The following is a 144,179-nucleotide window of genomic DNA, read 5'->3' on the forward strand; positions in this document are numbered from 1 at the left end:
TCCTCTCTCTTTATCTCTTGGTTAGTCTAGCTAAATATTTGTCAATTTTGTTTATCTTCTCAAAAAAACCAACTCTTAGTTTCACTGATCATTTCTGTTGTCTTTTTAGTCTCTATTTCTTTTATTTATGCTCTAATATTTATTATTCCCATCCTTCTGCTGACTTTGGGTTTACTTTGTTCTTTTCCAGGTTCCTGAGGTGTGAAGTTAGGTTGCTTTAGATTTTTTTTTCTTACTGTAGGTACTTAATTGCCACAAAATTCCCTATTATTATAATAACACTGCTTTTGCTGTGCCCCATAAGTTTTGGTATATTGTGTTTCTGTTTTCATTTGTCTCAAGATACTTTTTAATTTCTCTGATTTTTTCTTTGATCCACTGTTTATTCAGGAGTGTGTTGTTTAATTTCCACATATTTGTGGATTCTCCAGTCTTCCTCCTATTACTATTTCTAGTTGCATACCCTCATGGCCATAAAAGACATTTGAGATTATTTAAAGCTTATCAAATTTGTTAAGATGTGTTTTGTGGCCCAACATATGATCTATCCTGGAGAACGTTCAATGTACACTTGAGAAGAATGTGTGTTCCACTGTTGTTGAATGGAACGTCCAGCATATGTCTCTTAGGTTCATTTGGTCGACAGTATTATTCAAGTCCACTGTTTCCTTATTGATTTTCTATCTGCATAATCTATCCCTTTTTGAAAATGGCATGTTAAAGAACTTTACTAGGTTTCTATAGCTGTCTATTTCTCTTTTCAGTTCTGTTAATATTTGCATTATATATTTAGGTGCTGTAATGTTGAGTGCATATATATTTACAATTGCTCCACCCTCTTGATGAAGTAAGCCCTTTTACCATCATACAGTGATGATAGGTGCTGTAATGTTGAGTGGATATATATTTACAATTGCTTCATCCTCTTGATGAAGTAAACCCTTTTATCATCATACAGTAACCTTCTTTGTCTCTTGTGACAGATTTTGACTGAAAGTCTACTTTGTCTGATATAAGCATAGCCAACAACTGTGCTATCTCTTGGTTATCATTTGCAGGGAATATCTTTTTCCATTCCTTCACTTCCAGTTTATGTTTGTCTTTAAGGCTAAAGGGAGTCTCTTATAAACAACATACTGTTGGATCTTGTTTCTTCTATCCATTCAGCCACTCTGTGTCTTTTGATAGGAGAATTTAATCCACCTATATTTACAGTGATTATTGATAAGGACTTACTACTGCCATTTTGTTAACTGTTTATTGACTATTTTGTAGTCCCTTTGTTCCTTTTTTCCCCATCTTGCTGTCTTCCTTCCTTTTCCTCTTTAATGCTATATTTTTCTCTCTCCTTTTTTTTTTCTTTTCTTTACTTTTCTTCCAGTGGCAGCTCCACTAAGAAGTTGTCAGTGAAGTGTTTACTAAGTGTCATTGTATGCCTGGCAATGTGCTAAGCTGCAGAATAACAAAGGGGAACAATACGATATCACTACTCTTAATAAACTTAAAAGATACAGACAGTTAAAATAAAATACAATGAGAGTTAAGATAAAGCTTCTAAGTCAAGAGTTGGCAAACTCTGGCCCCCAAGCCAAATATAGTCTGCTACGTGATTTTATAAATAAAATTTTATGGAAACACAGCCACAGTTGTTGGTTTACATCTTGTCTGAGGTCAGTTTTGCGCAATAACTGGAGAGTTGAATAGCTACAATAGAAACTATATGGATCAAAAGACAAAAACTACTTACTATCCGGTCCTTCACAGACAAAAGTTTACCAACCCCTGCTACAGGTCATCATTTGAGTCGTCTTGCTTCTTTAAAAGAGGAAGAACACCAGCAATTCTTATACATAAGCTGATCTCCAATGTCAAAGCAAAATTAAAATACAACATCTTCCATCCTTTGCTAATAAAGACATTAAAAGGGAAGAACAATCTTACCTTCACACTTTCTTCAATAGATACTAAAAGAAAAATGTTTTGTTTATCTCAAACTACTTTTCCCAAAATACAATTTTTTCTGTGTAAGTCGACAGAAAATCATGTACCTGTTTTTTTCGCAGAATCTTCAAGAGTTAAAAAGGCAGAACTACTTGGGAATTTTGTTTCAGAAATTTGCGGAGGCATGGTGTCATTTTGCCTGGACACGTCTTTCCGTAATGGTCTTAGAAGTTTAGCCTAAAATACAGAACCTTTTTAAAGTATTAGTATTCATAATCATTCAAAACAAAAATTCCAAGACATTTTCTTTTATTTATTTTTGTAGAGACAAGGTCTTGCTATGTTACCCAGGCTAGCCTCAAACTCCTGGGCTCAAGTGATCCTCACACCTCCGCCGTTCAAAGTGCTGGGATTACAGGCACGAGCTACTCTGTCCAACCCAAGACATGTCCAATATCCTTTTAAGAAACTTAAAAATTGGATTTACTCCATTTGAAGATAAATGTGAAGACCACAGATCCCTGAATCAGAAGAACATTAGGTCATATTTCAATTGATAACTTTAAATTAGTGGTTCTCAAACTGTGGCCCAGACCGGAGCATCAGCAATACCCGGGAATGTGGCAGAAATGCAAATTCGCAAACCCCAACTATAACCTGCTCAATCAAAAACACTAGGGATAGGACTAAGGAGTCTGTGTTTTAGCAAGCCATTCTGGTCATTCTGATGACCATGAATGTTTGGGAACCACTGCTCTAAATCAGGGGCCAGCAAACTACAGCCGCTGCCTGTTCTTATAAATAAAGTTTTATTGGAACACAACACATCCATTTCTTTCCATGTTGTCTATAGCTGTCCTCTGGCTACAAAGGCAGAACTGAGTAGTTGCCACTGAGACTGTACGGCTCTCAAAGCCTAAACTATTTTACTATCTGGCCTTTTACAGAAAAAGTTTACCAATCCCTGCTCTAAATTATTCTCATATACAGAGAAAACTGTATTTAGAATACTAATATTTGCACAAGACCAGCAATGTCCTCATTGAAAATCAGCATAGACTTCTTGACAGTTGCACAGTCTACGTTTATGGATTTCTGAAGCTGTGATGTTTCTTTGGTGCTTATTTAAGACAAATGCTGTATTTATTAGAAACTGTTCTTTTGGCCCATTTCTAACTGATAACTCATTGTTTCAGGCTGAACTGGTCAATGAATAGTTAAGAGATTACTCTGGCTCACAGGTTTAGCCTACCTCTGTCCTTACAGGACATGAGAGCCCTTTAGATTCACATAGGGCAACATGCCCCAGGCTGACTCAAGAAAGCAGACAGAGCTATGGCTGGAGCGCCACCTGCATGGTATTTCTGCAGGGGCAGGCAGTGTGCTGTTGACACCCTCAGAATCACAGCAGCTGCCCTTTATAAAATCCCTAGGTATGTGGCACTATACTCTGTAGTCCTTATATATCTCATTTGATGAGAAACAAAAACCAACTGCTGAGAGAGGTAATTCAGCTAGTAAGAGGCAAAATTTGGTTTTGAATGAGTGCAGACACTGAAAACCAAATTCTTAACTACTCTGATGTAACAAAAAGGATAAGTGAAGAAAAATTAAGAAAGCTTTGAGGCTTTATTCAATATTTATATAAGCTTAAAGGCATCCCAACCACTGACAAAGGAAATAAATGATTAAATCATTAAAAGCTTTGGAAGTGACATGTCAACAAACAAAACTAAGGGAAGAACTTAATGAGTTTACTTTAAAATGTAAATTCAAAAGAGCATATATTTGTAGCAAATTGGCCCAGATTTTTAGCATCATTCATAGGAAACATCCTTTGGCAACGTTTGGGAACAATGAAAAAAGATCCGAAATCTTTACCCAAGATTCATATGAAATGTTCAGAAGTCCTTGCAGTTTCTATTGGCAGTGATTCACATACCAGTAAACCAATGGTTTGTTATTCTCATATTCCTGAAAATTACTTGAGAAATAAATGCAGTCTAACCCACAGGGCATGTGGCAGCCAAGATAAAATTTTCTTACTTGGTCTTTCTTGTGGTCATGGTCACTGCCACTATTGAGAGGGAAAAGTGGCAAGACTGAAATGAAAGAAAACAAATACATGCTGGATACGTTGACTTACAAGACATAAATTCATTTTCCCCCTTCCAACATGCAAATACTAAAAAGCAACTCCCACTTATGTTCAAATGTCTAAAGTTCCCTTTCTAATCATTCAACCTTGTTCCTCACCACCCAGAATGAATTCTCTGCCCCAGACCTGCCCCGAACGTCACTCTCATATCCTTCTTTTGTCCTTGTAGTTTTTCCTAACTAATAACGCTTCCCTGTCTCCTCTTCAGATCCTACGCTTTTTCCCAAGCATCAGCTAAGGTCCCACCCGTCTCTTCCTTGCAGATTTTCGTGATGATTCCAGCTCATGTCAGATTCCTTTCATTTGAAAGGAATCCATTTATCCATAGCTCACATTTAATTGCTGGTTAATCCCATATTCTTCTGTTTCATGTTTCATTTCGCCTTTCCAATGTAATTATAGCAGGGAAAGAGACCTCATGATCATATATTTCTTTGGTACCTTTTCCTACCACATACTAAAAAATAAATACCTACTGATTTATTTGAAAAGTGACTCAAAAGACATATGCCAAACTTACTTCTTATACTACTCCTGGTTCTTATCTTTTTTCTACTAGAGTATGATTTTAGGGATTTCTTCTTTTGGTTACTGGTCCAAGATAGTTCACTGGTACTGGTACTTGAATCTTGACTACTCTCAGAGAAGAGATGTTTCCTGTAATTAAACTTTTACAAACACAGATGAGAAATGAGAACTTTTAAAGGGATGTTAGTGCCACTTATGGACAACTAAACATATTACCACAAACCTAGACACAGAAGTAACTCCTTCTAGAAAACTGGGCTCTCACATAATAAAAAGACAAAGAAGTAAGGAGGCGAAGAAAAAGAAGAAAAGGATTATTCCACTACTAAATTCTCAACCAAGTTGCTATTGTAAAGGATGACAAAATCCTCTTGAACCAAATGTTTGCAACTGAAGAGAGATTAGAGAACTGTTCAAAAGCTGAGGCATTTAATATCGTGCCAACATTACAACTTCAAAATACTAAATCAAATGACAAAAGAAAGTATCAAAATATTTTTTGCAAAGACATGCTTCTCTGTACACTTTAGAAGAACTAAAACCAAACAGGGGGGTCATTTCTGTTTAAATCTTAAAGCATTTTGAGATTAAGCCTGGACTATAAAAGGTTAGAGATTTAGGGCAAGTTTAATCTTTCCAGTGGATTATTCAACTATATCTTGATATTTATATGAGTATTTTAAAAATCTTTTTGTTTTTCTATTAGTTTTTATAATGCTGAGACAAATAAACGTTTATGTTCAATTTTAATACGGAGTTTGTTTGGATTTTAACAAAAAAGCACACTCTATTTGAGCTCTATCTCTTGGGCCCTGTCTCTAAACTGCCCTGCCTCTCCAGGGACTGCTAACAATTCATTCTCATCTCAGGCAAGGGAGGATTCTTGTGGATCCAAACACACTAAGTTGTGACAGTATCTAACATTACCTTCTCAGACAGGAAACGCATCACCCAGAGACACACCTCCTGCCTGGAATGATGAAACACAGAATCAACTCCCAACACTCACTAGGGTGACATTGTTTATGACAGCATGACCCATGAGATTTAAGGTGGGTGATGGTTAATTATCTAGTTTTCAAATGAATTCATGTTTTGAAGACGAAATTACTTTTCCTTTAAAATATTTAGCCATTCAACGTTTTATAGAAAAGGTCATTTTTCTTAATTGATAAAAATTGTATTTATTTATGGTGCACATGACATTTTGAAATACATACGCATTGTGCAATGGCTAAATCAAGCTAATTAACAGATGTTAATGTTGTTTTGGTAAGTTCACCTAAAATCTCTCCTATCAATTTTCAAGTATACAATACATTGTTATTAACTACAGTCACAATACACAATAGGTCTTTTAAACTTATTCCTATCTAACTTTTTGTGTCCTTTAACCTCTCCCCAATTCGCCACCCCCACTCTCACCCCACCCCCTGGTAACCACTGTTCTACTCTCTGCTTTTCTCAGTTTGACGTCCTTAGATTTCACACAGAGGTGAGATCATGCAGTATTTGTCTTTCTGTGCCTGCCTCCTTAACATGATGTCCTCCAGGTTCATCCATATTGTTGCGAATGACAAGATTCCCTTCCTTGTTAAGACTAAATAGTACTCCATTGCACATATATACACCACATCTGCTTTACCCATTTGTCTATCCATAGACACTTAGGTAGATTGAGAAGGTAATTTCTAAAAGGACCTTTGTGAGCCAGTCCTATTTGCATCTTACACTTTCTTTAAGTTAAAGAAATGGTTGGAGGAACCTGCACATTTGTTCCAGTGTTCTCCAACCCAGTGTATTGTAAAGTAAAAGTATCAATGCATTTAATGCATCCTGCATTGGATGTATTAAAGCCATGCAGCAAGGCTTTCCCAGTTTCTCTGGTTTTATATCAAAAGGTGTTGAAAGCTATTTACAGAAACAAAAGTATCGAGAGAGCAGTGGTTCTCAAATTTGGCTGCACAGCACATTAGAATCACCAGTAGGGGGCTTTAAAAACAAACCCCCATGCCTGGCCATTGTCCTTGTCAATAAAGTCAGATTCTCTGGCAAAGGGACCCAGATCATAGTAGTTGCTCCAGCTCCCAAGGTGATGCCAATCTGAGGCCTGAGTAGCAGCAAGTGAGAACCATTGTTAGGAGGAAGCCAGAATAAGTCTTAACTCATTTGTTTGAAACTCATGATCTCAATTTTAGAAAAACTGTTCATTGAACATTCATTATAGAGATTTAAAAAAAAAATACACTGACTACAGGCATAGAGCACTGTGCTTCCCAAGGTGAGAGGCCACCAGTGATGGCACACTGGACAGGTGTCATATGACACACATAGACACAAAACCATGTCACTGAACAACACTGACTCAGAGGGAAACATTTCAATTCTTTTAAAAGCCTGCTCTATTGAGGATAAGGCTTGGGTGCTAGGTCTTTAACACTTCTACTTACTAATCTTTTTTTAAAAATAAATCAAGAACAAGATTTGGACTCAAAGCCTAATAAAGGTGGTTTTTTTTTTTCTTCTTCTTTTAAAGAGTTTTAAGAAGTGCAGAGACATGACCAAGTCTGCATTTTTGGTAGATGTCTCCGGCTGTGAGTTTCAGTGTGGGGTCCATGGGCAGTGCCCATTCTCACCCATGCTGCCACCTTGGTCACAGTAAGAGGGCGTAACCATCTCTCATCTAAGATCAGGGGCTCTTTACAAAGCTAAATGAGCACTTACTACAGTAGCAAAGGATTGACTGAAGGAGTCTATCTTTCAATATTCCCTTACCTATATGCCATCAAATGAGACTTAACATGAAATGTTATCTCCTGATGAGTTTATTGACTGGGCACATTTCTCTGTCCACCTAACTAGATGATCCCGGGTATGGCAGATTTACCTTTTCATAGTTTATAGTTAATAAGGCCCATTGTATGCAATGAATTAAAAATGTAAATCAAGTGAAAGTATAGTTCAAGAGGCTAACCTTGTTATTTTCAACTGTATTTATTTTGGGGCTTATCTACTATTTGTTACAAATAATTCTGATTTTCCATTTGAAAGTGAAATGATTCCTTTTCAAATAAGTCTAAGATACATTTAATTAAGAAAAATATAGAAAGTAAAGAGTAGAGCATTGGCATATTTTGAAGAAGGTATGCAAATAACCAAAATTCGGGAAGTATTGCTTTAAATTTATTATATTACCGACACACTTGTTTCTTGCTTTCTGTCAACCCTGGAAGCAGAATCTGCCCTAAAACACAATACATGAAATTAATGGAACTGGTAAAACCAGCACCCTCCTCCGTCCCTCACTTCACATGGCTAACTTGTCTTTCCTTCCTGTGCCCTCTGTCTGATCATGAACCCACTGCATGGGAAGTACCCCACTCTGCATGCAACTTCTTATTGTGCAACCTATTTCCATATATTCTGTGGAAGACAACATCTGTTTATCTAAAAAAAAATAAAAAATAAGAAAAACCTTTGTTGAGCCCGTTGCCTGTCAGGCATACAAAGAAAAAAGCGGCAAAGTGGGATCAGCAAATAACCAGCCCACTGGGCCAGTGCTGAAGAGCTGTGTTTCCAAAGCCTAGATCTAGCTTAGAATCCCCTGAGGTGCTGTAAACAAAAGCTCTTGCTGTGATGCGTGATGCTCAGCATCTTCCATAGACCTGTCGGCCATTTGTACATCTTCTTTGGAGAAATGTGTATTCAAGTCTTTTGCCCAGTTTTAATTGCTCTGATTTTTTTTACTATTGATTTATAGGAGTTACTCATATATTTTAATGTTAATTTCTTACCAGATATATGGTCTGCTAGTATAAAACACACAAAAGATAACAAGTGTTGGTGAGGATGTGAAACAATTGGAACCCTGTACACTGTTGGTGGAATGTAAAATAGTGTAGCTGCTATGGAAAACAGTTTGATGGGTCCTCGAAAAAAATTAAAAATAGAGCTACAGTATCATCCAGCAATCCCACTCCTGAGTATACATCCAAAGGAAATGAAATCAGTATGTGGAAGAGACATCTGCACTCCCATGTTCATTGCAGCGTTATTCACAACAGCTGGGATGTAGAATCAACCTAAGTGTCCACTAACAGATGAATGGATAAATAAATGTGGCATAAGAAAACAATGGATACTATTCAGCCATAAGAAAGAAAGAAATCCAACAATGTGTGACAACACGGATGAACCTGGAGGACATTATGTTAAGTGAGACAAGCCACACACAAATGGACAAATACTTCATGATCCCACTTATACAGGTATCTAAAACAGTCAAACTGACAGAAACAGTAGATTGGCAGTTGCCAGAGGCTGGGGAGAAGGGGAAATGAGGAGTTGTTCTACAAGTGTAAAGTGTCAGTTATACAAACAAGATGAGTAAGTTCTAGAGATCTGCTGTACAACATTTGCCTATAGTTAACAATACTGTATCATGCACTTAAAAAGGGGTTAAGAGGATAGATGTCATATTAAGTGCTCTTACCACAATAAAAATGAACAAAAGAAAAAAGCTAATACACCATTTCCAGGCAGCCACTGATCTGTCTCTATAGTTTCAGGAATTTTCTAGACTTCCATATTCTATCCATACTGTAGGATTTTATGCAAATGGAATCATACAGTATGTACTCTTTCTGTCTGGCTTCTTTTACTGGGAATAGTTATTTCGAGATTCATTCATGTTACGTATTTCAACAGTTTATTCCTTTTCCTTTCTGTGTAGTATTCCATTGTGTGTATATACTGAAATTTGCTTATCCATTCATCTACTGATGGACATTTGGGTTATTTCCAGTTTCGAGCTATCACAAAGAAAGTGGGTATAAACATTCACGTACATCCCTTTGTGTGGACTAATGTTGTCACTTCTCCTGTGTAAATACCTAGAATTGGAATACTGGGTTAGGATGGGTACACGTTTAACATTTTTTTTTTTTTTTTTTGTGAGGCAGAGTCTCACTCTGTTGCCCACGTTAGAGTGCCGTGGCATCAGCCTAGCTCACAGCAACCTCAAACTCCTGGGCTCAAGCGATCCACCTGCCTCAGCCTCCCAAGTAGCTGGGACTACAGGCATGTGCCACCATGCCCGGCTAATTTTTTCTACATATATTTTTAGCTGTCCATATAATTTCTATTTTTAGTAGAGACGGGGTCTCGCTCTTGCTCAGGCTGGTCTCGAACTCCTGAGCTCAAACAATCTGCCCGCCTCAGCCTCCCAGAGTGCTAGGATTACAGGCGTGAGCCATCGCGCCCAGCCCATGTTTAACATTTTAAGAAACTACCAGCAGTATGTAAGAGTTCCAGGTGTTTCACATTTCCACCATTTGTACTGACTTGGTACAGTCTGTCTTCCTAATTGTAGCCTTTCTAATAGATGTGTAGTACAACCATTCTAGTTTTAATTTACATTTCCCTGATAACTAATGATGCTGGGCAACTTTTCATGTGCTTATCTGCCCTCTGTGTATCATCCTTGGTAAAGAAGCTGCTTGAATCTTCTGCCAGTATTTTTATTGGGTTGTATTTTTATTATTGAATTTTGTGAGTCTGTAACATAATTGAGAAATGAACCCTTTATCACAGCAATCCCCAACCTTTTTGGCACCAGGGACCAGTTTCATGGAAGACAATTTTTCCAAGGACAGGGTTGGGGTGTGCGGAAGCAGAGCTCAGGTGATGATGCAATGGGGAGCAGCCGTAAATACAGATGAAGCTTGCTCGTTTGCCACTGCTCACCCTTCACTGCTTCTTTGTTGTTAGTGTCATGTCTAAATTTAAAGCATAACTCAGTGGTCCCCAGCCTTTTTGGCACCAGGGAGTGGTTTCATGGAAGACAATTTTTCCATTGATGGGAGGAGGCAGGAGATGGAGCTCTGCAGCTGGGTTTCTAACAGGAGGCCACAGCTTTATCAAATATATGTTTTATAAATTTTTTCTGCAAGGGTGTGGTTTGTTCTGTTCTTCCCCTAAACACTGGTTTTCAAGCAGCGTAAGGTTTTTTTTTATTTTAATGAAGTCTAAGATTTATCAATTTATTCTTTTACTGTGTTTTCGGTGTTATATTTCAGAAATCTTTGCCTACACCAAGGTCATAAAGATATTTTTTCTTATGTTTTCTTGCAAAAAGGTTTTACATTTAGGTCTATAATCCATTTTTAGTTAATTTCTTATAAGGTGGAAACTAAAGATCAAAGGTCATTTATTTTTTCTTATATATGGATATTTAATTGTTCTAGCACCATTTATTGAAAAACATATCCTTTCTTCACAGAATTGTCTTTGCATTTTTGTCATAGACTAGCTGTCCGTATATATGTAGGTCCTATTTCTGGATTTCCTAGTCTGTTTTGTTTATTGATCTTTATGCAAATACCACACTCTCTTGATTAATGTAGCTTTATAGTACATCTTAAAAGTAGCATTTAAGCCCTTCCACTTTGTGTTTCCTATTGAAATTTATCTGGGCTATTGTAGGTCCTTTAAATTTCCACATAACATTTCAAAAAAGCTTGGCAATTTCTTTAAAGAAAAAAAAAAACTACTGGGATTTGAATCAGGGACTGTACTGAATCCTTAGGTCAATTTGGGAAGTACTGGCATCTTAACATTGAGTCTTCCATCTCATGAGCACATATCTGTCTCCACATATTTAGGTCTTCCTTAATTTCTTTAGTTTTCAGTGTAGGGGGTGTTGGGGAGGTCTTACAAATCATTTGTCCAATTAATCCCTAAGCATGTCATATTTTAATACTATTTTAAATGCTATTGCTTTTTATTTCAATTTATGATTAACATATAGAAAGAAAATTAATTTTTGGTTATTGACCTTGTGTCCTTCAATTTCAAATTCAGTGTTTTGCTGCAGGAAAAAAAATTGAGAAAGAGACCCCTAGAGGTATAATGGCAGAGGCCAGTAGGCCAGGAGAGTTTGCCAACTGTCAAATTATTCTACAGAAGACTTCACGCAATGCTCTCTCCTTGTGTGTGTGTTGGGGGTGGGGCGGGGGGGGGGCGGGTAGCCAGACATAGGAAAGGGGAAAACCTAGATGGTCAACTTGTAGTACTCACGTTAACAATCATCTACATAGTTTATTAGTTTTGAAAACCACTTACCTAGATTTGCCACTTAATTTAGGAGACTGAATTTTAACTGATGGTTCTTGTAAATCGGAAGAATGCTCATGTTTTGAAGTAACTTCTAATGACAAAAATTAAAAACAAAGAATGTTAAGCATTTCAAGTAAACATTTAAACATACCACTCAAATCTTATTTATGGTAGGTAACGTATCTGACCTTGTTGTGTATCATCCAGTTTCAGTTTTTCAGATGGACTCTCAGCTGTATTTGTTTGCTACAGAAAAATAAAAACTTGTATTATGGCACCTTTGAAGCTTCTCTTTGGAAGTCTTGGAACTACTTTACACCTCATAAGAATGGACTACCCATTTAACACTAAGATATCATGCCCCTTAGACATTGACAACTGAATTTATTGGCACCAAATGACTGTGAACTAGCTGGATGAGAAGCCTCAAGCTCCTCGATGTTAAGTAATGTGCCCAAGTTCCTACAGTAAGTGCAAACCAGGTCTGACTGCAAATATTAGGCTCCTTTCCCTACATCTCAGTCTCCAGATCCCAAATGAGTCATGCATTCATTCGCTGGGAAAGTGAGTTGCATGAAAGGAGAGAATAAACAAACACAGCAGGCAAAAACAATCCCCAGGAGGAGATGGTCAAAAAATTGACAGATGGGTGGCCAGCAGAAAATGGTCCACAAACCAGGAGAGGTGCTTCCACCTGTCAGCATCCCAGTGGACACTGATCGGAACTCTGAGCCCAGCTCCTTGTACTCACAGGCGGTGCAGACTGGTCATTCAAGGGGAGAGTTATCAGGCAACAGTCATCTCCAGCACTCATGATCTCCTCCAGGTCAGTAGATTCTTCTAGCAGCTCTATACACATTAAGAACAGAACATTTAAAATAATAATAACCATGCCCACACTGACACACTTACCATCACTATTCACGGAACGCTAACCTCTGGCACCTTGCCGTCCCTTGGAAAGAGCTGGTAATGAGGTCCTGCTTCAAACCTCAAATCAGAAATCTGAAAGCACTTGGGAAAACATCCTTGGGGTGAATTCTAGTGCAGAGCCGCTTTGTGGGCCAGCAAGACCCTCCCTTTCCCCATCTCCTGCCTCCCCATCCAGGTTTCCCTTTGTCCCTTCCAGCTGACCCACAAGAGAGACTTTATCAAGCATGGAAACTGATTCAAGGCTACCAGCTGCTCTTCCTTCTCCAGAGGCACAATCAGACACTTATTCCTCTTACGTGAACACTTAGATGAACACACGTTTCCAGTGCCCTGCTCCAAGTGAGGTTTTAGCACTGCTTAGGAAGGGAATTCACAGTCAGAATTTTGTTATTTCCCAATGTACCTGTCTCTCTTCCATGGCTATTAGGAATCTCAGTCTCTTCTTTCTCAGACTTACTAAAAAGTTCTGAGGAGGTTTTCACCTGGCCAGGGACCATCTGAAATGAAAGCCAAAAGTCACATGACTTTTAAAAGCAGTAATCTTTAAAAAGAAACATTTTTTTAACAAAATCGTAAAGCTTAGAACATAGCACACTGATAAATCAGAAGTTAGTCTTCAGTTTGTCTTCTCTTGAAGGATCATTTTACTGTTTTTGGCTTCTCTCCACACCGCCTTCCTCCAGGACCAGCTCTGGCCAACCACTGCCCAACCTCTGCCTAACAGGGGCCTCACATTCTAGGAACTGCAGCTTCACCACATGCAAACCTCAAGTCTCCCCCCGCCAAAACATTTTATTCATTTTGTGAAACATGGAAAGACATAAGATTTTGATGTTTTCTGAAGGCAAACCTATCATGTCAGGGAAATTCATATGTAAAGTGGTGGAGGAGATTTTTAAGTGATTGATTCTCCTTTAGTTCTCATCCTCACCCATGAAATGGTCTTTTCCTTAAAAGATATTTCATTAAAATAAGGTGAGTTTTGGAAAACTATATTTGCAGAGCACTTTATGACACTTAAACACCTTCATATAAAACACAGACCAAAAGAAAGCTGGCCCAAGACTTCCTCCCTCAGGAAGAAGAGGTCCTCTGAAGTCTTAACTCCCTAAGTGGCCATTACTATAGTATTTTTTGTCTTCTTGTCACAAATTTCATTGCCCTGCCTGCCAGCTGTGATACAGAAAGGTTTCTTATTCTTATGAATAAATAACAAATATTGTAGTCAGAGAGTGGGCAACTGCAGCAATCTAGAGACGGGCAGGCCATTTCTACAAGGTAAGACCCGTAGGTAGAATGTTGGCAAAACTCCCCAAGAAACCCTATTCTCAATGGCTTCCTCTAGGTTCCGGAGGAGCTGAGAGAGAAGGTATCTCCAACAGGCCCACAGTAAGTACCCTCAGAACACCAGGAAGAATAGGGTGAGAAGGTGATGTTATCCCAGAAAACCTTTCAACTGTTCACAATAAATGAAATAAAGCGTGACAAGGCACAAAGAGGCTTTGTGCCCTACATTGTTAAGGCAATAACACATGAAAGGGAAGAACTGGGACTGCAATCCAGAACCCTCCACTCTTTTTACATGCCACTCAAAAGACTAGGTCTTATGTTTGATCAAATATTCCCATTTAAACCCAATGAGGAAATTGAAGAGATGTGAAACATATTAAAACATTTTCAGGTAATCCAAAAGAATAAAACCTGCCATCTGTTTGTCTTCTCCTAAAGCTTGTGTGGAAGGTTGTGATATGTTGAATTGCAAATCAAAATGGATTTCTCTTTTCATCACTGCTTTTTTGCTAATAACAACAGGCTTCTTCAGGTAAATGATAAAAATCTTCATCTTCTCAGTTTCTAATGAAATATATCAATGCACATCAACATACTGAAAAGTTCTATTTTAAAGTTTTATAACTTTAAGTAACTGAACTGAGATATCTGTCAACTGTCTAGATTTTTCTGTGATAAGTTGAAATCATATTAAGTGAAATAACTTTGAAATTCTATTTATTAAATGCACGTGTGTGTTTATACATACTAACAAGATATGATTAAATGGTTGACCTTGCAAAAAATAGGAAGTAGCTTACCTTAGCAAAGAAATGGAGATAATTTTGTCTTCTGCAATTCAGTCGGCTTTTCTAAGAACATTTCATTTACAAAAAGCTATCAACTGCGACAGGTATTTTATTTCCAAACATACTAAGCACAACAGTCATTCGTTTTCTCTCTCTGAAATCCTTATTTCTAAAATTCAAAATAAATTCACTGTTCCCAATATGCAAAATGGAGTAATCCATTGCCATTTCAATAATCTCTGCTTGAAGAGAAGAAATGGAAGCAGCTTACAGAAGTCCGTGTCTCAGACAACAGCCTCCTTGACTGCTCCTACCAGGTCACCAGCCCTTTCCTGACAAATAGTAATTAGGTTTAGAAGAGGAAATAGCTTAAACCAAATTAATAAAGAGCAATAAAGAATCAGCTACAGTCAAGTACAAGGTAAACTGGAAGCAGCAGAAGAGCAAAGGCAGTAAAGTCCATGAAAGGACAGGCAAAGCTAATGGCCACAAATTGATAGAACAGAAAGAGGAAAAAAAAAGAGCAAAGCATACACAGGTGCGATCCATGCCGTCTAGTACAGCAGAGAACTTGAACATGGCTAGTACCCATTGGGATGCCCTGTGAGCATAACACAGGTTTCATGTCGTCAGATTGCGAAGACTCAGTACAAAAACGAAAATGTAAAATACCTCATTAAAAATTTTTATATTGGCCACATGTTAAAATAATACTTTTGATCTACTGGGTTAAATAAAATGTTGTTAAAATTATTTTTTATTTAATATGATTACTAGAAAATTTTAAATTAAGTTGGTGGCTCATATTTTATTTCTATAGGACAGCATGGGTCTAGAGTAAAGCTCAGCGATCTCCCCAAAATGCTGACTTTACTCAATATTTACTCATCACTGCAGGGAGGAGGCCAAGTCTATCAAACCTTGCAACAAAAGTAATTTTGTTAATAAAAATACCTGAAAAAGTAACTAGCTAGTTGGGCTGTAAGGATCAGTGCAAACATGTAAGGGTCAGAAGAAACACCTTGAGGGCTACAGCAAACTTACCGCATACTACATTGCCAACTCTAAAGCCGCGAGGGCTACGATGCAAAAGTCTTGTTTGTAGAATTTACTAGACAGAGAAGCCGTACCACTTACTTCCTCCAGCTACTGCGAGACATTTTTTCAATTATAAGGTCTCCCAGAAGTGTGATATATTAATGAAATATAGAATATGAACTTTAGCAAGTTGGTTTCTGAAAACCACCATAGTAGCAAAGTTTACAGTTAAGAGACTTAAAATAGGAAGAGTAATAGTTAGAAGTACCCTAGTCAGAAAACTCATGAAAGTACTTATAAAATATTTATATTTACTCTAAATAACTATCATAGACATTTTATATACCCTGAATTACATAATAGTAACAAATAATGACTACATATATTAAGAAACTATAAAGGTCATAAAGCAAACCGTACTTGATCTGAACCAAATGATAGATAACGATACTGTAATAGCTGGAGACTTTAACACCCCACTGACAGTACAGGACAGATCCTCCAAACAGAAAATAAACAAAGAAACAATGGACTTAAATAGAATGCTAGAACAAATGGGCCTGACTGACATCTACAAGACATTCTACCCCAAATCCACTGAATATACATTCTTCTCATCAGCTCATGGGACATTCTCTAAGATTGACCATATCCTAGGACATAAAGCATGTCTTAAAAAATTTAAAAACATAGAAATTATAGCATGCATCTTCTCAGATCACAGCAGAATAAAGGTAGAAATTAACCCTGACAGAAATTCTCATTCCTACTCAAAGTCATGGAAGTTAAACAACCTTCTCCTGAATGATTATTTTATAAATGAAGAAATCAAGACAGAAATCAAAAGATTCTTTGAATTAAACGAAAAAGGAGACACAACTTATCAAAATCTGTGGGACACACAGCTAAAGCAGTTCTGAGAGGAAAATTCATTTCCATAAATGCTTATATCAAAAAGACATAAAACTTACAAATAGACAACCTAATGAATAGACTCAAAGAGCTGGAGAAAGAACAGACTGACCTCAAACCCAGCAAAAGGCGAGAAATTATGAAGATCAAATAAGAACTAAATGAAAAGGCCAACAAAAAAAACCATAAGGGAAATTAATAAAACAAAAAGTTGGTTCTTTCAAAAGATAAACAAAATAGACACACCTCTGGCTAGACTAACCAAGAGCAGAAAAGAAAAATCTCTAATAACCTCCATCAGGAATATGAAAGGAGAAATCACAACTGATGCCACAGAGATACATGATATCATCTATGAATTCTACAAAAATCTTTATGTACGCAAACTGGAAAATGTGGAGGAAATGGGCAAGTTTTTAGAAACACATAGCCTTCCCAGGCTCAACCAGGAAGAAATAGAATTCCTGAATAGACCAATAGCAAGCACTGAAATCGGGAAATCCATACCATGCTCGTGGATTGGAAGAATCAACATTGTTAAAATGTCTATACTACCCAGAGTGATCTATAGATTCAATGCAATTCCTATTAAATTACCAATATCACTTTTCACAGATTTAGAAAAAATAATTATACACTTTGTATGGAATCAGAGAAGACCCCGTATAGCAAAACCAATTTTAAGCAATGAAAACAAAATGGGAGGTATTGGTTTGCCAGACTTCAAACTATACTACAAAGCTGTGGTTCTTAAAACTGCCTGGTATTGGCACAAGGGCAGGGACACAGACCAGTGGAACAGAACAGAAAACCCAAATATAAAACCATCCTCATATAGCCATCTAATCTTTGACAAAATAGACAAAAACATGCTCTGGGGACAAGAATCCCTATTCAATAAATGGTGCTGGGAAAACTGGATAGCCACATGTAGAAGACTGAAACAGGACCCACAGATTTCACCTCTCACAAAAATCAAATCACGGTGGATAACAGATTTAAACCTTAAATGGGAAATGATTAGAATTCTAGAAGAAAATGTAGGAAAGACTCTTACAGACATTGGTCTAGGCAAAGAATTTATGAAGAAAACCCCTAAGGCAATCACAGCAACAACAAAAATAAATGAATGGGACCTGATTAAATTAAAAAGCTTCTGCATAGCCAAAGACACAGTCACGAAAATAAACAGACAGCCTACAGAATGGGAAAAAATTTTTGCATACTACACATCAGATAAAAGACTTATAACAAGAATCTATTTAGAACTCAGGAAAATCAGTAAGAAAAAAATCAAACAATCCTATCAAAAAGTGGGCAAATGACATGAATAGAAATTTTTCAAAAGAAGATATAAGAATGGCTAAAAAACGTATGAAAAAATGCTCAACATCCCTAATCATCAGGGAAATGCAAATCAAAACCACAATGAGATACCACTTAACTCCGGTGAGAATGGCCTTTATCAAAAAATCTCAAAACAACACATGTTGGTGTGGATGCGGAGGGACAGGAACACTCATACACTGCTGGTGGGAATGCAAACTAGTGCAACCCTAGTGGAAAGCATTATGGAGATACCTTAAACAGATTCAAGCAGACCTACCATTCGATCCAGCAATCCCATTATTGGGCACATACCCAGAAGAACAAAAGTCATTCTATAACAAAGACACCTGTACCCAAATGTTTACAGCAGCACAATTCACAATCGCAAAGATGTGGAAACAACCCAAGTGCCCATCAATCCACGAATGGATTAGTAAACTGTGGTATATGTATACCATGGAGTACTACTCAGCTATACGAAATAACGGTGATACAACATTTCTTTGGTTCTCTTGGAGAGAGTTGGAACCCATTGTATTAAGTGAAGTATCCAAAGAATGGAAAAACAAGCATCACATGTACTCACCAGAAAACTGGTTTCCCTGATCATCACCTAAATGCACATTGGGGAAGGATACCAATTGGATATCAGACTGAGACCGGGAGTGGGGGGCGGAGATGTATGCCTACATGATGAGTGCGTTGCGCACCGTCTGGGGAATGGGGAATGGTCATGCTTGAAGGTGCTGACTCGGGGAGGTGGGGGGGAGGGGATAGAGGTATGACTACATGGTGAATGCCAGGTGCACTGTCTGGAGAATGGACACGCCTGAGGCTCTGACTCAGGGGGATGGGCAGGACACGGACAATGTATATAACCTGAGCTTTTGTAGCCCCATGAACAGCTGAAATAAAAAAGAAAAAAAAAGAAAAAAAAATCGAAACAGCAATAAAAAACCTTCCCAAAAAGAAAAGCCCTGGTGCAGATGGGTTCACACCCGAATTTTACCACACCTACAAAGAAGAACTGGTGCCCATCCCACATAAACTATCCTCCAATATCGAGAAGGATGGAATTCTCCCGAACACATTTTACCAAGCCAACATAACATTGACACCAAAACCAGGAAACAATGCAAAAAAAAAAAAAAAGAAAACTACAGACCAATATCTTTTATGAATATAGATGCAAAAATTCTCAATAAAATCCTACCAAATCGAATCCAAGTGCTTATCAAAAAAATAATCCATCACGACCAAGTGGGCTTCATCCCAGAGATGCAGGGATGGTTTAACATACGCAAATCTATAAATGTAATTCACCACATAAATGGAAGCAAAAATAAAGACCATATGATCCTCTCAATAGATGCAGAAAAAGCATTTGACAAAATTCAACACCCTTTTATGATAAGAATGCTTAACAAAATAGGCATAGATGGGACCTACCTAAAAATGATACAAGCCATATATGACAAACCCACAGCCAACATCATACTGAATGGGGAAAAACTGAAAGCATTCCCACTCAGAACTGGAACAAGACCAGGCTGCCCACTATCCTCATTGCTTTTCAACATAGTATTGGAAGTCCTTGCGAGAGCTATCAGGCAAGAGAGCAGAATCAAGGAAGTCCAAATAAGGAAAGAAGAGCTCAAACTCTCACTCTTTGCTGATGATACAATGTTATATCTGGAAAACCCCAAGGATTCAACCAACAGACTCCTGGAATTGATCAATGAATTCAGTAAAGTCTCACGTTACAAAATCAATACACACAAATCAGAGGCATTCACATATGCCAATAACAGTTAATCAGAGAACCAAATTAAGGACTCAATACCCTTCAAAATAACAACAAAGAAAACAAAATACCTAGGAATATATTTAACTAAAGAGGTAAAGGACCTCTACAGTGAGAACTATGAAACACTGAGGAAGGAAATTGCAGAGTATGTAAATAGGTGGAAAACCATACCATGCTCGTGGATCGGAAGAATCAACATCTACAGATTCAATGCAATCCCCATTAAATTACCAACATCATTTTTCACAGATATAGAAAAAATAATTTTATGCTTTGTATGGAACCAGAGAAGACCCCGTTTAGCAAAAGCAATTTTAAGCAATAAAAACAATATGGGAGGTATTAATTTGGCAGACTTCAAACTATACTACAAGGCTGTGGTTCTTAAAACTGCTTGGTATTGGCACAAGTGTAGGGACACAGACCAGTGGAACAGAACAGAAAATCAAAATATAAAACCATCCTCATACAGCCATCTAATCTTTGACAAAGAAGACAAACACATACTCTGGGGACAAGAATCCTTATTCAATAAATGCTGCTGGGAAAATTGGAAAGCCACATGTAGAAGACTGAAACCGGACCCACAGCTTTCACCTCTCACAAAAATCAAATCATGGTGCATAATAACAGACTTAACTCTTAGGTGTGAAACGATTAGAATTTTAGAAGAGAATGTAGGAAAGACTCTTACAGACATTGGCCTAGGCAAAGAATTTATGAGGAAGACCCCTAAGGCAATCACAGCAACAAAAATAAATGGGACCTGATCAAATTAAAAACCTTCTGCACAGCCAAAGAAACAGTCACAAGAATAAACAGACAACCTACAGAAAGGGAAAAAATTTTCACATACTACACATCAGATAAAGGACTGATAACAAGAATCTATTTAGAACTCAGGAAAATCAGTAAGAAAAAAATCAAACAACCCTATCAAAAAATGGGCAAACGACATGAATAGAAATTTTTCAAAAGAAGATATAAGAACGGCTAACAAACTTATAAAAAAATGCTCAACATCTCTAATCATCAGGGAAATGCAAATCAAAACCACAATGAGATATCACTTAATTCCAGTGAGAATGGCCTTTATCAAAAAGTCCCAAAACAACACATGTTGGCGTGAACGTGGATGCAGAGACACAGCTCATACACTGCTGGTGGGACTGCAAACTAGTGCAACCCTAGTGGAAAGCAATATGGAGATACCTTAAACAGATTCAAGTAGACCTACCATTCGATCCAGCAATCTCATTATTGGGCACATACCCAAAAGAACAAAAGTCATTCTATAAAAAAGACACCTGCATCCGAATGTTTATAGCAGCACAATTCACAACTGCCAAGATGTAGAAAGAACCCAAATGCCCATCAATTCATGAATGGATTAGTAAAATGTGGTATATGTACACCATGGAGTATTACTCAGCTATCAGAAATAATGGTGATACAGAATCTCTTTTGTTCTCTTGGAGAGAATTGGAACCCATTCTATTAAGTGCAGTATCCCAAGAATGGAAAAATAAGCACCACATGTACTCACCAGCAAATTGGTTTCCCTGATCATCACCTAAGTGCACATTTGGGAATAACACCAATTGGGTATCCGACAGAGGTGGGGGGTGGGGGGAGGGGATGGGTGTATACCTACATGACGAGTGTGATGTGCACTGTCTGGGGAATGGACACGCTTGAAGCTCAGACTCTGGGGAATGGGGGGGCATGGGCAATATATGTTAACCTGAACTTTTGTACCCTCATAATAAGCTGGAAAAAAAATAAATAATAAATTTAAAAAAATAAAAAAGAAGCCTTGAACAATACCAGGATCTTACATTAAAGCCACCGATAATCTGAAAAGATAAAATCTGATAAAAAAAAAAAATCTAAAGCACCTGTGTGTATACACTGCAGTTCTGCTACACACTGCCATTGACTGATTGATTGAGACGGGTTTCAGCATGTTGCCCTGGCTGGATTCGATCCCCCCACCTCAGCCTCTACAGTAGCTAGGACTACAGGCACCTGCCACTGACTTCACTTACACACTGCTTTTTGACTACAGATGTATAAGTGACTGTCTTTTTCAAATTAGTGAAATGCTTTAAAACTGGATTGTTCACCAACAAGAAGGGTATTCTTATGTAGAGTCTAAGGAAGTTTTTGACCCGTAACCAAAAGAGAATCACAAATACTAAGAAAGATTCTGCCAATTAGCTCTACTATGTCAACATGATCAGCCACTTATAAATTTGGGGCAGCAATTGGGTCTCCCTATATTACTAAATCAACATCAAAGGCCCATTCCAAGTCACAATACCATGAAAGAGTGTTAAGAGGAAAGAGGCAGAAGTAGAGCAGTGTCAGTAAGAATACAAACGAGAGTCAGACAGACCTATGTCAAGTCCTGACTCACAATGGGTTTACATTCATCTTTAAGGCTTAAGTTTCCTCATTTATAAAATGCTGATATCTACCTGACAAGTTTGGTGTGAGGATTAAATGAGACAACACATACAAAGCACAGTGCCCATAACATTATTAGCATTCAACACTATTTTTTTTCTGCAGCTACAAATCTCTAAATCTTTCAGTTTCTGTAGTTTCCATAAAACTAGAAACCAAAAGACAATTCTTTAGTCCCAAACAAATGTTAGTTTTCATTTTCAGTAATTTTACATTAAAGTAAATGAGGGGAACTACTGGTCTAAAACATGGCAGTTAGCTTCATCAGCCACTGCTTTAGGATGCTGTGATGTTTACTTACTATACACAATCCTATAAAAGAAAAATTTTTGTTTCCAAAAAGCTGAGTGCAAATAAAATATTTTATTTCATTTTAGCAAGTCATTTCTTCATTTGTTTGGTCCTAATACATCTGTCTCCTCATAATCAAAATTTGCCTCATAAAACTACATACCACCACCAGAGAATCACCAGTAAAACCCTTTTTGGATATAAGGAGACACTAATTTCTGTTTTGTTACATCGCCACATGTTTGTAGCAAATAATTGTGAAAGAAAATGACTATGTCTAATGATTCCTCCCCTGTTACTATTTTACATTTAAAACTGCATCAGCTATTTAACTGAACTTTGGGTTATGGAGAACACCATCATACGATACAAACCTAGCATACAGAGTATGAAAGAAAACCTTATCCTTCTAGTAACTGAAGGCTAAAAGTTGTAATATTATGATTTCACATCAGGTAATCTGCACCTTTAATGAGAAAGAATTTTCTTTACTGTTTTTGAAACACATAAAATTTCAAACAAAAAAATTTTATGGGATCAAATAAGAACTCAATCGTTTCAGCCAATACAAAAAAGTTTAAAAAATGCACATGTAATATACATCAGAAATTGCTTTCCTAAGTTTTGGACTTAAGGAATCAGAAAGCTGGTGACTAACACAGATGACTACCTTCTGTCGACCTTGTCTCCACTTCAAACTGTACCCTCTTTCCTTCTCTTCTAGTTCAAACTTTTCCAGTTTTTCTTCAGCCTTCTTAAATGACTGTCTTGACAGCAACTACAAAAAAAAAAAAAAAAAAAAAAAAACACCATCACCACCTTCAAAACCTTTTGGTCAATGGCCAAGTGAGTTCGCACAGCCTATAAAACTGCTTTGCAGTGGTAAATTATAGTGTACTGTGAAAAATACAAAGTGCCATCATTACACATCACCTTATTTTTCACGTATTCACATTCACTCTCTTCCTCTCATAGTTAAATTCCCAGACGCAAGTAGGCAAGAAGATTTCAGGACTAGCAGTTAAGGGCACAGCCACCTGGAAAACGGGGACTCTAATTCAAGCAGATCATTTAAACAAGGTCAATTTAACACACCACCACAAATCCAAAAAGGTCAAGGCCACCATTCACAATGTTGCCATGTGCAGTAACAATTAAAGAAAATAAAGTCACAGGTGTTGGTTAGCAGACTCTTTGCGGAAAGTGAAGGAGGAAAAGAGTTAAGGGAAAAATAAGTTTCCCAAGAAAATAAAGTTGCTGTTGAAAAATAAAAAGGAGAGAGAAGATTCGGGTTACCGGAGAAAATTGCTTCAAGAAATTAGTACTACCCCTGAGCCCTCAGCAAAACTGTCATTAAATCTCTCTGTCTGGTGCCGAGTGCTGCATTAACCATGCGATCCCCTCCCGCCCTCCCGCCCAAGTTCTGCGTCAAAATGAATTTCAGGTGAGTCCGGGGGCCGAGTGGACAGTTTCCCGCTTGGCGGTAACTGCAACCGCGGCGTGCGAAACTCCGCCGGCCACAGCGCGCCAGCCCACAGAGGCGCTCCTGGGCAGGTGCCACCCACGGCGGCCCCCCGTCCCGGACAGGGACACGTCCCCTCCACGTGACCAGGGCAGGTCCACTAGCCCAGGCGCAAGGCCGCCCCGCTCTGAGCGCCGCCGCCGCCTTCACTCAGCGTCTGGGACTCGGGGCGGGACGGCCGGGGGCAGGGGCAGGGTCGCGACCCTCCCGCGTCCCGGGCCCCACAGCCGCCAGCGCCGCCGCACAGCGACCGCCACCCGCGAGGCTAAAGCTGCCTGCGACTGAGCCCGGCTCGCCGCCAGCCCCGCGGGCACGACCGACCGGGGGTCCGTCGCAGCAGCGCGAGCAGCAGCGCGAGCAGCAGCGCCCGGCCGGGCTCCGGGCCCTCTCGCTCACCTCACGGTGCGCCGCCTCCTGCCAGTGCGCGCCGGGGAGCGTCCAGGGCGGTCCTGCCCGCTGCCGCAGCGCCGCCGCCGTGTGCTCCTCTCCGAGTGCTGCCGCTCCAGCCGCCCGAGGGGCAGCCACGTCTTCATCTCTGCAGCCCGCCAAGGCCGCCACGGCCGCCGCCGACGCCTACTCTTCCCTGTCGGCGCAGCAGCGTCCGCGCCGTGGAGCCTCCACGCTAGTCCTGCCCGCCACCGCGGCGCTTCAATTGCCCGCTCAGTCACCTGACACAGCGGCCTCCACGCCCCCAACCCCGCACCCTCCTCTGTGCGCCTGCGCCCCCCCCCCCCCCACGCCGCCTGCGCGCCCCCGGACGCCGCCTGCGCCCCGCCTGACACCGCCTGCGCGCCCCTGACGCCGCCTGCGCCCCCCGACACCGCCTGCGCCCCGCCTGACACCGCCTGACACCTCCTCCGCCCCCCTGAGCCCCCCCTGACGCCGCCTCCGCCCCCCTCCGACACCGCCTCCGTGCCCCCCCCACACCGCCTCCGCCCCGCCTGACGCCGCCTCCGCCCCCCCTGATGCCGCCTGCGCCCCGTCTGACACCGCCTCCGCCCCCCCCACACCGCCTGCGCCCCGCCTGACGCCGCCTGCGCCCCGCCTGACACCGCCTCCGACCCCCCTGACTCCGCCTGCGCCCCCCCTGACGCCGCCTGCGCCCCGCCTGACGCCGCCTCCGCCCCCCCTGACGCCGCCTGCGCCCCGCCTGACGCCGCCTGCGCCCCTCTGACGCCCCCTGCGCGCCCCTGACGCCGCCTGCGCCCTGCCTGACGCCGCCTCCGCCCCCCCGGACGCCGCCTGCGCCCCGCCCGACGCCGCCTCCGCCCCGCCTGACACCGCCTGACACCTCCTCCGCCCCCCCCTGACGCCGCCTCCGCCCCGCCTGACGCCGTCTCCGCCCCCCCTGACGCCGCCTGCGCCCCGTCTGACGCCGCCTCCGCCCCCCCTGACGCCGCCTGCGCCCAGCCTGACACCGCCTCTGCCCCCCCCCGACGCCGCCTGCGCCCAGCCTGACACCGCCTCTGCCCCCCCCCCGACGCCGCCTGCGCCCGGCCTGACGCCGCCTGCGTCCCCCCCCACGCCGCCTCCGCCCCCCCCGACGCCGCCTGCGCGCCCCTGACGCCCCCTGCGCGCCCCTGACGCCGCCTGCGCCCCGCCTGACGCCGCCTCCGCCCCCACTGACGCCGCCTGCGCCCCGCCTGACGCCGCCTGCGCCCCCCCCGACGCCGCCTGCGCCCCCCCCGACGCCGCCTGCGCCCCGCCCGACGCCGCCTCCGCCCCCCTGACGCCGCCTCCGCCCCGCCTGACGCCGCCTCCGCCCCCCCTGACGCCGCCTCCGCCCCCCCCATGCCGCCTGCGCCCCCCCCCCGACGCCGCCTCCGCCCCCCTGACGCCGCCTCCGCCCCGCCTGACGCCGCCTCCGCCCCCCCTGACGCCGCCTGCGCCCCCCCTGACGCCGCCTGCGCCCCCTGCGCGCCCCTGACGCCGCCTGCGCCCCCTGCGCGCCCCTGACGCCGCCTGCGCCCCTCTGACGCCGCCTGCGCGCCCCCTGGGATTACGGCGACAGCGAAGGAGAGTCCCGGCTGCAGCCGCGTCCCTAGCCGGCGGGCGGCCGCACCGCCGCCCTTAACTGCGAGTCTCCGGTAAGGTGCGTGTCTTGTGAATACTGACTCCCAGTCCGTGCCTCGCTTGTTTTTCCTTTCTCTTAATACTTTCTTTCTCAGGCAAAAGTTTTTGATATTAGGAAAGACATGCCAATATTTTCTTTCGTAGATTTTACTTCGGTGGTGTTATCTGAAAAGTCATTGCCAAACCCAAGGTTACCTAGAAGTGTATTCTCTCCTGTGCTGCTTTATAGAAGTTTTACGTTTTGTGTTTTAATTGAGGTCTGAGAAGTTGAGCCGTGGAAGTGGAGAGTAGCATGATGATTACCCGAGGGGTGTTGGGGCGGGGTGTGGGCCTCAGGTACCCAGTTGCACACAGAAGGACTAGGTTGTGAAATCTGTTGCGCAGCAGGGCGACTGTAGTCAATAAGAACGTATTGTAGATTTCAAAATAGCTAAGATAGTAACTTCAGATGTGTCACCACAAAAACGATAGGTGATTGGGCCGATGGATGTGTTAACAACCTTGGTTGAATTATTTCACACTACATACATGTATCAAAACATGACAGTTTACCCCATAGATGTATATTATTAGGGTTTGTCAAGTAAAAATAACATGAGTTATAAAATTAGGTCTAAGATTCACTTTCAGTTAATTTTTGAGGAGCAAGGACTGTCTCGATTCTTTCTTTTGCTTTTCTTTTTTTGGCATATAGATATGCAGGAGTTCCACCATCATTTTTGAAAAGGCTGTCCTTCCTCTATTAAACTGCCTTTGCCTTTTTCGAAAAGGTCAATTGACTGTGTTTCTGTGCTTTTATTTCTGGTTTCTCTATTCTGTTTGGTTGATCAATTTGCAAGTCCTTCAACTTTGTTCCTCCCCTCTGATATTGTTGGCTACTGTGGGTCTTTTACCTTTTTCATATAAACTTTAGAATGAGTTTGTCACTTTCAAGTTGTCAAAATAACTTGCTGATGTTTTGACTGGAATTGTTTTGAATTTATGGGTCAAGTAAGAGAATTGTCATCTTAACATTTAGTCCTCTTATCTATGAACATGAAAAAATCTCTTCGTTTATTTAGATTTTGATTCCTTTCAACGGTTTTGTAGTTTTCCTCATATAGAGGAAGACTTTGTTGGTTCTTTGGGATTTTTCTACATAGAAAATTGAGTTATCTGTAAGCAAAGAGCATTTTATTTCTTTCTTCCCAACCTATATATCTTTTATTTCTTTTTCTTAAGGCATTTAGCTAGAAGGGGCTTCAGTTCCCCACTTCAAGCCACCACTTTCAAATCCCTCGAAAAATCAACCACAGCAACCACTTAAAAATGAAAAAAATAACTCTGATGAAGTAAAATTTCCTTCCTTTTGATTTATGTCTGTGGATAGAAGGCCAAGGCTGTCAGGTGAGCCCTTGTTATTTAATTAACATAAGCCATACTCACAGTCCATGGGGTGGAGACAATTGCAACAAAAAGCCTGTCTTCAAGGCCGTGCTTTACAAGAGCCATTTAGGATTCAAACTGATTTTAGACAGGCAAAATAGGATGCCATTTCCACTCTCTGGAAATGAAAAATGCAAATCCAAAATGTTAACCTAGTGCACAGTGAAGAACAAAATCATACTATAATTATATTCATCTTAGTCCTGTGATTATGTGCATGAACATGAAGAAAGACAAACATCAAGGAGAAATCAATGGAGAATGGAATTGTGTGTATAGGGGGTAGTTGTTAACATTTCCTTATGCCAATTTATACTTTTAAATGCAAGCATGTATTTCTGTGATAAAAGTAGAAAATCTAGAAAGGCATTTTAAAAAGTATCTTTGCAACAGCTAAAAGTTCTTACAATTAAAAAGGAAGTCATGAAGCTCATGTCACACAGTGTTACCCGCTGGCATTTATACCAGAATTTGCCATTACAAATTAGACATTAGTTGCTTTTAAAACTGCTTGAATTATGCAACCATGCAAACTAAAATATAAAAATATGAAATGTTTCCATCATTTAATATCTATCATTAAACCGAAAAAGCAAGATGTTTTAAAGTCTCTGGGGAAACTTTAAGTGAAAACGGGAAGAGGGTAACACTGGGAAATGCTTATATCTGTTCTCTTTAACGTTTTACAGAGCACACACCCTGTGCCGGTCACATAAGCTGCTGCAGGAGGCTCCTGTGTCGGGGGTCCCCATTCTTCACCCTCCACAGATGCATCCCCTTCTCCACGTGGAGACTCTTCAGTTCCTTCCATTGAAGAGACAGCGCTGCTTCTCTGGACCCTTGACTCTGAGTCAGGCCATGTGACTTGTTCTGGTCAATGGGATGCCTGCTGATGTGACACCTGAGGAGGCTCAGGACAGACTTGTGTTTTTCTGTGCCACTGCTGTGAGCGTGTGCCTGGGCTCTGGCTGAGGGATGAGGTGTGAGGTGAATCATCCCAGATGGGGCCATCCTGGACCATCCAACAGCAGCTTCTCTGGACAGGTAAGAGACCCCAGTGAGAGGAGAGCATTGCTGAGCCAGAGTGTGGACGTGCAGGCCTGTGAGCTCATTGTTTCGGGCCAGGGGAGTTGGATGGGAGGGTTGGGGGGGTGTGGTTGTCCCAAAGCATCATCATGACAGGAGAGGACAAACAGGTACAGCTGCCCATAGTTTCTACCAACCATTTGTCAGTAACATTTCTATGTTATAATAGTTGTAGCAAATTAGATATCAGTAGATTTAACATACTTGTAGAGTTTCTGTATTTCTTTATAAAAAATACCTTTGAGATGTAATTCAGCTGTTTAAATTGTACAGTTGAATGACTTTTTTGTGTATTTATAAAGTTTTATATTCATCAATACAACTCACGTTAGAACATTTTTCTTACTCTAAAAAAAAAAAATCTCACCCCTTGTAGACATAATCCTCCAACCTTCCATCCCCTCCAGCCCTAGGCAACCAGTGATCTACTTTGTCTGTATAGATTTGTCCTTTCCGGACATTTCATCAAAATGGAGTCATGCAATTTATGGTCCTCTATGACTAGCTACTTTCGCTCAGTATGTTTTCAAAGTTCATCCCTGTTACAGCTTGTATCAGTACTTCATTTTTTTCCCAGTCAACAATTTACTAACTAAAATTAATCTAAATTAAGATCTGTAGATGTACTAAAATTATAAGTTTTATATCTATGAAGCTATTCTAAGGTTTTTTTATAGTGGTACAATAGGCCGGGCGCGGTGGCTCACACCTGTAATCCTAGCCCTCTGGGAGGCCGAGGCGGGTGGAACGCTCGAGGTCGGAAGTTTGAGACCAGCCTGAGCAAGACCCCGTCTCTGCTAAAAATAGAAATAAAAAAATTATCTGGACAACTAAAAATATATATAAAAAAAATTAGCACGGCATGGTGGCACATGCCTGTAGTCCCAGCTACTCGGGAGGCTGAGGCAGTAGGATCGCTTAAGCCCAGGAGTTTGAGGTTGCTGTGAGCTAGGCTGACGCCATGGCACTCACTCTAGCCCAGGCAACAAAGTGAGACTTTGTCTCAAAAAAAAAAAAAAAATACTATAGTGGTACGATATTTCTAACATAAAATTTACTATTTTAACCCTTTTTGGGTATAAAGTTAGTCATGTTAAGTACGTGCATATTGTTGTCCAACCCTCACCACTGTTCATTTCTGGTGATTTTACATCATCCCAAATTAACACTCTGTGCCCATTAAAAAATAACTCTTCATCTTTCCTCACCCTGAGGCCCTGGTAACCGGTATTCTACTTTATGTTTATATAAATTTTCCTATTCCACATACCCGCATAAGTCAAATCATACAATATTTTATTATTTGTGTCTGGCTTATTCCACTTAGCCTAATGTTTTCAAGATTCATCCATGTTGTAGCACATATCAGAATTTTCTTCCTTTCTAAGGCTGAATACTTTCTATTTTATGGATATGTCTCATTTTCTTTATCCATTCTTGTGTTGACGATGGACATCTGGATTGTTTCCACCCTAGCTATTGTGAATAATGCTTCTGTTCATGTACAAGTTTTTGTAGAGATACACGTTTTCATTTGTTTTTGTGAAATAATGAGAAATACACGTATATTGGTCTCTGCCCCTGGTTACTGACACAGACCTCCTAAATCTCTTGGAATTTCCTGGATGTTACGAGCGTATTTTGTTCTAATAAGGAGACTCTTGTTGAGATTCTGGATGGGGGCTGGTCACCAGAAAGACCAAGCCATGATTAGAAGCTTGAAACTTTCAGCCCCCTACCCTGACCCACCATGCTCTGGAGAGGGGGGAGGGGCAGGAAATGGAGTTCATAATGCCTACGTGATAAAGTCTCCATGAAAATCCCTGAACCCCTATGGGGTTTGTAGAGCTTCCCAGTTAGTGAACACACCCTTGTGCTGGGAGGTTATACACCCCAGCTCCACAGGGACAGAAGCTCCTGTGCTTATGAACCTTGCTGACCCTTGCCCTACGTATCTCCAGCTGGCTGTCATCTCGTTCATTGATATAATAAACCAGTGAACATAAGTATTTCCATAAGTTCTATGAGGCATCCTAGAAGATTATTGAACCTGAGGAGGGGTCATGGGAACCCTGACTTATACGTAGTCTGTCAGAAGTACAGGTCACAACCCAGGGGTTGCAATTGTTGCCCCAAGTGGTGGGGGTACCGTCTTGTGGAACTGAGCCCTCAATCTGTGGGGTCTCTCCTAACTGCAGTTAGTGTCAGAATTGAGTTAAATTGTGGTATGCCCAGTCAGTGTTCACCAGAGAAGTAGTTGTTGGTGGATTCAAACCCCTCCCATTTTGGTTGTAGAAGTGTTCTGTGTTGAGTAGTGAGTGGGAGAGATAGAAAACTTAGTTTTGTGTTTGTATACATACTTTGGAATGAAATTGCTGGATCATGCTGTTTTTTGTATACATACATCGGAATGAAATTGCTGGATCATACCGTAACTCTATGTTTAACCATTCTCAAATGGTTAAGGAACTGCTAGATTTTGCTCCAAAGTGGCTGCACCATTTTCATTCCCACCAGGTGTATATGAGGGCTCCATTTTCTCCATATCCTCGACATTCGTTGTCAAGTTTTTTTTTTAATTATAGCCATCATTGTTGAGTTCTTAATTTCTGCACAATTGGAGCATGCATTTGTGCCAAAATAAGTTTCAAATGCAAATTGAATAAAAATGATAACATTTCTTCAACAGTAAACACAGGAACATTAATTTATAAGCACCATTTTATATTATAGGACTTTAAGCCCTTTAAGCAAAAAGTGGAAAATAAAATCAAGATAAATATAATTTAGTATCTATCTTAGTCAATTAGGGCAGCTATAGCAAATGACTGTAAACTGGGTAGCTTATAAACAGTAGAAATTTATTTCTCACCATTCTGGAGGCTGGAGAATCCAAGATCAAGGCATTAGCAGCTTCTGTGTCTGGTAAGGACAGGCCCTGCCTCCTGGTTTATAGTTGGTATTCTTCTTGGTACCTCCTCATGGGCTGAAGGGAAAAGGGAGGTCTTTGGAGTCTCTTTAGTAAAGGCAGTAATACAGTTGATAAGGGCTCCACCCACATTCCCTAATCTCAAAGACCCACTTCCTAATACTATCACATTGGGTGTTAGGCCTTCAACATCTGAATTTGGGGAGGTACACAAACATTCAGTTCATATTGATAATATTCAAATGTTAATGTAAGAGTGGTGAATTCACCAGGTTTTCCCAGCATGGGTACAGGAAGATTTCTCATGCAAAGTTTAGGGTATATGGAAGTAAAAAGTTTACTTACTTTTCTGAAAAAGAAAGAAGGAGAGAAAGAAGGAAAATGGCACAGCAAGAAGGAAGGTGGAAAGTGCTGGCGGCTGAGGAAAAGTGGCTTGGTGTTTTCAAAGGGTAAAAATGGCTTTTTGTTTCCTTAGCTGCACACTGATAACAGAAGCAGCTGTGGAGCCAATGTGTTTGCTTTTTCCAATTTTTTTTTTTTTTTTTTTTTTGCCTCTTCTCTGTGAGGCTGGCTTTATCTGAGTCCTTGAAAGCTGTCCTGGCAGGAACTGAGGCAAAGAGCCTGCAGCCCTGTTGTCTGTTTAGCGCTCTTCAGGGCTGGGAAAAGAAACTCTTAGAGATAACGAGTTAGGCTTGAGGACTGTGAGTTGAGTTTCAGGTATTTAATGAAACAAAGCAAAGTATCTGCTGTGCTGTAAAGTTTTCTCTTCAACGGGGCCATTATGTGTTGTGAGTTTATTCCTCTTATTTTCTGTTTGATAGTTTATTTTCCTCCTGCAGGTAGGTTATGAACAAGGCCACCTTTCAGTTAATTTCAAAGAAGAAAAAGAAAAAACATAGCAACTATTTTCCTGCTTCCAGTTTCTTTGAAGAGTGAACTTTTTGCTTAGTGATTACAACATAGAAAATATTGTGTCCATTTGGCATATGTGAATGACTCAGTGTCTCCTAGATAGATTTCACGTTGAGTCTAAAGCCACTTCTACTCTCAAGAAAACTTTAAAAATATGATTTGTATCTGGAATGGAATGCTCAAGATGGTATTATTACTTGTCTCCTAGAGTAATAAAGCAAAGACTTTGCACTAAGCAAATTTTCTTGTTTAAGAAGGGCCACTACCTAAAGAGTTTAAGTATATACTTCTCAAAAAGTTTCTTAGCCTTTCATCATTACTCCTAACAATTTCAAAAGCTAAACTCATAAAATTTTTAACTTTCTTTAAGTTTCTACTGACACTGGTGCAGTATGCAGTCATTTTATTTTAATACTAAATGTTCCATTTAGTAAATGAGATCTCTCAATCCAAGTTGGGAAATCTGATACAAGCCAGGTGATTGGAATATAGGCTGGCTGGTGCCAAGGATGGAAGGGAAAATGCACATCAGAGCCAAGGATGTGCAGGTGAACAGGTGACCTTACACTTCAGGTGGCATCCAGTTCTCTACCTGATGCCCAGGAGGCTAAATGCGCTGAGTGACAACTGCCTCTGAGCCCGGGAGTTGTGGACTTTGTTTCTGGTAACTGTCAGAGCTCAAGGGGGCTTCTGTTGTGCTTGCAGACTTGACCCTGCTGGTCTGTGCTGGGGGGATTCTAAGTCTGTTTGTGGCTGGTCATTATTGTCAACAAAACCTGCTAAGATCTTTGAGAATTTTTATGACCAGCTAGCTCAAGGGCATGGCCACATGTCCATGCTATTGCTTAGAGAACATATCTGTTTTCAAGTGACCATTCTTTCTAGTTTTATTTTCAGAACTACATAGGGCACAGTGGAGGTATGTATTAGTTTATTAAGTATGAAATGTCTGATTTCCTTAAGTACTAAGTGACAATTGATATCTCTGACATTTCACTCTGATACTTCTTGTTTTATGCTTATTGTAAAGGTACATCGTTAGTCTTTCAAACACACATTTTGGCTTACGATTATCTTTCAAATTGTTTTTAGATCAATTTTTACGAAACCATGGCTCTGTCAAAAATTTGTGTTATTTCTGAATGTCAAACCAATTTCTGATGTCAAACCAATGCAGCACAGACAGCTTGAAATATCACCAAAGTGTTTGGGAAGGATGTGGCTGATGAACACTTGGTACGTGGATGGTTTCAGAAGTTCTGTTCTGGTGATTTTAATCTCAAAAATGAGCCACATGGGTGACCTGAGACCAAAGTGGTTAATGATGAGCTCAAAGCTGTAGTGCAGGAAAATCCATGTGAACCTACATGTGAATTTGCAGGGAGTTAGCTACGCTCCCAGCAAAAAATTGGGTCCCTCAGGCAGGGGTCGTCACAAAAGATAAGGAAATAATAGAAAATAGAAAATAATAGAATATGGTAATAAAAAAATACACAGAGACAAACGTACAGTTCTATAAAAAATAGATTTGTGAAAAAAGGGGCAGTCTTGGGAGAACCCACTGTATTCCTGTGACCTGTGAGGCCACCAGTAAAGTTTCATATCAGTATTTATAGGCACAGTTGCCAGGGGTAACAGATTTACATAATAACAGGTAGTTCATTTTAGGTTCAAAGTCTCCCAAAAAGCTTCTAGAGATCCTTTAAGTAACTCTATCTATGTGAGCAAAGGGTTACAAAATCTTCCTACGACAAATTTCTAAGTTCTAAGATAAAGCTATCACTTTAACAGAAAGGATAAACAGAGATACAGTGGCTCTATATTTTTTTATCTAGTTATTGTGGATTGAGACAGGTAGTCAGGAGTCAAGCAGGAACTGTCCCTTGGGCTAATTGCTTTTAGCCACAGGTATCTGTCCGGCAGGCACTCTTTGATAAGCTGTCATCCCATGGCTCCTTGCAAACCTGCTTTGTCCTACAAAGCAGGTGAAAACCACAGGTTTGAGACTGCAGTGTCACCTTGGAAAACAGCTGCCACTGACCTTTGAGATGCGCTCCTGAGGCAAGGCAGCTTTTGATTTGTGAATTAACACGTTCACATATTCCTTCAGGGCAAAGCCCTGCAAAACTCCTGATATCATTTCTGTCTGTAATATAGCAATATTAATCTATGGAGAAACATGAATTAGCAGCAAGGTTTGACATTACTATTCCAACAATATTGGAGCATTGGAAACAAATCAGCAAGCTAAAGAAGCTGGATAGATGGGTACTGCATGAATTAAATGAGCATCAGAAGAGAAATCATCTCGAAACTTGCCTTTCTTTGCTGTCATGACATAAAGATAAACTGTTTCTACACTGTATTGTTATGTGTGATGAAAAATGGATTCTTTATGACAATCCCAAGCATTTAACACAATGGTTGGATAAAGATGAAGTGCCAAAACACAAGCCAAAACTGAATATTCATCAAAAAAAAAGCTAATGGTGTCTGTTGGGTGGTCCAGCACTAGTATTATCTACTACAGCTTCATGAAACCTGGTGGATTGATTATAACAGATGTCCACTGCAGCCAGTTGGATGAAATGATGAGGATGCTTGCAATAAAGCAGCTGACATTGGTCAATAGAGATAGCCCAATCGTCTTGCAAGACAACACTTGACCACATGTCACACAAACAAAGCTGCTCAAACTACAGAGGCTGGACTTGGAAACTCTCTGTCATCTACCATATTCACGAGACCTTGTACCAACGGGCTACCACTTCTTCCAGGCTTTGGACCACTTCTTGCAAGGAAAAATATTCAATACTCAACAAGCTGTGGAAACCACCTTTCGCGATTTCACAGCCACTCTCTTTCTAGGCTCTTCGCTGCTGACATAAATAAGCTACCATTAACACAGCAAACCTGGCTCTGTAGTTTAGGTGGACACTTTGATTAATTGTACTGCTTCTTGTTTGAGATATAATAAATGACACTTTTGATTCTATAACAGACATTTTATATTTAATGACCTAATAAATAAAGATGATTCCAGGAGCATTTTTTCAAAATGCACTACCATACTGAATCATACTTTCTGACAGGCAGTGGAGTACAGTGGCTTGGGATTCTGGTTCCACAGCTTCAGGCCAGCTCTGTGGTAGTGGGTAACTTACTTTCCCTCTCTGTGCCTCAGTTTTCTCATCTTTAAAAACAGCATATGATAGTAACCTACCCCATAGAACTGTTACGAAGATTAAATTATTTAACATTTGTAAATAATATCTGGAACATAGTAAATGCTCATTGAATTTTAGCCATTACTGTTGCTCCTGTTGACATCAGGTATAAAAGAATAAGTGTGACTCTGGTTCATGACCTTGGGTAGAATCACAAGATAAGCACTGTTTTAGGGAGTATTTGTACGGGGTATTTTCATTATCCAAAACAGTCTCACTAATAAGGCACTATTAGAGTAGAGCAGTGTTACAAAGTAAGATCATTAAATAGAAGCCTATGGTACAGAATGGGCAACTCTTACAGTACATTGATATGTTTTGACTTTCTGCAGTATCATATCTGTAGATAATAAGTCCTTGGGATTTTAGCTTTTTGGATCAACTTGCCGTTAACAATTTTAATTTTTAACTTCTGTCAATGTTATGTACTTTTCCATTAGCTGAAAAGGACTCCCCAGGTCATTATGCAGATGTCTCTGTCAGGACAATGTGCCCTTCAAACATGGTGTTTATGATCTGACTGTTTGTCTGAAGTCTTCTAGGTCACACAGTTTCTGGCCGGCAGCAAAGATGATGCAGCATTTATGATCATTAAGTGAGTGCTAGTCTCCATGTTGAGCGTACATCTGTCACTGGGGATGCCATCTCGGTGTGAATGTGTGTGAAAACCTCAAGGTGGGTCCTTGGAGAGACCATTGCTGTGTGATTCTGAAAGGTTAGGTTGAGGTCCGTCCCTTGGATTTGCTCCTGTCCTCTCTTCTTCAACCACCCCTCGGTGTCTCTGCCATGTGGTGCTATTGTCTTTGTGGTCTCCCTGTCTCCACCTCATCTCCCATCCATTTGCTATCCTGCCCACCCCCCAGTGACCTTTCTAAAGGTCTCTTCCCAGATGTGCTTACTCTCCTAGGCAACACTATTCATCCTTTTCCTCACACCACACATACATACACACAAACATGTATACCACACACCCCGTCACACACACTGTGCACAGCACAAACACACACACCCCCCACACTCACATACATCCTACATACACACCATGAACACCTCTCATATACTCACACACACCACACACACTCACTACTTCAAAGGCTCCACTTCACCCACTACTTCTACCCTGACCCTAAACTACAACCACTGGCTTACTTCCACCAGGATTTTCATTGCCCCTTCCTCTGAGGGACTTTGTGTCCACATCTGGTCTCCCTAGGGAGGGTCTAGTCCTTCTGCAGGGTCTCCATCCTCCTTCCCCATGCCTTCTGAGTCACTGGCTCTGCTGTACCATCTTGGTTTTCCTGCCTGTCTTCCTTTGACAGCTCTCATCATCATGCATTGCAGGCACCTTTTGACAAGTCCACGTTCCGGCACCAACAGTACCTTAGTCGTTTTTATGTTCCAGCACCTCGGACTGTGTCTGACACACAGTAGACAGTCATTTATAATTTCTGAGCACCTGCGTGCATGAATGCACACAGATATTAGGATAAACATTCAAAAAGTACTTTCCTTTTTACTGAATCTGTGATCCAGTTCACTTACCTGTTGGCTTGCACCTGAGATAATTAAATTTCTATTGAAAATATTAATAAACCAAGTGAATCTCAATATTATCTCTGCAATTTATGCTTTCATTGAGATGGACAAAGACTATCAACAGTAGGCCCCATATGTAGGGGGTTGAGTTAGAGAATTAGCATAGAAGGAATTGGAATCTTCAATGATTTCTATTTATACCACCATACAGAAGAGAAAGGATGAAAAAGACATACATAAATGAGATTAGAAACTAAAAAAATGAAGTTATATAAAGTTATATACTGTGCTAATTCTATATAAAAATCTCTGTTTTCCATTTGGGGTACAGTGCCTCAGGATTTTTGTCTTGTAACTTATTAATAGGAGTGTTGTACCACGATTACATTGCCAAAACTACCTGAATAGCATCTGTGCTAAATTTTTATGGAGATTACTTTAAGGTTGACTTGGCATAGACTAGACAGCATACATTTAGAGGGCACAATTTGGTAAGTTTTGGTGTATGTAGACCCATGAAACCATTACCACTGTCAAAGTACTAAACACATCTATAATTTCTGAGGACACTCTTCTTTTCCTTTCCTTCCCACTTCCCCAGGCTCCCCCATACCCGGCCAGCTGCTTATCTATAGATTATTTTGCATGTTCTAGAATTTCATATAAAATGGAACCATTCAGTACTTACACTTTTTTGTCTGGCTTCTTTTATTCAACATAATTATTTGGGGGCTCATTTATATTGTTACATCCAGAAAGAGTTGATTCCTTCTATTCCTGAGTAGTATTCCATTATATGGATATACTCATCTGTGGCTATGTTTTCAACGTGTTCCCTCCAAAATTGAAATATTGCCTTTGTGATAGTATTTAGAGGTGGTGCCTTTTCGGGGTGATCAGGCGAGGAGGGCTGCCCTCTCGTGAATGGGATCAGGCCCTTTTTAAAAGAGGCATCATGCAGTGTGCAGTGTTCAGCTTGCTTGCCCTCCCACCTTCTGCCATGTAAAGATGCAGCAAGAAGGCCCACCTGAGATGCTAATACCATGTTCTTGGACTTCCTAGTCCACAACTGTGAGAAATTAATTTCTGTTCTTTATAAGTCACCAGCCTATGGTATTCTGTTATAGCAGAACAAACGGACTAAGTAACCTGTTCATGGGCATTTATTTGAGTTGTTTCAAGTTTGGGGAAGTTACAGATAAAGTTGCTATGAAGACTAGTGCACGAGTCTTTATGTAGTAATATACTTTCATTTCTCTTGAGTAAATACCCAGTAGTAGAATGCCTAAGGGCATATGGCAAACACATGCTGAACTTTTTTTTTAATTTTTAATTTTTTATTTCAGCATATTACAGGGATACAAATGTTTAGGTTATGTATATTGCCCTTACCCCACCCGAGTCAGAGCTTCAAGTGTGTCCATCCCCCAGACGGTGTGCACTGCACCCATAAGGTGTGAATATACCTATCCCCTCCTCCCCCTTCCCCTCTGCCTGACTCCTGATGCATGTTACTGCTATATGTGCACTTAAGTGTTAGTCAGTTAAGTCAATTAATACCAATTTGATGGTGAGTACATATGGTGCTTGTTTTTCCATTCCTGTGATACTTCACTTAGTAGAATGGGTTCCAGCTCTATCCGGGATAATACCAGAGGTGCCAGATCACCATTATTTTTCATGGCTGAGTTAGAACTCCATGGTATACATATACCACATTTTATTAATCCACTCCTGTATTGATGGGCACTTGGGTTGTTTCCACACCTTTGCAATTGTGAATTGTGCTGCTATAAACATTCTAGTGCAGATATCTTTTTTCATAGAATGTCTTTTGTTCTTTTGGGTTGATGCCCAGTAATGGGATTGCTGGATCCAATGGTAGTTCTACTTGTAGCTTTGAGGTATCTCCGTATTACTTTCCACAGAGGTTGTACTAGTTTGCAATCCCACCAGCAGTGTACGAGTGTTCCTATCTCTCTGCATCTAACATTTATTGTTTGGGGACTTTATGATAAAGGCCATTCTCACTGGAGATAAGTAATATCTCATTGTGGTTTTGATTTGCATTTCCCTGATGATTAGAGATGTTGAGCATTTTTTCATGTGTTTCTTGGCCATTAGTCTATCTTCTTTTGAAAAGTTTGTTTTCATGTCCTTTGCCCACTTTTTGATATGGTTGTTTGATTTTTTTCTAGCTGATTTTCCTGAGTTCTGTATACATTCTAGTTATCAGCCCTTTATCAGGTGTGTAGTATGTGAATATTTTTTCTCATTCTGTAGGTTGTCTGTTTGCTCTTGTGATAGTTTCCTTGGCCGTGCAGAAGCTTTTTAATTTGATTAGGTCCCATTTATTTATTTTTGTTGTTGCTATGATTGCCTTTGGGGTCTTCTTCATAAATTCTTTCCCTAGACCAATATCTATAAGAGTTTTTCCAACATTTTCTTTCTGTTGCCAAATTGTTTTCCAAACCGGTTCTACCTATTTTCCATTTCCACCACCAATATAAGAGAGTTTCAGTGGCTCTGCATCCCCAGAAGCTATTGGTATAGTCTGTCTCTAATTTTAGCTGTTCTAATATGTGGCTAGTGCTATATCATTGTGGTTTTAATTTTCATTTCTTTAATGAGTAATGATGTGGAGCATCTTTTTTGTGCTTACTTGCTATCTATATGTCATTGGTGAATTATCTGTTCAAACCTTTTGCTAATTTTTATTAGGGTTATTTTTCTTCTTAATATTAAACTGAAAGTGCTCTTTTTATGTTTTAGTTACAAATCATTTGTTGGTTATATGTTTTGCAAGAGTTTTTTCCCAGGTGTGCACTTGCCATTTCATTTTCTTCACAATAACTTCTAAATAGCAAACATTTTGATGGAGTCAACTAGTTTTCTCATAGCTGCCTGAATAGATTTATCCTTTGGACCTGTTTTGCCACAAGACAAATATATGGTTAATATATTTCAACATATAGTTAAATTTATATGGAATCAATAAAGAAGAAAAATAAGTGTACCAATATTAGTGCAATTATTTAATTATATAGCTTCTTGTTGATATAACATTAGTGAAAAAATCCTGAATTCTTTAGTGTGTTTGCCATCTTACATACACATCACAATATAATTAGATTTATCAAATAATGACAACCAACAGAGTGACTACAGAAGATGGATCTGGTCCTGAGAGTCTGGAGTCTCCATAAGTCTGGAGTGGTGCATCCCAGCAGCAGGAGAGGTCCTAGGGGAAATTCTAGACAGAGCCAGAACAGAGCGGCTTGTGAGACACTCCGTATCCCCCCATGCTGCTTGTTTGGTGAAACCATGAGTTATAGAAGAGCCTCTCCTCAGGTGGGATCCACGTATAGACATGCGGGATGAACAGGCTGGCCAATACCTTTGGTGACTGGAGACACCAAAAGGGATCCAGCAAGCTGTAGGCACACCTGTCCAGAAGCACTTCTCACCCCCACCAGATGCTCCCAAGCAGGCAACTGTGGATGGCCTTCACTGATGGATAAAGAGGAATCTCAAATCCAAGGAGGAGCACACAAAGAGGGGTCACCAAATATTTCACAAAAAGATAAGGTGTAAGCTCAAGAAACGGTTACACTGAAACCCATTGGTCAGAAAGGATAAAGTCAAGCAGAAGAAATTGTTCAATAAGCTGATTGTTATCCTCAAGGAGGGGAAGAGAATACTGAGTCCAACAGAAAGAATTAGTGAGGCCGGGTACAGTGGCTCACGCCTGTAATACCTGCACTTTGGGAGGCTGAGACAGGAGGATCGCTTGAGGCCAGGAGTCTGAGATCAGCCTGGGCCACGTAGGGGGGCCACATAGGGAGGCCCCATCTCCACAGAATAATAAGAAAACTTAGCTGGGTGTGGTAATGAAACCTGTAGTCCCAGCTATCAGAAGGCTGAGGCAGGAGGATCTTTTGAGCCTTGGAGTTTGAGGTCTCAGTGGGCTGTGTTAACACCACTGCACTCTAGCCTGGGTGATGGTGTGAGACCCTGTCTCTATTTAAAAAAAAGAATCAACACAAAACCTAAAATCAACAACTTTATTCCTGGTATACTATATGCAGCAGATGGGTCAAAGAACAGAATTGATGCTGTTAGTTTGAATTAATGAACAGGAAGATTAGGCTGAAGGATTTCCCAAAAGTGTATTACCTATAGACAAAGAGATGGAAAATGTGACATAAAAGTGAAGATAAACTTATATCCTCTTGCTCACTTTAGCAGCACATGTACTAAAACTGAAACAGTAGAGAAGATTAGCACAGTCCTTCAGCAAGGATGACACGTAAATTTGTGAAACATTCCATATATATGGTACACAAATTTATGAAGCATTCCATATTTCTAAATTCTAAAATTGCAAAAAGAGTAGATTTAAATGTTTGCATCACAAAATAATTGCAAATATATGGGTTGACGACTGTGTTAATCAGCTTGATTTAATCCTTCCACGTTGTACACATACATTAAAACATCATGTTGTACCTCCAAAATATACACAATTTTATTAATTAAAAACAAAAAACTTAAAAATAGATTAAACAAATAAACGAACATATGTTCTCTATGACCTGCGGACAGGATTTTAATTTCCAATTCCGGGCCTGTACTAAGTCTCTACTTAAAGCCAGGACCTCTGAAAGGCAGTATCCCTAGAGGTGATGTGAAGAAAAAAACCTCTTCTGCAAAGAATATCTGTGTGAATATTTCTGGCTTTGCCTTTGGGTCCAGTGTGGATCATGGATTAACAAAACAAAACAAAACAAAAACTTTCCCCAGTGAATTCTGAACCATAAATTGGGACTGGTCCCCTTTATACTCAGTATGTGTCCCCCAAATTCACAAGCTGAATATTTTAAGTAGTATTTAGTTGGGGGGCACCTGGAGAACCAAACAAACTGCTATTATTCTAAGGATTGATGCATTTCAGATTCACTACGCTTACAGATCCATTTCTAGGAAACATGTGCTCATGATAAAAACAGAAATATAAAATGCATGAAGAAACCACCAGGAAGAAGAATCAGCAGAAGTAACAAACAACCAAAGGAGATAAAAATAAATGTAGATATTGAAAATAGTTCTAGAATATAAAGTTTGTTTTATATGTTTAAAGAGTTAGTAGAATGGAAATAATAAGAGGTTTGGCTGGGCACGGTGGGTCACGCCTGTAACCTTAGCACTGTGGGAGGCTGAGGTGGGCGTATCGCTTGAGCTCAGCAGTTCTAGATCAGCCTGAGCAAGAGTGAGACCTCAGCTCTACTAAAAAAATTAGAAAGAAATTAGCTGGACAACTAAAAGCACATACATATAAAAAATTAGTCGGGCATGGTGGTGCATGCCTGTAGTCCCAGCTACTTGGGAGGCTGAGGCAGGAGGATTGCTTGAGCCCAGGAGTTTGAGGTTGCCGTGAACTACGCTGACACCACGGCACTCTAGCCCAGGCAACAGAGTGAGACTCTGTCTCAAAAAAAAAAAAAGAAAGAAAGAAAGAAAGAATAAGAGGTTTATTCTGTATATTAAAATGATTAGGTAGAATTGAAAAAGAACAGTATCTAGAAATGAAAACTGAATCATTAATATAAAAAATTCAGTGGATTCTGAAACAGCAGATTAGACGTAGCTGAAGAGAGCCTCAGAAAATTAGAAGATAGATTTGAAATAAATGAGCAGCATGAAGCACAGAGAGACAAAGAATGGAAAATATGAACGAGGTTAAGGGACAGCAGGGTGAAGGGAGTGGCAAGGTCTATGTATGTGATGTAAATTCTGGAAGGAGAAAATACTTGATGTAATTTATGGGAATTTCCAAAAATTGAAGAGTCTCACCAATCTTTAGATTCAGGAAGACATTCAAATCTCTAGTAATAAAAAGAAAAAATCCACACCCACAACAACACTATATCACAGTCTTAAAGAGAAGATGATAAAAACAGCCTGAGTTAGAAATAACAAACAACAATGAAATGCAAAGACTGTTGAACTCACAAAAGTTCAAGAGGTTATGATTTCCAACCAAGAATTGTAGACTCATCTTTCAAGAAATAAAGCGAGATAGCTATTCCCATAAAAATAAAATCTTTAAGATTTAGGAACATTTAACACCAACAAACCTTCACTAAAGAAATGCTAATAGGTAAGTTTATCGAGAAAGGAAAAATAGAGGGCATTTATGAGTAGTTAGAATCTAATAGCTAGTAAGTAAGTGAGACCTCTGAAAATCTAATCACATATTTGAAACAGTAAAGCTGTGTGTACAATCATCTGTGTGTAGTTGCTGGAATTAAAGCAAAGAACACAAGATAAATCTCAGTGAAGAACTGAAAATAAAGATGGAAAGGGGGTGATCAGAGTTACAGCATTCCACAGTCCTTGCAGTATCTCATGGAAGGAGTTAAAATTTAATTTTAGGTTTTGTTAAATTGTTAGGCAGAATGCAGTATAAAATTTCAAGGAGGAACACTAAAGGGATATAGTAATAGGATGCAAGGATTCATTGCCAAATCTGATGTTGTGAAGATTTTCTCTGTTTTCATCTAAGAATTTTCTTGTTTTAGGCCCTACACTTTGGTCTTTGATACATTTTGAGTTAATTTTTATATATGGTGTTAGGCAAGGGTCCAACTTCATTCTTTGCATGTGCATGTCCAGTTTTCTCAGCACCTTTTGTTGAAAAGACTGTCCTTTCCCTCACTGAAGGGTCTTGGCATGCTTGTCAAAAACTATTTCACTGTATATGGGTGGGTTTATCTCTGGGTTCTCAATCCCCTTGCGAGTTATAGGTCTATTAAGATTTTCTATTTCTTCATGATTTACTTTTGTATTTCTAGGAATTTGTCCATTTCATCTAAGCTATCCATGTTGTTGGCATACTATTGTTCATAGTATACTTACAATCCTTTTTATTTCTGTGGACTTGATAATAATATCCCCATTTTCATTTCTTATTTTAGTAATTTGAGTCTTCTCTCTTTTTTCTTAGTCCATCTAGCTAAAGGTATGTCAACTCTGTTGATCTTTTCAAAGAAGCAACTTTTGGTTTCATTGATTTTTCCCTATCATTTTTCTATTCTTTTTTGTTATCTCTGCTCTAATCTTTGTTATTTTCTTCCTTCTATTAATACAAGCTTTGAGTTAAGTTTGCTCTTCTTTTTCTAGTTCCTTAAGTTGTAAAGTTAGGTTGTTCATAGAGATATTTCTTGTTTTTAATATAAGCATTGATATCTATAAATTTCCTTAGCACTGCTTTTGTTGAGTTTGTTAGGTAGTATTTTTTCCTCTAAGTATTTTCTAACTTCCCTAGTGTTTTCTTCTTCTATCCATTGGTTGTTTAGGAGTGTGCTGTTTAATTTTCACAGTTTTTTTTTTTTTTTGGATTGTCCAGTTTTCCTTCTGGTACTGATTTCTAGCTTTATTCCATCATGGTTGGAGAAGATACTTTTCTGTGATATCTATCTAAGTCTATTGAGACTTAATTTGTGACACGATATATAGTCTATCCTAGAAAAAGTCCCATATGCTCTTTAAAAAAATGTGCATGCTGTTGTTGGGCAGTGTTCTCTTTATGTCTTTTAGGTCTAATTGGTTTATTGTGTTGTTTAAATCCTCTGTTCACTTACTTATATTTTGCCTGGTTGTTCCATCTATTATTGAGAGGAAGGCATTGAAGTCTCCAACCGTTTTTGTAGAACTATTTCTCCCTTCAACTCTTTCAGTTTCTGCTTTATATATTTTGGTGGTCTGTTATCAGCTATATCAGTACTTATAATTTTATCTGCTTGCTATATATGGAACCCTTTATTAATATATAATGTCCTTTGTCTCTTGTAAACTTTTTGGGTTTAATGTCTATTTTGTCTGATACTAATATAGCTATATCTACTCTCTTGGTTACTATTCTCATGGAGTATCTTTTCCCATCCCTTCACTTTCAATCTATTTATGTCTTTGAATCTAAAGTAAGACATTGTAGGCAGCATATAATTGGATCATGTGTTTTTATCCATTCTGCCAATCTCTGTTTCTTGACTAGAGTTTTTAAAATATTTAAATTTAAAGTAGATAATGATAAGGAAGGACTTGATTCTGTTATTTTGCTATTTGTTTACTATCTGCCTTATAGCTTTTTTTGTTCTTCATTTCCTGCATGGAAAACCAGTCAACATTGGAAGACATGAAACTTCTAGAAGGAAGGCAGCTCTGTCCTCACCTTGATTTTAGACTTCTGAGTTCCAGGACTATAAAAGAATAAATTTGTGTTAAAATACTAAGTTTGTGGTAATTGTTACAGCAGCAATAGAAAACTAATACATGATGCCTTCTAATATTTAAATGTATGAAAGCAAAGGCTTTCAGAAAATAAGAATGAGACAAAAAGATAAATGTGATAAGAAAATACTAACAATTAAAGCAGTCTAAAATATAAAGGAGCTACTAAAGGTACTGGTAGATTTTCTGTGTCTATTAATGCTGAAGCTGGATGTCACCTGTTATTGAGGAATTTAAGTGGACTGCACCAGAGGACTATGAATATCCATACCAACCTAAACGTTTTATAAGCTACAAAGAAAAATGTAAAAAAAAAAAAAAAAAAAAAAACTGGTAATACCAATTTTTATTATATCAATGAGATTTAGCCAGTATACATTGCATACATACAAATGTCACAGTTACTATATTACACATTTTCACATGCATTATCTCTGAATGTGGTGGATTATGTTTTCTAAATGACAAATAAAAAAATCTGGAGAACAAAGAGAGTAAACTATTGCCCCCAGTATCTTAAGGTGGAAGAACTGGGATCTGAACTCCAAAAATTCTACTTCTCTTTATTTAGCAAAATAGTCAAAAAAAAAAAAAGAAAAAACCACAAAAACTTTTCACTTAGACACAGAAGTACATTTTAAAAATACTTTTATATAATTAAAATCTGCTTAGTTTGTTTCATGTAGTGTTCTTCTAAATCGGAGAGGGGCTATCTTTGAATCTGGAAGGATACAAGCACTTTGTTTTTTCTCAATGGTTAGATTTTGTCCTGGATCACTGATTACAGGCCTATACAGAAAAATAAAAAGTCTGACAATTAAATCTGCTAATGCATTGCTCTAGCATTCACATATTTATAAGCAGTTGGAAAAACTCATATACCAAGTGCAAATTTGCATTACTGTCAATATTTTTATCAAATAGGAATAAATTTAATTATTAAAAAATACTGGCCATAAAAAAATCAAATATTTCTGTCTTTTTCCATAAATATTAACTAATAATAACTTGTCATTTTAGAGGGAGGTAAGAGCTTCATGTCTTTCTTTTACTACTCTTTAGCCAAGTAGACACTGTACTGGTTTCTGATAATATAGGGGGGAGAACACAGGTAAAGTAAAATAAGAAGATAAAGTGGTAAACGCCGCAATGGAAATTCAGTGAGGCAACAGAACAGGACGACTTAAGTCCTGGAAAAGAAGATATAGAGAAGAGTGCATGAAAGGCATCTGAGAAGAGGAGATGCCTGCACTGATTCTTAAAAGGTGAGTAGAAGTGAACACCCAGAGGAGAAAGAGTGAGGGCACCACAAGCAGAGGGACAATTTGTACAAGGCCACAGGAGGAGGACAGCCCAGCACATAGCTGAAAGGATGAGAGTGCAGATTCTAGAACTAGACTGCCTGGGTTCAGTCCTTGTCTCTGGCAGTAATTAACTGTGAGGCCTTATCTAGTCATTTAGCTCTAGGCCACAGTTTCATCATTTATAAAAGAGATAAATAATGATACCTCCCCTCAAAGAACTGTTGTGAAGATTAAACAAATTAGTTGATATATATTAACATATATGTATAAATATGTTTAGGAGAGCGCCTCTCATGTAATAAGTACTCTAGAAGGACTCAATAGTTGAGGCTCTACCTCCCAGTTCCCCTTTTACTTACATATTCTACTAAATATGAAGCAATACAGAGGCATGACAGCCTGTAAGTTGGCATTGCAATAGGCTAGAAAAGAGACAGTAAGGTCTTTGCCAAGGTGGTAGTAAATACAGTTTAATAGAAGAAATAATTCCTAGTGTTTGACAGACCAGTAGGGTGACTATAGTTTACAATAATCTATTGTACATTTTAAAATAGCTAGAAGAGAATTCAAATATTTCTAGCATAAGGAAAAGACAAATATTTAAGGTGATGGATATCTTAAGCACACTGATTTTATCTTTACACATTATATGAATGTACTAAATTATGATATGTACCCCCAAAATACTTTTAAAAAATAAAACAGAATACCAAAAAAAAAAAAAAAAATAGATGTAGTAGAACAAATTTGAGAAACACCAGCAGTACTAGGAAACTAATTGGATTTGAGATCATGAAGAAGAAAGATCTATAGTAACCCTACAATGTGAAATGAGATTCAATTAATAATGTAAGCAACATGAGAGTCATACTGTGGTTTTGGTTTGTTATTGTTCTTATTGATACTATTTTAAGGGCAGGAAAGATAGGCTATCCTCAAATCCTCACTTTCCTTCTTACCCAGCTTGGATTCTATGATTCATCAAAACATAAATTTCTACAGGCCCGTAACAATCTTGCCCTCTCTGGCTTTTTTCTACTTGCCTGGCAAAATCTCAAGTCTGAGTGATTGATAATTGACTAGATGAAAGAATACAGAAGTAGACATTTTTTAAAAAGATATCATGAGCTTTCAAACATATGAAGACAAAACAGCAATTCAGAGATAAAAGTATTTATGAATTGATTGAGTTATTTCAATTGCTGGAACATTCGGGGAAAGCTTTAGGCATCTCTACTATATATTATAGATTCATTAGTGTGCCAAGTTATGAACCAAATCTTCTTTTTAAATTGAGCATTAAGTTATTTTTTAAATTTCCCAAATGAAAAAGGCTGGCATTTACCAAAAAGTAGCACCTGTTGTATTCTCACACTTTATCTATCAGGTCTATGTTAAATATACAGAACATTTGAGTTACAGGAAATCTTAATGTTAATTTGGCAGAGGCAAAAATCAAGACACAGAGAAAGAAAATATGAAAGCTCAAACAGTGAATTAGTCACATAGCTAAACTTAAACCCCAGTTCTGCTGACTCTAAGTCCTCTTTTCCAGTTCATTTATTCATTTGCCCATTCAGCAAGTATTTACTGTACAGCTACTATGCCAGGCAATGCGAATGCAGCAATGAATGCAACTGCCAAAGAGCCCTGACCTCGTGGAGCTCACATTCCAAAGTGGCAGATAGATAATTAACATGATAAAGAGAGAAAATGTAAGGTTAATTACATGTCTCTATGGAGGAAAAAATGAAGAAGAGGTTTTGAGTAAGGGGTTATAAATTTTTTTATTTGGTGGCCAAGGAAGACCTCATCAAGGTGACTTCTAAATAAAGATATGAGCTAAAATGATTAAGCAGCTGTATAAATTTCTGGGGAAAAAAACATTCCAAGTAGAAAGGAAAACATATGCACAGTACCTAAGAGAGGAGTGGAACCTGATATGTTCCAGAACAGGGAGCAAGCTAAACGGCTGCAGCGGAGTAGACAAGAGGGAGAGAAGTCCAAGGTCCAATGGTAGGCTTCAGCAGACTGTAGTATGGGCCCCAATTTTTCAGCACTCCTGATTCATATCTTTGCCATGGCCTCATTATAGGTGGAGTGTACTTCTCACACCTTGACTTTGAGCTTAGGCATCTGACTTGCTTTGGTCATTTATATACAGCTGTATGGCTCTGCTGACCCCAGGCGAACTAACTCATGCACGTGCAGGCTGGCTGGGATCTGCTGCTCTGGGATGACCTCAGCTAAGTGGCCAGCTGCATTTGTACAGGCATCTTCTTCTTGAGACTAGTGGGCTAGCCAAGCATTGTTCTTCTCTTGGAGAAGGCAGAAGCACTAAAGGGCAAATGGAAAAACATGAGATCTCTTAAGGCCTGAGCTCAGAACTGAGACCATTGCTTTTGCTCATATTTAACTGGCCAAAGTAAAAGGTAAGACCCATCCAGCCAAGCCTAGCCTGGACAGCTCACCTAAAGACACATGAGCAAAAATTAATGATCTTTTTCAGCTACTAAGTTTTGTTGTAACACATAACCAATACATGGGTCTTGTAGGTTTTACTACAACTGACATGGGGAATAACAGGAGGCTCTGATCTGGCTTGCCTGTTAATCCTGTGGTCCCCAGCCCCGGGGAAGACTGGTACTGGTCCATGGCCTGTTAGGAACTGGACAGCATCACCGCCTGGACTCTGCTGCCCGCGCCACACCTTCCCTCTATGTTAAAATTGTCTTCCATGAAACTTAGGAACCTGTCTGCACAGCAAGAGGTGAGTGGCAGCTGAGCCAGTGGAACTTCATCTGTATTTACAGCCGCTCCCCATCACTCACATCTCTGCCTGAGCTCCACCTGCCCCCCACCATACCCCCAGCCCCGTGGAAAAATTGTCTTCCATGAAACTCATCCCTGGTGCCAAAAAGGTTGGGGACCGCTGTATTAATAGACTAGCTGCTGGGTTGAGAATAAACCAATAAGAGGCAAACACAGACTCTGTGAGACCAGTTAGGAAGTGACTGAAATAATCCAGGAGATAGAAGATAAGGGCTTGAGCAGGATGGTGGCAGCAGAGGGAGTAAACTTATTTTCATGGTAGGACTGAGAGTGTTTGCTGACAAACTGGATATAGGATTTGAAAGAAAGTGAGAAATCAAAGGCATCACCAGGATTTTAGGACTAAGCTTGAAGAATGGAGTTGCCATGGAGGAAAATGAGAGGATTTGGTCATGGGCAGATAGGACAATGAGCTTCCGAGGGAACCCAGATTGGAAAAACTGAAACTGAAATCCTACATTAGGGAAGCATCAGGATATGGATGGTTTTCAAGGCTTGATACTAGATGAGATCACTTAGGAAGCAAAGACAGAACAGGTCCAAGAATTGAGCTTTCAGGCATGCCCACATTTAAAGTCTGGGGAGATGAAGAACAAGGAGAGACTGAGAAGGAGTTGAAGGTGGGAGAAAAACAGCCATGTGTGGGGTGCAGGAAGCGACGTGAAAAACAAGTGTTTCAAAGAGAAGAAAGTTCTCAACTGAAACGGATGTTGCAGATGGGTCCAGGAAATGAGAACTGAGAAGTCACCATTGGTCCAGCAGTGTGAATATCACTTATCCCTGCTTATCTTATGAAGAAAAGTGGCAGAGGTGAAGACAGAAATCGAGTAAGCTTGTGAGATAATGGAAGGAGATAACACTGCAGGTTCTGGCTATCACTAATTGTTTCAAAGAATTTGCTGAAAAACATGCATGTGGAGTATCATTCTTTCTCTCTGCCACCTAACAATTTTTTCAAAGTTAAACTTAAGTCTTATTTTTCCCTTGAAGACTTCTTAGATTATTCCAAGCTCTTCTGAAATCTACCATATTTCCATGTGGTCACACATTTTAGCAGTGTATGTGTTAAAACCATATAGTTTTCTAAGAGGCTTTAAAATTCTTGACAGTCTCACAGTTCTCAAACTGCAAAAGGCACCCTGGGGTACCACAGTGACCTAGCAGGGGCACTGTGGGATATTTTTAATTTTTGAAGGAAACACAGTGATAGGTGACAACACTTGCACATCAGGTAAATAACTAGCTCAAGATAGTTCACAGTTTCAACAAGGTATCATTCTCCTTCAATAATGTTACATCTTTGCAAAGCTGTATTTTCTACAGAAATCAATGTAGAATAGAGAGAATGGCAGCATCACAAATGATTCTAGGATTTAGGAGACTGTGCAGTGCCCAAAAGATGCATACAGACCATTGCTAAATAAGAATAAAATAAAAATATTATCTTTCAATGTATGTGTATTATTTTTTCAAATGGTCATTGTTAGGAAATAAATACTTATTAAGTTGTTTAGACAAAAATAATAAATAGAACTGTTAAGTATGTCTCTTGGTCTAAGAGTGCTGTGAAAAAAATTACCCACTGAGAGTGTGGTGAACAGAGAAAGTTTGGGAAACTGAGTCAGTGGCTCATTGATTGACCAAGGATACAGGTGTCATGCAAGAAAAAAAAATAATGAAAGCTTTCTGAATAGATCTCTATTACCAGTTACTAATTCCCACCCAGATAAGTGGTCTGTCGTCACTTGCTGTGCAATAGTCTTTTTCTCTGCATCCCCAATTTCCTTGTCCATAAAGCAAAACCAATATAATAGTTATCACAAAAGTCCTAAATCATAAACATCTTTGATTTCCTTCTTAGATGTAGATTACTTTCCCTTATTAATAAATTTAAATTCCAATTATTTAATCAAGTACCATTTACTTACCAAAATGCAATGCACTTAAATTTCAGTAGAAATCATCAAATATTTCCATGGCCTGCTTTTATTTTATGGAGTCAGACTAAAAGAGGAAGAGACTATGCCATCCCTCCCCTCTGTTCCTTCCCTCAAGAGACATCCTGCAAAAGGCGTCTTAACTTGCTCCAGGAAGAATACCAACACTGACACAAGAACTTGCTTTAAAACTATGCACAGTAGAAGAGGCTGAAACCAAGTCTGAATCATTCAACCTTACATCAAAAATCTAAAACTAAGCAAAACTAAACTAAACTCTCTGCATAAAAAGTCTAATGATCTTTTCTTTGTATATATCAATAATAGTTAATCAAATTTTCTCAATTACTGGTTTGATTAAACTGTCTTCATACTGTTTTTTGCTGTTCCAACTCATCTGAAAATATTTTTACTACTTTTTAGGTCATATCAAATTTAAAGATTTATGATCATTCAATTGCAATTAGATTATCATGCATTATAATGACTAAAATGTTTCTTTTGAGGGAAAAGCAAATAAAAGAGGTTAAAAATTAAGAAGTCAAAATAAAGCTTGTTCTATTTTAGAATGTAAATGACTGTCATGCCCATTAATCACTCCAATGGATGATATCAAGATCATGTTTAAATTAGTGGCTTTGTAACCTCAGGGAGAGTGCTTTAGTTAAAACTGACACAAAATACCAACTAAGAATGTCTAAAGGCATTATCAAAAAAACAAAAAGTAAAATCTTGTAAGAAACCTGGAAAAGTTTGGTACAATTATTTAAATGTTAGCCTGCATTGAATGTAGGTTTTTGGTTTGGTAGAAATTTAAGATGTATAACATGCAAATATGTCCCATAGAAAGTTTATTCATTTAATACATTCTGTGTTGCTCTCTAAGCTCATGACATGTTATAAGATTTTATTTAGTAATAAATTTAAAACAACAATTAAAAAGTAAAAAAACAACTGTGCAACCTACAGGTAAAGCAGGATATATTTTATAATATGTAAGGGTGATTCAGAAAGCAGACACTGACTAAAACATGGAAATTACATACAGAAAAGAGCCACATCAGCTAGAACATGGATATAAAACCCAGAAGCAAGCCAGAGAGGGAGATCAATGACCATCACAGAGCCAGTGCAGAAAGCCCACCTGCTTGCCAAAGTGTATGGCAGCTTATACTTTGTAGCAAAGCTTAGAACCTCTCTCAGGCACACTAAGTTAGAGGTCTCTGTAAACATAAAACAGATTAGGAGCAGAAGTCACACGGATGGAAAGGATCTGTCAAGTGAAAAGTCACAAAAGAACTAGAAGAGACGAACATAAAGACCATAGGTTCACTGCTTCTGTTCATTTAAGTGGTTAAAATTAAAGAAGTTTCTGCCCTTTAAAGCAAATTGGTGCTAATTTCAGATGCCTTGAAAACTTACAAACATTTCCTGGGGGGTGGGCAGATAAATAAGTGCTACCACAATAAAGCAAAACATACTTGATGATGAATTTAGACACTTTGCTACAAATAATGTAATTGTAAGGAAAGGAAGTCCACTAACACTCATATGACTTTGGATTTAGATTAAGAACAATAAGCAATGAGTCTTTTTTTGTTTGTTTGTTTTTTGTTTTTGGAGACAGAGTTTCGTTCTGTTGCAGGTGCTAGAGTGCCCTGGCGTCAGCTTAGCTCACAGCAACCTCAGACTCCTGGGCTTAAGCAATCCTTCTGCCTCAGCCTCCCAAGTAGCTGGTACTAGAGGCATGCACCACCATGCCTGGCTAATTTTTTCTATATATTTTTAGTTGTCCAGATAATTTCTTTCTATTTTTAGTAGAGATGGGGTCTCACCCTTGTTCAGGCTGGTCTCAAACTCCTGACTTCTAGCGATCTTCCTGCCTTGGCCTCCCAGAGTGCTAGGATTACAGACGTGAGCCACCATGCCTGGCCTGCAATGAGTCTTAAGTATTGGTAACATCCATTGCAAGTATAACTTAAGGAATGTATCAAAATAAGCCATATTTGGGACACTATTTTGCCTCATAAAGTAGCTTTTTTCTTTTTAGGATAATCCCAGTAATATTCCTGATTCTATTAAGCATAAACATCTAAACAAAAATAGGCATAGAAAATAATATGCATGTGGTTTTAGTAAAAGAATGATCACAAATTTGCAACTTGGGACATCCACAGAAAATCAGTTCACCTAGTCCAGAAATTGGTTACTCATTTCTGTTAATTTAGAACATAATTGATTCAGGATGATTGTGACCCAAATAAAATATATCTTGAATTTCCACTCAGTGATGATAATAATTTAATTTGCTGAATCCACATGACTTTGTTATTATTCAGGTTGTCTAAAGTAGAGTTTTCCCAAGTTGTGAGCCTCCACACCAACATCCCAGCAATCTCTTACAGTCTGCCTAAGATACTGATCACCTGGGGGTGTCTGGGGTGGCCAGTGAACTCCCACTTCAAGAAACTTGGTCCCCTCACCCAGGACATTACAGAAATTTAATAATTACCTATTTGTACTAAAACTAGTCTTGTCAACCTAACTGATTCTGTAAAAGACATAATTTAAAGTTAACATGGAGAATCTGGAATTTTGCTTCACTTTTCCTAAAAAACAAAACAAAACACTTTGTTTCTGGCTTTTTCCTGAACCGGCCTGAATTTCTCTAGTGTTAGTAGCTTATCACTTTCAAAAAAATAACCAGGCTACTTTTTAGGGAAGGGGATGAGACCAAATAAGCCCATTAACATACATAGTGGCCAATAAACATTTTGAACAGTATAAACTAGATTTTTACAAATTCTCAAAGATTCAAGACAATCTTTCCACAGAATATATACCAAACATATCAATCATTTATAACAATGAGGACTCAATTTTCACATTAATGAATATTCACCTCAGTCCAAATTCAATATATTCAATCATTGAATATCTCAGAGATTATTCATATAGAGTTAAGAGTACAGGCTTTGGTAGTCAGATCGCCTGTTTGAACCCAGCTCCTTCAATTTGTAGCTAGATTATCTTAATGGCTTAGTTTGATATGCTTACTCATAGATAAAATGTTAATTAATAAATTAATTACTTCATCAAAAAAGGTAAAAGAGATAAAATATGTCCAACACTTATAAAAAGTACCTGACACAGTAAGCATTAAATAAAAGGTAGCAACTATTGTAACTATTATTGTCCACGTTCAGTCTTTGTAAAATTAATAAATATGGGCATGTCCACTCTATTATAAAGTTAAATTCAGAAGTCAAGAATTAAAAGATAGTTGTAATCTTTGAGGTAAAGAATTCTTTGGGATACTAAAGAGATAAACACTAAATTTTTCTTTGAATAGGAGATGTACCTTTACTATCTTAACAAAACTAAAAAAGTCCCGAATAGGATAGCAACTTGCCAAAAACTTAATAGACTTCAAGAGTTCTCGCCCCAGGGCTTATTATTACTTTAGATCTTCCTTGAAAGGTCACACTCCATCTTCATACTTTGCTCTGTTTTCATGACCTTTGATTGCTATATAAAATTTTATTATATATTTATGACTTATTGCCTGGCTCTCCTAATGTGAGTTCCATGAGGCCAGGAACCTTGTCTATCATTTTTATTGCTGTACTCCTGGTGACAGCACAAGATCACACATAGTGAGCACTCAATAAGTGTTTATTCAATAAATGAATAATGAACTTTAACTATTTGCTATCTGGAAATCAATTTATGAAGATAATTTATAATTTTATTTATCCACTAATTACCTGTTTTTTCTAAATAGTGATACAGTTAAACAGGCACCAAAATGATGCTTAGCATTATATATATATATATATATATATATATATATATATATATATATGTATGTTTGTATGTATTTAGGGTTGGCACCTTTCCATCTTGTTTAATAAATCTTTACCTACCCTAAAGCCATAAATATATTCTTCAGTTTACTTTTCTACACATTTAAAGGTTTTGCTTTTCACATATATGTCTTTATTCGTCAGGAACTCATGAAATTTTTTTAACTCAATGTGGTAGAATTTAAAGCTGAATAGTACTTCATTATGTATATATATCCTGTCATTTGCAACAACATGGACAAACCTGGAAGACATTATGTTAAGCAAAATAAGCCAGGCTTAGAAAGACAGATACCACACGATTTCACTCATATGTGGAGTGTAAAAAAGTCAAACTCACAGAAATAGAGGGTAAAATCGTGGTTACCAGAGTCGTGGAGTGGTGGGGGAATTGAGAAGATACTGGTCAAAGGACACAATTTCAATTAGACAGGAGGAATCAGTTCAAGGGATCTATTATACGTTATGTAACTATAGTTAATGATAAAATATTGTATACTTGAAAAGTGCTAAGAGAGTAGATCTTGTGTTCTTACCACAAGAAATGATAAGTAGTTGAGGTCATGCATATGTTAAATAGCTTGATTTAGCCATTCCACATTGCACACACATGTCACTGCTCTGTGGGAAATTCTTCATTGGCCTTCCCCATTCACACACATCAAGGCTTAGGCTTCATGACTTTATAAGACCTCTATGATCTAACTTCTGCCTGTCTACTTCAGTTTCGCTGTGAGAGGACCCCAAGCATGTCTGTCCTGTCTACCTTGGCACTATTCTCAGTGCCAAGCCCACAGCCTGACTGACCTCTAATAGATAATTACTAAATGGATACATCACTGCCTCATCTCTTATGTTTCTGTTTCATGGATCCTTTTTGCTAGTCTGAACTTTTTCGGTTAACACAAGTGTGCCCTCCTCTCATAACTCTAGCCTAGTTACTATTCACTCATTTATTCACACATTCGCTCCTTTATCTTGGAATTACCACTATCTAACCCTGTGATTTGTACTGAGCATGTTCTCTGAATGAATAAATGAAAACAAACTTAGAAGTACAGCTCACGTACATACCTGAGGAATTGACCAATATAAGGGACTGCAACACAAAAACAGTTTTTCCCCAGGCAGTATCTAAGTAAACAAGCGCAAGAGGCAAACATGTTGCCCTCCCCAGTCTGGGAACTAGATTTAACTAATCAGGACTTTGTAGAATGAATGGGACCAAACCAAAACAAAGCACAAGGGGCTAACAAAACAACTTCTGAGAAAGAGCTAACTAAAAAGGTAATCAACTCTCCCAAGCACCAAACCTAAATGACAGAAGGTCCAGGTGTTCTCTGAAGCCCCGGCTGTGGAGGCGGGGCCGGTGCGGGTGGGGCGGGGTGTCAGGTGGCCCCGGCGCCTGCGTGCCCCCGCCGTTTCCTAGGAGATGCAACACACAAGAGGCGGAGGCTTCACAAGGGAGCGAAACAGGTAAGCGGCTGGCGCGGGCCGGTAATCCTGAGCGGGCTGTGGGGCGCCACCCTCCGTCCACCCCAGCCCGAGCCTGACCTGCGAGGCCGGCCTGGCATGTCCCCTCGGCGCCCTGTCCGACCAAAGGCCAGTCTCCGCCCAGAGACAGGGCCCGGACGCTGGTAGGGTGAGGACCCGAGTGAGGAGGGGCCGGGGCGGGGAGGGTGGAAGCGGGCAGAGGGGTCCTGCGTGGACTGCGGTCACTGCTCCCGAGGCTCCGTGACAACTTTCCCGCCCCTTCTGGACCGCGGGGACGGGCCAGCTGTGGGAGGATGACTGCGGGGCATCCACCAGTCCCGGAAACCCCCGCCCCGCCCCCTGCCCCTCAGGGTCTCCCACCTCCTTCCCTCCCCGCTCTCCCTGCGGCAAGGGCTGGAGGGACACTAAAAGGACTGCGGGGCGGGCTAGAGTCCCAAGGAGGCAGCGAAACTGAGTTCAGAACTACTAAACGGTGTAAAAGGAGAGAGAAGAAAGAAACCGGGTTCAAATGCAGCCCTCACTGGTGTATCCCAAGTGACGCGCAGGTAAAAGTGGAATCCCTGCACGCTAGTGCCCCTGCAGGGTGGGCCGCCGGGCGGGTCCTGGGGCCGCAGGGTGCCGGGGCATCGCCCACCCGTGGTGGCTGGACACGCGGGGCCCGGGACGACCCTTTCCAGGCAAACCCGCGAGACACCGGCCCCAGGAGTCTTTTAAGAGCCCTGGTTTGTGAAGCCATATCAGAGTGCGTGTGACAAAAACTACCTTTTCTGCAAATAATACATTTTAATTTAGGTCAAGAGTCTGGCGTCGGGAGCAGTGAAACTGGTTTTTAGTGGTTGATAATCTCAAGTCTACAAGCAAAGAGACTTATGCCATTGTATTGAGATAATCTTTGAAAAGGAATAGACATTTGTTCTAATGATAATGGAATTCTCATAGAGGAACCAAAAGTTATCGAACTTACTTTAATCAGAAAAACAACCCATCTAGTCGAAATAGTGGTGGAGACAAAAGTTACTTTCTTGTCTTCTCGTTGGCTTTTGAAATCCTCCCCCGGCCCGCGCCGGCGCTCCAATTCCCCAGCAGCTTGATGGGAAAAGGAGAAGCTTCCCCTGCTGTCCTTGGGCAGGATGTTAGATCTCTTCATTAGGGTGGCGTATTTTTGGTTTATTAGTTTTTAAATAATATGTGAATATCAGCACAGAGAACTGTGCTTTTATATTTTAAGACAGAATCTTTGTTTTCCCATTGTAATCGTTCCTCTTTTAATTTCTGTAAACGTATGACTTGGTTAGTTTGAAATCTATTTTTCTGTGTTGCTTTTTAAGCAACTCAGTGATGGTTAAAATGTTAATTACTGTTTTGTATTACAAACATTAATGTCAGCTTTGGATTGATATCATTATAGCATGTTCTACAAAGCCAAGTTGAAGACCTCCAAACCTTATCTGTTCAGTGATTGGCAGTCGTAAGTTTTACCCTTCATTTGCCCTCTGTGTTGATCGTCTTTAATCCTATCTAAATCCCTTATTAGCTGGCAATATAGTCCAAGTTTACAACAGTTGTGCACTTAGATGAATGGTAATTATGCACTTAGATTAAAAATATGAAAAACTAGAATGGGAGATAAATTATAAGTGTATTTCTTTTGTGTAGGTCTATAGTTGAGCCTCTAAGTGTCTTTTTTTTAAAAAATCAGAATATAAGGCTTGTTTAACCCATAGGAAAGCCAATAAATATTATAGCTTGATTGTGGAAAATTCCAAGGCCCTAACAATTCTGTTAAATTACTTGAGGATAATAATTATATTACATTTACTCGGGTTTTGTTTTGTTCCATGTGTATCATATATATGTAATATATATACACAAGTACATAGGAAGCTGTGTTAATCCCCATTTTTCAGAATTAGTTTTCCATAGGTCAACAGAGAGGAAAATATGTAACTTACAGAGAAATACTATTATGCTGGAGAACCATAAGATGTCTGTGTTTAAGTTACATGTACGCATTTTGACTAGTAATCAGTAGTTGCTGTGCTACACTGATAAATGTAGTTGTTTATGTGTTATCAGTGAATAGGTACATGGGAATAATGATTTTTAAAAAGATTTGCCTTTATATCTGTGCCTCTGTACATCAGACCATTGTCCCCATATTTTCAGGAGGATAAAAGGGACAGCTGAAATAATCAGCTTCTCACCCTGGAGAGCTGTTTATTTTGTAATTATTATGGCTCAAAAGAGGCCTTTCCAAAATTTTACTGAAGGAGTATAGTATGAAAACTTGTTTTACTTAAAGGTTAGGTAGCATTTAAACTGGACAGATGTTTGCAGAGCCACAAGACTGACCTTTTAAAAAAACTATGTCATGTCTATAGTCTTCACCACTCCACCCCTCAAGCTGAAAAAAATGGGGAAATGCCCACGTTCCTTGTTTATTATTCTTTCAGTATAAGTATACCCTATCCTATAGCCATCCTCAATTGAAACAAAATTTGTGTTTCTAGTGTTTATTTGGGAGTCGGTTGGTTAGGCTTGGAATGAGGTTTCTACATGGCCACTCCAGAAATGGCCGGGCTTGCCGGCTGATGCAGAGTCCTCAATGACTAAATGCTCTCCTGGGCTAACAGTGCTGGTGCAGAGACAGGGCCACCCTCCCATTCCCAGGTGGTAGGGATGGTGGTGGCCCATGGCCTTAGTAGTGGAAGAGAGAGGGCAATTAATTCCACTTTTCAGGTTGTTGGGCGAATTCGAGGTAAATTTTGCTGATTGTTTCTGGCACCCTCTTACCTCTGAGCTTCTGGTGGCACATCCTGGATAACACCCCACCACCACCACCACCATGTTACTGGGGGCAGCTCCCTCTTCCATTCCCTTTGCATGCAGTATATCCGTATACAGAATTGCCTACCCTGCTTTCTACCTCAGACCTTCAAATGCTTGTACTTGGTTACGTGTTAACATGAAAATAATTTGGCTAAAAGGTAGTATGATGCTATTATATGCCATTCCATTTCTGAATTAAATGATTTTCATGGGGGGAGCTCTAAGTAGATGCCTTCTCCTTAACCTTCCAAGTTCTCATTTCTCATACTTCCTTTCCGTTCACTGTTTCTATTATTTTTCACAGTGTCTTTCCAGGTATCTTTTCTTCTGCAAAGAAAAATGGATATGCTTGGTGTTTTTTTCTTTGTTGAAATATTAATTGCACCACGGGATTGTTTTGATTAGTTAGTATGTTTATATTTTGATTATTCTAATTTAGTCTTCTGTTAATTTTTAAATTCTATTTAGTGCCACAAGGACTTTAACTTTATAATTTGTATAAGAGAAAACTAGACTAGGAATTGTTGGTAGAGTTTTGAAGATATATACAACGAAAAATATGTAGAAAAAAATTAACCAGGTGTGGTGGCACATGCCTGTAGTCCCAGCTACTTGGGAGGCTGAGGCTGGAGGATCCCTTGAGCCCAGGAGTTTGAGGTTGCTGTGAGCTAGGCTGATGCCACGGCACTCTAGCCCGGGCAACAGAGTGAGACTCCTTCTCAAAAAAAAAAAAAAGAAAGTATCTTAAGGTAGAGATAGGGGACAGTTTGAGGTGTGGGGCCCAGTTTGCCTGGAGCAAAAAGGATGATGATTCCTTTAGCCAAATCTGTCATTGTAAAACCTGACACCAAGTTTCAGAAGAGCAGGTTGTTTAAAAATTGGAGACTAAAAAAAAATAAAAATAAAATAAAAGTTGGAGACTACATGAACAAATGAACAGCTTCAAGCCTAATGCACATATTAGACTGACTCCATCATTGATTCTTTGATCATAGACAGATCATTTAATCCTTCCATGTTTTTATTTTATAATCTTACTGTCATGAGAACATGACGGCCTCTTGCACAGATATATTCTCTGTATTGTTACTTAACCAGAAAGAATCAGTAAACCTAGAGATAGCAGATTTCCTTAAAGATAGGTATATGTCATCTTAAATGGAATAACTAGGAAAGAATGTACAACAGTTTAATATGCTGGTAATAAATTACAAAATACTGATTTAATGAATTCCTAAGTGATGATACATTTTAATTCATGTTCTGTGTCATCAGAACACGTGGTACAAAACAAAACAACCCAAAAGATCTTTCTGAATTATATTTGCTTATACAGATAAAGGAAAATTTAAGAAAATCAAATACATGTTTTGATTAGAACCAAGTAGAGAGATACTGCCTTTCTCTATATTAACACCTTCATATTTAGAGTCAGGGTCTATGCATAACATAAAGACCACTTACAGAAACTGTTCTTTTTCAAGCAAATGAGGAACCATTTGCTGGCATTTGTTAAGACCATTAGCTCAGGTTTAATCTGACAAAAATAAAGAAACCCCTAAATAGAAATGGAATCTACTGTCTCAGTCTCTTTTACAAGATCCTAGCCATGGAGTTGGCATAGCCTAAATTATTTTACATGCGCCTTTGGAAGGATTATTGCCTATATGAATTAAGATGAATGTTAAATTCTTACACACTCCCTGCTATTTAAAGGCCCCACCAGGTTCTTCTAAAGTTCCTTGTGAACAAATACATTCCTGTAAATAGGAAGCAACATAGTTTTACTGTACTTCTCTGTACATGTTTATGTTTCTTTTTCTAGAAAGTCTGTTTTTGGAAGCTTTAAGTACTTTAACAACTACAACACATCCTTGTTGTCCTAAAGTTGTTCATATAATAGAGAAGCAATTTCTACGATTTTATTTTATGGAAATGAAAGTGCTACAGTAAGGGAAAAATATTCTTTGGATGAAGCACCAAATTATAAAAGGCATTTTAAAACAAACTACAGGCGTGCCTTGGAGATATTGCAGGTTCAGTTCCAGGCCACCAAAATAAAGCAAATTTCAAAATGAAGGGAGTCTCACACATTTTTTTGGTTTCCCAATGCATATTGAAGTTATGTTTACACTATACTGTTCTGTTGTCTATTAAATGTGCAATAGCATTATGTCTAAAAAAACAATGCAAATGCCTTAATTTTAAAAAACTTTATTGCTGAAAAGTACTAATGATCTTCTGAACCTTCAGTTGAGTCATAGGTAGAGGGTCTTGCCTCGATGTTGATGGATGCTGAGTGACAGGGTGGTGGTCACTGAAGGTTGGAGTGGCTGTGGCCATTTCTTAATATAAGACAACGGTGAAGTTTGCCACATTGATTAAGTCTTCCTTTCATGAAAGACTACTCCATAGCATGCAATGCTGTTTGATAGTTATTTTACCCACAGTAGGACTTCTTTCAAAATTAGAGTCAATCCTCCCAAGCCCTGCCACTCTGTGTTATCAACTGAGTTTATATATGTATTGTTCAAAATCCCTTGTCATTTCAACAGTGATCACAGCATCTTCACCAGGAGTAGATTCCATCTTAAGAAACCACTTTATTTGCTCATCCATAAGAATTAACTCCCCATCTTTTAAAGTTTTATCATGAGATTGCAGCAATTCAATCACATCTTCAGGCTCCACTTCTAATTCTAGTTCTCTTGCTATTTCCACCATACCTGCAGTTACTTCTTCCACTGAATTCTTAACCCCCTGAAAGTCATCCATGAGGGTTGGAATCCATTTCTTCCAAACTCCTGTTAATATTGATACTTTGACCTCCTCCCATGGATCATGAATGTTCTTCATGGCATCTAGAATGGTGAATCCTTTCCAGAATGTTTTAAATTTATTTTTCCCAGATGTATCAGAGTAATCACTATATCTATGGCAGTTATAGCCTTACAAAATGTATTTCTTAAATAATAATGACTTGAAAGTTGAGATTACTCCTGGATCCATGGGCTGCAGAATGGATGTTGTGTTAGCAGGTGTGAAGACAACATTACTCTTGTACATCTCCATCAGAGGTCTTGGGTGACCAGGTGTACTGTCAATGAACAGTAATATTCTGAAAGGAATCTTTTTCTGAGTATAGGTCTCAACATTGGGCTTACAGTATTCAGTAAACCATGCTGTAAACAGATGGGCTGTCATCTAAACTTTGTTTTTCCACTTACAGAGCACAGGCAGAGTAGGTTTAGCATATTTTTTTTTCTTTTTTGAGACAGAGTCTCGCTTTGTTGCCCTGACTAGAGAGCAGTGGCGTCATTGTAGCTTACAGCAACCTCAAAATCCTGGGCATGAGCCACCATGCCTGGCCAATTTAGCATGATTATTAAGGGCCCTAAGATTTTCAGAATGGTAAATGAGCATTGGCTTCAACTTAAAGTCACCAGGTGCATTAGCCCCTGGTGAGAGTCAGCCTGTCTTTGAAACTTTCTCTTCTCTAGCAATGGAAGTCCTAGGTGGCATCTCTTTCTAATAAAAGGCTGTTTCATCTACATTGAAAATCTGTTGTGTAGCCAGCTTTATCGATGATCTTAGCTAGATCTTCTGGATAATTTGCTGCAGCTTCTACATTGGCATTTGCTGCTTTACCTTCCCTTTTCTGTTATGGAGGTGGCTTCTTCCCTTAACTCTCATGAACCAGCCTCTGCTGGCCTCAGACTTTTTTCTGTGGCTTTCTCACCTGTCTCAGCCTTTATAGAATAGAAGAGACGTAGGGCCTTGCTCTGGATTAGTCTTTGTCTCTGGTTGGATCTTCTACCCAACCATTCAAACTTTCTCCTTATCAGCAGTAAGGCTGTTTTGCTTTTTTTTTTTTTTTTTTGAGACAGAGCCTCACTCTGTTGTCCAGGCTGGAGTGCCATGGCGTCAGCCTAGCTCACAGCAACCTGAAACTCCTGGCTCAAGCGATCCTTGTGCCTCAGCCTCCTGAGTAGCTGGGATTACAGGCACACGCCACCACGCCCGGCTAATTTCTGTTTTTAGTTGTCTGGCTGCCACCACACCCAGCTAATTTTTTCTATTTTCAGTTGTCTGGCAAATTTATTTTCATTTTTAGTAGAGACGGCTCTTGCTCAGGCTAGTCTCGAACTCCTGAGCTCAAGCAGTCCTGCCTCCTTGGCCTCCCAGTGTACTAGGATTACAGGCGTGAGCCACCGCACCCAGCCCTGTTTTCCTTTCTTATCATTCATGTGTTTACTTGAGTAGCACTTTTGATTTCCTTCAAGAATATTTCCTTTGCATTCACCGATTGCCTGTTTGGCACAAGAGGGGAGCTTTTGGCCTGTATCTTGGCTTTGGACTTGCCTTCCTCACTAAGCTTAATCATTTCTATTTTTTGATTTAAAGTGAGAGACATGTGACTCTTTCACTTGAACACTTAGAGGGCATTGTAGGATTTTTAACTGGCCTAATTTCAGTATTGTTGTATCTTAGGGAACAGGGAGTACCAGGGAGAGGAAGAGAGATGGGGGAACAGCTGGTTGGTGAAGCAGTCAGAACACACACAACATTTACCCATTAAGTTTGCTGTCTTACATGAATGAAGTTCATAGTACCCCAAAACAATTACAATATTAACATCAAAGATCACAGATCACCATAACAGATAAAATAATAATGAAAAAGTTTGAAATATTTCAAGAGTTACCAATATGTGATACAGAGTCACAAAGTAAGCACTTAGTGTATTTTTCACACATTTTTATGCAGGTACATTGAGATGCTGCTTGGAGGGTGTTATAGAATGTTGTATACATACCATATTACATCTCTAAAAGATGAACATTTCTGTATTCCATAATACATCTGGCCCAAGAGTTTCACATAAGGGTTTAAGGGCCTTTACTTTAAATTGTAGCTGGTCATACACTTGCAAACTCTATGGCTGCATGACAACTAAATGCAATATTGATCTTGAACTGGATTCTATACTGGAGGGGGAAATGCTATAAAGGGCATGATTGAGTCAACTGAAAAAATTAGAATGGTTCATTAAAGTATTATATTCATCTTCAGTAGGGGTAAAGGGTCCTGATGTATGTAAGTTAACCTTAAATGGTTTGGAAAAAAATTATGTGTGTATCTGTTGTGTTTATATAGAGAGAGTTCTTACATGATGAACAAAAATGGGGTAGGCTGGGTGCAGTGGCTCACACCTATAATCCTAGCATTTTGTGAGGCAGAGGTGGGAGGATCACTTGAGGCCAAGTATTTGAGACCAGTCTGAGCAATACAGCAAAACCCCTGCTCTGCAAAAAGGAGAGAAAGAAAATAGGGTAAGACATTAACAATAGGTAAATCCAGGTTCTTTGTGTATTCTCTGTGTTGTACTGTTCTTTTTTTTTTTTTGCAACTTATCTGGAAGCTTGAAATTATTTCCAAATAAAAGACTTAAAAGATAAAATTAAATTAAAAGGCCTATATATTAGGAGAGAATTTAAAAAAAACAAAAACAAAATGAAACAAAAACAAAAAGCACACTCTGTAGCCCAAACTCTGCCGACATAGGTGTTGATGTTAGCACACAAACAATAACATAAGCACATTATTAAAATTTTTATCTCCATTTGCAATAGATTTGACTATTAAATGGAAATTATGAAGTTGAAGTACATAAAATGTTATTAACTATATTAGTGAATAGTTTTTAAAGATTGTGTCTGCATTAGAATATCTGATCATAATTCTATATAAAAACATAGTGCCTTCTCTCAGGGGTCTTATATTTCTGTCAGCCATGACCTTGGTCAGTACCTGCAGGCTTTCCTGTCCAAAAAGAGTGATTCCAAGTCAACAAACACTTTCTGGCATAATGTCTTTGTCAGCTCGGGCTGCTATAACAGAATATCATAGACTGAATATTTAATGAAAGTAAATTACTGGAGGCTGGAAGTTCAAGGTCAAGGCACCTAGAGATCTCAGTGCCCTGGTGAGGGCCCATATCCTGGTTCATAGATTGCACCTTCTGAGTCCTCACATGGCAGAGGAGATAAAGGAACTATCTGGGTGCCTCTTTTATAAAGGCACTAATCCCATTCATGAGGGCTCCACCCTTATGATCTAATCACGAAAGGCCCTACCTCCCAATACCATCACCTTGGGGGGTTAGGATTTCAATATATGAATTTGGGATTGGCAGGGGACAGAAACATTCAGACCATAGCACATGGCAATGGGAAGAACTGTAGCAGAGTTGGTCTTGACTTTGTTCTTGTACAATCTCTGCTGTGACTTTGGATGAGGCACTTAACATTTTGGAACTCATCAACCACACTGTCTGCATTACAGAATTGTTGGGAAACTTACATGAAAATGTTCTGGAAAATTGAAATGTGTTATATAATGTTGTTATTGAAAAATTAGGAATAACAGTGAGCCCAAAAGGTTTTGCTTATACTGTTCAAAGGATATTTGAAAGTTGGCTTTATTTTTATAACACATAGTTCCTGGATTCTCAGCATGTATTATCATTTCATGGCTAAGCATCATAAGTAAATATCTGTTACACTATCTTCTCCATGAAGGAAAGTGTCTATGAGCTATTAGTATCATAGTTTATATCTCAGTTATGTGACTTTTTACAGTAAAAAGGGGCAAAAAGGCACCTGGGACCCTTGATATGTCTATTGGTCACCTTTGCTTCAGTCATAAATTATGCTGCAACCACAAAGCGTTATCTTTCACTTCCATCATCTTCTGGCTTCAGTTGACAGTGGGGCTCTTCCTGTTCCATGTGTCTTCTTCATCCCAGGCCCCAGGCTGAAGAGCAGCCCCCATCTGGGACATGCCATAGTCCTGGCAGAGAGAAGAGCCAAAGCAGGATCCTGGGGTAGCTCTTAAAGCTTCTGTTCCGATATGGCTGGTGTTGTATCTGCTCATGTTTCGTTGGCTAGAGAAAGTCACATGTCCAAGCAGTGGGGGAGCGGCCTGTGAATACACTATCCTACTTGGTGGGAACTGCAAGTCACATGGCAAGGGCAGCACTGTATGATTCTGTACAGGAAAGACAGAAAATAATTAGGCACAAGAGTACAATCTGCTGGCCTATGTTTATTTTAATATTCATCTAAAGGTACATATTGTTAATTTCAATTAAAATAAGCAACAATTTAGAGGAAAGCATTTACTATCAAATGAGAGCTTTGAGCTTAATGACTTCTAGGGTCCTCAGAGCTTTAATATTCTGCAATTCATATTTAGAATATCTGGAAGATGATACCATCTCATATAATTGGGGCTCCTTTCCTAAAAGTTTCGTGGGGTTTTTGTTGTACAAAAAAGTAAATAGGGATTTCTCTTGACAGTTTCTGTTTTGGTGTGCTGTATTAATGTTGTAAAAGAGCTGCCCTCCTGAAGAAGAAGGCCAGAGTAGCCCAGCCACTGCCACATTAGCACCACTGACACCACCAAGTTGGAGGACTTGGGAAGTATTGACAGACACGGTCACAGGTGGACATTGACACATAAAAGTGACCCCCAGTGTTGGAAGCCACTTGAAGTCCAAGTGAGTCCTTGGCTTTGGACAAAAAAGAATTCAGGAGTGAGCTGATAGTATAACACGAAAGTGAGTTTTATTTAGAAAATATAGAAAATCTCCACAGACAGAAGAGGCTAGTTCTCCCTGCAGACGAGAACTGGCTCCATGGTTCCTTTTCCCCCTCTATTTAAGCAACAGGTTAATTATAGGCTAACCAAGGAAAAGAATATTCATGTCATTTCTCAGAAAGGGGAATGAGGATTTTCCTAGAATTAGGGTGATGCCTCCTTTTAACTAAATGTAGTCAAACAAGAAGTGTCATGGTGTCAGATGCGTGATGGGAGTGGGAGGTTTCCTTAGAAACGTTTATGGTAATGAGATGTATGATGAAGCTGCAAGGTCAAGAGGTGGTCAATTTCTCCACCATCCTCTTTCTGTGCAGTTGGAACTTGTCTTACCTCCATCTTGTTTTGATCAGGGTCATTGGAAAACTTTGTTTTGAGACTTCCGGACTCAGTTAAACCATGTCTGCACAATTAAGCAATGCCCAAGGCAATGCCCAAAGCAATGCCTGAATCAGTGCCAGAAGCAGTGCCCAAAGCAGTGCCTGCCAGTTCCCTGGCTCAACATGGGTCACTCATTTACCTGGCCTTTGCTGTCTTAGTGCCACTCACAGGTGTGTCACTGGGGCAAAAAATAGTTGTGATAATGAAGAATTGGTAAGAAATTTTATAATTTTAAAATTTAAAATTTTGCAGTTTTACTGAACTTTTAGTTTGTGTTTTTGCCCCCCTTTCAGTTGTAAGAGAATGTGTATCTGTGGGTGTGTTTCCTGATGTTATAATTGCAAAATTGTGTGTGTGTGGTGTTCATAGTGTTTAGAAAATATATAATTAAAGACAGGAAATTTTAGAGCTGGAATGCCCTTGTTTTACAGCTACGTTAATTGCAGTCCAGTAGGTTGAGAGCTTTGGCCATGATGCACGGTTGTAGACACTGGTTTGACATTCAAACCTCTGTCTCCATTCTCCTAATCCAGGTTTTCTATACTTCAGTGAGATGCACCTTTCCAAAATTTTAGTTATGTCTCTTGAACTCCTTCTAAAGTAGTCACATAGATTCCCAAATAGGCATATATATGTGAAGATATTTTTGCATCTTTTACTTCTTTGTATAAATCCTAGTGTGATACTAATTCCTAATTAGTGCTTAAATTTTTCTTAGTTTAATGTAAAATAAAGTAGCATGTTATTTAAATAGAATATGAAAATTTTTTTAAGTGCTATTCCCTTCATATAAAACAAAATTTTGCTTTATATTTAACTTACCTAATTGGGGTACTTGTATTCTACAGGGAATTTATAAACAGTACAGTTTTAAATTTAATATGCTAAATTAAATATACAAAAATTGATTCAAAGAATGTATACAGTAAAGATGTCTATTTTCTAAGTATTATTTGGAATAATATAAATTATATTCAATAAAAAGGAATCATATAAGTCATTAGGCCAATTTTGAAGATTCATAGGATAAATAGCACAGTGCCGTGTAAATGAAGCATTTATCAAGTATTATCAGTCTATTATATGTGAACTTCATTTCACATAGCACAAATGATTTACTGACAAATATAATACTTAACACAGTAGTATTTATATTATATATTTATAATTTTCCTCTACGCTCTAGGTTGCCAGTAAAAATTTTTGAAGAGACTCTTTAATGGAAATTCATTTTATTCTTGTTTTCTTTTTCATAGGGTGTTCATAAGAATGGAAGCAGTGTTTCCTTGCCAGATTCCTTATTGCTATATCTCATGAACCTGCGTAATCTTGGGGAAAAGCCTATATTTCATGATGACAAACCTGTCACCAGTATAGCAACAACAGTGTGAGGACAAAACCAAATAAAAACATAGAAGCATTCAAATTTATATTCAACAAGGAAGTCATTTTAATCAGCAGTTTCTGCTGCCTTAGTTTTCCAAGATGAACCGATACACAACCATGAGGCAGCTGGGGGACGGCACCTATGGGAGTGTGTTTATGGGCAAGAACAACAAATCCGGGGAGCTGGTGGCCATCAAAAGGTACCGTGTGAGCACTGCAAAGTTCACCTTTGAAAACTCTGATCTTTGTTTTCCTTTGCTTGCTTAAGAACATATACAGGCACAGAGAGAGGTCTAGTTTAGGCACCGTGATAGTTTGGCTAATGAGGAATGACATTCTGGAAAAAAAAACATTGCCAGAAAGGAATTCTGCTGATTCCCATGTATATTACTTTACTTTTCTGGCTTGTCCAGCTACATTGATAAAGCAGAATATGTGAGTGCTGAAACTTTTATGCACAGTACTTTTAGACTGAAGCTAAAGGTAATCTTTGGAATGTTTTTCAAATTTAAAGTGGAGTACAAAGTAGAGCTTATTATTTCTTTAAAACAATAGGCCTCAAAATCATATGGTATTCATAATGTCAAATGAGTTCTGAAAGGCATATGGTATTTTCTAGAGCTTACCAATTAAATAGAATTAATTATTTTTAATTTAATTATCTCTTCTTAACCCACTGTGTTTATCTTTTGCTACATAACAAAATACCCCAAAGCTTAGTGATTTAAAATAAGAGCAAACATTTATTAATTCACAGGGTTTCTGTGGGTCAGGAACTCAGGAGTGCTTAGCTGGGTGGTCCTGGCTTGGGACCTCTCATGAGGTACATTCATCTGAACACCTGGCTGGAGCTGGGAGATCCACTTTCAAGGTGGCTCCATCTACTCGTTTGCCAGGGCTGCTGTAACAAAGTGCCACAGATGGTGGCTTAAACAACACACATTTGTTTCCTTACAATTCTGGAGGCAGAAAGTCTGAGATCAAGGTATTGGCAGGGTTGGTTTCTTCTAAGACTGCTCTCCTTGGCTGGCAGGTGGTCACCTCGTCTCTCTGTCTTCACATGATCTTCCCTCTGTGCGTGTCTATATCCAAATTTCCTTTAATGAGAATACCAGTTGCATCAGATTAGGACCCACCCAAAAGACTTCATTTAACCTTAATTACTTCATTTAACCTTAATTCCTATCTTCAAATACAGTCACACTCTGAGGGACTGGGGGTTAGGATTTCAACATATAAATTTTGAGGTGACACAATTCAGCCCACAATAGGCTGCTATAACAAAAAACCGCAGACTGGGGGGTAAGTAACAAACGTATTTTCTCACCATTCTGGAGCCTAGAAGTGTAAAATCAAGGTGTTGGCAGGGGTGGTTCCTCCTGAAGGCCATGAGGGGAGGACTTACTCCCGGCCCCTCTCCCTGGCTTACAGATGCCGTCTTCTCCCTGTCTCTTTGCATCATCATCTCTCTATGCCTGTCTCTGTGTCCGAATTTCTCTTTTCTATAAGGACACCAGTCGTCCTGGATTAGGGTCTGCCCTAATGACCTCAGTTTAACTTGATTACCTCTGTAAAGAGCCTGTCTCCAAATACAGTCCCACACTAAGGTACTGGGGGTTAGGACTTCAACATATAAATGTTTGAGGGACACATAACACTCACTCACATGGTTGGCAAGCTTGTGTCGGCTATTGGCAAGAGGCCTCAGCTCCTCTTCACACGGGCCTCTCCAGGGGGTTGCTTGAGCACCCTCATGCCATGGCAGTTGCCTTCCACCAGGACGAGTCTTGGAGGCTGATGACCACATCAACCAAAGTATGACAACCTAAAATTTAAGTACTTTAACAAATGTTTTTAAACATCATGATCTTCTAAAACATTACATGCACAAGGAAATACTTTTATAAAATATTTTTGAATAGCAGTTATTAATCAAATATGCACATGTACAATAACTGAGAATTTTATTGAATGAGCTTATTAAAATGCAATACCCATTCATGACTTAATGAATTTAAAAAATTCTTGGTTTTTTAAAAAACTCAAGATTAAGGGGGAACAATCCAACTATTTAGCACATAGGAATACAAAGAAACTTTCCTAGCCTGAGAAAACCTGTATAATTCACCATCTTGACATGAAATATCAGAAATACTGCCAGTCCAGTTGGTTTTAAGCCTAGAATGCCTGCTGTCAACCTGCTGACAGGGACTGCACCAGAGATGCTACCTCCTGCAATCAGACAAAGACCACAGAAATGAGGTATAATTAGACAAAAGGTGAAAGAGCCCTTATTTGTAGATTAAATGTTTGTGTAAATTCACACAAAGAAATCATTTATTATACACAAATACATTCATATATAAACATATTTTAAAAGGCCTGGGAAGATACATGTAAAATTCATGCTAGCTGTGGTTTCAGGGAAGTAGGTAGGAGAATGAGAAGGAGGTTGGGTCTTGTAGTGTCAGGAAGGTTATTACTGTTCAGTTTTATGTGACAAAATGTTTGTTATTCCTTCTGGGTGGCAAAAATGTGTGTGTTTTGTCTCTCAATTTCATAAAATTTGGAATTGGGCTGCATCTGCACAGACCTAGGTAAAGTCTTGGGAGCAGTGAGGGGTGAAACACCATAAGAAATCAAAGAGATTGAGGGCTGAGAAGAGGCCAAAAGTATATAATTGAGGAATGCTTTCTGTGAATATTTATGAATGAAATATTTAAAGCCTAACCAAAAGTGACTTAAATAGGGATTTATTTATCTCACATAATAAAAAGTTTTGGCACAACTGTACCATTGCATTATATACTTTTTCTTTTTTTGAGACAGAGTCTCGCTCTGTTTCCCAGGCTAGAGTGCAGTGGCATCATCATAGCTCACTGTAACCTCAAATCTTGGGCCCAAGCCTGCCTCACCCTCTGAAGTAGCTGGGACTTCAGGCATGCGCCATCATGCCCAGCTAATTTTTTCTATTTTTAGTAGAGACAGGATCAGGGTCTTGCTCAGGCTGGTCTTGAACTCCTGACTTCAAGCGATCCACCTGCCTCAGCCTCCCAGAGTGCTAGGATTACAGGCATGAGCCACTGCACCTGGATGAATTATATACTTTAAGTGAGTGAATTGTATAGCATGTGAATTATATCTCAATTACGCTATTATTATTACTTTTTAAAGTCCTGAGACTTTTAAAAAGTAGCCCAGGGCTACTACCTTGTCTCAACGATGTTATCACAGACCTAGGCTCTTCTATCTTCAAAAAATAGCTGCTGGAGCTCCAGGCATTGAGTATGAATTCCAAGCAAGAAGAAATAGGAAGAGTTGAGTGAGGCCAGTTAGTTACTGTACTTTTAATTAGGGAAGCGAAAGTTTTTCCACACCCTTATCCAGAAGACTTCTGGTTACTTCTCATTGGCCAGAAGTGTGTGACATGGCACATCGGGAGGCTGGGAAAGTGAGTGCTTAGCTGGGCTTTTTGTATCGCTGTATAAAAGCTGACTCTGTTAATAAAGAGGAAGAGAAGAAGGTCTTTTGGATAGTCAACTCACAGTGTCTACAAAATTAAGTATCCACTGTGTGCCAGACAGTGTTGTTATTTTTTTTCTTTTTGAGACAGGGTCTTGCTCTGTTGCCCAGGTTAGAGTGCGATGACGTCATCATAGCTCACTGCAATCTCAAACTCCTGGGCTCAAGCCATCCTCCTGCTTCAGCCTCCAAGTAGCACTAACCACACTTGGCTAATATTTTTATTTTTTTGTAGAAACAGGGTCTTGCTATGTTGCCCAGACTAGTCTCAAACTCCTGGCCGGACATGATCCTCCCACCTCGGCCTCCCAAAGTGCTAGGATTACAGGTCTGAGCTACCATGCCCGGCCTCAGTGTTCTAACTTAAGCAAGGATAGAGCAAAAATGAATGATTAAAAAGAGGAGGAATCCCATAGAAGAAAATTTAAATATTCATTCAGCACAAAATTGTTAAGCTCCTACTGTACTTAGTGCTTGGGACAAAATGGAGATGAGATAGATGCATTACAAGATAGTGAAGAAGACCAACAAATTAGACAAGTTACAACATAAAGTATGCTGAGTTCTGTGGTAGGGGACTATTGGGTTCTGTGGGAACACAGAGATAGGAAAGGTCTGGATTCCTTGGAGAAGTGTCATGAAAGGCTTCCCAAGAGAGTGAGACCTCAAGAAGGAGAGAAAATTATTAAAAAACAAATTAGGAGGAAGCACAGCAGGTGGTAAGAATAGTAAGTGTAAAGGCCTGGAGGCAAGGGAGAGCCTGTGAAGGCTTGACTGGGCTGAGTAACAGAAGAAGCATGAGGGGCTGGCATAGGTCATGAGTAGGGCAGAGAAGTCGTGAGGCTAAAGGGGTGAAGTCATGAAGCCCAGTTAAGGAGGTTGTGTATCTTGAGGACTGGAAGTCGTGACGGATTTTAAGCAGAAGATGTGATCAAATTTTGGGGACTATCTCATTAGCAAAAGAGTGGAAACTACCTAACATGTACAATGAACACTGTTTGGGTGATGGGCACACTATTGCCCTGACTTAAGCATTATATAAAAACTATCCATGTAACAAAAACATTTTTACCCCCTTAATATTTTGAAATTAAAAAAAAAAAACAGAAGTTTAAAAAAAACATGAAAACTTGATTGAAGAGGTCAAGATTGGACACAAGGTGGCCAGTTAGGAGGTCAGTGCAGTCATCTTGGTAGACGTGGTGGTGGCCTGATATAGGAGAATAGCATTGGGGATGGACATAACTGGACACATTCAAGGGACATTTAGGAGGCAGGCTCTGTAGGAACTGGTGACAGGGTGTCAGGGGAAGGAGTCAAAGAGGGGAAGAGTCCAGGCTTACTCCTGGGATTCTGGCTTAAATGGGTAGAGGTGGTGCCGTTCATCATGACAGGGAGGGGAAATCATAGGCTTATGGGTAAATCTGAGTTCAGTTTTGGGCGTAATGATTTAAGATGACTATAAGCAATTGAATAGTTGCATTTAAAGCACAAATTAGAGGTCTGGGCTGATGCTTTTGGAATTGTTAGTCTACAGATGGTAATTGAGCACTGAGAAACCCCAGCATGTAAAGGATGGGCCCTGGCACAGAGTCTTACAAAGAAGACTGAGAAGGAGCCACCAGAGAAAGCAAGAGAGTGTAGAAAATATCCAAACCCAAGGAAAAGATCTAAAGAAGGGAAAGTGCTCAACTGGAAGATGAGCAATAGTTAATGACTAAAAAGCTCTCGATTAGTTAGGAATGCATCTTGCTGCAAGTAACAAATACCTAAATTAATAGCAAGTAACAGAACTGAAGACTTAAGTAAGTAGGAGTTTATTTTTTTGACATATCAGGAAATCTGGAATTTGATGATTCCAGAGCTCTTTTGTGGCTCAACAGTGCACCCAAGGAATCCAGACCTTTCCTATTTTCATACTGAATGGTTAGCATTTTTTTGTCCTCAAATATGTCACCTAATGGCCACATTATGGCTATTTCACCTTTAGGCATTACATCCACGTTCAAGGTGGGAGGAGGAGAGAATAATACCAGCAACCTCTTCTCTCATCTTTTATCAGGTAGTGATCTTTCTTTCCCAGGAGCCCCCAAGGACTTCCCCCTCACATCTTGTTGGCTGTCACTGGCCACATGGTCTCCCTTACTTCCCAAGGAGGCCAAGAAAGTGAGGATATTCACTCTCCAGCCTCTGTACCAGGAGGAAAAAGGAAAGGGGCTGGAAATGGCCATCTGGTATCCAAATGATACCATCTTGCCATGGTGCTCCTTGGATTTGGGGCACCTGACATGACTGGTGGCTGTGGTGAGTGTCGTTCCAGTGGAACAGTAGAAGAAATAGGCCAGAGTGCGGTAGGGCAAGGAACAGCAGGAAGCGCAGTGGTGGAGGCATTGAGCCTGGAAGAGTTGTGAAGAATGCGTACTGAGTTACCAAGAAAGTCACAAAAGGATTGCCAAGTATCAATAAAAGTCCACCTTCAATTATCTTTGATTACATGGGATGAATATGAAAGTGGAGCTACTGGGAACATTTACATGACTTTTCTTCCCATCTTTACCCATCTATATGGAAAGCAGACCAGAGGAAGGCAAGGCAGGAGTGGTGGGACGTTGGGAGAGGGGGACATTCAGAATATGTGTGTGCTCTTGAGAGGGGAGTGGTGAAGGGCTGCCTAGGGGCCCAGGCTGGCTGGGGAGGTAAGGTAAGCCGAGCCACCGGCAACTGTAGGAGTAGCCGAGAGTTGAATGAGAGGGCATGTAAAGCAGTTTCCAGGGTGAAGGTGGTGAAAGGATAGGAGGTTACGGTCAGAGTCTGAGGTTGTAATGGTTGAGGTCTTGGAGAGCAGAACCATTCCTCACGATGAGGTGTTTATGAGTGACTGTGGCAGGGCAGAGGAGTTAAGGACCTGTGAAGCCTGGCTACTGGCAGGATTGTCAATGTGAATATTCACTATAACCATCACTCCTTAGGGTTCTGGACAAGATAGAATCTTAGGATAGTTTTTGGTCTTATGTTGCCTACGAGAGTCATGCAGGAAGGCTTTGCCATTTCTCTTAAGCCTGGTACAATGGAATAAACTTTACCTGAAAGTTACAGTTATTAGACCCCTTATTCTCCATTCTTATTCCTACTGGTTACCAAAACTACTCACATCCCATAATATCCAATCATCTTATGTTTGGTGGTATAAAATTTTAGGCATTTCCAATTTAGGCCATAAATATTCTAAGTATAATACTTTGGATAACACTTTAAATCCATCCATCCCTTTTCCCAAAAATTAAAAATAAATTCCATATTGAATACACTTTGTGTAACAGATAAAGAAGAGCTGCCTATCAATCTTCAAAGTGGGCAGTAAGCATGTCTCCTTGAAGGAAAATTGATCATTTGGAAGAAGGTATTTTCAGTCTAAAAATCTTTTAAACAGAAGAACCAGGAGTTAGGTATTGTGGGGGTGGTGTCTGCTAGAATTAGATGTACTCGGTTAAGAATGATGTTGAGGAGAGAGCAGAGGCTGAGCGCCAGCCCAGTATGGAGCTGGCCTGGAGGAACAAGGGTGCCGTATGGCAGTGGGTAGAGGATGGAGAGGGTGATATATTTGCCAGTGTGAACCTGGGGAAGAAAGTTAGTGCTTAATTTAGTAGGCAAAGCTTCTGAGCAGTCTAGCACTCCAGTCAGAACTGGCTGGGATGTGTTAGAGGGTGAGTGGTTAGAAGTTGGGAGAACACTATAAAGAAGAAAATGAAAGGCCCCTTTTGAAAATTTCCTTTGGGGAGTTTGAATTGAGGTCACTGGAAAGAAACCTTGTCTTATCTGCTACCATTTTTCAAAAAAGCTATAACCTACAATTCATGCTAGAGGAAGGTGGTAAGATTCCCTCACCTCATTCAGTGAACAAATATTTATTAAGGGCTCTGCCCTTTAAGGACTTGAGAGACAATTCTATTTCTGAGGGTCGCCTGTCTAGGGGGCAGGTCCTCATGAGCTCACCTGTGGGCATAGAAATTCATTCAGTCATTTAGCAAATATTTATTGAGCATCTACTATGTGTCACAACCAATCTAGGCATAAGGGAGTGTCCCTAAGGAGCTTACCTTTGGGAACAGGGGGTAAAGAAGCATATTATATAGTATGTTAGACCGTGATAAATGCTATGGAGAAAAAGAGCAGGAAAGGTGACCTAGTAATAGCATTACCATTTTCTTACAATGAGTAGCTAGCAATAGCAATGAAAATTAGCACAGGGCATTAAAGAAATAAGAATCAGCCCGAAACACCCTTTTATTTCCTCTAACCAGCTAGCTATCTCTGTCTGCCCAGAACATCTTTTTCTGTCTTTATAGGCTGGGACCTTCTGTCTTTCAGGTCTCAGTTGAAATGTCTTATCAAAAGGGACTGGCTATTAAATCTTTAAAAGATCCCTTTGTTCTGTCTCATGGTCCTTATAACTAATCTGTATGTCTGTTATGTATTAACTCATCTAAAATCATTTCTTCTGTTAGATGGGAAGCCATCTTTAACTTGTTCATTGCCCTGCCATGAAGTAGATGTTGTGTGAATTAATAAATGAAAGAAGATTGCAAGGAACCTAAAAGGAAATGCCTCTTCTTAGCTATTCTAAGAAATTGGTTTGTCTTTGGGATAATTATTTTGCAAGGAAACATGTTTGTTGTAGATAGATACATGCGTCACCTTAGGGAAGTATTGCTGAGAAGTGGTAATTGCTGGAAAGAAAGCCGCATTTTAGTAAATGTGGATGAAGACAGCAGACTTTACAAGTAGGACAAAAATTTCAATTATTAATGAATTATGAAAAGTAACTTGAATATATTTTTATCTGGTTTCTAAAAGATTGGATACTTTTTAAATTCTGAAATTACTTTTTAGGAATCATAACAGATTATATGTGTGGCTTCGGATGGATACAATCATTTTATTAAACTACTTTTATAGCTGTGCTTAAATTAACTTCTGTTTTATTTTAAATTTATCATTGTGCTACATTTACCTTTTGCACTTTAGAAAGATGTTTTATAAATCTATACCATGGAAAGGTATCTTTTAATAAACCAGTAAACCCTTGATTTCATCAAGCTTCTTCGTAAATTTCTGGTACCTGAATGACTATAAATGAAATTCTGATTCACTAAGGATATTTTAGAAATAATAGCAATAATGTCCTTCGTGTCTTATTATAGTCAATCATAGCTATTGGTAAAAATGAAACCACCTAGTAGTTATTGAGTGCCAAGCGAAGCAGTTAGCAACAAGTTTTTCTCATGCATTAATTTCTACTTTATGGCTAGCTAAGGAATTTGAGGCACCAAGAGATCACTAGGTTAACTTGTCCAAGGTCATACACTCAGTGAGCATCTGAGCAAGGCTTTGACTGCGGGCAGTGCGGTTTTACAGCCCACATTCTTGACCGTGATGTTGTGCTGCCAAGTGTTTACTCGTTTCCTTACCTGTGTGCTATACCCTCATAGAGGCTATCATTATAATTTCTGGACTATAAGAATTATTCTAATTAATAAAGGCAATTCTAAGCTTCCTATCTTCTAGAATGCCTCAACAAGAGATTATAATGCTAAATGAAAGCAGTGGAACATATTTAGTTTTTATTTTTTACAATCTAGCCTTGTAATTCTCATATCTGAATATGAAAATATTTTTTTAGAATGTGAATCTTATTTTTTCTTATCTCCTGCTTTGTATGATAACTAAAAATCTGTTCATATTAAAACACAACCACTATTTATGGCATATATAGTAGAAATACTTCATTACCCTAAATACTCTTTTGGTATATTTATCGCTAATGGTAACCGACATTGGGATGGAAGAGGGGAAATAACAAAATTCAAGAAAGCAATTTCTAAAGGTTGGTTACTTCTGAATTTTTACTAACTTTAAATCACTTAACTTTATGAGTCTCTTGTCTAAAACTGAGGTAATGATATAAAAGTTGTGAGATCAAATCACTGACTAAATTTGCTACCAAAATTTGTGATTTCTTTTCCTACCCACCTCTGAAGTATAGTGTTTCAAATTTCTCTCTCAAGTTTTAGAAAGACAGGAAATTTATAAGAGGCCCCTTTAGAAAAGCACAATTAACCTGATTAGAGAAATGTGAAGAACTCACCCAGAAAGGAAGATTAATGGTAATTTTTTCATCTTTTTGTTAAAGCAGAATTTCAGATATGATATAGACAGGAGCCTTTACCAAGTAGCCTTGACATAGAAGGGAGGGGATTTCCTTACAAGGGTGAGGGACTAGAGATAGAGCTTCCCCAGAGGGAACCAGTGTTAGAGTAAGACAGCCAGCGGTGTAAGTCTTGGAATCCTCAGTCCCTGTACACTAAACTTTTTAAATTTATTTTAGGATGAAGAGAAAGTTCTATTCTTGGGATGAATGTATGAACTTAAGAGAAGTTAAGGTAAAATCCTAAAGATGAAAAGAACCCAAGAAGGCCTTAACTCTACTCATGCTCAGGACAGTAGCTGAGATTATTCTGTTCTCTGTGGGAAGCATTCCAAAGATACTTGTGTTCTTGTTTTTCCTTTATCTTCCTAAAGTAAAGTAATTTCTCATTTCTTCTTGTTCTGGTGTCAGTGGAGAACAGAGTACAATTATACTCTCATATTTGAAAGTTCATTTTTACTTTTAAAAGATCACTTTATTGTAAGTAATCTAGAGATTAAAAAAGCATTTTAATTCATATTATCAAAGGAAAGTCAACTTTTTAAATTACTACATGCTATTTCCTTATATTTTATGCTTAAAGACTTGGATAAACTTCTGGGAACTTCTGCATGGCATGTCACATGGTTAAGTCAGGCAAAAGTTAGACCTGTTTAACAGACTGAGAGGAAAATGTGATAGATTGAAATGTTTGGTAGCTATTATTGACTTGGTTTGTTGTTGCACTTAGCATTCATTTCTTAAATCAGTTATTGCATGCTTTAAATAGATCTTCTAAGAGGTTTTAAAATTATGTAGATATTAAAATGTAATTCATTAATGAATCCAGAAGAAATGGAAAGTTACTTAAGGTAATTATCATACTTATCATTGATGAGATTTTGTCAACTTCTATAACTTTTCTTTAAGAAATGTTAATGATTATTTGTTGTTACAGTCTCTGAAAAAACTTAACCATGCCAATGTGATTAAACTGAAAGAAGTTATCAGAGAAAATGACCATCTTTATTTTATATTTGAATATATGAAAGAAAACCTCTATCAATTAATGAAAGATAGGTATGTCTTTATTCTATGAAAATTGTAATTTTTTTCCCTATTATTTCCTCCGTGAGTTTTTTGGATCCTTTCAATATGTCATACTTTGTAATATATAGGTTTATCACTCCAAGAAGTAGATTTAAATTAATTAGTTCTGTTATTTCTATCAAAGAGTAGCATTTAACATTGAAGAATCAGCTATGACATAGCCACCATTTTTCTGTTATAAATCCTTAAAAGTCAAGGTCAATATTTCCTATAAACACACATACTTACACCGTTTAAAATAAAAATCTATCTATAGTATTCAGTAATAAAGCTGGCCTTGGGCGCTATTGAGAAAGTTATCTCTGTTGTTCTCCTAAGCAACTCGTGAAACGCTATTGAAAGAATGAATGGAGAAAGGAATGAAGTAGCTTTTAAGAAAGGGTCTAAGAAACTTACTAATAAGGATGCATAAGTGAATGATAAAACTTCATGTGTTACCAATTCCAAGGAAGTTCTCATTTTAATTTCTAACACATTAACTGCCATGTGAGTTATATTTAACTTGTGAGTTTTGAGCCCGGGGCCTTCTGAAGCAAAACCTGGGCAAAACCCTGCAGTTTGGTTCGAGAAAATCTTACTTGTTGATGTTCCTATTGTTACAACTAATATTGAAAATTTAGTACTAAAAATGTGGATTAAATGAATAGAAATCAATAAATTTCATTTTTCTATTTATTTTTACCTTTAAATTACAATTAAGTCAAGAAAAACACTTTACCCTTTTGAACTGTTTTTCACGTTTTCACATTACTTTTTACATTACTAATTTTCAAGTTTTTGTATTACTTTTTTATTGAAAACAACACAAAGCAATAAAAAAGTTTTCATTAAATTAGAAAGGATTGTTTTGTTTTCAAAGTTTTTATTCTATTTTCATAATAAAACACCATGGCACCTAGGAAAAATTTTTTTTCTAATGTGGCAGTCAGTGTGTTAAACGTGTGGGCAGGATCTCTAAAGAGAGCTTCAGTCTTTTGCCATGGCCTTGGGGAGATAATGTTTTGGTGATGGTGGTTCTGGTCACATCTAGGAGATTAAAGTCTGTTTTGCCTGCTTTTACAGTGAGAGTTGTTCAGCAAAAGACCCTAAAATACTTAAAAGTAATTTTCCACTGTGATGATTTCTGTTTCTTTCTCACACACACACACACACACACACACACACACACAGTCTAAGGATAGTAAGTGAATTTTTCTGTAATCATATTTTTTCTTCTTTCAAAACATATTTATTGAATGCCTGTTGTGTTTCAGGCTGACATCACTATGATGTTAATATCAGTTAAAATAAAAGTAAATTTCTACCCCAAAATCAGTTTTTATTTTTCTAGAGTCCTTTCTAGACCTTGTATGTAGGCATGCATGCTTTTTCCTTAGTTGTAATTTTAATGATAATAAAATTTTTTATTGGATTCATTCACTTAGAAGTACTTTTTTATGCTGATACATAGTCTTTATAGTTACCATAAACATTATATTCTGTTAAATAGCTATACTAAGCTTCACTTTTTTCCTTGAACTATTTAAAATAAATGACTGTCAATGGGAGAATAGGTTGGTAATTATAGTATATAATATTGATGGAATTATGTAGCCATTAAAGGTGATAATTATAAAGATTATGAAAATGCTTATAAGTGGAAAAACAAATCAAAATTGTATTTATGTAACATTGATACATAATATAAAAGTTATGCATGCAAATGATTAGGACTGGATTAGAATACTGAAAAGCAAAAGTTTCTTAATCAGGTGGTGGGATTATGGGTAATCTTACCTTTTCAGCTTCTAATAAATTTTGCGCTTTAAAATATATGAAGTGAAAAATATATATATGAAATCTCAAGATATACTTGTGGATGAAAAAATTAAATACATACAATACATGAAATATATTTTCATCTGATTTTTAAGATATATATAAATCTGACAATTGAAGTAAAGAAATGTCAAATAAACACTACAGAGAATCAGGTTTTGAATTATATGATTCAATTCTAGATTTTTAAATTAAATGGAAATAAAAGTATATTGTTAGAATTTTATTTAATAGCTAAGAATAAATTTGACTATTAGCAACTATACATGATGAAGGCTATTTGAGGTTAAGCTGTATTTACATTTTGTTTTGAGTAGTTTAACTTCCTGAAACATTATTTTGAAGATTAAAAATTAATCTAAAAGCCCTTTTTGAATTTTATTCAAGTAAGCCACTTTTCCATTTCAATTAAAGACCCATATACATAAACCTTTGCACTGATGCTATGATTGTACTTTCAGCATATAGCATTTTTTTTATAAATTGTTGGTAAGAATAAAAATATTTACTTTAAAATTTATAGCTTATGAAAGTAAGTTTTAAAAATACTTCACTAACATATGATCAATATTATTTTCTAATTTGAGTTACGACCAGTGTTTATCTTTCTCCATTGTGTGTTTCTAGTCCATTTGGTATCTTAATGATTTCAATGGTGGGACATTTTGATATAATATAGTCATATAATGTAGAAAAATAGTCCATTTCCTGCATGTTGAAAGCATTTTTAATTGATCCTCTAAATTAATCCAATCAATCATGCTGAAATAAAGATGTTAGAAAATGTTGAAATTATGGTAAAGTTTAAAAGCTTAAAGTGATAACCTCTAAAACATAGTATGGCCTCAGGATCGAAGAATTAGTTGCTGATCACTTTAATTGGTGGCCTGGCAGAGATTAATATTTCTGCCCTAGTTAAGCCCTTATTAGGATCTTACTTTAGACTCTGTAAGTACCATAAAAAACTGCACTGTCAAACACAGTAGCCAGTAACCAGATGTGGCTGTTGAGCTCTTGAAATATCTGAACTGAGCTGTGTTGTAAATGTAATATAAATTACACACCAGATTTTGAAAACTTGATACAAAAATTATTTTTATTAATCTTATATTGATTACCTGTTGAAATAATATTTGATATATATTAGGTTAAATTAAATATATTGTTAAAATTAATTTCACCTATTTCATTTGCTTTTTTAAATGTAGCTACTAGAAAAATGTTAAGGACGTTAAGTCAGTGATCCCCAAACTTTTTGGCACAGGCTTGGATGGAGTGCAGGGCCTGAGCTCAGGCAGTGGTATCACCGCTGTAAATACAGATAGATGAGGCTTCTTTGGCTCATGCACCACTTGCCTCCTGCTGTGCGCTCCCCACACACACTTTCCTAATTTTCATGGAAGACAGTTTTTCCACAGACGGTTGGGGTGGAGTGGGAGGCGGTGGAGCTCTGTGGCCAGAGAGTTGGGGACCACAGACTTAAGTGGCTCTTTTGTGGCTCTTATATTTCTATTGTATAGCTCCAATATGCAGAATACAACTGAAGCATTTATGGCCTGAAAACTCTTAAAGCCTACATGATAACAGCTTTGTGTGCTTGGTTTATCTGATAGTGATTCAGTTTTCCAATTTACTTTGCTCTTCTTGGGACAGTTTAGAATTTAGCTCTTGAATATTTGTGTGATATATTTAGTTTGGGATTTGAGTTTTAGCCAAACATAAAAATGAAAAAAAAAAACCCTAATTTTCACATTTTAAATTTATGACTTTTAACACTATAAATCTATAAATCATAGCTTTAGCCAGTATCATGAGGCCAGCAGAGGTGCCAAGACAGGAGGAATATAAGTCTTTGGATTGGTTGGTTGCTTGCTTAATAGTATTACATGACTCTGTGTTCATTTCTTCACAGAAACAAGTTTTTTCCTGAGTCAGTCATCAGAAATATTATGTATCAAATATTGCAAGGCCTGGCTTTTATCCATAAACATGGTAGGTTTCTTTTTAAGTCTCATTTCTCTGCCTCTTTAGATTACTGTCAAGATTGTACACAGAAATTGTATATGAACTGTTAAATAATATTCTAGTAGATAACTACAAGTTTGTGGTACATGCCTATATATACTGACTTTTTTATTTAAAAGAATTTAGAATTTCTTTAGTCCTGTATGATATAAAATGGAATTTCTATAATTTATAACTCTCTTGCTATAATAATCTATAACTATTAAAAATTGAACTTTTTAACAGTTTGATCATCAGACCTTGGTCATCATAAACCCAAGCTGCAACCTCATTCCCCTAATTTATTATGAAATGAAAAAAAAAGTTCTTCTTTTGGAAAAGATTAGACTGCTTTGATCTAGTATGACCAGTTATTAACATTTAAATAGTTTAAATGGTGGAGTATTTTATAGTTTTCCTCAGTATTTACATTTAGTTGTGTCTATTCCCTGAGTAGAATTAAAGCAAGTACTTGTTCTATTTTCTATGAATTTCTTGTTTATATATTTTAATTTATGCAGTTTTTGCATATCTATAACCAAAGTAGTTATTAGTCTAAAAAGTGAATGTGATTATTTTTAATGAACATTTGTTTAGAATCACTAGATGTGTAGATATTAAATTAGAGAAGTTTGTGCCATACAATTGCTGCATTCTGAGCATAGGCCCTCAACAGTCACCATTGGTCTCCTTTCATGTCTCATCCTATATTTTATATTTTCTTTTGTCCTTTCTCCTTTAACTGCTACAGAAAATAATTTATCTTCTAGAAATGCTATTCAGGATTCCATATAAGTATTTTAAGAACATTTCTCAATCCTTAATTTTTTATTTCTGCCATATAAACTATTGGGGGCTTTAAAAAGTCTCAATCACATGATAATATACAAGAATCCATTGGTAAATATCAGTAACTTATTAGTTATATGGAAACAAAAATATGTTTTTTAATCAAATGGATTCCTGATCTTTAATTTGTTTTAAACTCTGATCAACATGATAAGAGTTGATCAACTTGATCAACTTGATATTTGCCTGGGTTGATTTATACTATCAGCAACTTCTAAAGCATAAGGGGTTGAAGGAGGAAGTTTGTTTAGAATTTAAAAATTGTGGCTGAAAGTAAATAACACACGAATAGTTTAGAGTTGAGTATATATAGTTAGTTGACTATACAGTGATTTGGGAAACCAGGCTTTAAGAACAATTAGACATTTTTACAAAAGCCAAATTATTCTTGTTGTAGTTAAACATCTCAGATGTAATACTTCAAGAAAATAGATATTTTTAAATAGTTGCTGTCAAAAAATGAGACTAATATTTAGTTAAATAGAACTAGATTACCAATGTATTTATATTAGGATCGGGAGAACCTCAACTGGACAGATATGTAACTGACTTAATTCTCTAAGACTTTCTGGACTAATGTCACTTTGCTCTACCATCGCATTTCTGTTCCCTTCTTTGCATTACGGAAGTGCAGTGGATTTCTCTTGGATGTTAGTGAAATGTATTTTACCAACTGTTTTGAGTAGAAATCCCACATAAACTTGGAATACAAAACTATTACACATGTCAAAAATGTAGAGCCCATGCTGGCTTTGAAGTGTTAAAAAGTTTAGGCTTAGAAAATTTTCCTAGCCCCAGAGCTACATGAAAACCCTCTTCTAATGACCAGCCACCACCCCCTGCCTCACAAGGCCGTTAGAATCCCATCTGTGTACAAAACAGTATTCTTTATTTTATTTATTTACTTACTTTGAGACAGAGTCTCACTCTGTTGCCCGGGCTAGAGTGCTGTGGCATCAGCCTAGCTCACAGCAACCTCAAACTCCTGGGTTCAAGCAATCCTCCTGCCTCAGCCTCCCTAGTAGCTGAGACTACAGGCATGTGCCACCATGCCCAGCTAATTTTTTCTATATATTTTTAGTTGTCTGGTTAATTTCTTTCTATTTTTTAGTAGAGACAGGGGTCTCGCTCTTGCTTAGGTTGGTCTCGAACTCCTGACCTCGAGCGAGCCTCCTGCCTCGGCCTCCCAGAGTGCTAGGATTACAACAGTATGCTTTAGATCACCCTTAGGAAAAGACTTCCTTAAAAACAAATCTGATTTGCAAGAAGGGCTTTAATTCTTTCCCCTGAGGTCTTCTGTCTCATTTTCTTTGGGATGCCCAGTAGCTTTGGTAACTAACCGTTTATTTTGTATATTGAATTAGTAATATAAGCATTATAATTATTGGAGTTTTCAATGACATAGCTATCGAGGAGAACTGAACATGAGATAAAATAACTTTAAATGAAGAAATTGGTTATAATGTGTGGAGTTCCATTTTTGTCTAATGGACTTTTCAAACAAGTGGAGTATACTCAAGGAATCAGCTGCACTGACTTAAGGCTGATTAGGAAGTGCTCCCCATGCATTATTAGGCTACTTCTCTATGGGCCTCAGCCTCCTCATCTGTTACACAGTAGTGATAACAATACCTCCTTAAGGTAGTTGTACAAATTAATGGAGATAAATCATAATGTGGTCATATCTATAGCAGTGCCTGAATCTACTGGAGTCACAAGTAAAAATACATGTTAGGCTGGGCGTGCTAGCTCACACCTGTAATCCTAGCACTCTGGAGGCCAAGGCGGGAGGATTGCTTGAGCTCAGGAGTTTGAGGTTGTTGTGAGCTATGAGGACACCACTGCACTCTATCAGGAGCACCAGAGTGAGACTCTGTCTCAAAAAAAAAAAAAATCTAAAAAAATTTAAAAAAATTAAACATATATGTTAAATGGGTAGTTTATTTTTATGGTCTTACATACTGTGTCAACTTTCTTGCCAAGTCATTTTGAAAGCATGGTCCTATATCCCATCACTTTTTAGGGAATAAATGCTTTCACTTTTAGGGAATAAATCTTTTCCTCATGCTGCTTACATGTGCTGCTTACAATACAAACAAATTAAAAATATGAGTCACCAACATAGCCAAAAAGTAGAAACAACCCAAATGTTCATCTCTGATGGATAAGTAAATATGCTATATCCATATGATGGAATATTATTCAGCAATAAAAAGATGAAATACTGATTTATGCTCCAACATGGACGAACCTTGCAAACATTACCTAAGTGAAAAGAGCCAGTCACAAAGGACCAGATAGCCTAAGATTGCACTGATATGAAATGTCCAGAGTAGGCAAATCTATAGAGAAAGAAAGTGGGTTAGTGGTTGCCTAGGGCTGGAGATAAAGGAAGATAGATGGATAAGAGGCATGACCTTTCTTTTTTAAGGTCATGTTTCTAATTATGATAGGCTAAATTATATTGTTTATAAATCAAATAAAGCTATGTTTAAACATGATTTATTGTTTTTTCTCTCTGTGTTACCAAGGCTTTTTTCATAGGGACATGAAACCAGAAAACTTGCTTTGTATGGGTCCAGAACTTGTAAAAATTGCTGATTTTGGACTTGCAAGAGAATTAAGGTCACAGCCACCATATACTGATTATGTCTGTACCAGATGGTGAGTAGTTTTATGCAACTCTCCTGAGGCATAAGTCTATGCTGAAGTTTTCCTACAGTGGATTATTAGATATCTTTCTAGAGGCCCATATAGAACTAAATTTTGTATTCTTTAAAGAGAGAGGATTGATTCATTACTATTCTGATCAATGGAAAAAGAAGGAAAAAGAATTTCATTATTCATGCAACAAGTAGTTATTGAACACCTACTATGTGCTGGATATTATTTTAGGCACAGGGAACACAGCAATGAACAAACATAAGAGAAAAATCTTTTCCTCATGCTGCTTACATGTGCTGCTTACAATATAAACAAATTAGAAATATGAGTCACCAACATAGCCAAAAAGTAGAAACAACCCAAATGTTCATCTCTGATGGATAAGTAAATATGCTATATCCATATGATGGAATATTATTCAGCAATAAAAAGATGAAATACTGATTTATGCTCCAACATGGACGAACCTTGCAAACATTACCTAAGTGAAAAGAGCCAGTCACAAATGACCAGATAGCCTAAGATTGCACTGATATGAAATGTCCAGAGTAGGCAAATCTATAGAGACAGAAAGTGGGTTAGTGGTTGCCTAGGGCTGGAGATAAAGGAAGATAGATGGATAAGAGGCATGAGGTTTCTTTTGGGGTTAATGAAAACGTTCTAAAATTGATTGTGATGCACAGCTCTGTGACTATACTAAAAGCCATTGAATTGTACACTTTAAATGGATGAATTGTATATTATGTAAATTATATCTCAATAAAGCTGTTAAAAATATTTGTCAAAGTACAGTAAGTCATCCCTTAACTCTGTTGATAGGTTCTCAAACTGCACCTTTAAGTGAAACAACATATAACAAAACCAATTTTCCCACGAGCTAATTGACATAAACAAAAGTGAAGTTCCTGTGGCATATTTCTGGTCATAAAAGCATCACTGAACTTCTAAATAAAGATCAAAACGCTTCTAATACTAAACATTGAAATAAATGTGAGCTATACATACATTTAAGAAAGATGAACAAAAACAAGGAAAATAAGTATTTACCTGTTTGTCCCTGTTCAGGGTCGTGGGTGGCCAGAGCCTGTCCCAGTAGCTGAGGGCCAAGGTCGGGCCCAGCCCTGGCGTGGACACTGTCCCATCACAGGGTACACTCAGACACGCACCCATGCTCAGAGCCCGTAGACACACCAGTTTGTCTGATATGCACATCTTTGGGATGTGGGTTGAAACTGGAGGACCCGGAGAAAACCCCTGCAGACGTGGGAAGGAACGTGCAAACTCCACATAGACAGGGGCCCTGGCTGCGAAGCAATTTTTTTCCCCATCCACGTTATAACAAAACAATAACGTTGAACATAGTGATGTTATTTGAGGACCTACTGTGCCCTGAATGAAAGCAAAAAGACAGTATTATAAAACATTTGGACTGAAATATTTATAGATTTCAATATGAAAAAAGGAATTAGAATTGAGAATATCTTCCGTTTACCAGACTTCGTGTTGGACTTACCAGGTACTTTTGCTCTTGTAAATATTTGTCTCAATTAACAATATTGTTGTCTACAGAGAGGAGTCAATGGAGGGTATCAGTACTTTCAAAATGATAAAAAGAAGAAAAAGCATCCACTACTCAGGGATAATCTTTGTTAATCTTTTGTTTTCTGTCCTCCATGTGAATATATACTGGATCAAATAATGCTTTGTAACATGGTTTTTCTCCCTTTTTTCTTAATACATGGGATAGCACTTATTTCCATATTTATTCACTTGAGTTCCGGTCTCAGGCTATGTGGACATTTCACTTACATTTGTCTCCATCCCCACTCATTGTTTGTGGTCAGGGAACGTATGTTATGTCCAGTTGTCCCCAGCACTTTGTACAAAGCCCTGAAACACAGAAGGCACTTAATACCTGTTCCTTGATGGCAATGCATGACCAAACAGAGCAGAATGCCACTGCCCATCCATGTTTCAAATTACAATCAAAGTAGCCATTTTTTTTTTGTTTCTATTTTCATAGGTATCGTGCTCCTGAAGTTTTGTTAAGATCTTCAGTTTATAGCTCTCCCATTGATGTGTGGGCTGTTGGAAGTATAATGGCTGAATTATATACATTAAGGCCACTTTTCCCAGGGACAAGTGAGGTTGATGAAATCTTTAAGATTTGCCAAATTTTAGGGACTCCCAAAAAAGTAAGTACTCTTGTCCCTAAGTTGTTATAACTTTTGATTATTTATAACTTGCTACTTTGCTTTTAATTGTATAACTTTTGATTATAACTTTTGCCTAGATATCTGGTATTTTACTTTTAAATAGGCACATAATTCAATGGTTAATTTTCTTACCATCTTTATATTTCTTTTTATTGGGGCGGGATAGGGATTGCAAGAAGCCAGAATCCCACCAGACTGAAGAAAAAAGGTGCTTTTTAAAAGAACTTAAGGAAATTCTGTATATTTAGAGTATAACTTTGGGTTGATGACCAGCTGACAACTACATAGACAACCTGCTTAGGCTCATTCCTGCCTGCTCTGTGATTGTCTCTTGGCATCAGCTCTTTAAGCCCTGGTGCCCTGGACCTTAACCCTTTCTTGTTTCCTTTTATATAACTCTGCTGTGGGTATTCTACTTCTTGAACTGAGTACTTTTTGATTAGCTATTATATTTCAGCTAGACCTTACTTTCTGAGATGTGCTTAATAAGTGTGTGTATAATTACATCCTAAGTAAATTAGTATGCGTCTTGTTAACATTAGACAAGTGAATATAGATATCAAAGCTTTGACATGATTGTCCCTTCCCAGCTATGTGCAATTTTTAACACTGGATGCCTGTATATAATAATAATTAGGATCTTTGTGTAGTAATCAGCCTTTTTGTAAAGCACTTGCCCTTATTTGTTCAAAGTCACCCAGGTATCGTCATCATCATCATTATCATCATCGTCATCGTCATCATCAAAACCAGACAGGAGTGTAATATTTTGGAATTTATTAAAGTACTTTCTCATTTTTTCCTAACTGTCATTCAATGTTCTTTCTATACTGTTTGCAGCATTCAATGAATTATATATGTGGTCTGTTATTTATATGAATCGACATTAAAATGTTTACACATGAATGATTTTCATATTACTATTCTGTTTTTAAATGGATTACTAAAAACAAGTTTTCTTTCTGCTTTCTCACACCCACACTGATATGTTCCTTGAACAGAGTGACTGGCCTGAAGGATACCAGCTTGCATCCTCTATGAATTTCCGCTTTCCCCAGTGTGTTCCTATAAACTTAAAAACTCTTATTCCAAATGCCAGTAATGAAGCTATTCAGCTTATGACTGACATGTTGAATTGGGATCCAAAGAAACGACCAACAGCAAGCCAGGTACGATGAATCTCGCTGTTACATCTTTTTAAAATTTTGAGGTTTTATAATATTAGGGATGTTTTCATTTACAAAGACACGTCTATTCTCAACAAAAGTTTTAGCAAGAGAATTAAGCCCTAAAGCATCCAGTGTATATAATGAATTAATTTCTAGGCGTATAAGATCCATGGGAAAATTGCAAAAATAGCCACTGCAGTGGTTTTCTGTGTTTTGTGGTTCAAGTAAAGAATCCTATGTGGCTGAGGCTGAAAGGAATTAATCTGTTACAATAAAAATTTATACATGTGACAGACTAATTAAGAAGGAACTTGTCATGGGTAGCAAAAAGGCATCTCTTTAATCATTTAGCCCAGTAGACTTTTCTGTGCCATCTTTACGGTTTAGAGGTGGGATTCTTGATCACTTCTCACAACAGTATCATCCCTCCCTAGGACTTGAAATAATGTTCAGTCTCTGGCTCCCACAATACGGCAGCCTTGTGACACCACACTTAGTTCCTTTGTGACTAACCTGCTAACATCTACAGATGCATAGCAAGTCTTCTGGCCTGTAAAACACCATGCTTTTATCTCAAAGGGCTTCGATAAAAACTGATAAAGTTTGTTGTATTATCATTGAAATAAAAATTATATATATGTCAAAATTACAAAAAATTATTTTGCTTGTTTGATTAAACTTGAGAAAATGTGTTCTAAAAGTCATCTGGAAGAACAAATGGGAAAGAATAGACAAGATGAGTTAAAACAAGAATAAGTAGTTAGAGAGTGTTGATAGGGGTAGACAGCTTGCCCCATCAGATAATAGAGTAATCTGTAAGTGACAATAATAACAACAGTGAAAGTACTGGCATCCAAGTTGACAAATAGCTCAGAGTTGCAGAATGTGTAAGTCAGGAAAAGATAGATGTGGTGCCATAAATGGGGGAAGGACTGTTCAGGGAATGATACCAGGACAATTCACTGACTCTTAGGGAAAAATAAATTCAGGTTCTTACCACTTACCATACTTTACAAATAGATAACAGAAGGATTAAATTTAAAAAGTGTAAAAAAAAAAAAAAACCCTTTAGAAACTAATAGAAAGCATACATGCATGCTCGATCTCAAGGTAAGAAAAATGGGTGTAAAAGTTATAGAAGAAACCACAAAAGGAAAACTCAGAAGATTTGATTACATAAAAATTAAAATTTTTTCTATGTAAAAATCTTAAAATGGAAAAACAATATAGCAAAATTTATTTTTAACAAGTATGACAGTGTTAGTATCCTTAATATAAGGTTCCTACAAAAACATAAGAAAATAGTGTTTGTGTATTTCTTAATCTTTCTAAATATTCATTATCTTTGTAATAAAGATGTAATAAGTTTTCGAGTGTATTTAAAAAAGAAAAGTGAGCATGGGACATGAAAAAAATTCACAGGAAAAGACATACAAATTACCAAAAATATTTTTTAAATGTTCAGTCCTTGTTTACTATCATAAAGTGCAAGTAAAGATGAGATACCATTTTTCATCTCTCTTAGTAAGAGAAAGCAATTTTGTAATGCATATATATATAAAGCCTTAAAACAGAAAGTTGGATATTTAGGCTTAAAGATGTTTAAGTACAATTGAAAACTAACCTTCCATTGAAAGTTAATCTCTAAATGTTTCCAAATTTAAATTATGTACATCTTTAATTTGAAATATACTGCTACCATTAACAATGAATGTTTTAAAATTAAGAAAATTTAATAATTTGGCAGGGATCTCATGCTCAAATGCTATTATACATATAATATGATTTTGTTTAAAAATATATATGATGTATGATGAAAAAATACTGAAAAGAAAAATATCAAAAATGTTAGCAGTAGCTGTCTCTGGGTGTTGAGATTAGAGATGATTTTTATTTTCTTCTTGAGATCATTTCTTATTGTCTCCAGTGATCACTTATTCCCTTCATAAATAGAAAAAAATGCTAATATTATTTAAAGATTCCCCTCTTGAAGGATGGCAGTTGGTATCTTAAAGGGGAAGAATTGTTACAAAACCTTGAAATTACAAAACACATCCTCAAAGGTTCCAGCTCCAAAATATACATTATTAATTTAGGAGCACTGACATACTAATTAATTACTGTGACTTCAGAATTTGAGCACCTTCTGTGTGTTAGGTACTGAAGCACTTAAATTATATCTGTTGCATTCCACTTAGTAATATTACTATAGTTATACATCAGTTGCAGTAGGGAACATCTTAAAAGAAAAACTCCTTTTACTTCTGCCAAAATATACCTCCCTGCCCTTCCCCTAACCCTTAACTAACTCTTTCTTGTGAACTGTTTCACAGCCCTGCTTTTAGTGGACGCAGAGAGATCTAGTTAGGGAGAAAAGTTGGTTAAGATGTAGGATTCAAAGACCATCTATTAATAAAACACAGAGCTGCTTTCTGTTCCTCTGAAAATTGCCCTTTCACGTGTGAGAAGGGATTAATTGTTGGTCAAGGCTGTGTTGCCACATAGGTGGGTACAGGGTAAGGGCAGGGGACCAGGGCTTGGCACTCTTAAAGAGCCTGTCCCCAGAAAACAAGAACAGCCAGAGGCACCAGGGCTGGGAACTTCCCTCCTTTGCCCAGGTATAGGATGCTGATAGGGGAAATTTTCACAGCTGTGTGGCATGGAAGGCTTCAGACATGCTCTAGAGCATTTTCTCAGTTTCAACCCTAACATTTCAGACCAGATAACTCTTTGTTGTAGGGGGCTATCTGGTGCATTATGAGATATTTAGCAATATTCCCGGCCCTTTAGACACTAGGTGCCAGTAGCATTTCCCCACCCCTGTCATCATCATAAAAAATGTCTCCAGACTTTACCAAATGTCTCCTAAGGGGCAAACTTGACCCCATTTGAGAACTACTGCTCTAGACCATGCCACGCAGACATCAGGGGGTCCTTTCTCCTCCATGTAAGCAGTTGGATGACTGATCTAGGTAAGAATCCAATGATCATTGTTATTAGTATTTTTGTGTTTTCTTCCCATAAATGTCTTCTCCTTGCTGGTAGATTGATAAACACATATGTTTTTGTAGTCTCCTTTCTTAGAAATTTTTTATTGTTAGGCTGAGAGTGACCCTGAATTTTATATACAGCTGGGGCTAATCATTTCAAATAAACTATGTGGAAGTTTTTCTTATCTTAATGCCTTTTGATGCACTCTGAACCATGATCAGTGTCTAGTATTTTAGAATGAATTAATCATATCAATTAGCCAATGCTTATAGATTAGATTTTTTTTTTTTTTTTTGAGACAGAGTCTCGCTCTGTTGCCCAGGCTAGAGTGAGTGCCATGGCGTCAGCCTAGCTCACAGCAACCTCAAACTCCTGGGCTTAAGCAATCCTCCTGCCTCAGCCTCCCGAGTAGCTGGGACTACAGGCATGCGCCACCATGCCCGGCTAATTTTTTCTGTATATATTTTTAGTTGGCCAGATAATTTCTTTCTATTTTTATTAGAGACGGGGGTCTCGCTCTTGCTCAGGCTGGTCTCGAATTCCTGACCTCGAGCGATCCACCCGCCTCGGCCTCCCAGAGTGCTAGGATCACAGGCTTGAGCCACCGCGCCCAGCCTATGGATTAGATTTTGTTTTCATGCGAAATCTTTAAAAAAATAGAATAGTTGTTTTGCCTAGATGTTAAAATTACAAGTGAGTTTTATATTTTTTCTACTTGTACTTCTAAATTTTTTAAATGGAATTTATTCCTCAAATCATTTTTTTCTGGTTATATTTTAGAAATTACCAATAGGGGCACTGCATAGGGGAAAGTACAGATGCTTTCTCGATCTTTGAAGCTTATGTAGGCTAATGATAAATGCCTGGCCCAGTGCCAGACAATCATAGTTTATGTGCAATAAATTTAGGTGGAATCACTTTCCATTTTTTGTTATTTCCATGCGTTTACAGGCATTGAAACATCCATATTTTCAAGTTGGTCAGGTATTAGGCCCTTCCTCAAATCATCTGAAGTCAAAACAGCCTTTACACAAGCAGCTGCAACCAATAGAACCGAAGCCACCTTTAGTTGAACTAGAGCCTAAGCCTCTGCCAGATATAATTGATCAGACTGTGGGACAGCCTCAGCCAAAAACCAGCCACCAACCACTGCAGCCCATTCAGCCGCCACAGAACATGAGTGTCCAGCAACCTCCAAAGCAACAGAGTCAGCAGAAACCGCCACAAACACTATTCCCAAGTATCATCAAAAACATGCCAAATGTAAGTAGCCAATAATGACACTTGACACAAAATAGCTAGACTCACGCAATTAGGATTCTGTTCCAAGGCATTTCTAATTATGTTGGGGAAGATATAAAAGATTATTCTATATTAAAGCCCCTGCTTCCTCTGGTAGGAATTTGGAATGAGGTAACTTAAAATTCTAATATGGTTTATAAAGAGAAAAGCTTTCAGAATGAAAGTAATAAAGTTTGCATGCTACAGACTTCCTTTAGCAGTTCATTTGATGCAGAAGAATTCAAAGAAAGAATGAAAAGGAATCAGGTACTTCAGAGTACTGATCCTAAATCTTAAGTATTTTAACAGTTCTGCAACTTTACAATTTTTAAATGCTAATGAACATGAACAGAATAGGTTTTTGTTTTTTGTTTTTTGTTTTTTTTTTTGTCAGGCATAGTATAAAACTTCTTCTTCCCACTTCTTTTGTTCAGTTCCGGGAGCTCATCAAGTACCATATTATTTTAGCCGTCCCCTTGGGGTATACACTTTCAAATGTGTTTGCATTATAGCATTTTAGGACTGAAAGAGATCTTAACACAGTACCTAATTCCTTATCCAGTCTTCAGCCACCCCCACCATCCTAGTATAAATGAGGCTCCCTTACCCCCCAGTAGCACTAATCACAGTCTAATGTACTAGTAATTACTTGTTTTTTATGTTGTTGTTTATTATCTGGCCTTTCCTACTAGAGTGAAAGCTCCACGAGGTCAGGAATGTTTGTCTGTTTTGTTTATCAGCATAGCCCCCGAACCTAGAATGAATGGTGCCTACCACATGGTAGAGTCTCAATAAGTATTTGTTGAGTGAACGAATGAATGAATAATTGTCCACACTATTTTTAAACCTCCAGGGTCCTGGAGAGTCTACTTCATCTTTGGGACAGTTCTGAACATTCTTCCTTATGCTGAGCTAAAATCTGGTTTTCTATAGCTTTTAATAAAATCTAATCACTCTTCTAGAAAAGGCAGCTTTTTAGATATTTGAAGATCGCCAGATCACCCTTGTATTATCTGCCCTTTTCCTAGGAGACTTCCCTCACATGCTCTGCATAGGACATCATGCACCAACGACTGAGTGACCCTAAGTTCCTGTGTGTGAAGGAGCCTTTAAATCCCTTCACCAGCCTGTTTCCCATCTGGAATGAGGCTACCAGAGGTCGAGGGAGGCAGAGGGTAGGGAGGACAGAGCAGAGTGAATCACTTCCAAGGTTCCAAAACCATATGTTCACTCCTGCTGCCGAGGTTTGCGTTCCTTTTTTTTTTTTTTTTCCTTGGCTCATCAAATGTTGACTCCTACTGAAAGGGAAGGAAAGGAAGTTCATATGCATGGAGTACCTGCTAACTGCTGTGCTAGGCCCCCCCAGTAACCTAGCCCTAAAATTTGACATAGCTAATAAGTTCCAGAGCTGAGATTGAGCATTCAGTCAACTAAAATTTCTAAGTCTACCTGTTTTATAAATGCTTCTGATAAATCACCTATCCTGTACCTCTACATATGTACTTGATCTCTAGGATTCAAAGAGTTGCAAGACTTCAGTTTTATGTTTCAAATTTCTAGTTATTTTTGAACGCTTATTTTTTCTTCTCAGTTTGACCTTTCCAGCTTGTTGCCACTATGGATTTGTTTAGTTGTTTGTTTTTCTCCTGTGTCTTCATAAATAGCAGTGAGCCTTTGGACAGGCCACGAGAACCTTCTTCTAGATTGATATTGATCCATTAGGCAGTAGTCTTGGTCAGATTATGGAACTATGTACTGATCCACCTTTGCTGTCCTTTCATTGCATTATTTCAGTGGTAAGGATGACATGAAAAATCCTGTCACCCACTTGGCTGAAGTGCACATGCACTACATCCAACAAATTGATTTTTTGCCCTTTATGAAAAATGATGGGCCTCTAAGATTCACCATTTTTTCCCTTAGTGTGTACAAATGTTTTCTTTAGTAATTGATTTTAGAATTTTTGCCCTCATCCTATACCAAACTTAATGCAGAGTTTGCAAAAATCCTCCTTCCACTTTATGAAAATCATTTATATTTGCCCCTTTACAGTCTTCCCAGACATATGTGGTTCTTTGCTGTCACTGACATTGTTCAGCAGTGTTCAGCATCAGTGCCCTAAACTACAGTGCCATGAAAAAGAGGCTTTTGACTCTGTGAAGTACAGTGTTTTATTAACTCTACTCATCTGGAGCTTCAGATCTTTGTATTCCCTTCAGTCTGGAGATCATTGTCCCTGGCAAAGAAAATAATAGTACAGAAGTTGTCAGGGACTACTTTTTGTCATCATCCATCAGTATGACAGCACCAGCTTCAAGCAATAGCATATCCATTTTTAAAGCATCTTCTTGCTGCCAACAAAGCTGTATTTGGCTGCCCTTCCTTCCAAGCTCTATTTGCTGATTTTGAATTGCCTTTTGGGTTTTTCTGTTTATATGCCCCCAGACCACTCTCTATAAATTTGTATAAAAACAAATCACTGTCTGTCCCAAGTCAGGATGTCCACATTCCTTATTTCTGTTAATGGGGCCACCATTCTGAGACAATCAGACTCACACTTCCCTCTCTGTGTCCATTAGGATTACATTCAGTGACTTATGACAGAAACCCCAACCACTGTGGCTTCAATAATAGGGGTTGTTTTTGCTCGCTTAGCAAGAAGTTGGGTGGCAGGCAACCCAGAGCTTGTGCAGTTTCCAAAGGAACCAGGCTGCTGCCGCCTTTCTGTTCCATCGCCCTCAGCAAGTGGCTTTCATCCATGGCCTGTGACCATGAGATGGCTGTTGCTCCTTTGGGTGTCGCGTCTGCATTCTGGGAGAGGGAAGAGTAAAAGATACTGGCATGTGCCAGCCTCAGTGTCCTCTCCTTGAGGCTGTCTCTACTTGGGAAGGGCACTAAGGCTTTGAGAACTTAAGTCACTTGCCCAAAGAGACACAGCCAAGTCTCAGTTTTCTGTATCCTTCACATCAATGAAGGGTCAACTCAGATCCTAAATATTCAAGTCTCCCCCCAACCCTAGTTCACAGAGATCTCTCCTCTGAATACCTATTATGTTTTTGGCATTTACTACCTATTTTTGTTAATGCTTTTAAATGTGTGTGTATGTTATCTCCTTTAGTATATGGAAGGCTCCTTGAGAATGGGGGTTCTTAGTGTCTAACACAATAGCTCGTGCATGGAACGCATTCAGCATGTGATTAAAGATTATGACAACTGATTTTTCCACCACAGAAGCCAAATGGCGCACTGGGTTATAAAAATGCGAGGAGGTGCTGGGGCCAGGCTGTCTTCAAGTCTGGAGACAGCTGGGAGGAGTTTGAAGATGGTGATTTTGGAGCCTCCCATTCCAAGAAGCCAAGCATGGACATTTTCAAAGAAAAGAGGAAAATAGATACTCCATTTTGGTAAGTTTTCAAATTTCTCAGGGAAAAAATATTTTTATCATGTGTCAACTTTATTTTGCTCATTAAATATAAATGAATGTAGACCTTAAAAGAAAAAAAATTGGCTTAATTAATATTGTTCTCTTCTACAAAACCTAAATCCTTATGCATACCTCTGAAAAGTTAAGACTCGACTTCTCACAGGAACGATTCTCAGTATTAGTGGATGAATGGTTTGTGTGTGTGTGTGTGAGTGTGTGTGTGTGTGTGCAGGTGTGTGCATGCTTAGGAAGGGGTTCTTGTTCAGTTTTTGTGGTGCTGTTGTGAATTGTGATCATCATTATTCCCATTTGAAATTCACAAGCCTATTTGCAGAAAGCAGAGCACCACGTACAAAATTAGTGGTTTCTTCTGATGGTGTTAAGATTTAATTATTAGCTTGCTTGCTATACTAAGCTTTTTTTTATCATTTTCTGAACTTTTTCTGGAAGTTGAATATTTCTAGAAGTTCCTTTTCTTTTTATAAGTTAGATCCTTATTAGTACATTATTCAACGTTGAAGTTAGGATAGGTTAAATTTCGATGAACATTTTGGAAAGATACTTTCAATTTTTTTCCTTTTTGGAACAGAAGAGGCATCAGGAGAACAGTTGTATTGCGAGTCAGGGAAACTGTCCAGTAGCTGTTTGGCATGGCATAGTGCAGACTTGGGGGCACACATACCCTTGAAGATGCATGAAGAATCTCTAGGGGGTACATATGCTTGGATAATTCTTTGACAGTCAATTTCCAGATCCTCACATTTCATCCATACTCTTTCCTAAAATACATGAACTTGAGGAAAAGCCCACTTAATTCCTCTCCCACTTTAGGCAAGAAAGTCACATCTCTCAGCTATTTCAAATCTTACATGACACTAGAGATGCTAAACAAAGGGAGAAATCAGAAGACTGGTGCCTTTAACTGAAAAGGCTTTCTGTTGGAAAACCCTGCATTAGAAATAGGGCACAGTCATCTGCCCTTATCTGTGGTTTGGCTGTCCATGGTTTCAGTTACCTGCGGTACAGTTCAACTAGATATTTGGAGAGAGAGACAGAGACCATATTCACATAACTTATTACAGTGTATTGTTATGATTGTTCCATATTATTATTAGTTATTGAAGTTAATCTCTTACTGTGCCCAATTTATAAACTTCATCATAATTATGTAGGTACATATAGGAAAAGACAGTATATAGGACTTGGATATAGTGGATCCAAGATCCACTGGGGGTGTTAGAACACAGCCGCTGCAGGGAAGGGGGGCTGCTCTATCTTAGCCTGTGCTGGGAAGCATGTGAAGCACCAGGGGATAGTCATGCATATTGTTTTAAATGTACAAGAATGTTCTGTAGGACCATCTCATTTTTCAAAACTCATACATAAAAATCTTATATATTTTTTGAAGATTCAGAGTGTTTTATGGATAAGGTAGTTAAAACTTATTTTTATCAGGTCTTACCATGAAATACTCCAATTACAGTCAATCTTCACAATATGTCATCTTATAAAATATTTACTTTTTTCTATCTGCTATTAACAAGAAACAAGAAATAAATTTATTTACAATGAAAAATTATAGATGTCAACTTAAAGATGTGGAGGGAGTTACATAGTTTTTTAAAAAATAATTCTTTGGATCTAGGAGCAGAAGAGTTTGAAGACCATTGATACAGTGTTTGGACAACTTAAACTTTTTTTTAATTTAACTCATGTCATTCTAATTTCAGCAAAACTTTTATTTCTATATTTTTGAGGATGGTAGAAGTTTGAATTAAAACCTATAGTTAAAATCAGGGTTGTAGTCTATATGCCTGATTCTGGCAAGGGAACAATTGGCAAATCTCAATATCAATTGTCCCTTTTCTCTTGAAATTCTTTGGAACAACTATATGACAATGAATTTTTCATGTGGGTATTTCTTCCACATTTTTATTTTTCGGTATCTTTCAATGACCCTGTACAATTCTAGGCATATGGTTATTGTTATTATCAATATACTACCATCTGTTAAGCTCCTACGTAAACTTTATAATCTTCATACTCCAATAATAATATCTGCAGAATAGGACACTGAGACTCAGGTTGGGTAACTTGGCCAAGACAGATGAGGCTTAATTCAAATCCAGGTCTTTCTCTCGTCCACACAACATCACTTCTTCAACAATAGGAGCTCAAGGACTTGGTGAATTGAACAGACTCTGTTATTCCCTGCTCGGTCTCGGGCAGCCAGGGCTTCTCCATAAAGAATACAGAGTGCCAAATACTAACATGTAAACCTTTTATTTAATGTTTATCTTTTTTTAAAGTGAACAAAAGCAAGATATTTATACTTACATTTATACTTATATTTATACTCAGTGGCCATTTACTAAATACCTGGTTGGTATTAAGCCCGTCCTCAACCCATCAAATGTACAGCAGCAGAAATAAGACCTTCAGAGAACTATAACATGAGACAAGAGTGTGTATTTAGTGCCAGGAATGCAGGCGCTGCAAGGAGCTCTGGGAGTTCTGTCTGTGGGCAGAACATTCTGATGGGGAGAGGAAAGTCTTCAGACTGAGCAGTTTTGCGAATGGGGTAGACTTTCAGCCAGGGGTCTAATAGTGGGAAGGAAAGGGAAAGATGCCAGAGGTGGGCAGGGCTGTTTCCAATGAAGTGGATGTACCTGTGTCAGGAACTACCCCAAAGTGGGTGACCAGCAGTTCAAAGGGCCAACCAAGTTAGTGTCCATTTCCAAGGGGGTCGACTTGGTGAGTAGAATGTGGCAGTGTGAATTTCTAGGTGGTAACCGCAGATTCTTAGAGTTAAGACAGATGATGGGAGTTGGGTAGTACATTCTGGCCCCAGCAAATAAGGAAGCCCAGTTGGAGGGTGGTAGGGAGGTCAGTTGTGAAGAGCTCATTACAGCACACAGAAGAAGAGGCAGCAAAACAAGTTATAGCCCCATCCTCTGGTAGCGATGCTGCCTCGTGCACTGCTGCTTAGTTAAAACGGCCTCAGGAACGAGATAGAGCTAAGCCTAGAAGCTGAAAGTCCCCAGTTCCTAGACAGAAAAAGAGCTGGGGGAGGCAGGGACTGGGTGGCAGAGTCAATCTTAGTACTGACACCACTGAGCAGCCAGCCAGGTACTCAACCACAGGTTCTATACTGGGGAATGGGCATGGCTTGGCAAATACTTATTTTCTATGCATGTCACTAGCGTACTTGGAAATTTTACATGGAAGCTTTACGAGCCCTTCTTTCCCCGCTTCGGTTTTCTTAGCCCATCCAGCCATGCCCCAAACAACCTTACTGATTATAAGTTATGTTAGTTGACAGATGAAGATGGCTGTGATTGTCTTCCCTCTCAGTGCCCCAGCTTCACACTGCAGCAGTTACAGGAAAGATAGAAACATACGTTGTTAGGTCTGGAGCTGAAAGGGAGACACACGAAGCCTCAGGGGTAGCAAAGTGCCATTTATTTGAGCATCTGGGTGCAGATGGGTGGAGGCCAAAAAAATCATCCACCACGAGGAAGGGGAAAGCATTGGGTTTTATAGAGGGTTTTTCCAGGGGGAGTGAGGAACTGGGCCAGAACAGCCATTGTAATAAATGCTTTTTCAAATAACCAGTTTCTGGGACCCCTGCGTGGGTCTCATCTTATAGAGATAAGGGAGGGGGGTAGCTTCGTCCTTATCAGGGGGGACTTATAGAGATAAGGGAGGGGGGTAGCTTCGTCCTTATCAGGGGGGATAGGAATGCCGATGTCCCTGCAGCTGTCTGGTCTGGAGTTAGATTTACAACCTCCGGACTCTCCAGACTCCTGCGGCCTTTGTTTCACAGGCTTTATGATCACTATCTAAGTTTTCCATTAACCGCATTAAGTCCTATATATACTTTTCAGGTTCTCACCCTAAGCAAACCTAAAACTATACACAAGCAAATTGCTGCTCCGCTATAAAGCTTCCTGTCATGTACTGTCTGGTATCAGAAATGATTCTGTGCACTGCTTAATATCTACTGGGGGTAGAGGGGAGTTGTCATTTAGCCAGAGGACTCTGATGAAAACCATTGACTAGTTTGAAAAGACGCACAGAGGGTGGGTAAGAACTTCTCATTGTTCACGCTGTAATGCTCCCTCATGTTGACTTTCAAGGCTTCCTGAGTCAGTACCCTCAGGCTCCAACCACTCCCTAGGGGAAAACAAGAACTTACCTGCACCTCTTTCTCTAAAATCTGAATCTGAATTGTCAACTGCTTCAACAGCTAAACAGTACTACTTGAAACAATCAAGATACCTTCCAGGTAAGCAGAGAAAATAGATGGTTACTGCTAACTAGAGTATAGATAGGTCAGGCCCACGCATCCTGGAATCTCTGGAGAAAGGGCACCAGTGAAATAAAAAGTATAATCTCAATGCGCTTTGGTAGCTCAGCCTGTTGTCTGGATCTCCCGTTTCTGCTCTAGAAATGCATAGTAGCTAAAAATCAGGATTATGAATACGCTTCCAAAAAATACCACCCTCCCCCCTCAAAGCTATGCTGTTAGTAAATGCTAATAAATGTTATTGAAGCAATTCTGCATTCCCATCACAACTTTTTATAAAATGTAGAGTTTTAAATGCTGTTTCCTAAATGATCTGATGTAAGTTTCTAAAAGATCATTCTGCTGCTGGGCAGAGCATGCTAGGGGCTCGGGAGAGTCAGGGACTCTGGTCAAGAGGCCATCGCACATATCCAGATGGGAGAGGGCAGAGGCCTGTTCCAGAGTGGAAGCAGCAGAGATAGAATTGGGTAGAATCTAGACAGTTTTTGGTCATGGACCTGATAGAACTTGTGGACAGGCGAGCGGGGGTGATGGGAAAGAGTGGAAGGAATAGTGTCAGCTTCTGAGGCTTTGACTTGGCATCTGTGGATGGTGGTGACTTGGACTGAGATGGGGAAGAGCAGGAGAGCACAGGAGGGTGGAGGTAGAGAATCGAGAGGGGAGTTTGGGATGCCTGTTACATCTGACTTGATCTAACAGACACCTGGATATATGAATCTGGAGCTTGGGAGAAAGCTCTAGACAGACAGTGGGGAGTTTATGATGTGCCTTCAAATAACACTTTCTCCTCTAAATCCAATTAAAAAGAACATTTTTAGATTCAGTTTAATCTAAAAGGGAATCAATTTTTACATCATCATGTGTCTGTACAGATACATCTTTAGTCCAGTGAGGAGGAGGTGATCTTTTTATGGGCTTGCTCATTTTTAGCTTTCTAAATGCAGTGAGCAGGCCACTGGGTTTACCTGAGGAAGATTTGCTTTTTACAGCTAAGTCTGCAGAAGCGTGTTTGGGAAGGAGGGGTAAGGCAGATGAGCGGAAAGGTTGAGACTGGATCTATTAGCAAGAGATTGATATGTTAACACCTTTTCCTGTGTATGTTATAGGCAGCCATATAAATTTCAGTTCTAGGAATCCAGCTGGGACCCACTCCTGTTAGTAATTGGAGAGAGAAAAAAAAATGAAACTGAGTGAAGGGTTTAGAAATGAATGGGATAGAAAACAGAAGGCGTAGTGGGTGTGCAGGTTTAGCCACAGGTGTCAAGTCAAAATAAACTAACAGAGAGCAAATCAAGGCTTTAGGACTACACTCCTGTGCTGATTTGTAAGGAGGAAGACACTAAGGTATCTAAGCGAGGTTGAAGAGATTGGCATGAAGTTATCAAGGACAGAGCAAAAACTTTATAACCCTGAGTATTTGGAGATCTAAATAGGTTAAATATTAAGGTTTGTTTTGTTGTAAGCAAATTATTTAGGCTCTGTGGCAGCCGGGTGAGACATGGGAAACAGGCCTGAGAAAACATAGGTCATGAAATTAGAAAGATTGTGTACATCTGGATAGAGAAACAGAGGGAAGACTTTTATGTGTATCTCATTGGTAGCATATAGCAAATGAATTTACAAATGTCTTATTAAAATAGTTGGGGGGGTGAGGATGAAGAAATATAGATACGAGGAATAAGTTCTAGTATTTAGTAGTACAGTAGGAAAATAACAGTTAATAATTTATTGTATATTTCAAAATAGCTAGAAGAGATGAATTGTTCCAAATACATAGAAAAGATAAATGTTTGAGGTGATGGATATCCCAATTACCCTGACTTGATCATTCCACATTGCATACATGTGTCAGAATGTCACATGTACTCCAAAAATGGGTACAACTATGATATAGCAATTAAAAAATAAAATAAAATAAAAGGCAGGGGGGAGAGCCAGATTCTTGTGAGCCAAGGGATGGGGATTAGAAAATTCACCATACAGTAAAATTTTCACTAATGTAAGATATAAACATGGCATTTGCTAGTCTTTCTGTTTTGTCACTTTTTAAAAATTGGAAATATTTTGAATTTTTGGAAACCTACTGTTGACATTAAAGTCTCTATTCTTTCTTCCTCATAAGGTCAAATTTTCACCACTGTAATCTCTCCTGCAGTTTGAAAAACACTATTCTATTTGTGATATTATGCTATGATTCTGGAAAGTGAGGAAAAAATTTATTTATTCTAACTTTTTTCTACAGGAAATTATCATATTGTTACAATTATAGGGTGAGAAATTTGCCCACATATCTCTTTATAATCAGACTGTAGTAATTGCAGTCCTCACTTAAGCTGCTGCATCTTAGTTTGCCTTGAAGAGGAGCTTAGGAAAGGAACCTAACCGGTGTGGGATGCAGGGGGGCACTTAGCAGTGCTCCCTGCAGGTCTGTGCCTACATGGGTGTGAGTGCTTGCAGGAGGAGGAACGGGTAGTGCAGGGGAGGAGGGGGACGCCGAGGGACCTAAGTCCCTTAGGAAGGTGAGAGGAGTTGGAATCAAGTCTGTAATGGTTGGCGCACACTTTCGAAAGGGGCAAAATACCTGTGCTGTAATCTCTAGATACCAGCAGGTTTGTAATTTTCAGTGTTGAAACCCTAAGAGAGTTCTAATATGTCTGCAAGAGCAGGGAAGTAAGAAAGTTTCTAGGACATAGATTCATGGGAGATACTTTTCCCTGTTTAAAAAAAAAAAAAAAATCACTGAAACTTAGCAAATCACTATTTTTGTCTCACAGAAGTGAGCCCTCTGGTGGTAGGAAAGACACTATAGATTTTTGGCAAAGGGTAAATGGATCCAAAGCACCCTGTTTTCACAGTTCAGCTTCCTAACATGGTTTTCAAGAATACATTTCAGGGTCTCTGAGCCCTGTCCGATCATTTCTTTTTTAACTAGAAAGATCTAAAAAATTCGGCAAATTACTTGGGATCAGAGTATGGCTATAATTGACACTTTAAAGATGGACTCATAATTACAAAGAATTGTTTGAAACCTAAATGTGAGCCCTACTGTCTGTCACTCTATTGGCATTCTTTGTTTTGAAAATGACCCCTCTAGAGCCAGATGAGATTTGAAACTAGAATTGGGCTCAGGTCAGTCACTTGGACAAACATTTATTGAGCACTTATTGTGAACCAGCAATTGTTTAGAGGATAGAAACCCGAATAAGAAGAAATCTTTGACATTTGTTTGTGATCCATAGATATTTTTGTAATTGAATATCTTCAGGAATAAAAATAATTATCTGTGGGGGCCCTCTTTTTTACTCTGAAGCCAAGTATAAAAGGTCTTATTAAGCATGAACCTTTAGGATCATGGGAGCTCTAGAAATGTACCATATAACTGCAGGGCAACATGACATCATACTACAAGGACTGGCAGGTCGGTGACACTGGCCTTCAGGGAAAGAGACGCAAGAGTCATAGTTATTGACCTGCGACTGACCAGCTGTGTACTTGGAGCAAGACTTTGAGATTCTGTTTTCTGTTACTTACAATGGGACTACAGTCATCTATCAGCTCACCCTGTAAGCCTTAGGTACTTAATTATCACAAGGTAATTGCAAATAGAGTATGCAATGGAAATGCTACCAGGTGCCCTCTGGTCTCACCCTCTGCCCTTAGAATCAGGACTCCAAGCATGAATCGATGCCACTGCTGCTGGCTGGAAGAACAGCTTGCACAGAATCCTTCTCTCTTCCCATTTAGCTCTTACCATATTTCCTTCCACCCTGTTTATTCAACGTCCTGTGTCATTTCTCTCTTAGCCTCTTTTGCTGCATTTTAAATTTCTTAACACCATATACAAAGTCTTGCATGATCTGATCCTCCTCCCTTGTCCAGCTTCATTTTGTATCACTCCTTGTTCTTGCTTCATCCATGCTGACCACCTCTGAGGGCTTCCCAGTCTCAGCTCCTCTGCCTAAACTGTTGCTTCTCCCAGGAACACACCTCCCAGACCCTAACCATGATTCACATTTCAGCTTAAAATTGCTTTTTTGAAAGGAAGACTGGCTGAGTTGCTGCTGTTATTTGCCTGGTTAGCACCAGAGTCTTCCAGTTTGCACACTGCTAATTATATACTTAATTAATTATAACTATAAATGTCTCCCTTCTCATTAGATTATAGGAGACAAAAGGATAGGACCTGCTCTGTTTTGTTTACCACTTTTTGTCCAACGCCACACACACTGGCACATAGAAGGTGTTCAGTAAATATTTGCTAACTGACTTCTTGAGCAGTTATCCTCATATATTGATATATATCATTATAATATCAAATTATATTAATTTCTCCTTCTTCCGAACAGTGTTTGTTATATAGAAGGTACCCAATAAAAGCTTATAAACTAATAAATAATTTTAAATTCTAGGATGTATCTATTTCCAATAAAATTGGAATCTTTGTCGTAAAAAGACCTTGAATTAAACCAATTATCTTCAATAACATATACATTTATATTTAAATAAAGGGATACTGCCAAGGGCAACTGGCCTAACAAAATAACTTAAATATTCAGGGCCCATTCTTTATTGAACTGTATTTATGAAAACTGTGTTCTTAAAGAGATTTTTAATTTTTTCCCCCTACATTGCACTTTCTTTTTGGGTGAAGATGTTTTTAATGTGAGTAATTGCCACCTAGTACATCTTCCTTATTATCAGGTAATTGTCTATTATAGTTCAATTTGTAGGTGTTTTATTAGGGGAGTTATATCCTATAAGAAAGGGAAATTACTTGCCTGATGGAGGTTTTCCTTGGAGAACTGACAATGGGTAACTTGAGGCTCAGTCCTTCGGGTTTCAAAGTAAGGGATACTATTATATAGCTCATAAATGCGAAACCTTTCTAAGGAATTCAGCTTGTGAAAAGCAAAAGCTCATACTGCCTAGAAATAGTTCTAACTTCCTAAATTAATGGAGTCTTCAGTTTAGGTTCAGATATGGATTTCTATACTAACTAAAGAAAACACTATACATAGGACCTAAAGATGTAGACCGTGTGACGTCTTTAGCATCTCACAAGTTCAGTCAAATTTGTCAGTAAAAAGAAAACAAGCTCAAGAAGTTTTCAACTCTCTTAAAAAACAAGTTAAAAACAACCCCCTTTGACCACTAGTACCAAAGCCCAAGGCTGACTCAACATTTCACAAATGTCAGAAAATCACAAATAATTTAAACTGTCCTGTTTTCGAAGTACATTTCCAACACCTTCTCTCTGGTTCACATGTGATATACTATTTAGATTTTACTATGTCTATTATACAAGTAAGCATTGCAGATGGATCTGTAATATGTCCATTTTATAACTTCTCAGGTTTCCCTGAGTTCTTGTTAGTGTGTCTGTTTTTCCCACTACACCAAGGGTCTGGCCCAGAGCATACATTCAAAACAAGTGAGTGATGTGGAAATGTCATGTTTTTGAAAAAAAATTTTGTACCACTTCAATTTTTACAAGACATTTAGCAAGAACATCAAATTTTTATGATTATGTGTATTATAGAAAGTATCTTCTGTTTATAAAGTACATTGTGAGTATTCCAGGTAGGGCTTAGGATCATGTTAGGGTTCATCAAAAAGCACATATTTGCTACATTTTAACCTAAATTTATTGCCATTCTCCTGTCCAAGGTATTTCTAGTCTTTGAATGTATTACATATTTTTCCTTCAAGTTTATGATCACATCCTAACCTTTGAAATGACTGCTTTGTTCTTCTAAGGTGTAAATCCCAAGAACGTGTCCTTGATAGCCAGTGGAAAGGAGATAAACCCACACACTTGGTGTACTCAGTTATTTCCCAAGTCATTGGGACCCACTGGGGCAGAACTTGCTTTCAAAAGGAGTAATGCAGGTAATGCAGGAATACATTTAAAACCTAAATATACATTGTTTTCCTTTACAGATGTTTAAATATATTGCAGCTACCTTTTTCCAACCCAGATATGTGTGACCTGGAGGGGACACACAAAGGTTTTCCAGCTAATACTCGAGCACAGATAGTTTTAAGGGAATCATTTGCCAGATCCTCACCTTCCATCTGGGTCTTTTCCACATGGCTCTGCCTTAGCAAGGTGTCTCTATTCTACCTTTTTATTGTCACTGGCTACTACGGTGTGCTTCCTGTTTCCCCAAAACATAAAAATATCTGGGGTGCCAATCAAATGGAAAATCTTGATATGTTGATATCACTGTTGAGAAAGCAACTTTGATGACTGGAAACAAATCCTTTTTAAGCTCGTTTTCAGTTCTTAGCTTTCAGAAAATTGAAGGAGGACCTGAGTTGTTAGCCCACAGGCAATTAAAAATCATTTCTTATGACGTCACTGTATGACTTTTGGTCTGTAACTTTGAAGAGAGTTCAAAGAATGGAGTGGCAAAGCTGTAACAAAACCTCTTTCATTCCCAACTATTTATTTGTATTAACAAGGTTTCTCAGTGTTCCTGTCTCCAAAAATTAAGAAAAAAAGAGAAAAGAAATAGCACTGATGCTCAACCCTGTGTGATTATAGCAACAATTATTCATTTGTTGATAACGTGAACTACTTGAAAAAGTCCATCTTTCTCCTTAAGAGATGCATTTCCAAAAAAACTTACTTTTCATGTTTAGTAATCAGAATGTATAATATTCATCTTTTTGATTAATTATATATAATGAATCATTATAAATATAACTACATGCATTAAAAAGTATTTTAATATACTTAGGCTTATAAGAAATTTAAATGTTTTTCAATTTATACACATTTTTGACTGTTCAATTTAAGGACTTTTAAGCCTAAGATTGTATTTGGATAAAATTTAGAAGCTGAGGTATGAATAAAAATATAATTTAAGGAGAAAAGTAATTAATGTGAAATTTCCCAGTGTCAAAAAGGAACTCCTTCATGTATTTTTTATGTCAGTATTGGAGGGCATAAAGTCACTATGCTATTTAGATTCCATTGGCTATGTTTAAAGGAGAAATGCAATAGTTTTATTTTTAAAATGTCTATAATCACAATATGCCAAAATGACATCCTTTGCAACTGTTAAGTTTATGATTAAAAATTTTAGATATCAAATTAAAAGTCTGCGAAGAGAGGTTCCGAGTTTTTTTAAAAAATGTAGGTGGTATTGGATCAAAAAATTTGATGATTGCTGTTACAGCAAGTGAGCAGTCTAGTGAGGTATTCTGATATGACATTAACACAGTTGGACGTTTTACAAGTTTCCCAGGTTTTTTAAAGACAGCTTATCCATTTAATGGTGCTGAGGTGAGTCATATGCTGTAGCACTGTAATTTACTTATTTTTCCTTAGATATTTAAAAGTAATATTCACTGAGTCAACCAGTTATACAAATCCCTTTAAAGGACAGCAGGACAACTTTGAGTCTCAAGGGAATGTACGGTTGGCATCAGATGAAAGCTGTGACAACACGTGGGCACACTGTCTCATTTTAAGAGTTCTTTCTAGATCTTTTCATTAATCATCTAATTCCTTTTTTCCTCTGCTTTTCCTAAAATATTCTCCTTACTATTCATTCTTTCCATCTGCCTTCTCTTTAGAAGAAAGCATTATTAAACCAATCGAAAAACTATCATGCAATGAAAGTTTTCCTGAAAAATTAGAGGACCCACAAGGTAATTTCTGGGCATTAAATATAAGTACAACTTGCTCTTTGAATCTCTTGTCAAATTTTCTTCTCAACATTTGCCCCTGATCCTGACATAAAAGGCCAGGATGACCTGCTTTTAGAAGTCTGCTCAGGACTAGGAGAAAGGAAAGCACTCCATTTCATCAAGAACATCATTCTTCAGGCCGGGCGCGGTGGCTCACACCTGTAATCCTAGCCCTCTGGGAGGCTGAGGCGGGAGGATCGCTCGAGGTCAGGAGTTTGAGACCAGCCTGAGCGAGACCCCGTCTCTACTAAAAATAGAAATAAATTATCTGGACAACTAAAAATATATATAGAAAAAATTAGCTGGGCATGGTGGCGCAGCCTACTCAGGAGGCTGAGGCAGTAGGATCGCTTAAGCCCAGGAGTCTGAGGTTGCTGTGAGCTAGGCTGATGCCACGGCACTCACTCTAGCCCGGGCAACAAAGTGAGACTCTGTCTCAAAAAAAAACCAAAACATCATCCTTCAGTATTTGGGACTCTAAGAATAATTTGCTCTCAAAAAGCTACATGCTCATCTTCTTAAGTTAATTATGGCAATTTATAGAAGAAATCGAGCAAATAATTCTGAAAAGATTTAAAAGAAAAATTTTTCTAATTTTGTGATCAGTATTCCTGGAATTATTTTTATAAGTTCTGAAACTCATTTCTTATGCTTTAACAATCATTTAAAAAGAAAAGTTTAACTGGGTTAATAGAAATGATGGATTTCTTAGGGGTTCTAGGGACTTGGTGTCATCGGTTTGAACAGTGCTAACCACTGGCTCCAACCTAAAAATTGGCAGCTCATAAGGTACTTCAAGATATGACAAAATAATTTAAGAAGATTTAATTTTTTATTCATTTGTTTTAAGCACCTTTTTTTTCCAATAAGAAGCAGGATCACATAACTGATCGATGCATGGCTTTTAGAGTCTGACATATCCCCATTTTGTCACTAGCTTTTGTGGTTTTGGACAAGTTATTTAAGCTAGTTTTACCATTTATACAATAGAGAGAATAATACTTAGGTATTATTGTATAACCACACCTAAGATTTTTGTCACACACTGAGCATTTAATAAGTGTTTGCTCTGATGACAAGATGAGAGCAAGAGCCATGATCTGAAGCTGCTACTCAGCGTGATCACTGCTTTGAACTTCCTTTCAAAAAGTCTTCTGAAGTAAAGAACTGGTTAGAGATTCAGGAGTTCCTGAGGGGAGAAGGGTCAAACTAGGCAGCTGTACTTAGGCAAAATTCAGAAGGGTGGAAAGTTGTCTAGACTGATAGCATGTGCTTAGTGCATAAAATCCTTTAGGGCCCCATAAGTAATATTGCTCTTTGACATTTGTTGATTCGAGAGCAAACACTTGTGCCTAAGCCCCGTGAGAAACATCAGGGACACATAGCTCCAGACATGTGAACAAATAACACTGGGAAAAACACTGCAGTTGTAGCTGCCAACTGAATGGTTCTTTGAAACCATCAGGGCGATCAGAGCCCATTTTGCCTTCTGGTTGACAAGCCTGTCTCCTTTCCTGCATGGCTGGCTTCTTAACACTTGCGGCTTCCAGTTTGCTCCTAAACTCCCTGTGGTTTGTCCTCAGCCTGCCTCATGCCACTGAAGCAGCTTCTGCTAGATCCATCTGCCTCTCTCCTGTGTGCCCTTCCTGTGTTCCTCACACCCTGGATCTCTTCTGCTCCTCCTGCCATCCATCTATCTGTTCTCTCTGCTCCACAGGGTCCCTTTCTTTCCTTTCCCTTAATGAGGGGCTCCTTGGGGTCTATTCCTGCTCTTTGCACCTTCTGAGCTGCTCCTCCAAGTACAGCTCCATAACCTCCACATCCGGGTCATTGCCAGTCTCCTAGCCTGCCTACAGCACTCTGCATGACTTGAATATCCTCTGGGCACCGTGTCTTTCCTGAAACCTGATTCTCCTCTTGCTGTTCTTGGACAACCCACCCAGTCACCTAAGCTACAAACTTAGGGGTTCATGTTCCCCTCTTTCTCTGCTCAGTTCCCTTCGTCCCCATCCCCATGACGGCCTCAGCTCAGGCCCTCAGCCTCTCGTTTCAGCCAAAGCAGTGACCTCCTCACTGGTCTCCTGCCTTCAGATTTTCCCTCTTCAATCCATCCCTTTGCTGCCCCCAGATGGATCACTCACTAATAGTGATGATGATGGTGACAATGACAACGCTGATAGCTGATATTTAGAATACCAGATTCTATGCCAAGTGTTCTGCATAGTCTTATTCAGTCCATACAACAACCCTACGAGAACACCTAAAAACGAAGAAAGACACAGAGAGCCCTTCAGGGATGGGGGCTTTGTGGCAGGAAATATACCCCCATGTTAAGAACTGGGGTCACAAAAAAGCCTGGTGTGTTCAGAGTGAGATGAACATACCTAGGCCTTGTGTTCAGATTCTAGCTCAGTCCCTTATGACTTGTGAGAACTTAGGCAAGTTGTTTAACTTCAAAGAGCCACACGATGTGGATAATAATATGCATCTAAGAAGGTTGTTATGTGGATGGAATAACGATATCTGTAACAAGTGTAGCACAGTGCCTAGAACATAGTAGATGCTCAAAAAATAGTATTTAGAAGTAATAGAGGTAGTATTCAAAGTTACTCTATGGCGCCTTAAAATACTCACGTCCTGACTATGAAACTTTGTGATATGTCACTAGGAAATCTTGGAAGTTATGCTACTTACAATCAGTCAGGATATGTTCCTTCCTTTCTTAAAAAAGAAGTGGGGTCAGCTGGCCAGAGGAACCACTTGGCACCTCTCGGTGCGTCAGCTTCAGGTAAGAACAGCTTCAGATCGTTTTGGGGATTTCCGAGCGGAGAGGAGCTTTTCTCATTTTTAAGTTTGTACATTCACTTTTCCCGAGTGAAGACTTTTAAATTAGTCTCACCTACTGTGTAGTTGGCAAAATGTCCTGTTTTTCTTCCAGAAATGTGGTTCCAGAGTCTAATAATTGTAAGAAGAGCTCCCTCTCACTATGTGGTTCTTGTCTGCCAGGCACGATGTAAATGAAAGGCTCGATGGGATGTGGCGTTTAACCCTCACAGCCACCTGACCAGGTAGCTAGATCTCTCCTTTATGGATGAGGAAACTGACGTTAAGTAACTTACCTAAAGGTCACACAGCTACTGGAGCCAGGGTGGAAACTCGGTCGGTCCACTTCCAGTGAGTGTGCCGTACCGCACAGTGAGATGTGAGAAGATGCATCTTTCCGAGCTTTTGGCCCAGCCCCTGGCCCAGAATGAAAGCTTAATAAATGTTGACACTCTTGTAAGTTAACATGTGGTTTCTCTGCAGTTCCAATTTAGAGAATAGAAATTAACAGTGGCAGAACTTTCACACCCTGCCTTTTGCTTTGCAATAGGGTCAGGTGGTGAAAGGGTTTATCCCTCCACCTTCCGACCTACGGCGCAGTGTGTGCAGCTGTGTGCAGGGTCCACACTGGAATGAGGGTGGCGATGCTGTCTGTACTCGAGCCCACCAGATTTGACCGTGAATGTTCCCTACATTATTTTAGTCTGAAATAGATACCCTATGGAGGCACCTAAAATAATCTTAAAGGCAGATAATCCAAAGTTTGGTAAGACTCCTAATTGTAGTTTAATTTAAAAGTTGACTCTGAAAGTATTTGCACAGCCTATCCTAAACAGGATCTTACATTAAAACTCCTGATTAGAGTTGCCAATCTTTACTGTTTGTGCTATTGGAGCTAAAAATGGAAAAAAGCACTGGATTTCTTTAATTTTTTATTTCTTACCACAGTAAAACTGCTGAAAGCAAACAGTATTCAGTTACCTTATCTGTGAAAAGGACTGCTTCCTTCTCCTCTGCTGAAACAAAAATATAAGTAAACATTTTATGTACAGCAGTGGTTTTTATAAAGCCTCAAATATCTTAAGCCAGTCTTGCAATGACTCATTTGCCATGACTTAGCAGTTTTTTAATACAAAAACAGAAAATCATAATGTTTTAGATTATTTTGTTATATGGGTACCTACCTGCTCTTAGTAATTGAGAGTGGGTCTTATTAAAAATATTTTTGTAAGATATTAAAGACCTTTACGTGTTAATTATTCTGTTGGATTAGCACGCATCTTCCTGTTTTCATTTTTTTAAGTAAATGCTTTCTCATAACCTTTCATCTCTTCATTTACTCTGCTTATCAGATTTTCCTACAGACCATAATAGGAGGAGAGGTAAAAAAAAGAAGTAAATATTAATCACTCCCAAGTGGTCAAAGCAAATCCTTAGGAAAACACTGTTCTATAAGAGATGTCTTCCAGTCCTCCCACTTGGGTGACAGTTTCCCACAAGAAAATGAAACCAGGTCATTACCGTATTTACTCAACTATTTTCCCTTCCTTGCATAGTCTTTGCTTTTCTTTCTCATTCTCTTGTTGAGAAGGAAAATCAAATTAATGTCTTCCTCCCTCCCCATGTAATCTCTCCTCCCAAACCTGATATCTCCACATCCCCAGCTTTGAAAGTTACAACAAGGACTTCAAGGAGTGACTTCTATGTACAGCGCACCCTTTAGATGCGCGGGGCCTTGCTCCAAGCACTTGGTGTACATTAGCTCACGTAATCCTCCCAGGGCTCTATTGCAGATCAGCCCCATGTTACAGAAGTTTTAGATCTTGCAAAAAGTTACGTCATAATGGCATCATCGATTAAATCCATAGCTAGAGGCAAACTCCTTCCTTTAGCACACATTTTCTACAAGAAGTTAAATGCCCTTGAAAGGACAAATGCAGTTTTTAAAATAAACACATAGCAAGCATTGTGGAGCTCACTGCTCTGCTCTTGGGGGGTGGTGAGGTGTGGGGTGGTCCGACTAAGGCACAAAAGTATGTCTTGCCCTGCCACGAGATCTGGGCTCCTTTGTCAGCCATTAGATTCTTCACCAAAGGTGCTTGTGACCTAAAACCCTATTATTTCTAGGAAAGGACTCCTAAATCTCAACAGTACCACCTTCTTAGCAAAATGATTCCCTCTTCAAAGAAGTTTTACAAAATACTGGCCTGGACACAGTTTCATTTAAATGTGTTTAGCACTTGACTGAAGATATGTCATGACCTAAAAAAAGCTTCTCTTTTTTGTTACTCCCCAAACCCCTCACTTCTTACCCTAAGAGCCTCACCATTAGCTTAAGGCTGTGTTCCCTTTCCCCTTCTCTGAATTACCCAGGCTTTCTGCCTCTCTCTCTGCCCCTCACTCCCCTTGCGTGCTCTTCCCCGGCCCGCGGCACCATGTTGACGGGCAGCCCTGGAAAACATGGCGCCTTAACTGGCCCTTCTAGACACTTTGTCCCTGCCGTTAGGTAACTTTGTAATGGTCTTGACTTTGATAATTTTAATCCCAGTAAGAGTGGGATGAAATGACCTGTCAAACCACAGAGGAGAGAGCTCTTGTCTGCCCTGCCCTGACCAAACTAACCAGCAGCCAGGCGCCGTCTTACCCAGGGCATTTGCACATAATGCCTTGTTGGCTTAACATCGAGGTTTAGCAGCATATCAGGACCACAAGCTCACATAGTTCCTCCTACCTTCCAGTTTTATAGTGAAAGTATAAGAGAAACTGGGGGAACCATGCCAGTAAACGTGGTATAGCTGAGCTAAAGGTACAAAACAGTCAGATTCATTTCAGTATTGCCCCTTGAAGTTTAATCTAAGAATGGCAGCTCTACTACACAGTGTGGAAAGATATTTAAATTCCAAATGGAAAAATCAAACATCCCTCCTCAGATAGAATACATATGATACCGACCTCTCAATTTGGTGTGAGGAGGGCATGAGGGAGGGACGGAAGAAATCAAATTTCTCTGTGAAATGATTTACTGCATTGTCATTTGCAATGTTTAAGCAATTTTAGCTTATAAATCGTTCAGATAACGAATGTTTAACAAATTTTTAAAATTTTTACAGTCAAATGTATGACTAAAACAAGACTTGTGATTAAAGGTTTGGGATCCTAGAAATGGGTTACTGTTTTAGGGAGCTGTGTTATCACCCATAATTTTCCCAATGAAAAATGAAGTTTCTTCATTCTAAAAACCACATTTTCACTTTTCAAAAGAAATCTATTGTAGGACCCCATATGTATAGCTCCATGAAGCCAGAGTTTTATAGCTTCACAATTCCAAATACATTATTTACATGTAAACACTGTGTGATATTACAAAATCACTAACACTGTGGGTGTTGCCCATTGAATTTGAACCAAGAATTCGTCTTGGTCATCTTACTTGGTGTTGCTATCCAAATGGGAAATACTGGAAATATCAGCAGTGTCAGAACTACAAACTAGAAATATTGGCTCTTAAGCTACTGAAAATTCTACTAAGTGTCAACATAATACTATACTAGAATTTTGGGGCTTAAAATTTTAAAAATCTCAGAGACTACTGAATTAATCTTTTAAAGATAAATTCAAATTTTACCCAAAAAATGAGAGGATGAATTGCTTTATTTTGAATTTGACAATAAAAAATAATAAAATCCTAATACCTGGTTCTGATTTCTTTCAGAATATACCTGGAACACAAAAGCTGGTCGGGGGCAGTTTTCAGGACCTACTTACAATCCTACAGCAAAAAACCTAAATATGAACAGCACACAGCCGGTGCATGGGAGGACAGACTGGGTGGCCAAGTACGGCGGCCACCACCGGTAGGAGTCTCTGGTTGAAGTCCCACAGCATTGCTCCACAGAGTGTGTGCAAGTTCACTGGCCCTGGGAAATGTCTACAGATGTCTATTTCTACTGAGTTCTGGAAGAAATATGCAATAGTGGGTACTCTGAAGAGCAAAAATCATCTCCTATTTTGTTTCTTTCTGAGAAATGAAATGCATTTTCTTGGCATCATTGCTCACAGTGCTGATATATGAGTAGGACTTTACAAAGTATTGAATAAACTATTTGCCAAAGTATCAGGTATTTGATATATAAATTAATAGATAGTACAGAAGAAACGTTTTAAAAAAGTGTCTCCAGAAAGCGTTTAGAGTGTTACAGTTTTCATTTGTTGTATATTTGCCTAAATGATTTAACATTTCATCACTTTGCAGTGATTGGCCTGAGAGGTTTGTTTTTTGTTGTGTTTTTCCACGGCAATTAGGCCGACCTCTGTGGGCTGTCTGCTTTGGTTCTCATCTGGCAAAGGCTCTGCTCTGCCACTTCGGCAATGACAGGAAGATTGCTTTGAAGCTGTGGGAGCAATGGTAATTCTAATCTTGAGCTAGATGTCTTTCTTAGAAATGATTTTATCTCTAACATAGAGAATATCCAAATTATGCCACTGATTTTAGTGGAGAAAGAGTCTGTTTGTTCTTGTCCAACACAACTGCACTGAATTCATGGTGACTATCAAACCCAAAGGCTTGATGGTTTCCATATTAACCAAGTCAGGGTTTTCTTGTCTTCACATCAAGTTAGTTCTTAAAACTGCATTTAATGTTTGTTCATCAGACCTTCAAAATATGTTTGTGTTCCTAAAGGACACAAAGATGAAACGTGCCAGCTGGTCCCTCCAAGCCAACTCATGCTGCTGCAGATCACTGATGCAGCTCTGACCTTCACATCTGCTCTAGAGCAAATGCGCTCAGTTGCTGTAGCAGTGGTTTCACATAGTACATATATTTTTTTTCCTTAGTTTTATTTCTAAATTGGTATTTTAAATAGATGTTTTGAACTCAGGACTATTCTATTTAAACCTGCCACTTTATGGACTGGATATTAGTACTGTCTATTCTTTTTAAAGAAGAATAATGTCATCAATTACTGGGATTTTATGTATTCCAGGACTTTGTAACAAATGCTAATGTAATTGGTGGCATTGTCTTGTGGACATTATCTAAAGGCAAATTATAAAATAATAATAGTATGGTATTTTTGTATAGAAGATTCAGCTATTCAGATTTCAGATGTTGAAAAATGTTAAAATCTAAAGAGTATTTATCCTAGTGGTAACAGTTACATGTATTTGTACAGTTTAATGTCTCAAAGCTAAAAACGTCTTTTGTGTTGCTAGGAAATGTTTAAACTCTGAATAGGTATTAAAGTAAATACAGTTAACTAGTGTGTTTTCTTTACATTTTTAAACTTCATACCCTGAAGTCTATTTTTTGTTATTGTTTTAATTAGTAGACTTTTAAAAAAGTAGTTTTAGGCATATGGAAATATTGATCAAAAGTACAGAGAGTTTTCTTATACCCCTTCATCTCTCCCTCCCCTATTTTCCCTATTATTAACATCTTGCATTAGTGTGGTACATTTGTTAAAACTGTTGAACCAGTAATATTTAGTAAAATATTAAGTCTGTATTTCACATTAGGGTTCACTCTTTGTGTTATACATTCTATGGGTTTTGACAAAATATATGACATGTATCCACCATTACGGTATCATACTGGTGATGGTTTCACTGCCCTGGGAATCCTCTGTGCTCCCCCTATTCACCCTTCCCTCCCCTAAGTGCTGGCAACTATTCATCTTTTTACTATCTTCATAGTTTCTCTTTTTGCAGAATGTCCTACAGTTGGAATCATCACATGCAGACTTTTCAGGCTGGCTTCTTTCACTCAGCAATATGCATTTATAGTTCCTCCATGTCTTATCTTGGCTTCTTAGTTCATTTCTATTTATTGCTGAATAATATTTCATTGTATGGATATTCCACGGTTTGTTTTTCCATTCACTTACAGAAGAAAGGACATCCTGATTGCTTCCAAGTTTGGGCAATTATGAATAAAGCTGCTATAAACATTTATGTGCATATTTTTGCATGGACGTCAGTTTTCACCTCATTTAGAGAAATACCAAGGAGCATGATTGCTGGATTTTATGGTAAGGGTATATTTAGTTTTGTGAGAAACTGCCAAACTGTCTTCCAAAGTGGCTGTCCATTTTGCATTCCCCCAGCAATGAATGAGAGATCCAGTTGCTCCACTTCCTCGCCAGTGTTTGGTGTTGCCAGTGTTTTGGATTTTGGTCACTCTAATAGGTGTGTAGTGGTATCTCACTGTTGTTTTAATTTGCAACTCTCTGATGACATGTTGAGCATCTTTTCATATGCTTATTTTCCATCTGTATATCTTTTTTACTGAGGTATCTGTTCATATCTTTTGCCCATTTTGTAATTGTTTGTTTTCTGATTGTTGAGTTTTAAGACTTTTTTTATTTTGGATAACAGTCCTTTACCAGGTATGTCTCTTGCAAATATTTTCTCCCAGTCTGTGGCTTCTCTTTTTATTCTCTTGACAGTGTACTTCAAAAAGCAGAAGTCTTTATTTAGTTTTAATGAAGTCTAACTTAACAGTTTTTTCTTTCATGAATAGTACTTTTGATATTGTACATAAAAATCATCATATCTAAGGTCACCTATGATTTTCTCCTATGGCATCTTCTAGTTTTATAATAAGTTTTGCATTTTACATTTAGATTTGTGATCCATTTTAAGTTAGTTTTTGTGCAAGGTGTAAGTTCGGTGTCTTGATTTTTTTTTTTTCCACGTCAATGACCACTTGTTCCAGCACCATTTGTTGAAAAGACTTTCTCCATTGAATTGCCTTTGCTTCTTTGTTTAAAGATGACTGTATTTAGGTGGGTCCATTTCTGGGTCCTCTATTCTGTTCCACTGATCTAGTTATCTCTTCTTTCCCTAATACCACACTGTCTTGTTTACTGTAGCTTTATAAAAGTTTTGAAGTTGGGTACTGTCAGTCTTCTAATTTGTTTCTTTCCTTCAACGTTGTGTTGACTATTATGGGTCTTTTACCTCTCCATATAAACTGTAGAATCAGTTTGTCGATATACACAAAATAACTTACTTGGATTTTGATTGAGATTTCGTTGAATATAGATCAAGCGGGGGAGAACTGACATTTTATTTTATTTTATTTTATTTTATATTTTCTTTTCTTTTATTTATTTTATTTTTATTTTATTTATTTTATATTTTATTTTATTTTATTTTATTTATTTTATTTATTTTATTTTATATTTTATTTTATTTTTTGAGACAGAGTCTCACTTTGTTGCCCAGGCTAGAGTGAGTGCCATGGCATCAGCCTAGCTCACAGCAACCTCAAACTCCTCGGGTTAAGTGATCCTACTGCCTCAGCCTCCCGAATAGCTGGGACTACAGGCATGCGCCACCATGCCCGGCTAATTTTTTCTATTTATATTTTTAGTTGGCCAGATAATTTCTTTCTATTTTTAGTAGAGACAGGGTCTCGCTCTTGCTCAGGCTAGTCTTGAACTCCTGCTCGAGAGATCCACCCGCCTCGGCCTCCCAGAGTGCTAGGATTATAGGCGTGAAGAACTGACATCTTGACAATACTGTGTCTTTCCATCTGTGAATGTAGAATATTTCTCTATTTATTTAGATTTTGTTTGTTTGTTTGTTTTGGTTTTGGTTTTTGAGACAAGAGTCTAACTCTGTTGCCCCAGGTAGAGTGTGGTGGTGTCATCATAGCTTTATGCAACCTCAAACTCCTGGGTTCAAGTGATCCTCCTGCCTCAGCCTCCTGAGTAGCTAGGACTACAGGCATGCGCTATGACACCTGGCTAATTTTTTCTGTTTTTAGTAGAGACAGGGTCTCACTCTTGCTCAGGCTGGTCTCAAACTTCTGAGTTCAAGCGATCCTCTTGCCTTGGCCTCCCAGAGTGCTAGGGTTACCGGCGTGAGCCACCATACCCGGCCAGTATTGTACTTTTAATTTCTAATTTCAATTGTTCATTGCTGGTACATAAAAAAGCAATTTACTTTTGTATATTAACCTTATATCCTAATACCTGCTATAATCACTTATTAATTCAGGAGTTTCTTTGTTGATTCTTTCAGATTTTCTATAATCATGTCATCTACAAGCAAAATTTTTTATTTCTTCCTTCCTAATCAGTATAGTGTACCTTTTACTCCTTTTTATTGTTTTTCTGCATTAGCGTGACTTCCAGTATAATGAATAGGAATGGTGAGAGTGGATATCCTTACCTTGGTTCCTGATTTTAGTGGGGAGAACATCTAGTTTCTTCCTATTAAGTATGATGTTAGCTGTAGGTTTTTTATAGATGTTATCAAATTGAGAAAGTTCCCATCTATTGCTAGTTTGCTGGGTGTTTTGATTTTTGTCAAATTTTTTTTCTGTACCTATTGATGTGATCATGTGATTTTTCTTCTTTAGCCTGTTGATGTGATGGTTACATTAATTGACTTTCAAATGTTGAACCAGCCTTGCATACCTGGGATTAATCCCACTTGGTTGTGGTGTATGATTCTTTTTATACATTATTGGATTTGGTTTGCTAATATTTTGTTGAGGATTTTTCATCTGTGTTCGTGTGTGTGTGTGTGTGTGTGTGTGTGTGTGTGTGTGTGTGCACGCGCGTATACGCGCATGCATGAGAAGGGAGAGAGAGGATGTGCCCAATATTAACAATTGGTGAGTTGGTGAAACTAGGTTAAGGGCATACGGGTGCTCATGAATAACGCTGAAACTTTTCTATAGATTTCAAAATTTTCTTTCTTTTTTTTTTTTTTTTGAGACAGAGTCTCTGTTGCCAGGGCTAGAGTGCCTTGGCGTCAGCCTAGCCCACAGCAACCTCAGAATCCTGGGCTCAAGCAATCCTCCTGCCTCAGCCTCCCGAGTAGCTGGGACGACAGGCATGCGCCACCATGCCTGGCTAATTTTTTCTATATATTTTTAGTTGTCCAGCTAATTTCTTTCTATTTTTTTTTTTTTTTTTTTAGTAGAGACGGGGGTCTCGCTCTTGCTCAGGCTGGTCTCGAACTCCTGAGCTCAAACGATCCGCCCGCCTCAGCCTCCCAGAGTGCTAGGATTACAAGCATGAGCCACCATGCCCGGCCAAAATTTTCAAATTAAAATGTTAAAACAATATAAATATATAAAGCAAGGATTTATCATAAACACATAAAGACACCTATATACTCATGATCAGAGTGGGAGGTTTTTCTTGGAAAACAGATCTAAAGACCTAAAATAATAAATAATAACAGTAAACTAACTTCATCAAATATATAGTACATAGAACTTTAACCAATAAGGAAAATCTTCACATTCTTCTCGAACACATGTAACATTCCAAGAAATTTAACCCTGTATTAGGCCACAAAGAAAATCTCAAACTCAAATGTAGAAATATGTAGGCTATATTCTCTTCCCACAGTGTAATAAAAACAGAACATAACAATAAAAGGGCATGCTCCAAAAATCCATCTACTTAAAAATTCAAAAACATAGTTCCAAATACTTAATCAAAATTGAAATGAAAAACCCTTTAGAAATAGACAATGATATAACTCTATATTAAAGCTTATAATATTCAGCCAAAACAGATCTCAGAGAAAAAAATTATATACTTGATCCATTTGCAAAATAAAGGAGCACTGAATATGGTGAATTTGAGCACTTAGGCTTAAGAAACTAGACAAAAGTTAAAAAGTAAAAAGGGATTAAAGACAAAAGTATAAAATAATGAAATTAAAAAAAACAGATTTTACCCCAGTGGCAACAACTTTACCTAGCACCCAGACTGTGGTTTCTAAATGGTACAAGGGCTCCTTGGAGAAATGGCTGAGATTCTAGGACTGGGGCGGAAAACATATAAGATGAGCCTAGAGCATCTTGTAGTGCCAGACAGTAAGGAAGTTTTAAAAACAAAACAAAACCAAAAATCCCACACAAACCAGCCAAAAAAGCCTACACTGATGGGCGGTGTCAAAAGGACACAGAAGCCAACTGTAAGAGTTTCCAATGGCCAAAGATGCACCAATTTGAGCAAGAAATTTAATATGTACTGTATTATAACTCAAAAAATAAATATCCAGGAGTCCATACTGAAATGAATGAGGGAGAGGAGACAAATCTCCCATGCTTCAGAATTCCGAATAATTTATGTAGGCACCTTGTCCTCAAGGAGGTGGAGCGTAACTCCCGACTTACGTATGCATTGTGCACAATGACGCCCATCTAAAGAGTACGGTATGGAAAGGGGGAAAAGGAGTAACTTCACAGTAGGGAAACCTGACAAACACCACATCAGCCAGATGATCAAGGTCAGCATCAACATTAATACTACGTTGATATATGTAACCTTGACAGGATGTGATGAGAATGCTACCTGATCTCTGGTCTTCTTCCTGAAAACCTGTCACCGCAGTCTAACCAGGGGAAATACACTAGACAAATTCTAATAGAAGGTAGAATTTTGCAGCCTCAATTTTGCAGACTCCTCCAGACTCAAAATCACCAAAAAAAAAAAAAAAAAGGAAAGTTTGAGAAACAGTCATAGCCAAGGGAGACATGACAACTAAATGTAATGTGGCAACATAGATTAGATCCTGGAACAGAAAAAGATATTAGTTAAAAACTAATGAAATAGGAACTGTAGTTAACTTTAATGATATCAGCATTGGTTCATTAGTGCAATATATCCATCATACCAATGTTAAGATGATAATTAATAGGGGAAATGGTGCAAAGTATGTGGGAACTCTCTGTACTGTCTTCTAAATTTTTCAGTAAATCTACCTGTTCTAAAAAAATAGCATTCCTAAAAAAAAAAAAATTGATCTAATCAGCAAATATTTATTAAACTGCCTACTATGTACTAAGTATAGTGTATACGGTAGTAACAAAAGAGTTGTTTTCCCTGCCCTGTATTCTAGAGGCAGACATTAAATAAAAACACATAAAAACTTGTATATTTGCAAACTGTGATGGGTGCTATTAAGAAAAAGAACAGGATGTTACAGAGAGACTAAAGGAGATATAAATGTAGTAGCAAGACCATTGAGTAGTTTTAAGTCTAGGAGTCTAATTACACTTGAAATATGTATCTGCCTACCAGGCAGAGAATGAATTACAGGGCTGAATCATGAAAACAAGGAGTCCTATTAGATTATTTAAATAATCAGGTAAAAGATGGTGACGGTTGGACTTGAGTATTAGCAAGGTATGGGAGAGAATTAATAATGGCTGTTGATAGAAAGCTATTGGTTTTGGTGTTGACCTTGTTCTTTATAGATCTTTATTAGTTCCAACAGGTTTTTAGTTGATTATCTTAGATTTTCTAGATAATTATCTAGCTGATATAGCTATTAAAAGTATTTAATTTCTTTTGTTTTCTATTAATTTATACCTCTCATTTATTTCTTTGTCTAATATCTCTAGAACTATGTTCAATTTTGCCAGTGATAGCAAACATCCTGTTACTTCTAACTTTAACATAAAGCCGGCCGGGCGTGGTGGCTCACACCTGTAATCTTAGCACTCTGGGAGGCCGAGGCGGGTGGATTGCTCGAGGTCAGGAGTTCGAGACCAGCCTGAGCAAGAGCGAGACCCCCCCCCCCCCGTCTCTACTAAAAAAAAATAGAAAGAAATTATCTGGCCAACTAAAATATATATAGAAAAAAATAGCCAGGCATGGTGGCACATGCCTGTAGTCCCAGCTACTTGGGAGGCTGAGGCAGGAGGATCGCTTAAGCCGATGAGTTTGAGGTTGCTGTGAGCTAGGCTGACGCCACGGCACTCACTCTAGCCAGGGCAACAAAGCGACACTCTGTCTCAAAAAAAAATAAAATAACATAACATAAAGCTATAGGACCAAATATAGAGCAGCTAATAAAAACCTAAGGCAATTAAACATGTTTGAGTGAGTTGATGGAAGCATTTACATTAATGCCAGAAATTCATTTTCTTCAGATTGATACCTAATTAGAAAATATATGAAAAAAGTTTCCATTCATAAGGAAGCCATAAAGTACCCCACAATAATCTTACTAAAAATGTAAAGAACTATATGAACAAAGCTCTAAAATGTTCTAAAACATTAAAACAAAACCCCTGAATTAAATGAAGGGATATACAATGCTCCTGGATTGATGACTTAAGCTTTCCCCACCTCAATTTATCTATAATTCAATGCAATCATAAGATCCCAAGTAAATTAAAAGACCAATTCTAGATTTATCTGGAAAAGCAACTGTGTCAAGAAAAATCTGAAAAGTAACAATAACAGACTTGCTCTACCAAATATCAAAATATAGTACAAAGCTACAGTGATTAATACAATTTGGCACAGGGACAGAAGATAAATAAATCCATGGAAAAGACTAAACACCCCCATAATCAATCCCAAATATAGAAATTCAGTACATGGTAAATGTGGCATTTCAAAGCAACAAGGAATACACTATTCAATAAATAATATTGAGGTAACAGCTATTTTTTAAAGAGAAAATAATTTAATCAGATCCCTAATTTGCACCATCACACAAAAAATAAATTCTAAAGTAGTGTTAAAAATGGAAATGGTCTCACCACAAAAAAAAAAAAAAGTTGGCAAGGTGCTGGATGTTAATTAGCTTGATTGAATCTTCCTACGATGTATGCAAATTAAAACATCACATTGTACCCCATAAATATGCACACTTACTATTTGTTAATAAATTTAAAAAGTAGAAAATTAAAAAAACTGCAAAAGTATTGAAAGAAAATAAGAGAATTTCATTTTATAATCCTGAAATGTGAAATGCTTTCCTGAGGGAGACACAGAATCTGAAAGCCATAAAGAAAACATATAAATTTAATTCCATAAAAATGTTTAATTTCTGCAAAACAAAAACAGAAAACCCCATAAACAAAATCAAAAGACAAGAGAGAAAAATATCTTCAATATATATGATAAAGAACATTTTTAGAGTCTCCATAAGAAAATCAAAAACCAAAAACATGGACAAAAGATATAAAAGGGCAACCCTCAGAAAAAGATAAATACAGCCAATCAATATAGGAAAAGATGCTTAATAACTCAACTAAATACTGAGGACCGTTAAGTAACATTTTTGGTGTAGATCAAGGGCTGGCATGGTTGGTCAGTGAACCAAATACAGCCCATTGCCTGTTTGTGCAGACAGCAAGCTAGGAATGGTTTTTACACTTCTAAATGGTTGAAAAAAGATTATTATTTTGTGGTATGTGGAAATTATATGAAAGTCAAATGTCAGGGTCCATAAATAGTTTTGTAGGAACACAGCCACACTCATTCCTTGATGTACTGTCTGTGGCTGCTTCTGCTCTGTGACGCCGGAGTTGTATAGTTGGGACAGAGACTATGGCCTGCAAAGCATAAAATATTTACTGTCTGGTCCTTTACAGAAAAAGTTTGCAGACTCCTAGCTTAATTTGTCAAAGATGAAAAAATCTGATTACACAATATTAGCAAAGGCAGAGAAAATCTCTGATCAATACTGGTGGAAGTATAAATTGGTGCAACCTCTTCAGCAGGCAATCACAATTTGAAATGCTCGTATCCTTTGACTCAACTTTTAGGAATGTAACCTAAAGACTCATTTGCGCATGTGCACGACCAGCATTTACTGATGTTCCTTGGTACAGCATTCTAGCATTCTTTGTAAGAGAAATATGTTTTATTTAAAGCCTTTTGTTATCAGTAGGGAAATGGTAAACTACATAGTAAACATCCGTACTATTAAAAAGCCATTAAAAAGAATTAGGCCTCCATGTCCAGATAAGGAAAGGGTGTTTTTTTTTACCCAGTTGCGCCAGATACTTTCATGTCTCTGAGGCTCTGTTTTCCTCCCTCTACCTGCAACATTTATTCCTGTCCTTGTCTATGAATTCCTCACCCTTCAAGGCTCAGCGTAACTATCACTTCCTCAGTGAAGTCTACCCTGACTCTTCCTTGTGCCCCAGAGTAATGTGGATCTACCTGTTAGGCACTTCTATGCTGCCTTTATCTGTTTAGATGTCAGCCTCCTCCACTAGACTCCTAGGAGGGCAAGCACCATGACTTGTTCGTCTTTGCACTTCTAGGACCCAGCACAATCCTCAGAACAGTAAACACTCAGGAATCTTTGCAGCGAAAGGGAGAAGGGGTCTTGGCAAAGGTGTTATCAGTGCTGCCAGGCAATGAGGACCTCTCCTGCCACCCATCTGTGGGCAGCCTTAGAAGTTTCAAAGCTGAATACTGGGGATCAAATAGTCACACAGGAATCTACTTTGCAACTAAACTAATTCCTACCTTCAGGGAACACTGTCATTCAGGGTCTGATGCTAGGGTCTCTCCTTTAGGACTGAAGACGGCCCATTTGGGTGCCCTCTGGAAACACTTCACAACAAACGGAAAAAACAGGGCCAGCATTGCAATTCAAAATGTTATCTATGGAAGCTAGGATGGTAGCTTTGGATGGCCCATACCATCACAAGTACCCTTGTCAACAGCCAAGGGTGCGTGTGTGTGTGCACACAAGCTAATAAAATAAGGGCCTGAATTATACTCTAAACTGAACCAATACCAGTTAGGGTAAAGGTATGTAGCAAATACCCTTTCCTTGTTGAAGAAGGAAAGAAAACTAAAACAAGGGGTACCAGACTGAGTTAATTCTTAATGCTGGAAAAAAAAGTGAAGTGAAAAGGTACCAGTACCCAGTTAATGTGTCCAATGTAGAGACCAAACCAGGTGATTCAAGCTCTAGAAAAGTCATAGTTTCACATTAGTTAACAAAAAATTCTGTACACAGTCCTAATCTTAAAATCGTTGCAGATCATTTTTAAAACAATCCTCAATGCAATATATAATCAAATAGTAACTTTCCATGGTCCTTAAATTATTCAAAGTGGGTAATTCCTAAATATAATATTAAGAAAATATGTTCATTTTTCTGTATCTTCTTGCTATCCACATCCCATTCTACGTTCTAGACAGTGCTGGCAATGAAGACACTATAGAAAATATTATTTATAGTAAACTTTATTTTCATTCATATTTCATTTAACATAATTTCAAAGTAGGTCTGTGCTCTAAGATGAGCAAAAGAACAGATATCCTAAAATCTCGTAAGAGATTTTTTTCATACTGTTCCTCTGAGCAGGGCATGAGGTTTCAGGGCCCCCAATGTTGACACCTAAGATTTTACCCCTTGAGATTTTACTTATAGACACAGAAAGAAGACGTAACATCAATATGTAAGAATCAAACTGTATGAGTGTATTATTAAGTTCCTGTTACATATTTGCCATTTCTGTAGGTTTGTAATGGCAATGACTGAATTTTTTTCTCTGGACCAAGTTCAGTGTCTTTTTTTTTTTTTTTAAGTAGAATGTCACAGTATGTAGAAATGCTGCATTTTTTCTTTTAATACACTGAAAAGAGTAGAAGTTTAGAGATTTTTAATTCTTCTTGAGTCCAAGGTAGGACGTGACTACTACTGATGAGGTCTGTTCAACATACTAAGTCCAACTTTGGCAACCATCAGCAAACTGTTTAAAAGAAACACAAACAAAAAATGTCAGGAAAAGGACAGAACAGGCAACTATTTTTTTTAAGGGACCAGGACTCTGCAAGTCCCTCACAACTGCACTGAGGGGGAGGTTCCAAGGCAGAGTAGTCCGAGATAAAGCTTCCATCCTTGGAAAAACCAAAGAAAAAACATGCCAAGGGATGGGCAGTCTTATACTGAGGAGTTAAAATAGCATATGTGAGCAGCAGTTCCAAATCCAACTGCCGGTAATTTGAAGAGATGAAGAAACCACAGGCAAGAGAGATCAAGGCCTCCCCACCATCACAGAGCTAATTAATAGCAGATCTCTAGCCTCCCAGTTTATTGCTTTTCACCTTGGTCTACACTGACTCTTTTGCTTCAAGTATAAAACATTATGCTTGACAGCATCATAACTATGATCAAGGTCAAGTACATAATTTTTTACTGAAACAGATTTTTTAAAATTCCCCTGCTTTCATGATCCCTTTATTATACTTAAGGAAAAACTTTAAAAAAAATAATAATTTGGCTTAGGCTTTCTAATCAGAGTTAATTAGAAAACAGGATTCCATCAAAATTCCCTTTTAGCAAAATTTCCAATAACAAAGGATACCCATACAACTAAGAAACATGGAACCCACCTGCAAGCGACACAAAGAACAGCAGTCATGGCTTTAAACTAAAGCCTCTGCCACTGTAGGGAGGAGCCAGGATGGACCAGAGAGCAAATATGACAACAAAGCCATTTCCCCAGTGAATGGATATATTTATGCCACTTTGACATTAAACCAGCTAATGTTTTTGCAGCCCTTCCTATTTGTGTATAAAGTACATAATGTTAATTGATGCACTTTAACCTAGCATCACGTTTACTGAAACAAGCAAATTTTTGAATGTAGAAAGTATCTTGGGCAATAAACTGAACTCTGTACTGGTTTAGAGTAATGGAATGGAAAGTACCTGGCACCTGCAATTAAACCTGCAGGCATAAATTTTCCAGAGTGGTAAAATCTCATTCCCATAATGCCAGCCAAGGTCCCAGATGTAGCTGATGAAAAAGACAAAAGAGAAGGGTCAAAAGTCATTATATTTTCTGTGCAGGGAAACCAGAAGCAGGAAAAGTCCCACTATCTCTCCAGGCCCAGGCCTCATCCTATACTTATTCCTCCCTCCCCAGGTAGGGGGAGCTTCCTGACTGCCCACATCCTACAGGTCCAAGTACAAAGACTGGCCAAGTAAGGCCCTTCACAGCCTGGGTCCCACCCGCCCTCCCAGCCTCATCTCTCACCACTCCTCTTCTACAAAACCCACACTTCAGCCATCAATATCTTAGTTTTCTCAGAAATGCCATAAGAGTTTTTCACACCTTGCAGATATGATTTCCTCTACCCCATACACTCTTCCCATTGGATATTTATCAAAACACCTACTGTGTGTCCAGCACCACAGTAGGTGCAGGAGAATAAAAAGATGTTTTGGTCATCAAAAACAGCCTCTGCCCTTTTACAGTGTTTCAGGTCTGATGGGACAGACTTTAAAGAATCACACAAAATTAAAGCAAAGTACAATATGTGCTATAGGTACAATTAATGCTACAGAAAAAAAACACAATAGGGGGATCAACCTATTCAGGAGATCATGCAAGGCTTAGTCAAGGAAGAAGACTGGGCTGAAATCTGGAATTACAGCAGGAGTTAATGAGCTGAAAGGGGAAAAGCTGGTTCCAGGCAGAGGGAACAGGACCTGCGAGCCCGTGGTGAGAGGGAGCATGGCACATTCAAGGGAGTAAAAGGCCAGTGTGGCACAGAAATCAAGGATACGGTTAGTGAGGAAGAGGGGCCAGACCACACAGGGCCTTGAACTCCATATCAGAGATCTTCATCCTAAGAGCAAGGATAAGCTATTATAGAGTATTAAGAAGATATATGTGAGCAGAGTTGTATTGTAAAAATATAATTCTAGCTGTACCATAGAGAACAAACTGCAGGGAACCTAGAGCGCGCTAGGGATACCAATCAAGAAACTTCCTCGGGAAGGCAGGCAAGAGAGGCCTAACTGGGCCTAGGATGGGGCTGTGGAGATGGAGAAGAGGACAGCTCAGGATAGGTGCTGGGGGCAGCGCTGCCAGGACCTGCTGATGAACTGGGAAGCCTGGGGGAAGAAAGCGGCCAAGACCTGAGTGCGCGGAGAACAGAAGATGGGATGTGTGTGAGGTCATGGGGTCAGGGCTAGGCAGGTGCCTTGAGACATCTCAGAGATCTCAAGTGGGCAACCGTATACATGGGAGTACAGCGTGGAGGAGAGAGAATTTGAGTCATGTGTATACTGGTGGTAATTAAAGGCATGGGCTTCAATGACATTATCAAGTGAGAGAGTATAAAGATGAAACAAACCAGGCCCAAAGAATTTCAATATATTTAACGGCCAGAAAGGAAAAAGGGTCGACAAAAGGGAATAAGATAAAAAGGGAAACCAGGAGAATGGAGAATGATTGGTCAACTGTGCTGAGGACAGCTAACAGGCCAAGTAAAATGAGGACTGACAAATGTACACTGGGTTTTGTACAACCCAGGCCACTGACATCCTCCAGGAGAGCGACTTCCACAGACACAGAGAACAGGAATGGAGACAGACACGGCACCACATGCGAGAGGAGAGGAAAACGGAGACAGGGAGCACAAATGGTTTTTAAGAGAAGTTTTTGAAGGGGAAGGAAATGGCAAGCAACTGAAGAAGGAAGTGGGGGCACAAAAGGTCCTTTTTAAAAAAAAAATGGGTGAGAGATGAGTCCATCTGAAAGTCACTGGGAGGGATCAACCTAAGGGGGATACAAGGAAGAGACAGGGTCCTTGCTGGTGGAAAGCGCCGGAGAAGGGGGAGAAGAGACCCAAGCCCAGATGGAAGTACTGGCCTTGCTGGGGAGAGAAGCAAACCAAGGGAAGGCTCGGAGACTGGTGGCTCCAGACAGTCCCTGGTGGCTGCATGAGGTCACTTGCTGAGAGTGGGGAGCAGGATCAGAGATGGGGAAAATGCGCTCACAGCCACATTGCAGCATGAGGAAGGAGCCACCAGGCAGAGCTGGGACCCGCCCTCCCTCTGTGCCCACACCCCCCATCAGCCATGCTGACCTCACCTCCCAGCCCCAGTATAGACCACCTGTAACAAACACGCTGCTTCTCCCTCACACTGCCTTCATTCTCACCCTGTGGGTCTGTGGAGGCAGTGAGAACCCACACCCCTAGCAGTGTCTGACACATGGGTGGAGCCCAAGAAAATGTGCCAGAAGCCACCCTGATAAGAAAGGGTCTTCCCTTCCCTGTACCGCCATTGTCCCTGCTGCTTTTCCAGTCCCACAAAGTCCCACTTTATGTCCATGTCTTACTTCCCCAATAAAGTTGAAAGCTCCTTGAAGGCACGGCCTCTGCCTTATACATTTAGCTGACTGCTAACGAGGTAAGTGACTTTCAAATGGGAAAAATGCAATACCAATGCGAACCCAATCCAGACACGTGACATTTCAGAAATGCTGAAGCAGACAGTCTTCACTGGGCAACCTCAAAACCTAATTTTACTGGGTAAATAAATTCATCAGATATGAGAACCCTTCCATATTACGTACATAAAAGGTAAACAGAAACCAGCACAATCCCGCCCACCCCCCTCCCACCCCCATTTTAAAACTTCCTAGGACTTGGCAGAAGCAGTAAGACTGTCATTAAGTATGAAGAACCTGACACATCCCAGCAAACCAGGGCCTTCTGGTAATTAGTATGCTGGATACTTAACTGCCCTAAGGAGACAGCAGCAGACGTACCTAGGAAAACCCAAATGTTCCTCGGATCCTGAGACAGCTGGTAAGAACCCAGGCCTGCTAAACCCCCGAAGAGGAGCCCCGCGGCCAGGGACGGCACGCTACCTAGAGGGAAGCAAACGCATGCCTACATTGTAACGTCAGACACTTATTTCATTAACAGAATCCACCAGACTCCCCTCCTCTACAGAGAAAAACAGCAGAGAGAACTCCTCTCCACACACCTCATAACCAAGGTGTAATCAAGCAGGAAAATGTTCTCAGGAGTTTGCTATCTTAAAAGAGAAGTCAGGGTCTTCCCACCCCATTCCTCTCTCCTCTAACAGGCAGGACACTGCCATCTAAGGAAAAACGGAGACCTTCTCTCCTTAGATGGCACCGTGGCTAGGTCTTCCTTTTAACCAGGCAAGGGCTGGAACTGTGTACAGGCAGGACTTCAAGCAAATCACAAAAGGAGAGGGAAACAGGGTCAGTTAAAAAAATTTTTGGAGAATAAGAATTCTGGTTGGTGTGTGTGTTGGGGTGGTGATGCAGGCAAGGACAGGGTGGAGGGTGGAGGGTAGAAACAAGCACATTCACTGACACACCCCCACCTAGTCTAATGAGAGACTTCTAAACATGAGTGGGTGAAGTCTAGAGTTTCCTCTACTCAAAGAGCCTAGAGATGGCACTTTGGGGTCATGGATGATGCATGGCAGTTAATGATAGTAACACTCTACAACCCACCCCTGCCTATCTTTAGATAAAGAGGCAAACAAGTGATTCCACGAAAAGTCTGGCTCAGCTCAGGCAGATAACCAAAGGGCAGGTGCAGGAGCTGCAAAACTGACCGTGAAGCCTGCACTCCAGCCCAGAGGCCTAAAGCAAATTTGCTCAAACAAGACTGGTCTTCAGGGACCCTCACTCTTCACTGAAACAACACGAAGAAGTTAAGAGGCTAAGTGACTTCAAAACCGTACCTGCTTTTGCATAGCCAATGATCCCACCAGAAGCAACCAGTGCTGCATAGCCAAAGCCAAACCAATGCAAAGGCACTCTGAAAACACAAGAGTGAGAAGTCAGTACCAACCATGTTTTGGAAACAAATCACATAACTACAGGATGGAATTCAAAGGTCATCATTCCAGACATACCCTATCACTGTACAAATGCAAATAAAGCCTACAGAAGTTGGATGACTTGAAGACGGTCCCACAACTAGTAAGTGGCAGAGCTGGGACTCAAGTCCAGTTCCCTGGCCCGCAGGTTCAGGGATCCTCCATCCCCTAGGCTGTCCCAGGCAGCCTGCTCTTAGGACTCCTTTCAGCTGAGGAAAAGAACTCTGGTGTCGAGAACCTCCTGGCTATTCCATTCCCATTTACTGTGCACTTACAGAGGGCTGGTGTCCTTCTGCATTGTTCTCTTCTCACTCTGTCCAGACAGGAGACTACACCAGGCCTGCACCTGCAGAGGATGGGCTCGATCAGAGCTGGTTCAAAGCACAGTTCTCCAGAAGTCAGAAAGAAATGGGTCCAAGTTCCCGCTGTAGCCCGCAGTAGGTAAGAAGGCAGGGGCAAGGTACTCAACCCCTTTAAGCCTCAGTGTCCCTCACTGTATCACGAAGATAACAATGGTACAATGTTCTGGGGGTGTGGTGAGCATTCAGTAGGGGTAATGTGTAAAAGTGCTTGGCACACAGTAAATACTGAACAGATACCATTTTTATAACAACCTCAATCCTAACAACACAGGCCCAAAGGAAACTAAGCAGGATCCACTGACCAGCTAGCTCTACACAGGTAATGTGTTAACCATTTCATCAGTTACCCAAGTTATTATCAACTGGAAAGCAAATGCTCCCGTGCCCTTAATTCAACTATTTTAACATCTCTTTTGAGGGGAGGAGTGGTGCTGTTTTTCGCCCCTGCCCCAAGAATCAAATTATTTCAATATTCAACGTTTGTGAAACTTACAGAAACTTCTGCCTCTAACTCACAGCTCCTGTTAGACTGAGGAGGCGGAGTGAGGAGGATAAAATACACGGAAATCCGAGTCATCGTTACATGTGACATTGCACCCCTGGAAAAATAACTTCTATTTTCTTAAAGAAAAGTAGCTTGCATCCGACGAAAAGCAATATATGCCGCTTTTTTCTCTTTAAAGAATTAAGTTTCCATAAAAGGGGCAGTGGTGGGAGGGGGGAAGTCTTGGGATCGTGCCCAGAGTCATGAAGTCGAAGAGGCATTGAGTGCCGAGACTTAAGAGGAGCAGCAGCAAAATCTCCAGGAAACTAATCAACAATACAAACATCGGTAAGCACCTCCCTCAAGGGCTCAGGGGCTCCCCGGAATTCACAACCTATTTTAATGAAAGCAGAAAATGCGCGACGAGAAAAGCACTTACAACGCGGCCTAAAGCCCCCGCTTCGGTTGGCGGGACCAAAAGCAGGCGGCAGTGAGGCTTCCTAAATAATCTCTAAAAGTCGAAGCTGTTATCAAGTAATAATAAACCCCAAGTACCCGAACGGTGCTCCCGAAGGTCTGCGCAGGCCGCCAAGGGCACGCAAGCAGCAGGGCGAGAAAGCGAAGGCCCACCGGAAACTGCGCGGCGCCCTCCCTGCGCCCCGGGGCGGGGCGGGGCGGGGCGGGGCAGGGCACTGGCCGGGGGCGGGGCCTGGGGTGACGAGTCATAGCGCGCCCTGCGCCCAGGGGGCGGGGCATCGCGGCACGCGTCCCGTACCCGGGAGCGGAGAGCGGCGGAGCTTTGGGCGAGGGGTCCCGAGTCTTCCCCAGAGTCCCCGGGACCGGCACGGGCAGGGCCGACCAGCACCAGTCCCAGTTCAAAGCCCGCGTGGCCAAAAGCCGGAAACCCAGAGTTGGAATCGGGTCTTGCCCAAGGCCCGTGGGCTGGGCCAGGCCGGAGATGGAGGCTCCCGATGCGGGAGGAAGGCGTCTGAAACTGGATTCTGAAAGGCCCAATTAATAAGGGGACAGGTTACCAGGTGTAAACCAGACGTGGACCATCCGGGAGAACTGTCACTCTAGCACGATCACGTTGTTACAGGAAGGGACTACTTTCTACCCTGCAGAGAATGTGGTGGCCGCAAAATCATGTGGCTCACTTTGGAGTTTGCGTTTGTTTTAGGGAGTGAGGTTACTCAAAAAGCATCTTAAAGGGGGTGAGAGACCAAGATAAATATAATTTCCACCAACCTCCGTAGATCCCGAGTGTCCACAGCATGACATTAACTCCATTCCCACTACAGGGCTGCTTCTCTTCCTTATTTCCTGAACCACCATTCACTCAGTTGCTCTACACTAAAATTTGGTGTCATTCTTCTCCCTCTCCTTCACCCCCAACTTCTACAAGGGTCAACGTGGATAAATCTCATAATCTTCAATGAATAAAGCAAATTGCAGGGCATACCTATTCTAAAAGAAAAACTTTCCACCTGCAATAGCACTTACCTTCCAGAAGCCTGTGCTTATAACCAGCCAAAGCTGATGACTAAGAACTCAGAGCAGTTCCAGTATGCCAGACCCTCACCAATTAAATGGAAGATTTTCCTGAACAATGGAACAAGGGGACTCGTGTTATGCAGCTGGGAATCGATTTAGGGGCTCATTCCTCCCTATACAGACAGGTGCAACCTCAAACCTTAGTTATATCCACCACGATGTTCCACCTCCCTTTTCTACTTGAAGAAACTGAACCTCAGAAAACTAAATTACCTACAGTCCCTGTCACTCATTAACTCTACAGTATACTGCCTCTTGTAGTGTCATTCCTCAACCAAAACATAGCTCCTCTGTGCATGTACAGTCCACTGAAACGTCATAAAATAAAGGAACTGGTTTCTGCTCTATTTCAGTTAGTCCTAGAGTAAATCAATTATTGATTTGTGTTTCTAGTTTGCATTAACATCTTTAGGAGATAGCTCAGCTGTTAACTAGAAGTTCACTGAATTACAGGAACCCTGAACCACAAAAGTGTAAAAAGGATGTGACCAAGATTATGTGAGAGAATGTTAAGTTTTTAGCGTTTGGTCACTGGAGCCTAATAATAGGTTTTGGATTTTTTTTTTCCCCACAAAGAATCCTTGAGTCACAATTGTGTCTGCTGCACACACACATGTACACACACACACACACACAAACAGTAGAGATCATCTGCCACAATAGAAGAGCTCATAAAGAAAGGAACTGCACTTCAATTTAAGCAATATTTTATCATTTTGGAGACCTGAATGTGTTGACTTTACAAATTAACAGGCCCCTGAACAAAAACATCAAAAACAAATCCCAAGTTGCAGTGTTTCAATGTAATTCATGTCCACCAAATATCCACCATACCAATTCCTACGTCTCTGGGGCTATTTAGAGCTTTGCTTGAAAAGCAAAATCATCCATTCAATAAGCCTTTCTCCAAGAAATTAATAAATGAAATTATGAAAACAATCATCTATTTTCTCAACCTACCTTATCTATGCCACATGCTTCTAGACCTCATATATTGGAGCCATATTAGTGAAAGTAAATGCAGTGGCATATGTTTATTATGTCAGACACTGTTGGAAGTGCTTTACATGTATTAACTCATTTAATCTTCATGCCAACCCCTTGCAGTAAAGACGATATTTATCTCTTACTTTTACACATGGAGGAAACTAAGGCAGAGAGTAAATGGCAGAGCTGCCCTAACTCTTTTAGTCTGTTCTCAAGACAGTAACCAGAGCACTCCTGTTATAAGTCGGATAAAACTATTCCTCTGCTCAGAACACTCTGGCGGCTCCCTTATCTCATGCAATGTCCTGCTACACAACCACCTCCCTGACCTCAGAATCTTCTCCCTCTTCTGGCACTGCTGTAGCCTCCTTGCTCCCACGTCAGAGCATTTGAAGAGCTGCTTCATCTGCTCTCTCCTCAGCTAACTTCCTGGCTCAATTCCTCATCTCCTTAAGTCTTTACTCAAATATCACTTCTCAGTGAGGCCTTTCCTGATCACCTTATTTGAAACTGCAGCTCATGTGCATTCCCCTCCTAACATGCTCTGTAACCAGCTCACTCATAGCATCTACCTCCCCACTCCAGCATGTCAGTTCCATGAGAGTTAGGACATTTACGCAGCACTTAGCACAGTGCCTGGCACATAATGGGTGCTCAGTGAGAGGGGTGGTCTGCAGAGAGAAGAACGAAGACAACATGCAGAGTGTCAGTGACAAAAGGAAGATTGCCCTGGCTGCATCCTGTCTCTGGCTCTTCCTGCCCTGGCCTTGGACACACCTGTGTCCTTGTCATGTATCTACCCCAATGACCTCTGTTAAACTCTCGAATAACCAGAGTTGCTCTTGGTTCTTGCAGCCAAGTCTTTTTTAGCTGAAAGCATCATGTATCCTCAGCCATAAATGCCCTTTTTATCCTTGTCCAAAAGCTCAATGTCATCTTTTATTAGAGTCATTAGACAGGCTGCCTCTGACTACCCAGACCATTGCATTTAATACATTAATGTATTTATTAAAGTTTTTGTCCTTTGGGAAGGGATCGTGCTTTTCCTGTCAGCCCCTAGAGTCTAAGATGGTAGCTGGCTGTGGAATAAATGCTGAAGGGGATGAGATGGAGGTGGCATATGGGGCATTCTAAGTATCAGGAAGAAGCGAATATGTGATGAAAATCTGCTTCTACGTAAATAGTAAACTGTAGTTCAACACACTTGGTTGAGACTAGATGCAGACTACATATTCCTACGAGGAAAAGGGAAACAAAATCAACCTGACCCCAAATGAATTCTATCTACATTTTGACATGAACTGTTGTCATGTCAGAAATACAATGGCCTGAGGTACACAACCACGCAAGCTAAGAGATCACTGTGCAGAAGGGCTCACAGACCACATTAAAATGCCTGAATCGCAGCATTTAAATCAATTTGAAAGAGGCAGGGGAAAGACAGGGGATGAGTAAGCACTGTTAGGAGAGGGTGCAAGCCTGGTAGAAGCATATTAGCTGAATCCCGCGACCGTCTCTGCGACATCCTCCTTCCTGCTCATGGTGGTGCTGAAGACCAGAGGTTTGAGTAAGGACACCCACAGAGGTCAGGTGCCCTGAGCCAATGACATACGCTTGTTCTATCAAAGAGATGCAGGCACAAGTAAGCCCAGCAAGCAGCTGCACTTTGCCTGTTGGCCTATGGAGCAGCCATGGTTTTTATTATGTTTCTTGGAGACAGGACACTTCACTATTTTGTGCTCATGTATATTTTGTGCACTGTGAATATTTAGTACCTTTTGTATTTTTTTTTTTTTTTTTTTGAGACAGAGTCTCGCTCTGTTGCCTGGGCTAGAGGGCTGTGGCATCAGCCTAGCTCACAGCAACCTCAACCTCCTGGGCTTAAGCAATCCTCCTGCCTCAGCCTCCCGAGTAGCTGGGACTACAGACAAGCACCACCATGCCCGGCTAATTTTTTTTTCTGTATATATTTTCAGCTGTCCAAATCATTTCTTTCTATTTTTAGTAGAGATGGGGTCTTGCTCTTGCTCAGGCTGGTCTCGAACTCCTGACCTCGAGCGAGCGCTCCTCCCACCTTAGCCTCCCAGAGTGCTGGGATTACAGGCGTGAGCCACGGTGCCCAGCCCCCTTTTGTATATTTAATGTACCACAAATAGTTGGTGTTTTGATGTCTCACATATATTTAGTACCTAGGAATGTTGGGTATCTTGGACCTTTCTATTCCATTCTATCTGTGTTTAACATAAGTTCCATTTACTAACTACTTAACCCATCTTATCAATTCTATGTTTTTAAAAACTGTTTACTACTTATTTTTACTTAACACACACTAAAAGCTTTCCCCTGTATTGTACAAACATATTAATCTTCTTTAATAGAATTGAACAGTCTCAAAAGCAAATGTATATTCCAACTGGTTTTTTTAAGCACCACATAAAAAACCTTGTTGCCTTTGTTGAAGTCTAAGTGAGATGGTGCAATCTGAGCCCCTTAATTGCACTATGAAACATTCTTATTCAGGAACAAAAGTAAACACATTTAGTTACAAGGGGGAAACAAATACATTAAGCAACTAGGTTTTGCACGTGCTGAAGGTTTGTGAGGTGGAAGGGGATGAGCTGTCATTAGACATGAACCCTGGAGGGCAACCTGGTCTACACATGCTACTACTGTAGCAACCTCATGCTACTACTGTAAAAAGAGAAGGTTTCATAGACAAACTATGCACCACATAGCTAGAAGGTGCGTGAGGAATGGCAATGGGGCTGTCTTGGTAAAGAAATGTTAAAAAAGAACTTAGTTTATAGATGAACTGCATTAAGAACATGTGCTAGGGGAGAAAATACTTAGAAATTATATATCTGATAGAGGTTTAATACTCAGAAGATATAAAGAACTCCCATAACACAACAACAAAAAGACAAACAACCCAGGTAAAACATGGGCAAAGGACCTAGACATTTCCAAAAAAAAAAAAAAAAGATATAGAAATGGCCAAATAAGCACATGAAAAGACTTTTAACATCACTAGTGATTAGGGAAATGCAAATCAGAAGTACATTAGGGTATCATTCTATCTAGTAGGAGGGCTATCATAATTAAAAATAAACAAAATAACAAGTTTTGGCAAGAATATGGAGAAACTGGAATTCTTGTACATTGCTGGTTGGCAGGTAAAATGGTGCAGCCACTGTGGAAAAGCTTGGCAGTTCCTCAAAAGGCTCAACAGAACTACTACAGGAGCCAGCAATTCCACTCCAAGAGAACTGAAAAGAAACGCACTTATTTATAGGCCAATGTTCATTGCAACATTATTCACAACAGACAAAAAGTAAAAACAACCCAAGTTTCTCAGTCAACAAATAGACAAAATGTGGTATCTAGTAATACATACAATGCAATATTATTCAGCCATAAATAGGAATGAAAGTCTGATACATGCCACATGGATAAATCTTGAAAATATTATTCTAAGTGAAATAAGCCAGACAAAAAGGACAAATATATGATTCCATTTATATGTTTCGGAATGGGCAAATCCACAGAGATAAAAAAAAGTAGAACAGAGGTTACCAGAGAGTGGGTGGAGAGGGAGATAGGGAGTTATTACTTAATGGGTAGAGTTTCTGTCTGCAGTGATGAAAAAGTGGTCATTGTTCTAGCAACAGTGGTAATTAATGCCACTGAATTGTACACTTAAAAATGGTTACAATGGCAAATTTTGTTATATATATGTAACTACAATTCAAAAAAAGAGAAAAACTGTCAAGGTCATGTAAAACAAGGAAAAACTGAGAAAATACCACAGATCAAAGAGACTAAGGAAACATGACAACTAAATGCAATGAGGTAACCTGGATTGGATCCTAGGACAGAAAAGAACATTTATGGAATAACTGGCGAAACATGAATAGACTGTAATTAATAGTCATGTACCAATGTTAATTTCTTAGTTGTGACAATCATACCATGGTTATGTAAAATGTTAACATTACCAGAAGTTGGGTGAAGGGTATATAGAAACTCTACTATCTTTGGAATTTGTTATTCCAAAACAAAAAGTATTTTTGTTTTTTGATTTTTTAAATAAAAGACAGGGCTAGACTAGATGAACTCCCTTCCAGCTCTGGCAGCCTGATTCTGTGATGCAGGTACATGAAGGTACATTTATTCTTTTTTTTTTTTTTTTTTTTTTTGAGACAGAGTGTCACTTTGTTGCCCGGGCTAGAGTGAGTGCTGTGGCATCAGCCTAGCTCACAGCAACCTCAGACTCCTGGGCTTAAGCGATCCTACTGCCTCAGCCTCCCTAGTAGCTGGGACTACAGGCATGAGCCACCATGCCCGGCTAATTTTTTTATATATATTTTTTTAGTTGGCCAGATAATTTCTTTCTATTTTTAGTAGAGACGGGGTCTCACTCTTGCTCAGGCTGGTCTCGAACTCCTGACCTCGAGCGATCCACCCGCCTCGGCCTCCCAGAGCTAGGATTACAGGCGTGAGCCACTGCGCCCGGCCTGGTACATTTATTCTTTAGTAATCCAGAGTTGCTGAGATCTCTCAAAGACCAAAAGCTGTATGTCAGGCCATGTGAGGAATGCACAGGCAATAAATACTATATTAAAAAGGGTAAATTCTTTCTTCTTCATGTTTCCTCCCTTCCCCACTTCCTGCCCACCCAACTTCCTTTTTCTCTAATGCTCAGAAACTATGCTAATACAATAACAGGTGAAGAGGAGGCTTCTTCCTAAGGCTTTACCATCCCTTCGCTCTGAGCCTTGAATTCCTGTTTTTAGACCAACTCCATATACTTTTCTCACTAACACCTCATTTCTAGTTAGGCCACCTGTCTTAGTCCATTTTGTGCTGCTATAACAATACCTACCACTGAGGATTTTATAAAGAACAGTAGTTTATTTCTTACAGTTCTGGAAGCTGGGAAGTCCAAGGCGAAGGGCCTTGGACCTGGCAAGAGCCTTCTTACTGTGTCATCCCATGGCAAGAGGCAGAAGGGCAAGAGAGCACAGGCAAGGGAGAAAGGGGAAAGGGGCCAAAATCATCCTTTTATTAGAAACCCAAAATCCCACGGTAAGACTCCTGAGATAATACTCCAGTGAAAATGGAATTCATCTATTCATGAGGGTGGAGCCCTTATGCCCTAATCACCTCTTGAAGGTCCCACCTCTCAACACCATTGCACTGGGGATTCTTTCCAATAAGTGAACTTTGGGGTATATACTCAAAACATAGCACCACCCCCTCTTTGCCACTAGGGATATAATTGTGGCTGAGAGAACCGAGATTCTAGAAATCTGGTACCAAAGTATTCCCTAAATAAACTTTAACCAGATGGAAGGTGCAACTCACTTCTATGCACCAGGAAAGAAGTCAAAGTTCCAAGCTGCAATGAAACCACAGAGGTTTCATTCATGAAACCAAGTTAGGGTAGCAAATTGGACACCATTTGACACCATGGAGATTGCAAGTTGTATTACGTTAACTAAAAATCCACAAGTTTCTATTCAACCCCTCTCAAAGTTAGGCTCACCTTTTATAACAATACCAAGCTCTATCACAGATTTTATCTCATTTTTAAAAAAAAGATTTATTATATTTTTTAAGAGAAGGGGTCGCACTCTGTTGCCCAGGCTGGAGTGCAGTGGTAAGATCATAGCTCATTGTAACCTTGAACTCCTGGGCTCAAACAATCCTCCTGCCTCAGCCTCCTGAGTAGCTGGGCTACAGGCTCACACTACCACACTCAGGTAATTTATTTTAATTTTTGTAAAGACAGGGATTTGCTATGTTGCCCAGGCCTATATATATTTCATTCAACTAGTAAAATAATAAGACTAGTAGGCTATGAGGTTATGTATACAAAATTTAATACTTATAGCAACCACTAAAAAACACTACAAAGAGAAACATTCAAAAACATCATATAAATAAGTAAAAGAGGAATTATAAAAAATGTTCCAGTAACTCACAGGAAAGCAGAAGAAAACAGAGAAAAGAAAAACAGTAAAAACAGAAAACAAAAAAAGTCTTAATATAGTACTAATGACATTAAATGTAAATATCCTAAAAATACACCAATTAAAAGACAGAGATTATGAGAATGGATTAAAGACTAGGACACAACTATGTACTGCCTACAAGGAACTCACTTCAAATATAAGGATGTAGGCAGGCTGAAAGTAAAGAATGGAAAAAGATGTATCATGCTAACAATCAAAAGAAAGGAGTATCAACCAGGTGTGGCGGCTCACAACTGTAATCCTAGCACTTTGGGAGGCTGAGGCAGGAGGATCACTTGAGACCAGGAGCTTGAGGTTGCTGTGAGCTAGGATGATGCCACTGCACTCTAGCTCAGGCTATAGAGTGAGACCCTGTCTTGAAAAGGAAAGAGGAAAAGGAAAGGAAAGGAAGGGAAGGAAGCTAGTAGGGGAAGAAAGGAAGAGAGGAAGAGAGAAAGGGAAGGAAGGAACGAGGGGAGAAGGGGGGAAGGGAGGAAGAAATATCTATATTAATATCAGATAAAGTAGACTTCAGAGCAAAGAAAATCACCAGAGATAGACAGGGACATTACATGACATAAGAGTCAACCCACCATGAAGACAAAAATCCTAAATAGGTATCTATCCAACAACAGAGCTACAAAAGATGTTAAGCAAAAACTGATAGAATTCAAAGGAGAAATTGACAAATCTACAGCTATTGAAATTGGAGATTTCAACTCCTCTCGATGATAGAACAAGTAGACAGAAAGGCAGCAAGAATATAGAAAAATCCAACAAAACCATCAACCAAGAGGATCTAACCAACATTTATAGAACACTCCAACCAATGATAGCAGGACACATATTCAAGTGTCTACAGAATATCTATCAAGATAGATCATAAGTCTCAACAAATTTAAAAGAACTGGAATCATATAGCATGTGTTCTCTAACAATGGAATCAAATTAGAAACCAATGACAGAAAGATAACAGAAAAATCTTCAAACACTTGGAATCTAAACAATACCCTTTCTTTTTTTTTTTTT

At 39.0% G+C, this 144,179-nt stretch overlaps 3 protein-coding genes and 1 non-coding gene across 17 annotated transcripts in view; 2 read left to right on the forward strand and 2 right to left on the reverse strand.

Moving 5' to 3' along the window:
• Positions 1–14,519, reverse strand: part of LOC123638767 (synaptonemal complex protein 2-like) — a 17,707-nt gene extending 3,188 nt beyond the window's left edge. Inside the window, exons 1-11 of the mRNA XM_045552598.1 lie at positions 14,382–14,519; positions 13,080–13,173; positions 12,495–12,592; positions 11,932–11,989; positions 11,750–11,834; positions 7,823–7,871; positions 4,620–4,767; positions 3,988–4,043; positions 2,049–2,178; positions 1,942–1,964; positions 1,748–1,815 (exon numbers count right to left, since the gene is read on the reverse strand). Coding sequence (XP_045408554.1) covers positions 1,786–1,815; positions 1,942–1,964; positions 2,049–2,178; positions 3,988–4,043; positions 4,620–4,767; positions 7,823–7,871; positions 11,750–11,834; positions 11,932–11,989; positions 12,495–12,592; positions 13,080–13,173; positions 14,382–14,519 — 909 coding nt within the window. The 3' untranslated portion in view covers positions 1,748–1,785. The remainder of the gene's footprint in view (positions 1–1,747; positions 1,816–1,941; positions 1,965–2,048; positions 2,179–3,987; positions 4,044–4,619; positions 4,768–7,822; positions 7,872–11,749; positions 11,835–11,931; positions 11,990–12,494; positions 12,593–13,079; positions 13,174–14,381) is intronic.
• Positions 14,520–26,056: 11,537 nt separating this feature from the next.
• On the forward strand, positions 26,057–117,466 carry MAK (male germ cell associated kinase). Of its 12 annotated transcripts, none has more exons than XM_045551679.1 (17): positions 26,057–26,214; positions 27,417–27,581; positions 28,310–28,664; positions 69,161–69,289; positions 69,381–69,490; positions 79,198–79,252; positions 79,955–80,076; positions 83,837–83,916; positions 87,309–87,441; positions 89,465–89,636; positions 90,659–90,826; positions 94,769–95,080; positions 98,330–98,502; positions 102,662–102,810; positions 108,589–108,720; positions 113,198–113,317; positions 117,065–117,466. In XM_045551679.1, the coding sequence occupies exons 3-17, from the start codon at positions 28,596–28,598 to the stop codon at positions 117,208–117,210; spliced, it is 2,070 nt and encodes a 689-aa protein (XP_045407635.1). In that variant the 5' UTR covers positions 26,057–26,214; positions 27,417–27,581; positions 28,310–28,595; the 3' UTR covers positions 117,211–117,466. The 12 variants fall into 12 exon arrangements, with proteins under 12 accessions (XP_045407635.1, XP_045407636.1, XP_045407637.1 ...); XM_045551680.1 differs by having other exon boundaries at positions 26,057–26,209; XM_045551681.1 differs by lacking the exon at positions 27,417–27,581.
• LOC123639017 lies at positions 41,543–41,647 on the forward strand. The gene has a single exon (XR_006735588.1). It is a non-coding gene; the product is annotated as a U6 spliceosomal RNA (small nuclear RNA).
• A 10,846-nt stretch (positions 117,467–128,312) lies between the features above and the next one.
• Positions 128,313–135,264, reverse strand: TMEM14C (transmembrane protein 14C). Of its 3 annotated transcripts, none has more exons than XM_045551689.1 (6): positions 135,151–135,264; positions 134,025–134,095; positions 133,612–133,688; positions 132,656–132,757; positions 129,802–129,889; positions 128,313–128,839 (listed from the first exon to the last, which is right to left on the reverse strand). In XM_045551689.1, exons 2-6 carry the CDS (start codon positions 134,045–134,047, stop codon positions 128,785–128,787), a joined length of 345 nt encoding a protein of 114 aa, XP_045407645.1. In that variant the 5' UTR covers positions 134,048–134,095; positions 135,151–135,264; the 3' UTR covers positions 128,313–128,784. The 3 variants fall into 3 exon arrangements, with proteins under 3 accessions (XP_045407645.1, XP_045407646.1, XP_045407647.1); XM_045551690.1 differs by lacking the exon at positions 135,151–135,264 and adding an exon at positions 135,035–135,140; XM_045551691.1 differs by lacking the exon at positions 132,656–132,757.
• Positions 135,265–144,179: the final 8,915 nt, after the last annotated feature.

Source organism: Lemur catta, chromosome 5 (assembly GCF_020740605.2).
Source record: "Lemur catta isolate mLemCat1 chromosome 5, mLemCat1.pri, whole genome shotgun sequence".
NCBI lineage: Eukaryota > Metazoa > Chordata > Mammalia > Primates > Lemuridae > Lemur > Lemur catta.

What these genes read in the sequence shown, in the direction of transcription:
- MAK (XM_045551679.1), top strand. Translation starts at nt 28,596, where the DNA reads ATGAGGTGTGAGGTGAATCATCCCAGATGGGGCCATCCTGGACCATCC. An exon ending in AACGACCAACAGCAAGCCAG is followed by an intron (nt 90,827 to 94,768) that starts GTACGATGAATC and finishes ATGCGTTTACAG; the next exon opens with GCATTGAAACATCCATATTT. An exon ending in TTTCAAAAGGAGTAATGCAG is followed by an intron (nt 108,721 to 113,197) that starts GTAATGCAGGAA and finishes ATATGTCACTAG; the next exon opens with GAAATCTTGGAAGTTATGCT.
- TMEM14C (XM_045551689.1), bottom strand. Translation starts at nt 134,047, where the DNA reads ATGCAGAAGGACACCAGCCCTCT. An exon ending in CAGAAGGACACCAGCCCTCT is followed by an intron (nt 133,689 to 134,024) that starts GTAAGTGCACAG and finishes TTGTGTTTTCAG; the next exon opens with AGTGCCTTTGCATTGGTTTG. An exon ending in GGTTTAATTGCAGGTGCCAG is followed by an intron (nt 128,840 to 129,801) that starts GTACTTTCCATT and finishes TCTTTTAAACAG; the next exon opens with TTTGCTGATGGTTGCCAAAG.